At 40.2% G+C, this 136510-nt stretch overlaps 8 protein-coding genes, 1 long non-coding RNA gene, 1 other non-coding gene and 2 pseudogenes across 13 annotated transcripts in view; 4 read left to right on the top strand and 8 right to left on the bottom strand.

Annotated features, from left to right (window-relative positions):
- The window catches only part of LOC115751346, a 7175-nt gene extending 2467 nt beyond the window's left edge, over nt 1-4708 (top strand). Inside the window, exon 2 of the long non-coding RNA XR_004016610.1 lies at nt 4604-4708. This is a non-coding gene — a long non-coding RNA (uncharacterized LOC115751346). The remainder of the gene's footprint in view (nt 1-4603) is intronic.
- Nucleotides 1598-4657, bottom strand: LOC115728685 (BTB/POZ domain-containing protein At1g67900). The gene is made up of 4 exons (XM_030659043.2): nt 4400-4657; nt 4228-4297; nt 2861-4123; nt 1598-2368 (listed from the first exon to the last, which is right to left on the bottom strand). Exons 1-4 carry the CDS (start codon nt 4456-4458, stop codon nt 1862-1864), a joined length of 1899 nt encoding a protein of 632 aa, XP_030514903.1. The 5' UTR covers nt 4459-4657; the 3' UTR covers nt 1598-1861.
- Nucleotides 4709-38019: 33311 nt separating the features above from the next.
- On the top strand, nt 38020-40890 carry LOC115751340 (beta-1,4-mannosyl-glycoprotein 4-beta-N-acetylglucosaminyltransferase-like). The gene is made up of 2 exons (XM_030689225.2): nt 38020-38744; nt 39377-40890. The coding sequence occupies exons 1-2, from the start codon at nt 38664-38666 to the stop codon at nt 40472-40474; spliced, it is 1179 nt and encodes a 392-aa protein (XP_030545085.1). The 5' UTR covers nt 38020-38663; the 3' UTR covers nt 40475-40890.
- Nucleotides 40891-44908: 4018 nt separating this feature from the next.
- LOC115751347 lies at nt 44909-45843 on the top strand. The gene has a single exon (XM_030689231.2). It carries the CDS (start codon nt 45142-45144, stop codon nt 45568-45570), a length of 429 nt encoding a protein of 142 aa, XP_030545091.1. The 5' UTR covers nt 44909-45141; the 3' UTR covers nt 45571-45843.
- A 3441-nt stretch (nt 45844-49284) lies between these two features.
- LOC115751356 lies at nt 49285-49946 on the bottom strand (annotated as a pseudogene).
- Nucleotides 49947-54175: 4229 nt separating this feature from the next.
- LOC115751349 lies at nt 54176-59368 on the bottom strand. Its single transcript, XM_030689233.2, has 15 exons — nt 59006-59368; nt 57778-57932; nt 57548-57659; nt 57322-57465; nt 56484-56588; nt 56044-56127; nt 55840-55955; nt 55643-55744; nt 55443-55556; nt 55307-55363; nt 55123-55189; nt 54955-55008; nt 54793-54867; nt 54626-54661; nt 54176-54459 (listed from the first exon to the last, which is right to left on the bottom strand). Exons 2-15 carry the CDS (start codon nt 57822-57824, stop codon nt 54370-54372), a joined length of 1203 nt encoding a protein of 400 aa, XP_030545093.1. The 5' UTR covers nt 57825-57932; nt 59006-59368; the 3' UTR covers nt 54176-54369.
- Nucleotides 59369-64724: 5356 nt separating this feature from the next.
- On the bottom strand, nt 64725-70707 carry LOC115751355 (chloroplast sensor kinase, chloroplastic). Its single transcript, XM_030689247.2, has 9 exons — nt 70204-70707; nt 69923-70090; nt 69548-69835; nt 68662-68727; nt 68514-68582; nt 68345-68437; nt 67323-67531; nt 66230-66503; nt 64725-65483 (listed from the first exon to the last, which is right to left on the bottom strand). Exons 1-9 carry the CDS (start codon nt 70642-70644, stop codon nt 65229-65231), a joined length of 1863 nt encoding a protein of 620 aa, XP_030545107.1. The 5' UTR covers nt 70645-70707; the 3' UTR covers nt 64725-65228.
- Nucleotides 70708-72107: 1400 nt separating this feature from the next.
- Nucleotides 72108-72180, top strand: TRNAR-ACG. The gene has a single exon. It is a non-coding gene; the product is annotated as a tRNA-Arg (tRNA).
- A 35-nt stretch (nt 72181-72215) lies between these two features.
- On the bottom strand, nt 72216-75141 carry LOC115751292 (GDSL esterase/lipase At5g14450-like). Its single transcript, XM_030689124.1, has 5 exons — nt 74950-75141; nt 74464-74792; nt 73619-73989; nt 72722-72995; nt 72216-72598 (listed from the first exon to the last, which is right to left on the bottom strand). The coding sequence occupies exons 2-5, from the start codon at nt 74783-74785 to the stop codon at nt 72351-72353; spliced, it is 1215 nt and encodes a 404-aa protein (XP_030544984.1). The 5' UTR covers nt 74786-74792; nt 74950-75141; the 3' UTR covers nt 72216-72350.
- A 2811-nt stretch (nt 75142-77952) lies between these two features.
- LOC115751369 lies at nt 77953-80942 on the bottom strand (annotated as a pseudogene).
- A 2148-nt stretch (nt 80943-83090) lies between these two features.
- Nucleotides 83091-85968, bottom strand: LOC125315651 (protein FAR1-RELATED SEQUENCE 5-like). 4 transcript variants are annotated; one of them, XM_048281338.1, is made up of 5 exons: nt 85931-85968; nt 85710-85832; nt 85518-85567; nt 83327-85413; nt 83091-83183 (listed from the first exon to the last, which is right to left on the bottom strand). In XM_048281338.1, the coding sequence occupies exons 3-5, from the start codon at nt 85519-85521 to the stop codon at nt 83148-83150; spliced, it is 2127 nt and encodes a 708-aa protein (XP_048137295.1). In that variant the 5' UTR covers nt 85522-85567; nt 85710-85832; nt 85931-85968; the 3' UTR covers nt 83091-83147. The 4 variants fall into 4 exon arrangements, with proteins under 4 accessions (XP_048137295.1, XP_048137292.1, XP_048137291.1 ...); XM_048281335.1 differs by having other exon boundaries at nt 83097-85413; nt 85518-85570; XM_048281334.1 differs by having other exon boundaries at nt 83097-85413.
- A 46261-nt stretch (nt 85969-132229) lies between these two features.
- On the bottom strand, nt 132230-134182 carry LOC115751332 (increased DNA methylation 3-like). The gene is made up of 3 exons (XM_030689216.1): nt 134113-134182; nt 132902-133857; nt 132230-132763 (listed from the first exon to the last, which is right to left on the bottom strand). The coding sequence occupies exons 2-3, from the start codon at nt 133842-133844 to the stop codon at nt 132498-132500; spliced, it is 1209 nt and encodes a 402-aa protein (XP_030545076.1). The 5' UTR covers nt 133845-133857; nt 134113-134182; the 3' UTR covers nt 132230-132497.
- Nucleotides 134183-136510: the final 2328 nt, after the last annotated feature.

Below are 136510 nucleotides of genomic sequence, written 5' to 3'. Positions count from 1 at the left end.
ATTGAATCTACCACCGATTTCTGTTGTCTACTCATTTTCTGATTCGATATTTTCTTTCCAGAACTACCCTTTCCAATCTGTTCACAGTGTCTGACCCAAGGAGAAAATAAAATAAAAATAAATTCTGTTCACTGTTGGATGTATCAACCAAAAGGGACCCTAAAATCTTGTACATCCCTCTCTGCGCGCGAGCTTAGCACGTCGTGGCCCGCCCTTGCCAATATTAGGGTTGGTGAGTACTATAAGCTTAGGGTTTTCTGGTCTTTTTTGTCTGGAGATGTAGAATGAAGGTTGGTGGATGTGAAAATGAGAGATGGGTTTTGAGAGAGTAACTACAGCAAGAGGTTGCAGGTTGTATATTTGTTAGGGCTAAAGCATACTACAAGTGTCCAAACTTATGTACAATGCTCATTATAGTGCCAAAAACTTTCAAAACGATAACTTAAGTGTCAATTTTTTTGAAAAACGCTCACTTGAATGCCAATTCCGATTTGAATTGACGTGGCTCGCCGGAAATCCGACGTGGCTTATTTTTTTTATTAATATTTGAGTTGATGTGACTAGTCAGAGTTGGTACTGAAGTAGACGTTTTTAAAAAAATTTGGCACTTACATGATCGTTTTTTAAAAAATTGGTACTTAAGTGACATTTCCGAAAGTTTTGGCAATAAAGTGAGCACCGTACAAAAATTTTGGCACTTATAGTGTATTTAAGCTTGTTTGTTAGTGGCGTGTTAGATATTTCATTTGGAAGAAATTGAAATTTTGGAGGAGTTTGTTTAAAGAATTATCCATAAATTAGCACGCTGGACTTTCACACATTTGATTACATCCAAATGAAGCATGCATACTTAAAATTAGGAAAACGGATTTCTTAACTATGAGAAGAGGAAAATATTTTCCAATAAAATTATTTTTGAAAAATTACTTTCCTATATCGTAACTTTTTTTTTTTCCGAAACAAACACGCCCTTAAACTCGCACTTTAGATTATAGATTCTCACAAAATTGGGGCATGCCTTGCTGGTTGCTCTCGACTATTCATAATTGGTGCACCTTTTAATTCAGGAGTTCAATTACGTGTCACCAATCTAACTTTGACAAAATGATTGGCGGCTTGGGACAAAATCTTTAGCCACATTAACCTCCTAAAAATTCAACCATTCTCATATCCGAGGTGACAAGACAAGGACAGCAACCGACTGCAATAAATCCGGAATTCCAAACAAAGAGAGTTTGTGTGTGTGTGAATAAAGGGCACAAGGGTCTGGAAAACAAACAGAGGAAAGAGCTCCATGATCTGCAATAATTCAGTCAGATGCAAGACAGCATCCTCAATAATGAAAAAAGTCTTTCCAGACACCAGAGCTGCTGATGATCCAACTGAGCTGCAAGAGAAAAGACAAGAGACAACAGGCATTTCAACAGCTATCTATGAACAAGCACGAATAATTTTGGTCCCCCCTTCCCCCCACCAAACTTTTTACTTCAATGTACAACTAGGAGTCCCCAGGAAATGGTCCTAACCAAGCTGTGTCTGAAAGAAGAGGATTTTCTTCAGGGGATTTCACTCTTCCCCCTCTCATGTCCTGGAAAAGTGAAGAAGTATCTCTCCCACCTTATTGAAATAATAGATTATGCTAATTGACAATGCACATTGAGATTCTCTCAAGAGTGTCTCTCCTCCTAAAGGTTACAAAGGCAAATTTCTTTTTTTTTTTTTGCTTGGTTTTGGGCAAAAGGGTGAAAAAAGAAGAAGAAGAAAGAACAGAGAAGAGAACAGGGCAGAGTATGAGTTATGCGTTTAACTTTACCATCCCCAAAATGGGGCAAGACCCCAAAAAAATTTCCATTCTTCATGTTCAGTTCTTATCATTGGCAGTAGTTCTACTGTTGGACCAAAACTTGCTGAACATCTTCTTGGGCCGCGCCGGGATCGCGCAGAAAGCCTTTACGATGGAACTCCTCGACATCCTGTCCTGCTGCGCGTCGTCGTTGTCGTCCAGGTCGTCGTCCTCAGCCAGTTTCATCTTCAATGTTGAGAGCTTCGATTTGCTGGGGGACTTCAGGCCCGACACGCTCCACTGGTCCTCTGGGGGGATGCTCGGCGTGGTGCTTAATGGTGCTGGAGTCCTGGAGGAGTCAAGGCCATGCGCTGCCAGGAGCGCCTTGATGTTGCCCGGGAGCTCGGTGACCTTGCCGCTCGCCTTCGTGGCTCGCGCCTGCTCGAAGAAGAGGACTTGGACCACCACCCTCAGGGGCAGGAGCTCGTTCTGCGCTGCGTGCATGCAGGCTTCCATGGATAGTTTCTTACAGTCCAGGATTCGGCACAGGCGCTTCCTTTCGCTCTTGTTCAGATTCGGGTGCGCCTGTGCAAAAAGATCAAACAAGAAATACATACATACGGTCAGATCATAATCAGAATTCAGCGCTAGCAATAAGGATTTCCCAAAGTCAGCGAGGCTAAAACAGAAATTTGTCCGAAGAACGAAATAAATTTTTACCAAGTTCGACCTTATCTTAGGAACAAATCTGGCTAAACTGTGAACTTAGTCTCATGACATACTCCAAGATTGTGCTGCAGAAGTAGTACTATGAATCCATGTAAGGTTATTTGACTCACCACACATGACCATGTGAAGTCAGATTTATTTTCCCCTTTTGCACAAAAATTTATCAGGGACATAAGTCCATTTTCACCAGAATCCTAACGGCCAATGAAAAGTTTGAAACAGGAGCAAGAGCCCCAAGGTCAAGAGAGTTGGTCATCTACTGCTGATAATGACTTATAACCTTTGTTGACTATGATTGTTAGACCTTAAAGCATGTTGATGCCATTTACCTATTTTGATGTCATTTACCTTGAGATAGATGTCGATGGCTCGGTAAAGGTCGTCGTGATCTACCCTTGCGAATTCCGGAACCGCTTCGGCGAGAGCTACAAACTTTGCCAGCGGCAAATTAACATCGTGGCTGATCTCTTGCAAGTAATTGTCAATAATCTTTGCTACCTTCAGCTTTGAGCTGTGTGATGCCGAAGACGACCTCCTGCTTTCCTGAAACATATCGATGTTTTCGGCCGACCGAGACCTCCTCCTCTCGCACGCGAGCTTCGATCTCGGAGGGCTAGTTGGGGGACTCTGACCTTGTAACTTAAACTGCTCCAAAATTGTCATCACTATGTCCACATCGTACAATGTCTCGTTCTCCAGCGCCAGATGAGGAATTAAAAGATCGTTCGGCGACGCTTCCTCCAGTTGAATCCCCACTCTCTTGGCCAGTTCCATTCTCGAAGAAGAAGCCGCGTTTAGGATGTTCGCCGCCTTCAAGAGCTTCAGCAGGAAACTGGATGAAACTGCGCCTTTCACTGCGGGAAGCAAGCTGATTATCGACTCCAGAAGAAGCCGGTCCTTCGAAGCGAGCTCTTCATTGTTAGAGTCCGAATCCGAATCGGACATGGCTTGCTTCCTTGCATTCCCAGCTCTCGATACATTCGGAAGCCACCGAGATGCGTAAATCTTCAGGGCATCGCCAACCAAATTGGAGGGTATTCTTCCTCCGGATTTTATGGCTATCATAGTTCTCCAATAAAGGTCGATCCCCAAGTCGGCTAGATCTTCAGCCCACCAACCCTTGACTGTCAATCTATGCCTCTGGCTCTCAGCTCCATTGCACGACATATCGTCCCGGCCTCGACGGGAGTGGCTATGAGATAGACTAACCTTCGACGGGTTCGTCAGGACTTTGGTCGCGATTGCCTCGATGCATCTGCTGGTGATTCCGAGCTCTTCAGACCACAGAGGGAAGGCCTTGGTGGTCTGCAGAGTCACAATTGAATCCCTCCAACCATGAAGAATGCATGAATTGAAGAAGACCTCAATCTTGTACATCAGATTGCCCTTCTCGACATCCTCGGACATCTGGAGGTACTCGGCGGCGCATCGAGCAGCGACGATGTTGTAGGCACTTAGAGTGATAGTGATCCCGTAGCAGAACTTGGCGCACAGCTCGAATGCCTCGACGCCGCCCGGGAAATCCGGAAGTTGGACAATATGGTGCTGCGACGACTCAGGCGACTCCGAGCAGAGTCTCTGCAATCGCAAGCACTTCGAGAGCAGGGGAAACTGCGTGCAACGTGAAGCTAATCAGAACAACTGACATTCCGGAATCACCTTTAGAACAAGAGGCTCGAATTCATTCAAGGATGTTCAATCCGAAAAATATTTACCTTGTGGAGCATATATCTAGTTCCTTTCACTTGTACTATGAGGTCACTGGACACTTCAGAAGACACTGACCTGCAACCAGAAAAATTTAATTCATGAGCTCAACCTCCAATTCCACATAACTTGAAGAAGGACAACAAGAGAGAATTCACTCTTAGTCTAGTCCACTGGTACCTCACTGCTTCAGTAGTATAAAAAGTGTCCGGCCGAGATCCGAGCTTCATAAACTTCATGATTTCACTTGTTACTCGAAATCCTCCCTCTAGCTTTCACTTGATCATCCGATCAAGTACGCAACAAGATGTGAAGAGTTGGAGACTTTGCTACTCCTGATAGTGCACAAGACTCTAAATCTGATGCTCCCTCCAGCCAAAGGAGAGAGAGAGAGAGAGCTTGTGGAGACCAAACCAGAGTCAAGCCCGCTCGTTCATATTGCTTGGATTCAATGAGTTCCCAACTCAGCAAGCCAAACTTGAAGTCAAATGGCCAAAACAGAGAACCTGAAATTCAAGAACTGTGAATTGTCTGTTTTACTTTTTTCCCCAAAGCAAAGAGAAAAGAAGAGGACGTAAATGTCCCGAGAGGGAAGAGAATTCTCCAAGAAGAACTGAGCACCAAGAGCTAACCATTTGGTTTGTGGGGGGGGGGTGTGGTGAAGTGTTGCTGCTTATGAATTAAATAAAAGGAATTGGAGTTATGGTGAATGAATAGGTGAGGGTAAGGTGACAGAAACCTATGAAGAAATCAAACACAGCCCCAAGGCCCATGTCCTTTCAGTCAAATTCCATTGCCCCATTTTTTTTTTGTGTGTGTGTGATTTGGACATGCAAAAACACGGAATCAACCCCCCCATCAAGATCAAACATATACCCAACCCAACACCCACCTTCCCATTTCCCCACCAAGTCAATCATTCTCCACAGCTGAGTTAAACCCAAAAAGTAGAAGAAAAAATAGATTCATAAATAAACCCAAGAATCCAGAATTGCCCAGAAATGGATAAAGACTGGATTTTTATGAAGAAAGACAGGAGATTTACCCACCCGAAATGCTGGATTCGTGGCACTCCGAAGAAGCGGAAACTGACGACAATCATTCACTGCAAATATTCTACCTGGAACAGGGGAAAAATATATATCTTATGCCACCTGAAAATTCTTCCTTTTTCCTTTTTGCCTCTTATTTTGTTTATAAGAATAAGAATAGGAATGGTTTTCAAGCCAAGCTCTAACCTTTGTCCCCGAGAGGGAGAAGGAAAACGCCAGCGTGCTAATGGAAAGGCGAAGCCCACGTGCTTATCCTGCGCCCACCTGTGTCCCTCCCTCTCATCATTGCCACACCATTATTTTTTCCTTTTGTTACTGTGTGTGACCCCTAAGATTTCGTTATTTTATTAGTCAAACACTATTTTATACGCAACGTCGTACGACTCCTCAATCCCATTGGTATCAAAAGCGGCCGAATTTACAGATTATGATAAAGTGAAACAAAGGAAAAAAGGGGGAATATTTTGCCCAGAAAAGTAAAGTGACTGCACAAAAGCAAGTAGAACAGAGGAGGACGAAGAGGATGAGGATTGAGAAGCAGCAGCAGCAGAAGAAGAAGATGATGATAAGAGTATCGTTTTCAAGAGATGGGCATCTCCATCCTTAGCTCATCCTCAGCCTGCACAGTATGCATATTTATACACGCACATTAATGCTATGGAAAAACAGGGGAAAAAGGATTGAACAACTGCCCTTGGTTTTCACCAGAATAACGGAGGTGGCTCTACATGCATTGATGGCAAACGGTCCTACCCATGGCCATGCATGAAACCCTTGTTGGTCCCTGTGAAATGAAAGTCAATGGTTCTCACATGCAGAAATTGGTTCAATTCTTGGGCAGTCGAGGGTCATCGTCAGCATTGGATTCTCCTAAAATTATGATCTTTTTTTCCTTCTATTCTTTCTTTCTTGGTGGGGAGTTTTGATTAATGGGAATCGATGAGTGGTGACATTGACAATCTTGGTGGGTCCTGGTTGAAAGAAAGACCAAAGGTGAAAATCACAACAACATGAAAAATAAAAAGAGAGAAAAAGAAACCTAGGAGTTGATGAGCATATGATGTTAATAGCAGCATTTTTGAGCCTACAACATTAATAACGTTTGTGTTTGATAAGGTAAAGTTTTGATGTTTTCTATGTACACTTTGCTTTCACATTAATTTTTGCTTTGAATTTTTGTTCTGTGGGGGGGAGAAAGATAATGGGTCCAAATGATAATTGAGCTAAGGGCAACCCCACCTCAATTAATAGATGCCAACTTTGGACTCCTCTAAATGTCAAAAAAGTTTTCAAATTTGGGTTTGTTTACATCACCAAACGATCATAAATATGAAAAGCTATTTCATCCACATAAAGACTCTTGTTCATCAGTTATTGCTTTGCCATGCAGATGATTTTTGACCCCCTTTTTGTTGATTGGTTCAAATGGATTGATCTGTGTGGGGAGTGACAATCAGCCAGACATTGAGAGAGAGAGAGAGAGAGAGAGAGAGAGAGAGAAGAGAAAACTAAACTACTCTTCCAACTATAGAGATGAACTTGGAAAATTTCAAGGTTGATTCATAGAAATCCCAAAAGAGCTTCTGTCATTTTCCCTCTCAGTCTTCTTTTTTCCCCTACCCTTTTGGCCAGAGTTTCTTTTCTCTTTGATTTGTGTCCCCCAACTGAAAAAATCTGCTTCAAGTTCATTTTTTGACTTGTTTGCTTGTTAGGTCCCATTAAACCAAGGTTTTGCCAAATATTAATCTCGTGAATACATGGAATAAAGCTTGTTACACTTTGAAAGCAAAAAACTCAATGAGTTTTTGAAGAAAATCTAAATAAGCGATTGCACATAGTTTGTCCACCTTGGGATCGACCCAATGGTAAGGGTACTCTCATTCTGTCTTGCCTTGGAGAATTTAGAATGAAGTGGAAGTCATGGTAATGGATTATTGTGCTAGTTTTTCTCGCAGTAGCCGCTAACTATAGTCGAGCTTCCGAGTTATAAAAAGAAAATTTGTAAGATTTTTGAATAGATATGCTTGACAATTTTCCATTCTTAATAGATGAATCTAAACACACAATCTCTTACTCTCAGCTGCCAATTTTTTTAGCAGATAGATTGACAATAGGGGCTGCTAGGTCAAGTCCCGAATTTCCCTTTTCTTCTTGGCTGGTGGCTCTTTCCAGCTCCCATTTGTACATGTATTGCTCATACTAGTTATACTAGTTGGTATGGCTTCCTAGGAGGAACTAAAACCGAAAAATTCAGAATGGACATTAATTCTGGAATCACAGTATGATTGAAAATGCATATCAACCCCTTTCTCTAGCCTCTTGACACAGTGGCATACAAAATCAATTGGTTCGTTACTCAATCTCTCGCGTCGATATTCTTCGTACCTAACACGATTTCAACTGTTTCTTTTCTCTTTCACGTGCATAGTACGAAAGAATTGAGCTTTCGTTGTCCTACTGGACCTAATGTGAGGGTGTATCTGTCTACTATACCAAACATGTGATAGTTAACCATGTTATAGATGTCAAGGCCACAGTTTTATCAAATGAGAAGAAAAGGGTGTGTCGCGACAACCGGCAGGAAGGAACCTTAGAAATTGGAAAACTAAAAGGTGTTGATATATCTCTTTACCCTTCCAACTTAAAACATAACAAAAGCCATAGCGACTATAATAAAATGCTGTCGATTAATGTTTACCCCATTTATGGCATGCTTAAGAAGGATCGATATCTCCCTTTTAGAGCGTTTTCGGCCCCCTGAAATCTAGGCCACCCGAACGATTCCCAAACTCTGGACCGGTGGACCTGAAGTGTCGACACACAGTTCACGTGTTGGCTCGATCGGTGTCTTCCTCGGATTGCGACCCGAGCAGGTCTTGGCTCGATCGGCTGGTCCGCCCGCCCCGTGGCAATGCTGGTAATTAGGTGGGGGTATTCAGGGTCAATTGTCGAGAAAATCGGTGGTCCGAATTCGCCCTTTCTTAATCTTTAATGTTTTTCAATGGGTTCCTTGGAGGGTATAAGAAAATAGAGGTAAAGCGTGGTGGGCATAGGCATCGATGTCCACCATACGAAGGAGGGAGAGGTGGATGGAAAGATGGGATCATCGGTCCATCTCCGTGCAGCCCAACGGGGCGACCAACCGACAGCCGCGGGGCCACCCCCCATTCCCAACCGCTGTGTAATTTCCCTCTTAGGAACATCTAGTGGAGATGCCCACTTTGACAAAAAAAAAAAAGGAAGAGAGATTGAAAAAAAAGGAAGACAAAACCCCACGGAGGTTTGGTTTCTTCTGCAAAAGCAAGATCTTCCTCACCCCCTCCCCCATCTCCCTTTCGTTAAGAGCATCAGCTTTGGCCATCCATCCAATCGAGGATGGCCCGCTTTTTCCTCCTCCGTCCCTGATTGGAGAATCTTCGACGAGAGATGGAAGAAAATACGATCCTTGTTTACGCTAAAGAAAAACACGATCGTCTTTCTCCGTGGACGGATGATGGGATTCGATCCATTGCGGTGAGGACCATTCGAGGGGAGTCGGCGATGGTCGAGGAGATCGACTCGAAGATTGTCTTGCAGAGATCGATGACCAACGCGTAGAAAATTGTCTATGAGGATCGTTTGTAATCCACCACAGTCGCCAGCAATCTACCTACGAAAAATTTGATTAGTGAGGGGATTAAGAAACGAAAGAATGCATTGAAGCATAAATATTGATTCTAATGTCCAGCGACGGTTGGTTAGTCCAATAACCTTGAAAAGAGAGCACAACTACAATGTATTAAAAACCTTTTTTTTCAAAAGGAGACAAGAAAATAATTTTTAATTAAGTACGCATGACGCATGGAGCAACAACGTCAAATTTGATCCACCTTTACTTTACAGATTTGGATCAATGGAAATCAACGCTAGGAAAAATACTTAATATCATTCACATGGCTAATACAATAATCATGACACTGTAGGGTCTATTTATCTAGTGATAAATAAGTGATTCGAAAAATATTTTCCTAAAAATGATCGCTTGTATCGCTTACAAAATGAATGTATGAAAAAGTATTTTTAATACTGATGAAAAAATTTAGACATCAATTGTTGTCAATAATAAAAGTATTTTTCATTAGCTAATTATTTCAAGCGATAGTTGTTGGGTACAAACTCTAAACCCTAATGGGAGAATTACCAAAAAAGATATAAACATATTACAATTGTGCCAAGTTGGTCCATTTAGCTAGCCGGTGCCGACATGAAATTTTTTTTATATTTTTTCAATTTTTAGTTATTTTTAATAACTTTTTCTATCTTTTTTTTTTCATTTTTTTCCTTTTGGATTTGGGCAGGCAGCCTCCTTCCTAGGGGCTAGTAAGATGGATCTACCATACCGAACCGATGGGTTTGTTCCTCAAGGTGGAACCGGTGTTTGGCCGATCCGGTTCTCTATTCTAGAGGGAATCGGACCGATGAACTGCCTACTCAAGACCGACAAATTTTTTAAGAAATAAAATAATGAACATTTTTTTTTCTTTCTTTGACAGGTAGATTTGATTGAACTGGAAAAGGAAAAAAGAAAAGGGGTTCGAAAATGAGAAACCGTATTTGGTTGTTATGCAAGGGGGTTAGCAATTTAATTTGGGAACATCTATGGTGTTTGGAAATCTGTCTTTTGGGAGGGGAGAATCTGTCTTTGTCTCTTTCTGAATTCTGATTGTTCTGCTATGGTGGTGGGATGACAGGTTGCCGTGGGACACTGACAGTAACACCTCTATAGCTAATAGCTAATGTTTTTTGTGGGGGACCTTCTCTATTAGATCTTAGGCAAGAGCTAACGAGGGGGCAAGATGAGAAGAGTGCGTGATTTGGTATATACTGCTGGAGCTTGCTATGTGATTGTGAATGATTGTTTACATGCACTAGTGAAACCAGTTTCACTGTACAGCTTTGCCTTCCCAACAATTGGTATGCTTTGTTTTTTTATTTCATTTTATCGATTTCACTGGACCGCCTAGGAACTCGACCAACCCAGACCATATTCACCCCTACTTCTGCCGGTGAAGGTCGTTGGCCCGGAGTGAGGGCCTGCGAGCCCTCACCGGCCGCTGGACAAGGACCATGACCCTCATCGAGGCCCCCTCGCTCGCGGCACTTGTTCAGCGGTTGGTGGGCCAAGTCGCGGCCCTCGCCAACCGCAAACAAGGGTTCCCAACCCCTCGCCGAGGGCCCGCGGAAGTTGCAAACCCAACCAAAAGAAAAAGAAAAAAGGAAAACAAGACAGAAAAAATAATTAAAACATTCAATTATCAACTTGTCACGTCGGTGCTTGACAGGCTAAATGGACCGGATTGGTATAATTACAAAAGGTTTGTAATTGAATTGGCAAAGAAAAAAAGTTCAGGATTGAATTAGCATTGAATCAATTGCAATACATTTAGGACTTTTTTGATAATTTTCCCGAACCCTAATTCCAACAAACCCTATTTGTTAGCACAAAGAAAGCAATGTTTGTCGAGGGTGCATTTAGGGAATACAAGGCCTAGTCATGAGCAATTTTACCAAATCATGAGCAAGGTGTGTCATTTGGATGATAGATTAGCCGGCGGAGATACAGTAGAGCTAATGGTGTTTTTTTTTTTTTTTTTGTGAGAAGTAGAGGTAATAGTTCGTATCAGCATAAAATGCTCGATTCCGTCGAAGGACCACGTTGGATTTTTAAAACAATTCAAGGATCCAATAAAGTTATTAAGCAAGCGATAGCTCTGCGTCGCAATACCGAAATTTGCGCACCGTTACATGTGGTGAAGTGCTAGCTCCACTCTATTCAAGTCAGGTTGATGCAACTTACTATTACAACACACTTGCTAAATTCTTTCGTTCGCACGTGCCCGATTCGAGATGAATTTGGTTGATACGGGCTTTGTAATTCTGAATTTGGATCACCATTCCATTAACTTGGTGGATGTGTTTGGGTCAACATTGTGAACCAGAGTCATACGAAAATAACACATAAACATGATACAAAACTCTGGCGAAATTAATAATTTTTTTCATACAAAACTCTTTCGGAACACACCGCTATGTTGGCGATTTCAGGCGAAATATGATTAGAATGACTACATTGAAATTTCACACAATATATGTAAGACTAAATTGACAAAATCGAAAAGTTTAGCACGGAATTGGCACCCATGCTATTGATTTAGAATTGATTGGATAATTTTTTATTTTATTTTTACCCAAAAATCCTATCTTTAGACCTGTAAAGGTATTATCCTCCAACATGTAAGTGCCTATAGTTTGAAATAGACAAAAGGTTCAATTAGTGTAAAGCCATGTCTGAACCCTAATCTACCACGTAATTAGTCATGACCGCCCCACCAAATGCTTCTTGTTCATATCAATCTCACTCCTTTTCTTATCAGTATCGTGGAAAATATCGCAAAAGGTCCTTTTCCATTCGAGACCAAAAGATCAGCTGTCTTACGTTGATGCGGCGCCTGATTTGTCCCTCTTTCTTCCAGATAAGACACAAAACAAGATGGCGAGTCACTTAAGAATTTAGGTATTCACAGGTTGCCAGATAGAATGAAGGACGATTTTTGCATAATTGATGAGGGAAAATCACTCCCAAGTCATCAGCACGGATTACACTTTGAGAAATCCTTTCGATGATTTAGCGCCCGCGAAACGGAGCGATTCGTTACAAATAGTATCAAAGTAAGACCCCCACTGATGAATATGCAGTGCAAGAATGGATTGGACCTCAAGCCGATCCAACGATGACAAGGAGCGATCATCGGGACATGAGGATTTGGACAAAGTGTAGCTCCTGACAGGCTTTTAAGACGGCGAACATAGTAGAAATAGGTTGAATTGCATATTGAAAAGAGAGAGCATCGCCGGGGATATGATCCAGTAATGACGAGATCGGTGGTGCTTTATGTGGACGAGTTCATGATGCTCCAAGTCCCACATCGAGTGGGAGATGACCTCCGCCTCATCAATGATTGCTAGCTTAACTCCAATAGCTGCGACATTGAATTGTCACTCTCGAGTCTCCGGAAACCTTTCGGGAGTCTCGGCTCACGTGAAGCGGGCATAGCATACCGTTTTATCTCGTGCGAGCTAACCGACGAACTCGCTTCCGCCACATGTCGGGCGGCGGGTCCGGAGTTGCAATCTCGCGGTCAGGAGGATGAGGAACAGGGAGACCCCGCAAGATGTGTGCGTGCGACGGTGTCAACCTTGCATGTCATGGAGAAGAATAAATGTCGAGAGTGAGTCGAAGATGATAAAGCTGAAAGGGACCGGAGCCTCGCCCCTTGACCACACATGCCCAGTGCATTGGGAAAGATCTGGTGCGGGGGTGAAGGCTACAACTCGAATCGCCTTGCCTCGAACGCAAAACCACACAGTAACCCCACAGCTCGTTTAGTGCAGTCGAAACTATACCGGTCTCCCTGCTCTAATACATACAAAATCTCGAAATCCTCGGGCCTAATATCCTAAAAAATCTCAAACTTTAGCAATTGTTCTAACTTTACCTTCCTTCTAAAAAAAAAAAAAAACTTCAATTTTAGATGTGATCCCAATTCTACCCTATATATATATATATTTTTGGTCTCATAAAAAATACTCAACTTTTCATCTAGTCACAATTCTGCTCTATACATTTTTATTGTCTCATAAAAATTAAAAAAAAATCTTAAATTTTAAGTCCAATACCAATTCTACCATAATTTTTTTTGCCTAAAAAAAAAGTCACAACTTTAGATCTAGTTTCAATTTTGCTCTAATTTTTTTTCTATCTCGGAAAAGATCACCAACTCTTACTTGAGTCTTTAACCTTCCATCAAAATTGCCCTTAACGATTTTGCGCTCAGTCTTTAATCTATTGCTTGGGCATGTTCCATCTCTCGCAGTTAGAGAGCTCACGCTCGAATAGCTCGTGCTTGGGAGTTTTTTTATTTCTCGGTTGTCAACGAGAAATTTTGGACGGAGGTTTAATGGGGGCAGATTTGTGATTCAAGTGAAGTTAAGGATTTTTTTTATGAGATTGCAAAAATTTCAAGGTAAATTAGGATTGGATGGCAAAATTGGGACAAGACTTAAAGTTTGGGATTTTTCATAGGATAAAAAAAAATGTTTTTAGAGTAGAATCGAAACACGATATAAAGTTAAGGGTTTTTTATGAGATAAAAATAAAGTTCAGGATGGAATTGGAATTAGACCTAAAATTTGAGGTTTTTTATGAGATAAAAGGTAGAATTAGTACAAAAGCTAAAATTTGAGGTTTTTTAAGGTATTAGGCCAAACTCTCGAGTGAAAGAGGGATTATCATCTGAAAAGGAAAGCAAGTGAGCCTCATTGGACTCTTTTTTACATTGCTTTTTCACTGTAGAAAACCGACAGGATCGATCGAGAGATGATTAGGTGTTACTAAGCAAGGGGTTGAACGAAAAGCAACAACCACGACGACCACGACGACCATGACACCAACAGCAATTCATGGTGATTTCATTTAGACCATTGTGGATGCAACTATACAAAGCTATACCAGAATTTATGCATATTCGTACTTATGTTCTTGCTCATTAACTTGTGACTGTGAAAACCAAATAGCGACCAATTAGAGGTCACCCGGCACTTTTGAATTAAACCGGAGTAAGAACAAGAGAGGGAATATCAAAGACTTGCATTATGAACATTTTTTTTCATAAAATTATGATAATATTATCACCGACAATCGTTTAGCGTAGGAATTTAAGTTAGTAGAAAATAGATCCATGCAATAATAATGCAATGGCTGCTATAACATTTATAAATTAGCAATTGTGTTAATTCAATCATAGAGTTTTTTTTTTTTTTTTTGCCAATTCAATTTTAAACCTTTTCATTTTTGTAAATTGAGTCCATTTGGATATTTTTGGCCAAAAAAAGCTGATGTGGATGCCGACGTCCTACGTGGCACGGCCAGCACTGACGGAGATAAATTTTTATTATATTTTAATAATATTTATTATAATTTTTTTTTTTTTTTTTACTTTTTCTTTTTTTCCCTATACTTAGGTTAAGCCAGGGAAATAAATAAAAAATAAAAAATAATAAGAACATTCACAATATTTTTAAAAAATATTATTAAAAATTATCCATGTTAGTGCGAATCATGTCACGTGAAATGGCTGGCATTTACGTCAATGTTTTTTGGCCAAAAATGTCTAGACGGACTCAATTGACGAAACCTACAATGGTTTATGACTTAATTAGTAAAAAAAAAAAGTTTAAAATTAAATTCATACAACTGTAATATATTTAAGATTTTTATTTTTTGAAAGTTTTCCTATTATTCCTATGAACAGTGTCATCATATGATCATCTTTCTCTGTCGACTTATAATTAGGTGGATAAGCAGACAAATGATGGTGGAGATTCCAAAGGATATATGGTCAAAAATCAAGTGCCGAGAGGCATGGAAAATTACAGTCGGTTTGGGGTGCTTTTTCTTCTCCTTGGGTAATTAATCATGTAACTCTGGTTCCCCAAGTTCGATACATACCTCTCCATTTGTCAAAGATTCGCGTGCAAAGCATGGAGAGAGCAAGATGAGTGTGACACGACAGATTGGTTTTTTCTTGCCCCTCTCTTTTTTTTTTACTCAATTATTTTGACTGTGGACAAAGAAATTAAAAGAAAAAGGGAAAAGAAAAAGAGGTCGAAAATAAGATGCTTTATACCATGATTAATAATTGACCCAATCATCATCACTAGGCTCTTTTTTGAGGTTTTAGGTATGATTCCCAAGATATCCTCTCCTTCTTTATCTTTCTTTTGCCCTGTTTGGTGAGCAAGAAAGCTATATGTGGCCTGCTTGGCTGGGTGTGAAAAGGTGGATTGACAGGCTAGTAGAAGAAGCAACAATAATTAAACCAACAATAATGTGAAAACTAGTGCATGTGGACTATGTACTATGTTACCACAAAAGCTTAAAGCAGCTGCAAATTGAAATGTATGTTTCTAGGGTTTACGACTCAAAAATGGGACCAATAAAAGCTTAGAGCAACTGGACTACTAGAGAATTGGGCCAAGAGTTAAAGAGTTTGATCTAGATAAGACAAATGTCATGCTTAACCTACAGTGTCTCCAGCCTTATCTGATACACATGAATGAGACAATTTGCATGCATCAATAGGGATTGATCGAGTCGAATGGTTTGCATAATCATGCTACTCCAGAAAAGAAAAGCTCAGAGGGCTTGCTTTTAATTTTTGGATTGTATTGAAAAGAAGTTCGTGCAAAAGTAGAAAGATTTCCTCAAGATTTATCTTGATATGAGATCTTTTCATCCATTTTTCAACAAATTATCATTTGATCAAAGAAAAACAGCTTACAAGAGTAAAGTACGCACTACACAATTAGACAAGACAATTTCTTCACTTATATCACTAGGTGGTTAAATTAAAAAGGTCGATAAAACGAAATTTTTCATGGTTAACCCATCCTCATATCACCACAAAACATTTCACTAATTCGTTATTTAGTCCAACTAGATTAATCAATTGCAATATATTAACCCCAAACAAATTAATGGATTTTAGTTAAACCTGTATAAGATAATCGAAAGACATACATTCCTCTAAAATACATGTCATTCAATGTCAATATTTTCAATTTGTTTGCAAGTGATCTTACGAGATAGATATATGACATTGCAGAAAAGCATATAAATCAAACTATCTATGAAGCCGCTATAAACATTCAAGGGCTTTTAATTTAGCAAATGTTCTGTCTCCTTCATTAACCAGAATTGGTATACTAAGATGATTTTATATCTCATAAAAAAAGAGACAAAAATAGAACCATAATACACGTGGAAGCTAAGATGTTGGCTGTGAAAATCAACGGGGTTATATCTTTGACTTCACTTTTTTATAGTGGGTGTGGTTGGTTGGTTCTAATCAACTTTAATAAAGTAGGAAAAGGGGTCGTGGTAGCTATTAGCTAAACATGCACAAAAGCAATGGCCTTCCGATGCCTTTGGTCGGTTCAAGATAAAACTGGATGATATCAAGCATACGACCTCCTTCTATCTTGTCCTTCATTTAGACCAAAAAAATAAAAAATTCTTGTCCTTCATATTCTTTTTCCTTTTTCTTTGGAGAAATACCACTTAGCAACTCACATCGGTTAACCAATTAGGAAATCGCCATTTTTCCCCTAATTTATCCCTGTCACAATTCTAAGTTTCACAACCGTATAAGTAAACCCAGTTACAATGCCTAGCTACACTTAACTAGATGTTATATGTTGAGATACACATGTGAGTCACGTTAGAAAAGTTTCACATCTTAATTGGTTCATAACTCGTTAACCAGAAGTATTTGAGTGAAGGTGAGTTTAACTAGATATGTTGACGGGCTCGGATTTGACTTCCCTCTTGGCGATCTTATTTAGTAAAAGTATCGGGTTTCTATTGCATGTTTACAACAAATTGTGTATGAGTTTATGGTTCTTGGTGGCTCACTCTTAATGCATATTGGTGTTTGGTAAATATCTCAAGTAAGGAATCTTGTGACAACCTGATTTTTGGTTAGCTTTCATGTTTCAGTTTGACGAAAATGGGCGAAGTGATGCATGCTTCCAACATATGGTTTATAGGTTGATGGTTTATTGTGGCCCACTCATAATGCGTATTGGCATTTGGTGAATATCTCAAGGAATGAATCTCTTGACCAACCTGATTTTCGGGTAGCTTTCATGGTTCGGTCTAACGAAAATCGGTGAAGTGGGTGTTGTGGTGTGGCGATGCGATCCTGATGGCAACCTTTATGGTTTGGTTTAGAATAAGAGACTAGGGATAAAGATGAGCATTGGAGATTGAAGTTGAGACATGTTTTGCATAAATAAATACCTATATTAAGAAGAAGCATAGTATTTCCAAACCATCACATATGATAGGGTGATTGTTGAGACGCATGTGTGAGTTGTGTTAGGAAAGTTCCACATTAAAGAAGTGTCATAGTGTGGAGCAGTTAATATGTCTCAGTTAACTCATAACTCAATAGTTTAAACTTTTAAGTGTCTGTGAGTTTAACCAAATGTGTTGTCGGGCTCGGACTTAACTCTCTTTTGGCGATCTCTCCAGGTAAATGTATCGAATTTCTGCTACCAGTGTTGACCCATATTTCGTTCCAGCCTCCATGCCATTCGCTGCCCTTCAACCACAGCATCGGCACAACCTAACTCACGACTTATCTGTGGCGATCCAACCTCGCTGTAGAGCTTTGACGCCTCCGTCGGTAGAGGCTGAGCTCAATGCTAACGTTGGGCTTCGTCATAGTGGTGGCAGAGAGGAAAAAGCACGAACAGAAAAAGGAAAAAAGTGAAAGAAGATAAACGATAGATTTGAAGGGGTTGCAATGTGGAGGGACGGTGGGAGGAGTGACGCCAGTGGAGCCCGACGGCCGAAGACTACTACAAGAAAATCAACTAATGTGACAAAGATGTTGAATAAAAAAAAGTAATCACAGTTTTGTGACCTTTGGTGACCCAAAGGAGACAAATTTTTTGCCTTTGATCATACCTACGCCGACAGCATGGAACTTTGGTTGCCTTAGGTAAAAGAATTAAGAGACAAAATTCGGACTATGTTGATGTTGATTCAATGGAAGAAGGACCTTTTTTAACCTACTGCAACAAACATGAAAAGATACTGTCACCTGTGGTCATTAATAATGACCTAAGGCAAAATTAATGTTTTTTTTTTGAAAGGTTACCCCCGCACTATACCTGAGGAAGACACCCGCCCCGCTGCCCCCACTTAAATCACGAACGCGGTCGGAGTTTCAACTCGACGTGGACGAAGAAGGACACGCTCTCAACCAACCACGCCATGCGTGGGTGGGTCGGCAAAATTAATGTTCATTGCCATTGAATGCAAACTACTGGACAAACTATTATTTTCGATTCTTTGGTATATTTTTAAGGCTTAGGAATACTCTAAGGTAACCAACATGAATGGTTTTGTTGTCTTTGGTTGAATTAGTGATAAAATTATCTTTGAACATGAGAGAATGCCTTTGGTCATTTATAATGTAGTCGATATGTTAAAAAAAAGGTAAGTTATACATGTGTTTAAACAAAAAAAAAAATTGATTCATTGTGGTCAACATACGATGGAGTTTAAACGATTAGAGGGAATTCGTTGATGAAAGTTTTAAGCCATTGTACAATCAACCACTATATGACATGGATATGACATCTATGAGGTAGAGTCATCGACAGCTGTGCAAAAATTGATATCCTTTTGTTCTTCCATTTCTTTGTTCCGAACCATTAATTGAATGTTGAGCTACCAAGGAAGTAATAACACCAAAAGAGGCTAGAGCCAGGCAAAGAAAAGATAGATGGATCAAATGTCGAATGCAGTCATAGGTATCAAATAACAGTTGAGCATCCTAATGACTTTGGAAGTAGCAATTGCTTGTGGATAGGGCCGATGAGAGAATATGAGGCTTGGCATATCGGGAGTGCAATCTGCCCTGAACTAAAAAAACCTCTAACATTAGGTTTAGTCTCAATTTTGCTTCGATTTTTTTTTTTTCTCTAAAAGAACCCCAAATTTTAGATTCAGTCTCAATTTGCCCCGAAAGTTTTTGTTTCTCAGAAAAAAAAAACCCCCCAAAATGTTGGCTCAATCTTAAATCAACCCTGAACTATTTTATGTCTCGGAAAAAACCTAAACTTAAGATTCAACCCAAATCTGTCCCGAATTTTATTTTGTCTAAAAAAAAATCACTAGCTTTCAATTTATTCTCAAATATACCTCTATAGTCCAATCCCAACTTGACATGGTATTCCACGTTGATAACAAATCCACATCAGCAAAGTGACATGAAAAATTATCTCCAAAATGAAATCTTTCTAGGATATTAAATTAAGCGCAATTAAGAGCGATTTTTGGACGGAATGGGACAGATTTAGGACTAGACTAAAAGTTGGTGATTTTACTCTTTGAGAGAAAAAAAGTTGGAGGTAGATTTGGACTGAATGGAAAAATTATCAAAAAATTTCTAAACATATTACAGTTATGTCAATTTAATCCTAAACCTTTTTTTTTATGCCAATTCAATCTTAAATATTTTATAATTGTATCAATTTAGTCCATCCGACCAACTTTGGCCAACCTACGCTAACATGGACGCTTGGTAGCGCCGACATGGCAAATTTTTCATAATATTTAAATATATTTTTATTTTTTCTTTTTCTTATAATTTTTTTACCTTTTTTTATTTTCTATTTTCTCCTTCTCCCTCTTCCTCTCGCCGGTTGCTAGATCGGTGACCATCTAGAGGTGATGGCCGGCTCGGCTCGGCTCACCCAGCCATGGCAAGGTCAAGCCTCACTGCCGGGATTGATGATTGGCCAAAGGAAGAAGGATAAGAAAAAGTAAAAAAAAATTATAAAGAATTACCACATCAATGATGACCGGCGCCCATTTTAACGCCGGTATCCACGTCACGACCAATCAATCAAAGTTGGTCAGATATATTGAATTGACACAATTACAAAAGATTTAAGAATGAATTGGCCAAAAAAGGATTTAGGATTAAATTGGTACAATTGTAATAGGTTTAGGACTTTTTTGGCAATTTTCCCCGGACTTGACCTAAAATTTGGATTTTTTTTAAACAAAAAAAAATGTTTGAGACAAGAATTGGGACTAGACCTAAAGTTGGAGATTTTTTAGGAAATTAGGCCGATGGATAGTATTCAGCATTTTTTTCCTTTTTAAAAAAGATGATAAGCCCTCGATCTTTATAATAGGATGCAAATTTTGTACCATATTTTCTACGTAGTCACATATTGTAGGATTTGTGCTACATTAATATGTATGCCAATTTTTTACAAAGAGATACGTCAACCCTCATGCCACCCTTCTCTCTCATCTCTACTACAAATGTAGTCGTCATCGTTGTCCGAGTCTGCAATCACCACAGCCGGCACTGGGCTGCATCCCTATCTTCGCGGTTGGGAACATGCAACGGAATTTCGGTAACTTCATCTCAGGACGATGTCCAAGAAGGGGAGTCTAGTTAAAGTTCATCAACAAATTTAATTAAGCTGGACTTACCTTTATTCAAAAGTTCAAATCCATGTGTTATGAGCTAACTAAATTTATACACAGTTTAATCCCCCGTCACCGCTCACCAGTGGGAGATTTCTCGTTCCAGCATGCTTTAACAAATCTTCTGTGTTAGCCTTTATGTTAGCAATAACTCAGCAAAAAAAAAAAAAAAATTCTGCATAACAAAAGGTACTTTTATTCTTGACTATGATAGATAGATGAAATGGTATATGATTGAAAACTAAAATATAGTTTTCTTTACCATCTATTGAAATATTTAGTGAAAGTTATTCTTTATATGATGTCATTTTCAAAGGCACCATCTATTGAAATAATGTGATCGATTATTAAGTTAGTATAAAAAACTTGATTTCAAGAAAACTTTAAAGGTCTTGATAAATGTTTCCTATCTAATCATCAATCACAAGGAAGCAATCGAAAATATTTTACGTAAAGTTGTGTATGGAAAGGAAAGAAACGTATAAATAACAATTTATAAATGAATATGCTTGTGTGATAGTTTTTTATCTACTGTTAGAATGACAGCATATTGTGAGCCACAAAAAAAAATTATTATGGGGTCCACCCCTTCAAGAATTTGTGACCCTTTTCACAATCATCAAAAAATTATTGGGCCATGCTATGCTGACCGTGACAGTGGACAATCAAATACCAGCCACAAATTCTATTGTGGCTGGCTCATAACACTAAAAAAAAATGTTGACATTTTTTGTGGATTGTATAATAGGGTCACACTATCATGCATAGTGTGACCGTCATGCAATCCTTTTTCAAAATTATTATTGTAACAAAGTCCGTCTGTAAAAGCTAAAGAAAAGGTGGTGGCCTTCATTGTCGTGGCAATTGGAACTGAGATTTAAGAGGGTTGAGTAAGAGCATCTCCATCCATTGCATTGGACTTGCAACTCACCTCACTCATCGTACAAAAAGAAAGTCGCGAGTCACCTTGTTGCCGATGTTGTTGTCGTTGTTGTCTTCTTTTTCTTGTGATTGGCTGCCGATGGCTAGTTGATTTCTAAGAGTTGGTGGAACTTCCTACACCTAAAAGGGAGTTGGCAGAAGACTGAGACATTGCATCGTGTATGGATTGGTTGCGTAATTCTATTTTTGTCTCTCGAAGACCAATACTAGACTAGTATTAGGAGTAATATTTTATGCCCATCACTCGCCCTCATAGTTAGTCCGATCTTCTAGCCTAGTACTAGGCGTGGAAATATTTCATTTGGATAATATTTTATGCCTATCACTCTCCCTCTTTTTTGCCTAGAACTAGGACCTCCTGTTACGATATCATATGAAATTTTGTAGAACCACTATCAACTGTTTTAAAAGTTTAAGCTATTAGATGAATGTGTGATTTTATATTTTAATTATTCTATCACTAAGTTCTTTTCCTCTTTATTTGTCTCATCAAATATATGAAGCCATACTCTTGGCCTTAATAATAAGAACAACAATAATATTGTTAACAACTGCTTACGGGAGATGCCAAAAGGGCTGAAGAAAGATAATTAAGCAATGTGTAGCTAGCTGAGATAGTAAGGCAACTTCATGTTAGTGCCATGACCTTTTCTCGAGTTGCCGTGAAGAAGTTGTAATATCTAGCACACTCTAGGTTACAAAGTACTAAGGTTGTTAGGGTTCAAAGATTCATTTGTTTGGTAATCCCTATGTACTTCAAGGATTAAGAGGGGGGTCTCTAAACATCTTCTTCTCTCTAGGCTTTTATTCATGGCCAAAATGTGCCTCTTCTTTTGTCTTTCAATATTTCTATTCATATCCATATATAGCCTTGACAATTCACGAGAATGTCGTACATTAATCTCCCAAGTCGAGCAAAATGAACTCGTGGGGCGGTCCAAATATAAAATCAACTTAGTATTACCAATCCAAACCACTAGTCAAGCAATATGTGAGAGAGAAAGCACAACCAGGTTTGAACTCGAGATCTCCAAGTTCACCACACACCTAAAGAAAGTTTGAAAAACTACTTTGTGCAAGCAAACAATATGAAACTAATCATAACCGCATACTAGAAAGCCAAAAGCAGCTAAAGGAGATGTGTTGAGTTGTGGCTTTTTCAAATAGGATTTGGTAGACGAACTCATTATTATTTGATAATTCTCAAATGCCCGTAAATTATAGACGTGGGGGGAAAAAGGGAGGATGGTAATCATACATGTCCTATCTGTCTAGCGATCATCAGCACCAAGTTGCTGGTCAAATTTCATATCGTGATGTACCAAAAGCATGAAAAAAGCAAGTCTTGATAGGATGGGGTATGGGGATGTTCAATCCAAAGATAAGCTCATGGAGTCTGCTGAGAAGAAAATTTGACCAAACCCCATTTGATTAAAGTTGTATAGCCTTTTCGTGAGGGGGAGTTATCTGATCTTTATCATCAAGATCAGTAATCTTTGTGACTTGAGAAGTCAACAAAAGGGGTAGGTCATCGGGATGGGCAACTTCATGATCCCTTATACACATCAACATCTAGTTCCTGATGAGGAGTTGCTGCTTTTGATCTTCTCCATTTCTAGAATTCTACCATTTCTATCAGACTAAAAGAGCCTTTATACGTGTAATTCGCGACAAGATTTTGTCCCTGATCCCATGTCGAAGAGGATGCGCGCATGTCGATTTGGAAAGATGTAGGATCCTCCTAAAATTTTCCGTCTACTAGAATCGTCAGATACCAGCCCAAACCGGTGAATTTAGTATGAAAACGCTGGAAATATCGATCCGGTATGTCGCGAGATCTCGCTAGGGCAAGCGAGTGAAATTGAAGTAGGCTCCATTTGCCGGAGAAAGGCGGGCGAAGGGGGCAGCCCCAGCCTCATCAGCCTTCGTTTCATGTCTGGAAAGATGTAAGTTTTGCATGCGGACAAAGTCTCATATCAAAACCCACGAGAGGACGAAAAAGAACACGAAACCAAGTGCCAGTTAACGAATCCAAATCGAAAAAGGAAGGACAGGCGATCCTGTGAATCAGACCAGAGCAGACCAGACGATCCCCCAGACCTGTGAAACAAGAGAGACTGTTCGCTTCACTAGAGGCCACACGGCCGGTTGGTAAGGGAACACCGGAAAGAGCCAGCCCACCTCCACCCCCACAGCTCGGCTTCCACACGAGCATCAAACTCTGCCCCCTTGCTGTGCCCTCCCCCGCACGTGCGTCACGGACAGTGCTTGTCTGCGCACGTGGGCCGGGTTGCTGCTGAGTTCGGAGCATAGTTACCCGATTGTCGCACGTCGCGTTGAAGCTGGCCGGCTGGACAAGATAATGAAAGGCCCAATGAATGGAACTTTGCTAGCATAATAATAATAATTTTTTTTTTTTTTGTGATTATAAGAATAACAGCATGTTATGAATCACATTTTGAAAGAGTGGACTCTACAATAATTTTTAATTATTTTTTATTCATTTTTTTGGCTTACAATATACTGTTAATTTCACAATATATAAAAAAAAAAAAATGACGGATAAACGGATTTCCAGTGAAAACGGGAAAAGAAGAGGTAAGGAAATTCAGATCGAGCTAATTAAACCATTGGGATGAGTTTGGTTCCACACCTCAAATTTTTATAAGGAAACCTGCTCCCTATTTAATCAATTTCCTTGGAGAAAATTTAAATTGGGAAAATATGAAGAAAGGAAAAACAACACAAGGAAACATATAATTTTAAAGTAAAAAAATATAGATAATCGCACGTAAAAGAATTTAATCACTTGCAGAACAAAAGAATTGTTAATGCCGTTAGAGAGACCAATTAAATTTGAAAGATGAAAATCACTCAAAATGTTGTGCGTGACTCTTTCATCACTAGCATTCTCAATTAATTGAAGTGTTCATCTGGTCTTCATCACTAATATTATTTTTAGTACTCGAGTCGGATTCAATACAAACTCCGTCCATCTATATGAGAATGAAAAAAATTAAGCTTATATATTGGCATATTCCAACTGAAATTCGATATTAACATATATGTCTCATTTTTTTGCAATCAAAAGAAGAAGAGATTAGTAAACCTTTTCTTGCAATTATATGTGTTAACTGATTACAAAATCCTGAAATAATCAAAAGTCTATAATAGATCTTTCTTTTTCTTTTTTTCCCTTTTTTGTGAGTTCTCAATCTTCTCTATTTTTGTTTTGGAGCAACATCCACCAATTTTCTTTTTGATCGGAGAACAGTATCCACTTATCGATTGAATATAAGTCACTTACATTTGGTTCTTATGAAAATCTCACTGATTTTCCAACAATCGATTCGTTCTTTAAGGGTGCACATGACAACACTTATGTAGTAAAATTTTTGCTCCGGAAGCGAAAATCTATTTGGTAACGTAACTTTTGAAGCAGAAGTCCGCTTGGTTATGCATCTTCATTTTTCTACTTCGGAGCATTTTTTTGCTCTAGAAGTAGTTTTGGAATCATTTGAAAAAGTAAAAAATAAATATTTCTTTCCAAAAGTAAAAAAAAAAAAATCAACTTCTAGCTAGAAGTTAATTTCTAAAACAGAAGTGTTGCAATATGCGCCTTAAACCATAAACCCATTGTTTCCCTTTTATAATCCGATTGCACATCTATTCTTATATAAGGCTTCACGTGTTTTGTAGAAAATAACTTTTAGGAAAATGTTTTTCCGATTTTTCGGCTTTTGTTTCATGAAAAATAGATTAAGTAAAGGAAAACATTTTCCACCCATGAAAAAAACACATTCAAAAGTGAGGAAAATGGCTTCCTCTTTTTAAAAAGAGGAAAACATTTTCCCTCATCTTTCCTCCTCCCACTCCTTCACATTAATTTTCTTTTTTAATTAAAAAGTACAAAGTAAAAAATAAAAATTCCAAAATTTTTAAGAAATATAATAGCAATTATTAAAAGGATTGCACGGAGAATAATTAAATCCGATTTTCTATAACGAACGATGATTAATATTTTTTAGTTCATTTTTATTAACATTAGTCACATCACATTTTATTAGAGAGTTAGGAAAGAAAGAATGAAGGCCTAATTCTTTTATGGCTGCCGCTTTTAGTGCGATAACTAAGAGGGCACTTCCTATTAGGATCTTGATCCCGCTCTTGTCAATTCCCACCCTTTCTATTTCCCTCTTCTATTATCGGTGCTATGGCATCCTCTGAAAATAACTCATTTTTCGCAAAACGAATAGAGCCTAAATGCTGTAGTCAGTTATTCACCGTTATAAAGTGAGCATAATGGTGCCGCTACTCCCTAAGAAAATCGTTGAGGAGAAAAGCGATGGGAAGACGCAGTGGAATTGTTCGCCATATAATTAGGCTCGTCAGGACTTGACATGTGATGAACACTCAATATTTTCTAGTAAACTAACTAGATGCGTGCAAGCTAATAGAAGAAACGCACTTGATAGTCGCTCCATGCATGTCGTAGCTGCGATAGCACTAGAAAGCCGTGAGAAAATTATCAAAAAAGTCATAAACTTATTGTACGAATAACTTTTTAATTTAATCAATTTAGTCCTTGACGAGTTGCTAATATAGTCTTTTTGGCTAATTTCGGCCGGCAATAGCTAACATGGATGCTAACCGTCATACGTAGCATGACTAATAATGACATAGATAATTTTCTCAAGATTTTTTCTAAGTTTTTATTTTTTTAAAATTTTTTTGTTTTCTTTATTTTCTTCTCTTTTTTTTTCTTCATTACGCCAAACGAGGCCGTGAAGGCCTTGGACAAGGCCATTGTGGCCTCATTGGCCACAATGAAAATAAATAAATAAATAAATAGATGTTTTTTTTTTAAATTGCAAAAATTATCAACTTCGGCTCTGACCGTATCACGTAAGACGGCTTATTTCCACCTCAGTCATTCCCGACTAAAATTGCCCGGAAGGACTACATTGGCAATTTCTGAAAAGGCTAAGAACCAAATTGGCCAAATTAAAAGGTTTATGATTGAATTAACATCCATAAAATAAGTTTACTAATTTTTTTATAGTTATCCATGTGATGATACCCCGCAAGATCAATAGTGAACACGTTGGAAGAGCCCTATCAAGGAAAATCACAAGGAAAATAGTGGAGGGAACCGAAGAAGGTGGTTCAAAAGCATGAGATTGATCGCCGGAGCTTCATGCTGAAAACACGTTGATCCGGCAATCTTCGTCAGCAACTTCCAATTCCATTCCGCCTCATTCCAATTTGTCAAACGATATCAAGGAAGGCAATGAGGCTTCCATTCCCAATCCAGTGATTTCATTCTCGATAACTAAACATGCCCTCGCAAAACTCGCCACCGATGCTATCATCCTCGCTACGTCCCATCCTATGTCACCTCGAACTCAGGTTCGATTGTCGAGAACTCGGGCGCGGATCCAAGCGCCTGACTTGCCCGAATTATTCTGAGGAAACGAGGGCATGACTGAAAAGATTCCAAGTCGGGGACATGCCTAATGTTAGAGAAAGAACGATAATCACCATGCCTATAGTTATTGCTGTGATTGAAAGGTTGAGTCTTATGTCAATCCGGGCCTCTCTTTTGAGAACTTAGTCGGCTTTAAAACCTCAATTGGGCCTCCCTTCCCTGATTTCGACTCCACCAGCCCATTCAATTCATGGGAGCTTAACAATAGTAACTCTTGTATCGATCTAAGGCACGCATACGCACCAGAAGCGCAGTTGCCCTGGTTGCATAGTTGGTGAGCAGCAATAGAAATTCTTTACAACGAGGGTAGGTCAGGCAGAGATGACAATTCTGGCAGGGTGTGTGTGCTACATTCTCTTCTTCTTCTTGTTCTTCTTTTCTCAACTACCTGTATTTAGGGCTCCATTTACCTACTTGAAAGGGGTTTTCTCGTCATGAAAAAGAATTCTATATATTGAGCAATGTCACGAGAATCAAGTGTTTTTACTCAGAATTGACGTACCAATTGCCTTACGATACAAAATGCAATTATTGGTCTACTAGTTTCGAACTTGCAGCACATGGAACCCATAATATTTGCACCACACTTGCATATGTTCTTGGGACATATGTAAAAGCGTTGATTTATGTGTTTTTCATCGGTGCTCGGTGAGTAGTATACTAGAGGTGTCAAAATGGGTTGAAAAAGGGCAAATAAAAAGGATTAAAAAAAAAAAAGGGACAAGATGGACCTTCTCCTCGTGCTCGGTTTCATGAACCTCGCGCCGCGGTCGATGTAGACGAGTAGCTCCCACGTCCGCCGGAGGACTCTCTGTCCCTTGGGGCTTTTGAGGAAGGAGATCAAAGCTAGGAGGATTAGAAATCTCGCCTTTGTCGGTCGAAGAATTAGGGTTTAGGCCATGACTGGGAGTCGGATTGGAGTTGGAGTTGGACGAGACGCTAGAGGCAAAGAGGATGTGAGGGAGCTTGGATCTGGCGATGGTTGGGGATAGCGGTGGAGGAGGTGGTGGGGCTGCTGCTCGGGCACGTAGGCGGCGGCAAACTAGGAGGATGAGGAGCCGGAGACGTTTAGTTTTTTCTAATATATATATATATATATATATATATTTTTGCAAGTTAGTTTAAAGGATAAGAAAGGAAATCCATATATATTGAGCCTTTTTCTCTGCTTTTTCAATGGATTTTGGGTTGGATGTGGGTTAGGTTTGGTATGATCATCTAAATTGTTTAGAAAACAAATGAGTCGATGTGAGTTATATGGATGGATTTAGGTCGAAACCATTTATGATCCACTCAATTAAACCCAACCCACCCATTTGCCGCCCCCAAAATACGCGATGGAGGAACTACCACGTCCGCCGTACTAATTAGATGCTCAAAGAGTTGCGGGCACCTATTGATGCACCCAAAAAAAAAAAAAAAATCATTAACAAGACAGGTCAATTTTCCATCTTCGTGTTCTTGACAGGTATTGCGTACGCTAATTCTACGTCTTACCAAGCCCAACGGGGGTACTAGTCATCCTAGGGACATATCGTGCAAGGCAAGCCTAAAAAACAAAATGATGTTATTTTATTTGCAACTCGAAACCGACTCGATCTTCTTATCGGGCTAACTCTCCATCAGAGCGTTCAACTCGAGTCTTGCTGGATGACAGCGGACTACGTTAAATAACATATGTATATGCCGATATCGATGCCTCATAGAGTTCTGACCATGTTTATGCCGCGAGACAGAATTTGGGATCACAATTAGAAAAACATTAGACCATTTGAGCTATTTTTTAGACCTCAAACTCGGGCAACTCATATTATAACTAATTGTTTTTCTATAAATTACATGTTATAATAGGTAGACGGATAATACATTCTTGTTCTAGTTTAAAATATTCAAAAGAATATTATTTGGGGTTCAGATAGATTCGGGACATTGCCATCTTGGAGTGTCGGACCACTCTTTGCAACATCTTGCTTGCTTGGTCACGGAACAGGACAGACGATAATACAAATATATTCAATTGACTAGTTATTTCAAACAATACGAGTAATATTTTTTAGAAAAAAAATATTTTTCAAATCATTCATCTTTCGCGAAAGAAATGGTAATTTGTAATTATTATGGTTCATGATAGCTGGGAAAACTTGAAGATACTCTTGTGGTTTTTTAAGTCGTGACACGTGGTAGTTTCAATCATTTTGTTCTAAGTTCATGAAAATTTTCATAGTGGCTTTTCAATGAACTAGTCGTAACACATCAAATTTGGCCTCCAAGATCGATCAGCCGACATCCAAGCATCGTCGATTCCTATTTTGGTGACCAACTTGCTTTGAAATTATCCCTCTTTTCTGACGATCGGAGAAATTTTGAAATGTCGTCATGGTATATGTCCTATGTTATAACTCGTGGTAATTGCGTTTAATTGGACATAAGTCAATTAAAGTTTTCTGAATAACTACTTAATGAACAAGTCTAACAGACGGCAACACAACTAATTTTGTGCGTACCATAGTTTATTTTAGCTGCAAAACAGTGGAGTGGTACGATAGATCGATATGTTGTATGGTGTCTTACGAGTTGCGACGCAATAAAGTAATTTAACAAAGATGACGATCATAAATAACAAAGTCTAAATAGGTTACATGGAAAAACTTTTCAAATGTTTAGAACTACAGTAGCCAAAGTGAAAAGTACCGGACTGACATATAATAGATTTAAAATTTTTTGAAATTTTTTTCTCTAAGTGCATTAATATTCTTTTATCTTTGAGTTAATATCACCAATAATCCCAAACTGATACATCCCTTTCACATTTATTCAAAACTAATTTTTGTGTTACAAAAACTCCATAAGCAATACACCACTACACCCATACCATATTTAACCCCAAGTAATTTTCATGTCATAAAAAATCTCGAAATGCGTACATCTGCGCCATATTTACCCAAAACTAGTGCATCCATGCCGCTTTCACCCCAAAAAAATCACAGACTTATACTAGTTTAGGGTAAATGAGGCAAGAGTAACCCGGTTCGGGGATTTTTTTATGACATATAAATTAGTTTTGGGTAACTCTGGCATGGTGTGCCGGTTTGAGAGTTTACGTGATGCGAAAATTAGTTTAGGGTAAAATATGACATGAGTGTACCAATTGTGGTTTTGTTGATATTAGCCCTTTATATTTTCCAGGTTTCGGGCACAATATTTTCGCATGCCACGTAGGAGGGCTGGCGTTGACCGGGCTCTGCATTAGCGATTTTCAATTGAAATTGGTTGGATGAATTAGATTAAAAAATTGCCAAAAATTTAGGACTACATTGATAAAACTGAAAAGATTGGGACTGAATTGACATCCGTCAATTATGTTTAGGATTTTTCGTATAATTTTCTATATTAATGCATTATTGTTCGTTTATATTTTCCAGGTTTCAAGCACAATATTTTGCATTCATATGAAAAATTATATGCATAAATCATGTAAATGCACCTAGCGTTGTTGGCCCCTACCATAAAGGTAGGGGTGACATTGATGGATCTGGGCCGTCTATTTCAAAATGGACGGCCCAGATTCATCAACATCATCTTTTAAAAGGGGGGGAATTTTTTGGCGGGAAATTTTAAAATTTTAAAAAAAGTGATGTGGATCAATCCGGACCATCCATTTTTTATTTGGACGGCCCGGATAGATCATGTCACCCATAACATTGCCAAACAATGTTAGGGAATCCGGTTCCAGCGTTGTTTGTGTGCGCGATTAGGAGTAGGATTATTTGTTAGTTCACTCACAACGCATTTAAAAATGTATGTTGCCGAGACGGCTCGAGTAGATTCTTTTTACAATAATTTTCACTTAGAGGCTTATATTCATCTATATTTTTTTTTAAGTTCTTGATTATTTCTCTCTTTTCTAATACTTTATATTTCTCAACCATTTTTTGGAAACTCTATCCTCTCGAGTTACTACTTTTGTTTTGACAATTTCCATATAAGCAAAAAACACCAAAAGGCTTCGAACTGTGCCCGCTTTGATACATTTATCTCAATTTTTTTTTCTACAAAACTACAAATCTCAAACCGTGCCTATTGTGACACATTTACCCTCCGTTACAATTCCGTCCAAAATCACTGTTTAAAAGATGGCGTGGATCCGACGTGTAGCGCCGCAACGGAAAAGAAAAAAAAAAAAAAAAAAAAAAAAAAACTAAAGAAAGTAAAAATTGCATTGTTCATCATCTTCTCCTATACTTCGTGAAATATTGTTTATGGTGAAGCACCGTTCATCATCTTCAATTGCATGGCCAAACTCCTCCAGTGCCCTTGCTTCGCTGCCCACCGCTACTTGGACGTCCAGTGGTGCACGTCGCCGCTTGTCCGACCACCTGCGAGCTCTGAAAATCGAGGTCGCTTCGACCTTGAGCTATCATGGGGGCTGCGAACTTCGAAGCTCAACCTTCAAGATGCTTCGAAGCCTGGCCTGGACGACTCTCGACCACCGGCGAGCTTGGAAAGGGCAAGGTCAAACAAGTTGAGATCTAAGCTGAAGCGTCCATGGCAGCCGCTCCAGCTTGAATTTTGGCCAAGGCGGCTTGCCACTAATCTAGTGTTCTTTAACCTCCCACTAATCAATACACCCAACTTGGCCCCGGGTTTATCCTTATCCAAAATATTATTATTTGAAGGGAACGTATCTCGATTACATACACAGCGGAATTACTTTGAATCAATAAGTCCTAAAATCATTTTGAATCAACGATCGGAGAAATATATCACAAAACAAACATACATCGAGTTTTCACAGATGAAATGTCTACAATGCAGTTCCACGAGAGATTGTCCGTCCATTTGGCGATCGGGAGTTTGCGTCGTTCTGTCACTTTTCCACATTTTCTGTCCTTCGTTGGAAGAACGTCTAAACAACGTCCAACGTTCAAAATGAGATAACTGCCTTTTTGGCGCTTTATCTATAATAGGTCAAGGACTGTAAAAGCATACATGGGAGGACCACGGTCCTTCCCATGCACCCTCATTTTCTAACATTATTGTATTCCCAAATGTGAATCCAAATTCATCGACGTGCCTAAGTAACGAGATTTTAAAGCATTGCCAAAGAGTGTCAATAGGTTTACGGCCCTGCTGATAAAGGGATTGAGGATGGGGAGGCTAATATTATAGGTGCAAGGTTCGATTCCCGCACTCTTCAGTGAGGCGGAGACTAAAAATTGCCAAAGAGTTAGCTATTTCAATTCTTGAAGCTTCATTTTCTGGACAAGAAAGTACAGTTCTTCCTCTTCAGAGAAGACAACGAGCTGTGCAGTATTTTCTTCTTTAGTTTTTATCTTGCCATGTCATATTCACGTCAACTTTTTAACGGTGACTTCAGACTGAATTGTAACATAGAGTAAATGTGTTACGATGATAACAATTTGGAGTTTTTTGGTATCACCCAAAAAAAAAATTGAAATAAATATATAATATGGTTTGAGGTTTTTTTGTTCGTAAGGTTTTGGTATTTGTTTGTGTGGAAAACTAAAATCTCCGGAAACAATGGGAAAGCAAAAGGAAGTCGTGCGCCCGACTTTTAAATGCACGTTGACGGCGACTCCTTGCCGTCTAAAACCGGCGACGCTGAAGCTACCGTGCACGTAACGCCGCCTCCGGGCCTCTCCCTCAAAAGTCGTGAGTGGGGAGAGGAGAGCAGACAAGTTCATTTAACGAGGACCGCCCCGACGCTGTAGCTTAAGAGGGTACACGACTATGCGTCGTGAAAGGCTCCAGGATAGTGTAAAGCACATTTGGCCCCATTAAGTTTTTGCTGCATGTGCTATTGACCATTGTGTACAAAACACTATTAATAATTGATATTGGGTTCATGAGGTTTTCTTTTTCTCTTTGTATTTTTTAAGATCATTCGTTCAATACATGTAAACCGTTGAGATGCACGAATGCATCGTGTCGAGAAAAATCTCACATCAAAAAATTGATGTGGTAAAGAAAAAAGCATATTCAGTTGGAATCATCTTAGCTCAAAAGAGAAGCCCCTAAAATTATTAACTACTTCGCATCACACCAATTGAATGTGTTTTTTTTTTTATTTTGGGGGGGGTCGGAAGGAAAAATCTTCGTTTCATAACAAAGAGACATACATCACTTCAAAATAAAAATGAAACACCCACAAAGCAAGTAAATCTGAAAAGTAAATCAACTCGATCTAGCTTGTAGAAACTCGCTCATTCTTCAAAGACGGATATGACATTGCATCCCAGCACAACCGACGGCCGATCATCGAATCTCGCTTGCATCATCATCAATGATGAGCGCACACAACAAAAAGTCCCTCTCTAGTAGCAACGGCTTTACCAAAAGGCGGTGCACAACCGACGGCCGATCATCGAATCTCGCTTGCATCATCATCAATGATGAGCGCACACAACGAAAAGTCCCTCTCTAGTAGCAACGGCTTTACCAAAAGGCGGTACATACCTAGGATCGACATCCCCAGCACCATTATCACAGCAGAGATAACAACAACCTCAACATGTTGAAATAGCATAAAAAAAGCCTTGTAAATCCCAAATCAATTTCTAGATCGGAATAGAATAATACCCAAATCTAAACCTAACTTTAGATCGGGAGAGAGTAACTATAAAAGAATACATGTTGATCACAAAAACACTTTTAGATAAGCCGATTAATAGAGAAAAGTTTCGACAATTTACGGAGCGCTTGACAATCTGGAGCAAACATCTAGAGTTGGAGCAAGCAGATTCTTTCGATGCACTCGCATTTCGATCTTCGGAGAGCTTAGATGTCAATCGCAGCTCCACAAAATTAATGAAGAAATTTATTGAAAAGAATAAATAGGGGGAAAACAAAAGCAATATAGAGAAAAGGGAGATGGGGAGGGAGGAGAGAGGGTGAAAGGACCCTCTCTCTCTCTCTCTCTCCTCCCTCGGGAAGAGGCTTTTGCAGAAAAGAGAGAGAGGCGGTGGCAGGAGGGAGAGAAACCCTCAGGGAGAAAAAGAAGTCTTACCAACTGAATATGTTTTTTTTTTTTTTTTGGTCATATCCAACTGAATATGTTCACTCACTCAGTTTTGGGCTATCTTTTGGCTATCTCCCCGCACGATGGCATCCATGCCCGGAATTAATTAAAAATATCTTGGTTAAACTTCGATAAACTCAACATCATACTTCAAAAATCATTGAAATTCATTCACTCCCAAGGATATTGGGAGTCACATTCAAATAAAATAATTAAATAAACCAATTATAATAAATAAGGAATTAAGTTTGCGATTGTTTCGCAAAAAATGAATTATTTGAAAAATATTTTTCTAAAAATGATCGCTTATATCGATTACAAAAATGGATGAACAAATATTATCTCTGAAAATATTTAAACACGATTGTTGTTGATGCACAAAATATTTTTAATGATTAGTTATATTAAGCGATACAAGTGATTATTTTCAAAAAAATATTTTTGTAAATCATTAATTTTTAGCGAAACAAACAGAACCTAAAACAACTATCCTAGGACAACCCGATTCCATTAATCGTCAAGGTGAAAGCTATCCTCGAGTTAAAATTCCAAGGAAAAGCTAATTAAAAATTGAATCCTTAGGGCGCGCATGATAGTACTTTTGGAGTAGAATTTCTGCTTTAGAAGTGTTTTTGGAGCGTAAGTCCGTTTAGTAACGTAACTTCTGGAGTATAAATCCGTTTGATTATGCAACTTTATTTTTCTACTTCTGAAGCATTTTTTTGCACCGGAAATAATTTTGAAGCTACTTGAAGAAGTAAAACAATTTTACTTCTCTCCAAAAGTGGAAAAATCAACTTCCGCTCAGAAGCATAAGTAAAAAATTAACTTTTGGTTAGAAGTGAATTTTCTAGAACAGAAGTATTGCCATGCGCGCCTTAAGTGGTTTTAATTTTGAAGTGGTCGGCATTTGGAAGAGATTGAAATTGCCATGGCAACCCAATAGGTATAGTTCCAATTCAGAATTTATTTCCGTTCTGGAAATTTAGAAACAGAGACGACCCATTATGTTGCACATATAGTTCATGCATAAAATAGCTTAATTTAATTTTGAAAGATTATGAGCTGCAAAAAATCTCAAAAAATATTTAAAAGATTTAAGATGCTTATAACTCGAATAAATTTCACATTTAGATTTTATCTTTGATACGTCACAGTTACAAAAGAAATTGGCTCAATTTGTTCTTGCAGAAGGCTAAAAGTAAGTTCCGATTTTTCTTTCTAAGGAATTTAAAAGCAAACCCACTTAAGCGCCATACTTTGTAATCACTTTCATTTAAACTTATTCGATCCCAATCCAAATAGTTTCCCTTCCTACAAGGTCACGGATACTTTCAATATTAGGATTTCGGTATTGACACATCAATTGCGATTTATTGAGATTGGTGACCGATGAATGTGATCAGGCAAAAGCGTCAAAAGTACGGGAACTCGGCCACATAAACTCCAAGCGCGATAACCTCATCGATTTTTCGAATTCCACCGAGATTGACTAGTAAAGACGAATCCGGGGATCGAATGTCCGCTTTTTTTTTCTCGTCTCCAAAAAATGAACTCCCATTAAAACTACCCATCTACTTCAACGACTTCCAAACAATTTAAGTCTCATCTACTTAATGCAATTGACTATTGAGAGCACTAAAGGGTAGAAAAGAAAATTAGCAATTAAAACTAGGATCAAACTCGTTCTTGAAAGCACCACGACCGTTTCTCGCTCGGACAATTCCAGGTCTCGAGTCAACGATTGGGATCCCTAACCTCTTCCGATAATTCAGCACTCAGACCGATTCGCCTCCCTTGTCACGGCAATCCCAATCGCAAGTTACTCGGAATCTCGGATACGTATAAAAACATGGTCAAACAGATCTCCGGTTAATTCTTCTTCTTTTTTCCAACTCGACATTTCAAATTTCCCAAGAAATTACCCGACCATTTTCGATGCATGTTGATGTCGAGAAAAGCCGGAGTTATCCTACGGCACGTTATCGAAAAATCCCCCTTTTTTTTGTTGCCTAATCTCCTAAAAAATATCAAACTTTATGTTTTGTCCCAATTCACCCCGAACTCGAAAATTGATTCGGTAATCCTTTTTTTTTTTTGTGCCTAACCTCCTAAAAAGATCTCAAACTTTAGGTCCTCTCCCAATCCGCCCCGAACTCTTTTTTGTTAAAAAAAGGAATGACAAGCTTTCAATTTAGCCCTCAATTTGCCCTGTGTCCGACAATCGGCATTGGGTTTTATCTCTATAATCAAAATCGGGGCCGGTCAAAGATCCATTATCAAGACCCGTGTCTTCACCGATGACTTCACTTTCGTAATGTTGATAATTTTGAAGAAATCGATAGCGATATTTGGACGCGGGGCGTATTCGAGTTGAGAGTGAAAGTTTGTGAATTTTCTTTTTAAAAAAGCATGGTTCAGGGAAAGATTGGAATTAGATGTAAGGTTGGTGTGTTTTTTTTTTTTTTTTTTAAATCGAATAGGCGAATAACATTTCCACTTTGGGAATTAGGCGTGATATTTTTTATAAGACCACCGAATTGTTTTCCCCTCACGGCACAACGCCATTTTGATTTCATCAGTTTAACGACGTGGTCGTGGAATTTTGTTTCGTCGACAGGTGGATGATCGCTGGCCTCTTCCCGGCATAATCCCGTGGGTGGGTCCCACCACCACCACCACCAGCCAGAAAAAGTCGGCCTCCGCCAATCATCCCCGCCAACATCAGCCACGTGTCCTCCGGACAACCACACGTGTCGCCGTGGAACCGCGCTTGGCTTGTCGAAAATCACACATCGACGTCGCCACTGAGAAATTCGTCCCCCTTCAATTTTGGGACTAATGTCAAATCGAAGCTTTTTTGTATTTTTTTTTAATCGGCAAAGACTAAATTCATTTCATTAAAAATAAACTAGAAATAGTGTGCCGAGCTTCGTAACATAATAAATCCATAAGAGATAGAGGAGGGCGGAAATCCAACTCAAAGGGAGAGTTTCATTGAATTAGGCTTGACGATCCAATACGCTACTTCATTTCGATCTCCAAATCAATGAAGTAAGCGAAAATTTGGTATTTTGATAAGCAAATTCAACCATTCATTGATAAGCACATGCTCATCCCTCGTTCTACACCAAGTAATTTCCGAACTAAGGACAAATTATCCTATTCAAAACTCCATTTTAATTTAAAAACGCGAAGAAGCAAAACGAAGTAGGCCTTCAAAGACTCCTAGGGTTTTTGCTTAAAACGCCGATAGGACATGCATCATTCGAGCAAACCTTTTGATCATCTTCCCGATCGAGTTGTGGCGCATTCTAGAAATAATAACCGACATACGATCCATTCCATATTTAAGAAAATATCCTAAGTATCTTCCAAACATAAAAAGATATCTAAAATATCTCTAACAAAATATCTCGAACGTCAAAAAGGAGCCATCGGCCTTTAACTTTCAGCATCTCTCTCCAACAAGGACCAATTCGAAGGTGAGCTTTTTTGTTTTGTTTTTTTTTTTTGGGGTTGAAAATTCAAAGGCGAGTTGAACCAAACGAAATTCGTGCGACCTCTCCACATCCTAGCTACTAAATACTAAATCGGCTCGCACGTAAGAGAAGTACAAGAATTCCGCACTAGGAATCGAGTAATTTTCAAGTGATCCGATTAAAATTCGTAAGCGTCGCTTGATTTCCCGTTTTACATTAAAAAAAATAAAATTTAATCCTTTTCTTTTGCCCTTTCGTTACGAACTAGTCGTTTGAAAACAATTCATGATTTTGGTTACCACGCGATTGATTTAAGTGATCGCGATGACGTGGCTTTCCGAAAGCACGTGTAGCCCTCTCGCTCGCTGCCCAACAACGCATCAAAGAGGAAACGCGACACAGTCTGTCTTGAGCCCAGTCAAGAGGCGCGTTGGGACCCACCCCCCAGCCCAGCCCCCAACCCACAGAGAATATTAAAAGAAGTAATAAAATCAGCGCTTTCCCGAAATGACCAAACTACCCTAAACCCCTGCCTCCTTGACAGCGACCCGGACACGCGGTTTCGTAGTAACTCACACGGCCTTCATCGTAATTTCGTCGTCTGCGCACTGGTCGGGGGATATCTCGGGGGTTTTCCCCGGTTGGTGATATAAAGAAAAGCCGTGGGGGGTACAGGACAAGGGAAACGGCTAACTCTTCTCCTTCTTCTGCTTTGGTGGGGGTGTGTTTGCGAAGCTTTTTAGAGAGAGAAAGAAGAGAGAGAGAGAGGGGCACATCGAGGAGTGATCTTTCCAACTGCCACCCAATCAACAGAGAGGCCACAGCTTTTTCGTCCCATCAGATTCTTCTTCATCTTCTCTCTCTCCCTCCCTCCCACTTTCCTTCTTGTTGTTCATCGTATTCTTTTATTCTTTTATTGTTTGATTCGTGCCTGTGAGTTTTACCCCTCCTCGTTCTCTCGGGAAATCCTCCTCCTGTATCTCCCCTGCACCGGCTGAGGAAGACGAAGGAGAGGAGCCCGTGCTCTTCTTCTCGCCGCGGTCGTCGAAGAAGCGATTGGACTTTGGAGTTCGAGCCTTAAAGTTGGGAACTTTGGGGGAGTGTTTTGTTCAGAGAGGAGCCGAGATCCGGAGAGCCGAGTAGGGTCTGATTCTAGTCCTGCCCCTCGGTTCTGCGGGCCGATCGCGAAGTGGGTGCGAGGGCATTTGGGTAAATTCGGGAGCCGATCTGTCGATAAGCTAAAGGCGCCCTAAATTTTGCGAGATCGAGGCGCTCGTCCCTTGTTTTTCGTGTGGGAAGAAGGAGAAATCTGACGGCGGAGAAAAAATGTGGTGGATGATGAGTGAGACTGGTGGGCATTACTGCTCCAAGAAGACTGATGATATTTGCGGCGACCTCTGTGGCCAGGTAACTTCGCGAGTTTCGACCCTTGTCGACGTCGATCTGTTTTCGTGCAGGCTTCGTTTCAGATCTCGTTTGGTGTTCTTCGATTCGTCGTCGTGTGATTGTGTCCGTTTGTTCCTCGCCGGCGGCGAAAATGTGGGATGGTTTCGTGCGCTTTCCCTGATACTTCCTATGGGGCAAAGAACAGAGACCTTGTAGTTTCAGCCGTGTGATTTGGGTTCTCATTGTCGTTTTTTTTGTTTGAATTGTGGGCCCTAAAAAAGATAGGTAAGGCGATGCTGATTTGTGAAGCATCAGCGGATCGGGGAATAGACATGATCTTTGAAAAAGCGTGCGGTTTTTTTTTTTTATTTTTAATCTTTAGCATCCATAGAAGTTGGTAAAGTACATGCTAGGTTTTTTGACTGGGAAGAAAGGAAAGCCCGGAGCTTTTTGTTAAAAGTAATTGACTGACATTTGAAAGCCCAATCTATGTTTTTCTGCATCTTGTGGATTTTGGTTGCTTGTTGATGGTGGGCATTAGCTAAGCTTTTTGTTGTATACCTGGGTTCTTGATTTACCTTAACCTTTTCTGGTCTCTTTTAGTTGGCATTGAATTGTGTTCTAAAAGTGGATGTGTGAATTCGAATTTGCAGGACTCAGATCGAGCCTTGAGCTTGTCGAGACTGCGTTGCATGCTGCGCGGCTTGGACTTGAAGACGCTCTTGCTGCTGTTCATCCTTATTCCGACGTGTATTCTCGGCATCTACATACACGGGCAGAAGATTTCATACTTCCTGCGGCCGTTATGGGAGTCGCCACCCAAACCGTTCCATGACATACCACATTACTACCACGAGAACGTGTCCATGGAGAACCTCTGCAAGCTCCACGGTTGGGGGATCCGGGAGTTCCCGAGACGGGTGTATGATGCTGTGTTGTTCAGCAATGAGCTGGACCTCCTCACTATTAGGTGGAAAGAGCTGTACCCTTATATAACACAGTTTGTTCTCCTCGAATCGAATTCGACCTTCACTGGATTTGCAAAACCTCTGGTTTTTGCCGCCAACAAAGATCGGTTCAAATTTGTTGAGCCTCGATTGACTTACGGTAATATCCCAGGGAGATTTAAGAAGGGGGAGAACCCGTTTGTCGAGGAAGCTTATCAAAGAGTCATGTTGGATCGGCTCATTAAGCTTGCTGGCATAACTGATGATGATTTGTTGATTATGTCGGATGTGGATGAGATTCCGAGCAGACACACTATCAATCTCTTGCGGTGGTGTGACGAGATCCCGCCTATTTTGCATCTTCAGCTTAAGAATTATCTTTATTCGTTTGAATTCCTAGTTGATAATAATAGCTGGAGAGCGTCGGTGCATAGGTATCAATCCGGCGTGACGAAATATGCGCACTACCGTCAGACGGATGACATCTTGGCAGATGCTGGTTGGCATTGCAGCTTTTGCTTCCGCCGCATCAGTGAGTTCATATTCAAGATGAAGGCCTACAGCCACTTCGATAGAGTGAGGTTCCCCCACTTTTTGAACCCAAAGAGAGTTCAGAGAGTGATATGCAAGGGAGCTGATCTTTTCGATATGCTTCCAGAGGAGCACACGTTCAAGGAGATCATTGGGAAGATGGGACCTGTTCCGCATTCCTTCTCGGCCGTTCACCTTCCTTCATATCTCCTGGAAAATGCCGACAAGTACAAATTTCTTTTGCCGGGAAATTGCCTGAGAGAAAGTGGCTGACATTTTCATACTGCGAGAGCTCTATGAAGGCTTAAGGCACAGCTTTGTTGACTCCTCATCTGGGGTTCACTGGACGAGGCATGTCGCCGATGTAGCTGCTCTGGATGTCCTGCTGAGATATCATCCTTCCAGGTTTTTGGGACCATCTTGGACATTTAGGTGAGGCTTTGTACATAATCTTTTTCCAGAGTTGGAGAAATTATGGTTGCTGGGAGGAGGGCTTGTTAGCCATGGTGGGAATTGATGGAACTTGTTGCCGAGTGTAGTTTTACTTGGGCGTTGGTATCACATGTTTTGCCTTGTATACCAACTGATATGGCTTCTGTTTTGAGACAAATTTATGCTAAATGTCCATCTTGACGAGTTTCATTTGTATAATCTGATTGCCATTATTTATCTATTGATCATAGGGCTGACGCCATGGCTTCGCTTTCTGAATGTCGCTCTATCTCATAATTTCCTGCAGAAGTTTTTTACCAGTTATTGTCGAGCACACTCGTGTTCTATGAGTGTTAATTTAGACTTTCCCTTCGATCATACGGAAAAGGATTTGCCAGTACATTTCTCCATTATAATTGGTATAAAAACTGGCTTTGGAATGATTTGGTCTTTTGGTCGCTACGCCTTTCATAGAAGGCAACTAATGAGTTCAGCCAAATGTGATATCTACAAGGCATCTTTTCCAAGGTTGGATATTGATTGTGACTGTGAGTTCAGCAATTCGCCATCAGTTGCACATTCATGTATAAGTCCTCGTTCTCGGGGTATTCCTTCCTTTATCCAGGGTTGCATAATTCAGGCTGGACATGGCAAAAATCATAGCAAACAGCCTTGCCTTGCCTCTGAAATATCAGCTGGTAATGTTTTGTGCAATGCTGGCCCTCTTGACTTTGGCCTGAGGATCTTTAGGGTTAGGTGACCGGGTATCAGTGTTACCCAATGTGAGATGATGCCCTTGACTTGGTCTTTGGTTCTGAGTTTGGTTGTCAACTGTGACCAAGACATGAGGATTTGCTGGTCTAACACAAGCTTATGAAGGGTTTGCGGAAAATCTAAACATTACCAATGGGTTCTCCTGACGTACCTTTTTATCTGCTGATAATGACATGGTTATATAGGTCTTCATTATCGGATTATCCGACGCGAAGGCCTGCTTAGTCTCGAGTTTATGTGACAGGACATGTTCTCCAATTGATGAATGTGATTAGATGTTTTGGCTTTGCCTATCATGACAACTGAACATACTAATAATATCTCTAACGTGGGCCAACTTTTATTATCCATGAGGGAGGTTATCATGTTCTGTCTAAACTGGAGAAGAGGAAAGGGCCAGGCTTGCCTCTCTGGCAGGAGAAGCTGGCATATGGGGAAGGCATAGTTATTCGCTCCTTGCTTGTCTCTTTGACCTTGGCCTACTTCTAATTATTAAAATTAAGGTCACTTGGTCCTGCTCCTAACCCCAAGTTTTCCACGAAGCATTTGGGGAAGGCATAGTTATTCACTCCCTTTCTTGTCTCTTTGACCTCGGCCTACTTCTATTTTAATAGTCAGGTTCACTTTGTCCTGCTCCTACCCCAACTCCCATGGCTTCAAGCCCAAAACAACCAATAACTTCCAACTGGCCTCCTAGCGAACCGCTTCGGATTAGGCGCACCTGCATAGGTCAAATGCATGGACTTAACTGGTTTCCAGGAGCTTGTTGGGTTGTTTCGGGGACCTTCAGATAGCCGGGTCTCTATCCTTGTGCCACTTGATTATAAAAAAAAAAAAAGAAAGAAAAAGAAACTATTTATCGTATGCTTAGCTTCTTAAGAGGGTAAATTGAAAATATGAACTTAATTAAAAGGCTCACCCGTGTCAGTTGGAAATCCATGATTGGCTCAATGATCGGAACAAATCCAAATAATGTGAACTTATTTTAAATCGGTATAGACGCGACCCTACAACGAAAAATAATGGGCTTGCTAGTTGACTTCTGATTGGTTGAATCTCTCTTGATTTATTACTTACCAATTGTTTTCTCATACAATATGCTGAGCTCACATGGTAACAAGTGAAGGAGCATCTTCTCTCCTCTCCTCTCTTCATTTTTCATTTCCATTTGCTTCTGTCCATCTTTCTAGGGTTTCCCTTTCCTTTCAACGGAAGAGGGTCGACTACCCTAACTTTTTCGGCGATGACGAACGAAGCTTGGCCAGACAAATGGCGCCGATGATTTCGAAACGAGACGCGAAGGAAATCTATCTTTTTTCTCCTCCATTTCTTTTTTTCCCCTTTGGAACGCGATGTCATAAAGGGACACTGATGTTGGACAACATCATTTTTAGGTTTCGTCGTTGCTCTTAACGAGTGATTCTTGATTTGAGGGATGTTTCGTCATGGATGAGACAAACCACGTTGCGAAACTCCGAAGGGATGTGGAGATAAGTATGGTCTTCCTCATCCGAAACATGAATTGGGATCAATCACAAGTTCATGGACTCATATCATCCGGTTAGCAAGGTAAAAGCAATCTCCCGCGCTTTACCCGGCTCCTAATTGAGATTATATATAAGCCGGTGGCGGCTCTACGGCAATAACGAATTGACGAGAGAAAGCCTGTCGCGACTGATGGGGTTTGGGAGAGCCGTTGGGAAACGTAAGTGCCATATTGTGAGAAGATGATTTGCACTCCATCTTGCAATTGGCGAATTTCTCCCGAGAGGGTCGAAACTATCAAAGGAAATGCAATTGCAGAAACATGTGTACATGTTCACGATTTGGAGAATGTAAAAGTGCAATCAAATCCCCGTTCGCCCCTTATGCGAAATTTGATCGGACTTGTCCCCGAATCCGAAGTCGATAAGGCTTGAAAATCACGTGTGGAGGGGAGATGCGCCAATTCCGCTCTTTTCTCTTAATAACGTCGCTTGCATTTTCCCGTGTTCTTCGATCGTGGAAATGCGCGTAACATGCAGCCGCAAGGCCCGTTACTTGCACGGCGCAAACCGAGGGGTTGCCCGACGGCGAGTGTATAACGTGCAAATTGTAGCGGGATCCTCGCCTGGTCGTACTCGAGAGTGCTGCCTGTATAGCCCATGACTTCGTACCATCAGGGAAGACCTCGGTTTTCAATGTCTTCGGAACAGCGGACGTCCACCGCTGCGAACCCTGCGCGGCATTGTTTGGAATTCTTTTTAACGTGCTGCCATCCGATGGGCCTCGGCCCAGGTACACATGGGCCCAAGTAGTGGGCTCAGCCGTTAATAGGGATTCGGGCTTGGGTAGGAGCATTAGAGTCCACAAGCTTGGGTGGAGCATTTGCCCGGGATAAAACGGGCGTGTCCGAGCTAGCGTGGCCTAATGGCCATTTCTAGATGCTAGAAGTGTCAAATGAGTGGATCGAGTAGGGTTTAGGTCGGGTCGAATATGGTTCGATCCATATTGGCCTATTTTCATATTATACAAATCTAGTGACCTATACCCGATCCGACCCAACCTATATTGTTAAAACACTTCAATATTAAAGTCGAGTTTAGAGAATTATTTTTTTTACATTTTTTAAAATATATATTGCTAATTTTTTTTTATAATTTTTTTAGCTAATCAATTTATAATCTATTTAAACCCCATTAAGTTTCTAAGTAACTAATTTATGGTCCACTTTTAAAACTCAAGGAACCCATTTATGATCCCGTCACCACACAATATGGGTCAAATATGGATTCTAGATCCATTTTGCCACCTCTAAATATAACATGCAAAACTATTCTTTGGTGGCCCACTAATCATAGTTTCCAAACGAATCTTAATTTACGAAATATTAGAAACTCTAATGTGAAATTCATCGATCATAAAGTTATATTCTCTCAATAGGAAATGTTAGTGTGCCAATGAAAAAGAACCTTTAATGGGTAATGCTAGTTTATGATCGAAGCCCGGACGCAGATACGTTCAAGCTTCAGCTGTACTTTTACTTCCCACCTCCCTTTATAGTAATGAAATGGTATCAGAACACTCGTCATTTCAAATTTGGCATCTGTTCTCTTGCCATTCAAGCTTACGTACTGTTGTTGCAAGAGGAGGAGGAGGAGGAGTTTATTCCTTTTTGAATTTTAGCCAGAATAGGAGAAACTTTAGCCACCTATATGCCATTCGCATCCGGCGGCGCGGCGGTTCCGTCGCAGCTCAGACCTCCACCTTTCCGCACCCCGGGACTTTGCCGTGCACAAACTAGTCAAAAAACACGGGCCTGAAACCAAATATCTAACCTCACGTCGTAAAATTCGAAAAGCCTTTTTGACTCTGTTCGAGATTCGATTCCGGGGCGAAAGGACCGCGCAACGAGCGTCCACACGGAGCCCCAACCCTCTGATATGGTTATTCGTTTTGCAGCCTTTAACTAGAACATCTGAAGATTCCATCAGAAGAATAATGCTACCAAAGTGCTTTTCAAGAGATTCTTCTTTCTTTTTTACGCCAAGTTGAAAGAAACGTGGTCCTATTTAGCACCTCATCCGGGTCAATCCGCGGAATCGGATTCGGCGTAGTCCGTTCAATCGGAGCCTCATGATCTTCTGCTTCAATTTTGCCTATAAATGCTGCAGATGAAAACGAAGGTTTAGATACAGACACCTTAAGACTGTTTTTCCAGCTTCTGTTCCAAAGCCCCCACCCACGAAGCAACAATGTCATTTTCAAGCACCCCTAATCATGCCTGGCGCCAACACAACGAGGAGGAAGCACGTGGTTACCGAGTTGAGTACCCTCCTCATGCCGGGCACCACCACCACCACCACCACATCGACGAACCCCGTGATTACCTAGTCCGGCGCTCCGACACGGATGCGACCTTGTGCGACAGCTACCCTTACTACGCAAATCCTCCTCGTGCCTACGACGGTCGACATGGCAACGCTGATAGGACGGGGCCTCGTAGGGACCGAGTCGCGGAGTACGAAGAGGTGTACCAGTATGCCCCGGCGCGTGGCGTGAAGGGCGGCGTGCGCAGCGAGTTTGCGGACGAGGACGTCAACGGAGAAGCCGAGGAATTCATCCAGATGGAGCACAAGAAGTTCGAGTTGAGCAAGTGGATGTCCAGCAGGAAGAGTGGCTGAAACATGCCCTGATCGTCATTACGCTACGTAAATAACAGCCACGCATGTTATTATGTCGGGCTTGGTTCTGATTCAACCGACTCTGTCGTAGGCTTCATCGGATTGCTTTTGCTTTTCTTGGTTGTACACTGATGAGAACATCATTTGACTGTGTCATATGCTTCAGACTGGATTGTCTCAATATGTTTGTACCTGGATTAATCGACCCACCCTCACTTAATATAGGTGGATAAGGTTGTCGCCATATTGCTTAATGAACAGATTTCAGATTCATTCTGTTTTTGAAATGATCAACGGCGGGTCAAGAATTTTGTTTGGCCGCCATAGTTGTTTCGCCGCTATAGGTGTTCGATGGGAGGGATAATTCTTGCCTGTAGCTTGGCGGTAGAACTGTCAAACAGGTAAAAAATATCCGACCCAAATAGTCGAATTTATATGTAAATCTAGTAACCCATATCCAATTCATACTCGACCCGAACCATATGCCTAAAATACTTCCATATGTAACTTAACCTAGAAAAACTCGTATTTAAATTGAAGTGAGAATACGGATTAAGTGAGGGGGAGATAGAGTCATAAAGGTAGGCTAGGTCTAAATAAATTGTAAACCCATTTACGACCCATTTAACACCCATATTATGTTTAAATATATTTATTAAATATAACTAATCCATACAACAATTCAGCCCATCATATATAACTTAATAAATGAGTTTATTACTCATTTTGACAAGTTAACTTGGCGACGAAATTACCACAGTTCATTATCCAAGGCCGTTTCTTGAGAAAACCTGAATTATTTTGATAAAAATAACAGTGTATTTGTTCAAATGGTGAAGGTGGCGGCGACCTTGCTGTGTTCACTTAAGCCCGACGAGGGGCCGAAACCCCCTTGCCGGTGCTTGTTGCCGTGATGGTACCATCATGGAGCGATGCTCCGAGCTTCACTCATCTCTCTTTTCACTTGATAGGATTTCCTTTTTTTGTCGGATGTTTTTTTTTCGGTCGATTTTTTTTTTAGATGTTGAAAAATATATTTAGCATTCTATAGTTTCTTAGGGTCATTTTTATTGCCATATGGGATGCCACGTGGATGCCAGCGCGGCACTAAATGGCAAATAAATAGGCACGTCAGCATTTTTGTTCACTTTTCTAACAGAAGGACCGTTTAGAACAAGAGAAATTGGGTAGTTTATGGATATAATTGCACAAAAAGAAAAGTTCACGGACCTGATTGAACATATAGGAAAAGTTGAGAGACTTATGCTGCCTCCATCCTTATAAAAGCAATATATGTATGAAACATCTTAATAAAGTCTTAAATAACTTGAATTACATAATTACAATAATCAAATATGCTGAAAATAATTAGGCCTAAAAATTTGGCTTCCGACGTCCTTTTCTTGACAAAAAACATCGTAAAACAATATCGTAGCACAATCAAATCTCAAGTCCTAAACAGACAAGAACAATGATGTCGAATTATATTAAAATAGATTTAAATGGGTATAGTCTCTAACTCGACCTTTTTACGGATAAAGGCACAACTCCCTTGGTTCTTTCTACACAAATGAGACAACAACGAGTCCGAACGTCTAAAAAATATGAGTTGGGAATTCTTCCGGGCTATGAAGCTTAACTGAATTGAATTTAATGAGATTTAATGAAGTCCGACGGCACTTTTGAGCTCGATCCAAGGGAACTTCCTCGTTGGTCATTGACCCCGACCGAATTTGATAAGATTTGATGGAGGCCGACGGTGATTTTGAGCTCGGTCCAATCGAACTTTCTTGTATGTTGTTGAGGATTTGTCGAAAATGAACCGTCATGGAAAAAGGGGCCGAGCCGAGCACAATATATAGGTTGATATGGGACTATAAAGCTTTTTAGGAAAGAGAGAAGAAAGACCGTGACAACCAAAAAACTAATCTGAGGTCGAAATCGTGGCTCATTATTGAATAAGGCTCCCTCCCAAAGCAAGCGGGAAATGGTCTTGACCTTGGAGGACTCGACCAAGCAAAGATCCTCGACAACCGCTAATGTTCTTTTTGGTTTTGAGGTCAACTTTGATCGTCCGGCTATGGATTGGACAGCCCGATAGCATTTTTGACAAACGCTAGATTAAACATAGGTTTGGGCATAGCCAATAAGGCGTTGGTTGAGTTGATGAGATCCTTGAGCCTTAGATAGTTAAACCGATGAGGTCCCAGGTTTGAATCTAGAAGTGCCATAACTTTTGTACGGCGTTCACTTGAGTGCCATAACTTTCAAAAATCGTTTACTTGAGTGTCATATTGACGTGGACGCCGGAAAATCTGGAAAAGTTACTGTATCACTCACGTGAACGATTTTGCTCCGACTTGGCACTCAAGTAAATGATTTTTTAAAATTATGGCACTTAAGTGAACGTTTTAAAAGTTATAGCACTCAAGTGAACGCCGTACATAAGTTATGACACTTCTAGTATATTTTTCTCGCATTTTTGACAAACGCTAGATTAAACATAGGTTTGGGCATAGGTTTTGGTTTATGGACAATTATAACTCTGTGATTCTCCGATTATTGATGGATCGCTATGGGTATCGACACCCAAATCGAATCATGTTAATCTATGGTGTTCTTTATTAGGCATTATTTATTTCTATGGTTATTCGCATTGATTTAATCGTAATATCTAGTTAGCTTCCGGATTTTATTACAATAATTGATATTAGAAGTGTATATATGATTAATTTAGGTACACATTGTGATGTTGCGAAGTGAATTCTGCTGATTTTTTTGGGGACGACAAATATTGGGATATGTTTGGAGAATATAGGTGGCAGTAACTAGGGTGTGTGAATCCTGGTTGCGCAGGACATGCAAAAGATAGTCGATTACTGAGTAGTTATGCCTTTGCTTCCGTTAGTTGTATTTTATTTTGGTTGATGCCGTTCCGAGGCATGGTGGCTACTAAAGGAGCTGAAGAGGTGGTGTCGTCTAATAACCAGGGTAGTAATGCTGATGCCGTACATGGGGCTAATGCGGTGTTCAATGAAAGTTAGAGATACCGGGAGAATCGGGTTCATTTGTGATCAAAATTAGTGCGTCGGATTTAACATATCAAGAGATGATGTGACCTTGAAGAAGCTTCTTGCGATGGAATGGACATGTGGACCAAGTTCATTCCTCTAGACAAGCCTAAGCTTACCTTGGGCATGATGAACGTCTATCAAGGTTGGGCATCTATGGAGGCGTTTGGAGAGTTCATATGGATAGCGAGTATTATAATTTGGCTCAAACTTTGGGACTATGCGGAGATTGTTGATAATATGTCCCCCCAGTTTAAGGATGTTTCCTAGAAAAAAAGGTTTTCTATATTGGTTAGGAATAATATATACACAGTCACTATGATTATGGAAATAACAGAGAACACAAAAGGAGTATTAGATTTTTTTCTCCGAGTTTTTCGAGTGAGTTTTCTATGCGTAATTGCGAAATAATACTTGTGTGTTTATTTTGCGCTTAATTAACGTGTGGGAGACACTTGACCACGTGAATGATGGCTCTCCTATCATTAGTAATAGATTATTTGCCGCTAACTCTTATGGATAGTACAGACATTCGAATCCGCGACCTTTCATTTTGGGAAATTTACATACACTGACTTAACAGAAGGAAGGGAGAAAAAAAAAAATACATGTGCACAAAGAGCAATCACCTTCAAAAACGAAGAAGAAGAAGGAAGAAGAAGAAGAAGAAGTGCATCCCCTGCTCTGCTCTGCTGTGCTCTGCTCTTACGCGGGGGAAAAAGACGAAAAGTACCAATGTCGCTCCGCCTGTCTGTGTCTACCTCGCAAGGATCCCTCCATCTTCGTTTCTCAGAGAAGGGAACGGCAGAGAGGGCAAGTCCTGTGGTCGTTCTCGAACCACCTCTCCAGACACTCTCTGTGGAAGAAATGCTTGCAGCTGAGCTCGCTCACCTCTTCTTCCGCCTCGAACCGGCACAGGCACACGCAACAACAGTAACCACACTCGTTCGCCGACGCCGACACCGACATTTCCGGGCACACCGCCTCGAATCGCTACACACGGACCCTCCTCGTCGCTGCTCCTTCGTCGCGAGGCGCGGGATCGCGGGCTTCCGCTTCAGCCTCAGCCGGGACGCCGCCGGCGATGGATTGCACGACGGATCTCCAGGTGCTCTTCACGTGCGACACCGAGAGGGCCGTGTTCACAGCGAGAAACGGCAAGAGCCCCTCTGCTGCTATCGGGAAGCTCGACAGCCCCATCGTTTTAGTATTTGCTTCCTTCTTCTCGACTTCAAAGCTGGGAAGAAGGCTCGCCACGACGACAAGGATCGGGGCTCTCACGTCGGGCATAAATGCTTTCGGTTCACGACGGCGACGGATTGCTCGACCCCGGACACGTGGCGACACGTGTAAGGCCAGGGAACGATAGTGGGGGTGCTCTGTTGCTGTATGTACAAGCGCGAGAAAATATTGGGCGTCCACGGGGTGCCAGCACATTTTTACACAAATCCATTCACTGAACCACACGTGTTTAATGGGACCCACATTTAAGATTTTTTAAGTAAACTCTCCCTCACTCACTTTCCCTCCACCTTCTCTCTCTTCTGCATCTGTCTTCTCCGATGCTCTCTCTCTTTCCTTCAGAAACACAAGCCGAGATCTTCGTCTATACAACTCGATCTTTCCTTCTCATTCACGCCTGCGGCGACGCCCCGCTCTCTCGTGGAGGAACCACGCCGCCGCTCCCGCCCCGCCTCGTACATCGCCTCCGCCGCCGTCGCCTCCGACGAATCACCAAGCGAAGGCGAAGAAGGAGCCCTAAAAAAAAAAAAAAAAACACTGGGAGCAGCGAAGTCCTCCATCGACAAGGTCCAGGAACTCGTAGGACCTTGGGTTTGGATAGGAGAGCGAAGAAGTCGAAATTGAAGGGAGGCTCTTGCTCGGGCTCGCCGTCGTACTGCGGAAAATTGTCTTCCCACATTGTCCTTGCCAATACGCCTTAGAGATAGGGAGAGAGAGGGGGGCCGGGTGCGATTTTTTTTTCTTTTCTAAATCGTTCGCGAAAGTAATGTAATAATATAGAGATCTTTTCTTTCATTTTTGTTGCCATGCATGAATGTGTTCATATTTTCTTTGCGATTCGATTCTGAGTTTATACGGATTATGGAAGTCGGTCTTTTCTTTACCAAGATCTCGACCTCCGGCGACCGCCCGGCGATGGAGCAATCGACGGAGGCCGAGATCTTGGTGCGGAGGAAGAAGGCGGCGGCGTGCTGGAGATCGAGCATCTCGTCGCGGAGCTTGTCTGGCTTGGCATCCATGGGGGCCACCTCGTGGTGGGGGGACCCTTCGTGGGTGAGCAAGACACGGGAAGAAGAAAGAGGAGAGGGGCTGTTTACGGAAGAGAGAGACGGCAAGCGATTTCTTAAAAATCTGAAATGTGGGGGCCCATTAGACACATGTCGTCTAATGAATGGAGTTGGGTAAAAATGTGCTGGCACTCTGTGGGCACCCAACATTTTCTCGACAGTAACGGCGCACGACACGTGGCCTTTTTGGCAGCCCATGAAATAGTGCCATTTGGCACTTCGGATGTATTAGAGAAAAGACGCACGCTGAAATTTAATCAACGGCGCCGAATTGAAAACTAATGATAGGAAGCACGCCGTCATTTAACCGACAACACGATTCTGGAAACTATAACCACAATATAGAAATTGAGAAGATAACGTACTTGTTTGTTTGTGTGCTGAGTGGCCTCCGATGAGTATGATGTGACTATTTAAACTCTATAATCGATGATTACTAACGAAGGTTACAAGTGAAAGTTACAAACAAATATTACAAACGGTCACTGAAAAAGGGATAACTTCCTAACGGTTACGGGAAGTTACAACGATTCTTAAATAGTGGCAAAACAATCAATTAGTAATTGTTGTCTTGTGATTGCTTGCTATCGATATCGATGACTTTGTTGATCAATTTCAAGGTTCTCATCGATAACTTCACATTGTGTATTGTAGATGTCATCAATGATGAGTTGTTGATTCTCTTCAAGTTACCAACAATTCTATTCATAAATGATCCGACTTTGCCCTCATCTTTTTACTCAACAATTGCCTCCTTTAAATTTCTTGAATATGATTCATCAATCATTCTATTCGTTCGAATTAGATATTTGAGAGTCATCATGTACCCCATCGTTGTAAGCATATTTGATTTTTCTATTGCCGAATTTTATCTCGGTCTAATTAATTATATAGCTCACATTTTTCCACGAATGGTGCATTTTGTGTAAAGTCTTCACTCTTCACGAGGTTCTCTATATTTGCCCTTACATAGTTGCTCATACTTAGACACTCTCGTTGCTAATTGGAATAAATTGACAAAATTTTGGCTTTTGAATTTTTCTTTAAGATAGAATTTCAATCCACTAAAAGCCAAATTTATGGATTTTTCCTCCGAGAGTGAAGGCATTTATTCCTAGCGCTCTTAAAATCAAGCAACAAACTAATCGATTTGATTTGTTATCGTAAAGATAAGTTATAGCCAAATCAACAATCGATACTTCAAGTATTGTCTATAAAATAGAAAATGATTTTTTTTTCCATCTCAGCCCAAGTATGGATTTAATTAGGAGATAAAGTCGTATGCCAAGTAAATGCAATTTTTAGAAAGACAAAGGGAACAACCTAAGTCTCAGGAATTCATTTGTTCCCGCCTCTTCACATAGGGCAGTAAATCAACCTATTCATTCAATGGTTGATTGGTCATCTTCGCCAGTGAAAACAATGAAGTCGGGACTTTTGAATTTTCATGGGTAAGGTATTGCGTCAACCCAACGAGGATGTGGTTTCCTATCTACTAGCCTGACCATTCCTTTGTCGGCACCTAATTGTTATAACGAGTTCAGCCACTTCAACATGATTCGCAAGTTTGCATCCTTCATGCCCCCTAGGTTCAGGGTAGATACGTTGATAGACTTGACCATCCTATCCCCTAGGTTTAAGTAGATAGGATTGTCAAGCCTTTGTAAAATTTTCATGGTGGTGGGATCACTTGGCCTAAATGATTTTTGCCGTTCAATTGATGAAGAGATGAGGGGACATACCTGGAAGCCGCCATGTTCGGTTGGATCGGTATGGACTGATCGAATGTCTTGGGCCTAGAGATGACATTGTTGATCGAATTGAGGACCATCGACTTGATCACATCAAAGATGTGTCTCACTATGTGATTTGTCATCTTATACAGCTATTTCTCGAACAGCATCTTCATGGTAGCCACCAAAATAAGGTTTAGTGCTAACTCTCTCGCATGCTCTCCTCCTTAAAGTGCGCCAGATTTCGAAGTTGCCCCTTGGCCTGGTTTTGTTGCTGAGCAGTTAAGGTCTCAGATTGGTTAACCATATCCGGGATTGTTGCTCGCAGCATGATTAAGCTGTGGATGATTCTTTGTTCTCGGCATTGTTCTTCCTCAAATCAAATACATTGGTCCAATCGAGCATGCCAAAATGATATTTCGCCGGAATTCGACTTCACAATGAAATATCTTTCATCCAAAGTCGTTTTTCAGTTTTTATTAGAAGAGACAAGTCATGTGGCGACCCCAGACGGGGACTATCACAAGTAGACAAGATAATAAATAACTTCACTTCAAACAGAAGTGAACATACACAAATTATACCAAAATTTTATTGCCAATAAAGCTTGACAACGCAAGTTGCAACACCGAAATATAATATTTGACAAAGCACCTAGGATATACAACAAAGATACACGCTAGAGTTTAATCGATGATGCAGATCTAGAAATTACAGTTAAGAAACACGTGGAAATTTAATCAATGACGCGAGATTGGAAACCAGAATTACATGGCAAGATTAGAAAGATAATTACCAACGGAGGTTCCAAACACGAGTTACAAACGATTACAAAAAAGAATTAACTTTCTAGTGATTACAAAAAATCACAACAATCGAAAAATATTAGCAAAATAACCAACCATTGGTTGTCCTCTAATCTATTTCTCATTGTCGATATTGATGACTTCGTTGATCAACTTCAAGGATGATGTCGATAACTTCACATTGTGTGATTTTGATGATTTCATTAGTGAGCTGACGATCCTATTCAAATTACTGATAATTTTATTCATAAATGAGCAAACTCTGCTCTTGTCGATTAAATTTATCATATGCTAATCAAAGTACGAAATAAAAAAAGCAACCTCATTATCCAAAATTGGCCATTTTTTTTTTTGTGCAAATAGACTTAAAGTATTATCGACAATGAAATAAATTTCCTTAACTAATTATTTCAAATGGTACGAGCAATCAGAAAAATAATTTTCCAAATGATTTTTTCGAGAAACAAAAGGGGCCAAAATGTGATTTATCTCTCCTTGTTATGTATCTTTTCGTCCGCGCAATCCGACTCCCGGGTTAAGGAGGGCTTCTTAGGAGCCTGTCAACTGATCTTTCTTTGCAGTGGACCAGTCGATTAGTGTATCTTTGAAACTTTTGATTTCAACATTTTTATTACAGCTCCAAAGAAAATTACCAGACTGAATAGCCTTGCTTTAAGAGCTCTCCATAAGATGGGAAGATAATTTTTTTTAAATTTAACAATGTGAGACTGTGTATGCTCGTAACACTATGGTACAGGCGCAATTACAATTTACCAAGTCTCCTAAGAAAAATTTGAGCCTCTGGGGTGAGGGTGACTTTGATATCTGCAGAACAATCTGTTGCTGCATGTGTGCTGCTGTGGCTTTTAATTTGGAAGGATCAACCCCCGTTCGCCCGCTGTTGAGCGACTTCGGCATTTGTCAATCGGCTGTTGAACATCGCCCATTCTTTCCCGCATCTGTCCCTCACCTGCAATGCAAGCCATTGAAGCATAAGGAAGGTGAATTTGAATGGTCTGAATCACTGTTGCCGTGTAACAAAAGCATCGATCCGCGACATCAGACGGCACATCTTAACAGCTTAAAATATGACTAGTTTCGAACTGTAAGTTCAGGAGGATTTAGAACTGAATTACCCCTTGCCATGGAGCCACTCCGTTCTGTGATTCACCCTGAGAAACAATCCCCACATAGCAAATGGTATCAGCTCAACAAGAACAAAGCATATGGAAACCTGGGCATTCTTAAAAAGATGGCTAGTGAAGTGGGCAATGCATCAACTGCCTGTCTTGTTTTCAGTTACCTGGTTGCCCAATGAAGGAAACGACTGATGCACGACCCACTGAGCATCGACTACACCGATTTTTTCATGTGCAGGCTGTTCAAAATAGAGATTGTTGTGTATGTGTTATGTATGTATAACAGGTGATGTCCAAATTTGCAAATAGTATAACCACAGCCTTACCTCTACACATTTCCTCAGGGCAAGGTCAAAACCCCATCCATGGACCAAGTCATTCTGTAGATTCCCAGATGAAGAAAATACACATTTCAGTAAAGAAGGTGCTTCTAAGTTCTCTTGCTGCTCTTTTCTTTGTTTTTTTTTTGGTGCAGTGTGGGTCATGTGTTGTACCTGAAGCAAATGCCATACGCAGCGCCATGCCTCTCTTGAAAAAACTGGAGCCATGATCTCAACAAACCTAAGCAAGCAAAACACGAAAGTTCGAAATTTTCATCAGGGCGCAAGACCGATGTGGAACAGATGTAAACTGAAGCAAGCACAAAAATGAAGTTGATGATCTATTAGTCATACATACGCTGCACATGGGGGTAGATGCGGGTCGCGGCACCTGCCTGGTGGTTCTTCTACTTCCCTGATTGTTATGCAACATTAGTCAACTGAGCTGCCTTGGAATTATAGATGACTAGTTCTGGAGGCCTCATCAGACTTACTTGTGAACTTCACTGCCGTTTATTCTTTTAGTCATCAACCAGTTCAACTTCCTGTCAGGTTCCAGACCAGGCTGTGATATCTCCAAGCCATACTTCCTCACCAATTTTAAATACCTGGAATTTTTACCATGCTTAGCACACGGTGAGACCAATTGATTCAGCATTGTCATATTCAAAGAAGTTATAATTCCTGTACTCACTCCTCTGCATCAAAATGCTCGACTCCTAGGTCTTCGTCCCATATGAATATGTACTCATAAGGAGCCACGATGTCGGGATGTAGAAACCTCTTGGCATACCACCTAGACCAAAATATTCAGGCAGTTTCAAGATATAGGAGGATCTGCAGAAGATCATCGAATTCAACCTCGACAACAAAGTGGACAGCCCTTCCTACCATTTCGTCTGCTTTGGAACGCTCACATGTATGGCTTGCTTGGACCACTCGTACTCATCCCATTCTGTTGTTCGCCCATCGTAGTGGAACAGAAGAATGGTGAAGTTCTCTGAAAACTGATGGGAGTGGAAAAGATATCAAGCTTATGAACCCACAAGTATATGCATTGGGAAAATGCAGATGCACATAGACGAGAGTTTTCACCTTTTTGACTACTGTGTCTATGTTCTTTCTCTGGTTATAACCAACAGTGAAGGTTACCAGATACCTCTGTCTGAAAGTCAAGTCCTGCACACAGCAATTTCACCAAAAGACCAAATTTAACATAGTGTTGGTCATCTTTGACACAGCAGCCAGACATATCTCGGATGCTTGGAAGTACTATGGAAAATGTTGCGAAGTTCTAATAAGTAACTTCGCAAGAGGTTCCCACCATCGTAACATCCGCACTGTTCAATCGATGAAATGTAAAAGCAAATCGTCTGTACCTTCTCCAGCTGCATATTCTACTTAAGCACTACAAGAATTTTTATCTCTCCGCTAAAGAAACGATTTTTCTATACAAAAAACAACACAAAGTATATGCAGTTGCTTATTCTGCAAAATTTTTGGGGGCTAGCTACCTTGCATGATAGAATCCATACCTCATTGGGGTCTCCCCACAATCTACGCAAATAAAAATCGGATTCAGCAGCTATTATTCCTGGTGGCAATCTTTCTGCACCTCTTGGATTCGATCGGACCAAAGTCTGCAATAGATCAGGAGCAAAACTCAAATTTAACCAAGACAAGTTTAAACCAGGCTATAACACTAGGATGACAAGTACTGGATCTACGGTGAAAGATCCCTCAAGCTCATAATATATGCATTGTGCAGGTGGATATGCTCCCACAAAGAGTAAGCAGCATTTGCAATCAGCCAAATAGCCGCACATGCATTAGGAAGTTAGGAACAAGTCCACCTTTAAATGCCAAAACACACTTACGCGGAGCGATTACACACCTAAACAGATAGATAAATCAAATGATCCTCTACTCTGTCTTATCGATTCGTGGGAACTACAAAGATCTACTGCTTGAAGAAGGAAATGGACAAATCAATACCACTACCGCTAGCATAATGCCCATAAAAATAGGACAGATTCACGTTAGCCGTCGGCACTATGTAAATAATGGCAAGGAAATCAAAACAAGGATAAGTTACACTAGCCGATTTGGTAATTGGCAATGGCATGGCATGAGCTTAGACTCTGTAGAATCCATCTAAGAGAACAATCATAAGATGAAGTGTTCAACCTCTTCCTACAAAGAATAAAACTGCTCTTAAGATTGAATTAGAAGTTGCTTGAAATGGCCTTTTTCCCTCCTAAGCATTCTATTAATCTACCTTACTAGAGCTTGATAAATCAGATATAAAATTCCATGATCTAAACTTAACGAGGACAGAGCAGTGATCACTGAAGTTAGAGATGGGAAATTCACCTTAGACGCGTCGTTCACTTTTGGAGCTTCAGTTGAGCTGCTGTTGCAGCCACTCACAGGAGCAATTTGAGTTAGGGGCCTCGTTTGTTGGTTATCATATTTGGAGAGATCAGGGATGGGAAGAAGGCTGGATGAAAGGTTAAACTGCCAATTTGGACATGGAATTTTTTTTTTTTTAAAAGCCATGGTTAATCGAAACTACTAAAAGCGGTGATCAATCACATACCTTAGTTGATGACAACATTGGAAATGATAGTCCTAAGAAGAAACCGAAAAAGATTCCGACCAAAGTTGTTATTAAGCCCCTCATCGTTCCGCCATGTTTTGTACCTCCTGCACTGCAGCCAAAGGAGGCAAAGGCAAAACCTTTGACTTAAGCCACTCTTACAACTACAAAAGTAAGAACAGAGAGCATCAAAAAGTTTGAAAAACAGAGAGCATCAAAAAGTTTGAAACCTGTGCGAAAAGTTTCCCATTCTATATGGAGTCTTCCCAGAAAGCATTCAAGAAAGTTTGGAAGAACTCTTCTGCTCTTGTTAGCAGATTTGGAGTACCCCAGTTCCAAATCTCCAACAGAACATATAGTTGCTTGTAAAATGTGTACGAAGGATCTGATATGACAGAACAATTACAACAAGCCAGTTAGATTGAAGAGTTCATATACTTCAACAAAGTGCAGAAGAACACAATTTCAGCAGAACTTATGATTTGAAACATGAAAAAGCACACGCATTCATGCAGCACGTCACCAGAAAAACTGCAGAGTGACAACGATTTTTGTAGCAGTGACATCATATGATCAAAATATTAAGAACATGCACAAAAAGGGAAGCAAAGGAAGATTCATACAAGCCGATGAATGGTCGCCTAAACATCCCTCGACCAATTCACACCAATGTCAATTCTCCGATGTGATTTAAGGCAGTCCCGCTTTGTTCGAAAGAAATCGTCTCCCTCTCCCTCTTACCCTTCATTCCCACCTCATGCCAAAGATTTATGCCACATTGCAAAAGGGAAAATGTAAAGCTCAAGATTTCATATTTCACATTAACACTCATCACTCACGACCGGAAGTGAAGAAAAAACTGTTTTTGAGATCTGCACGAGTGATTGAAGGAGCAAGCAATCATGTGCTCCTTCCTCACAATCTGCTAAAAAAGTTTGCTTTTTTATGAACAAGCAACATGTGCTTGTGATCCTTTTTTTTGACCTTTCACAAAGAGCCCCCTCTCAAGCCCCTTCCAGGTTCCGATCCAGTATTCAAATAACTCCAACTGAAAGCAACCGTGTGCCACTTTATGACAAAATTTCTGCGGCCAATATTATAATCGCCATAGCCCCTAAGTTTGAATCCTGATTGTTCCCCGCTTATGCAAGCAAGTTAACCTTGCGTCCAACTGAAGATAATGAACTCAAAACGCCCACTCGCATCAAACCTAAGCACGAAGTTAGCTCTAAGCAGCAAAACCCACCAATCTCAAAGCATTAACCAAGCGATTCTCACGACGACAATGACTAAGCAAGCACTAGAATCGACCCGCACGCCTCGAGCAGACGAACTTCAAACCCACAAAACATAAGAGCTCAACCGACAGCATCGGAGCCAGTTTTTAGCTCCGACGTTCAACTTCAACAGTTCATACAACAGAACATATCGTACGGAAAAGAAAAATAAAAAATTCGCCAGGGCTCGTCGTTTTCCGTGTTGTCAAGATGGAAAAACCTCCGGCTCAGGGATCGCGATCCCGACCTCCTCTCGTCGACGTTTCGTGGGAACACAACCGGACAGCGGCCGCATCGAGGAACCCAAAGGGGGCCTTCGCAGGCGATATTGCAGCCCTCAGCTTTCGAGAAGCTGGACGACAAGAACGTCTTCGAGAGGAGGAAGAAGGTTCCACTTCGACCGGTGGAATGCGAGGGAAGAATCTCTGATTCGTGCTTCGTTTCTCTTACGAGCTTTGAGATGGGGAAACGAAATTTAACGAAATGGGCGACTCATGGCATTGAATGGCCATGCATGCGTTGAAAAGGTTAGGCATCATTGAACGGCGATGCATGGCGTTTAATCAAGAAACTTAATTAATTAATCACCTAATGGTACATGGTTTTAATTTCCGTTTTCTTTCCTTCTCGCTTCGCCGGAATCAAAGGTGCTCACTATCCAGAACGCCGTAAATCTATTGTACGACCTCCAATTCAATACTTTTTTATATTTTTGTTCCTATTCTACCATGCATCTTTTTCCTACGCCGGTTGCCGGGACCTCGACGACAGCAGCGGTCGACTAGATTTGGTGAGGGCAGCCCTCACCTGTGGTTGGCAACCTACATCTAACATCGCCAAGGCTCGAAAATCGGCAAAGGAAGAAGATGAATAGTAGTATAGAAAAATAACAAAAGGAATATAAAAAAAAAACCTCAGAAAACTCAAAAATAAATTTCATAAAATCATCCATGTCGGTGCCGATTGTGCCATAGACCGCTACGTCTGCAATTTTTTGTCCTAAATTGGCCAGATGGATTACAATGGGAAATCGTGAGGTTTAGGATTATATTGATAAAATTGAAAAGTTAAAGAGTAAATTGGTGGACATACAATAGGTTTAGAAATTTTTGGGCAAATTGCCACTCTAAAAATAAATTACATTCCAGTAAAATTAAAAGTATTGTCCAAATTGAAAATATTATAAAAAAATTATTACACGTGAATCTACATGTCAATACGTGTATATTATTAAAGTTTCGGACATTTCCGGGTAAAAAAAAAATCAAAGTAAATCCACTACAAATTTAAATTAGCAAAAAAAAAAAAAAAATCTGTCCAAATATATTAGTGGCATATATACGCCTAAAAAATAATTCCATTCATGAAGAATTTGAGTTAGGACGAACTAGATCTCGCACCTATATTTCATATCTCTTAATTTATTAGTATAGTATAGATGACGGAAAAAAATGGATGTGCAAAATGAAAACTCATTAAGGCTCCGTTTATTTTGCGAAAAATAAATGATTTGGGATATACTTTCCCAAAATCAATGACTCGTATTATTTGAAATAATCAATCAATGAAAAATGCTTTAATAATCGATAACAATTTATGTTTGGCCTTTTTGGTTGGTGAAGAATATATTTATATATATCTATTTTTTTTTATTTTTATAAGAGATATAATCGATCGTTTTTTTAAAAAAATTTCAAATGATTCAATTTTCGACTAAAACGAATCACGTAACAAAATCCAACGGGATTCACGAAAACACACATAATTCTTGTGCTCAGCTACCAAACTTTGACCGTCGTTATTTAGTCTCGGTCTTTGTCTACATTGGGTTGGCACCAAACTTTGCTCCTCCCACGGAAATTGCCCATCAGTAAGGTTTGTGTGCTTCGACGTCACGAGGCTAGAGGCCCGTCTGACCGTGAAATTAAGACTCAGCTTACGAAATTAGTTTGCTCGGCGACGTGGTGAATACTTGTTGAATGCCTGGATGGGCCGGTGACCGATTGAGATAACCGTTCGAAGAGTGTCCCAGTCGATTTGGTAAATGAGTTTTAGTATGTTTAATTTCATTGTGCCACGTCATTCAGTAAATCGATTTAGTAAATGAGTTTCAATGTGTCTAATATTGTTCTTTCTTTCTAGGTTAAGGCAAGACTATCAACCAAGTAGGAAAAACGGAAGTGGCTTGCCCCGTAAAGCAACGGTACCTGCCGAGGCAGTCAAGAAAACCGTGGATTTATGAGATCGCATTTAGCTGATATTGTCCTGGATTCATTGGTATTTTTTGTATGGAATTCACTATTTTTTTTTTTTTATTTGGCAGAAGCTCGTTTTTCTCTTAATGCATAAACCGAAGGTAAATAATTTCACATTGGTAAAAATACGAGACGTTGGAATCAAGTGGCCGCTATACTTAAGTGTATCGCACATCATCTGTTTTTTTATCATAAACATTACCAAATGAACCGCTCATAATGCTGGTTAGCGCCCAATTAGGGTATCAACTCGATTCCCGACTTGCGTCTGGCCTAATCCACGAGATTACTTGTGGGTCTTACTTAATATGGAACTTCCTCGCAACACGGAGAGAAAAGAAAAATTGATCGTTAGGTTCTGTGGACATGGTATGAGAAAGTCGTGCCGTGTTCATTGTCCTAAACCCTACCGGCACGGCATCTTCCCGAGCGGCGAAATCAAGGCTAATCTGGTCTCTTAACTCATCATGGGCTGTACCAGAATGTAAGAGCAAAAGCTTTGTGTCCTTCTAATCTTTGACTTATTCATAGGAACTTAGGAGGAAAAGTGCCAAACTCAGAAGATGCTGAGCGTAGAGCCGAAACAAAGACGGAAGCCAAAGCGTTGACTTTTGCGTTAGCAAAAAGCAAATTTGTACGTCGGGGAATGCTGGCTCCACTGGCCTCTTGAGCACTCCCTAATTGACCCTCTCGATTCCATTTTGAGTTTGGCAAGTTTTGCATGGACTTTGACCGAGGATAGACATTGGGCTAAAATTCCATTTTGCACCCCTTAGCTTTGGAGATGTCTCGCTTTGATCCCCGTAAGATTTGATCTATCTCGAATCGATCCCGCTTAGAATCCTGGTTCGGACTTCTAAACCGAGAGATGTTTTAGAGCACGACATCTCGTGCGCGAAACTTCGAGACCTTCGGTAATGGTAAAACAATCGATGCCGGCCTTTTCCATCCAATAAAGGTTTTCGAGATGGATTATGTTTCTATTGTCTTCGCCTAATTTGGATTGAGCCAAAAAAATTGGTATGCAGGTATGACATTAGTGAGGGAAAAACAAATGCTAGCCATTTTAGCTAGGCGAAAGGACAATTCAAGTGTCAATATTTGTGTACGGTGCTTTTTTTTATGCCAATATTTTTTTTTAATCATTAAAGTGTCAATTTTTTTAAAAATAATTATTTGAATGCCAACTCCGGTGAGCATCGCCGGAAATCTTACGTGGCATCTACATGGCTCGTCGGAGAATCCTAGTCTGCAATAAAATGAGCCAAAAACCAATAATAAAAAATTTCACTTAAAATTAAAATTAAAAATAAGCTAAAAACTAAGACACAAGTTAAGAAAATAAAAACAGTTAAAAAAATAGCTAAAAAAGCATCAAGACTTCAGCATTTGTATCTGCAAATGATAATGCAATTTCCATCAATTTTATCTGCAAAAGATCAAAATTTACTCAATTATTTGTACCGTAAAAACAACTAAAAAAAGTAGATAAAAAATTTAAAAAAACTTGGCAGCGGAAAGGACTGTGTAGGCCCTTGTCGCTGCCATTTTTTAAAAATTTTCTTTAATTTTTCTTTAATTTTTTTAAATTTTAAGATTGTAATTTTTAATAAAAATTGCCGCATGGACTTTTTTTTAGAAAATTGGCACGTGGACTTATAAATGACATGGCAGTAAAACATTTAAAATAAAAAATGACACGTATATATTTTGGTTGGAATTTCTCTTCACTACCCGCCAGCTCGAGGAGTCAACGAATATCTAGGAAGTTATCATCCAAAGGGGAAAGAGAATTTGAAGATCTAAATGGAGCCATATCTAGTACTGTTAGCGTCACACTTACTGTACAATTTGTCGCAAATTATACCACTTTTAAAGATCAATCCGAGCATAAATAGTACTATTTAAGAAGGGGAAAAGGGATTCAGGACAAGAAAGAGTGTCAATTGTGCATAATGGAGGCCAGGCAGACCACCGTGCATAAACTCGGCCATCCGAAAACTCATTTATGGAACGTTCCTCAATTGCTCAAATCCCATGAAGGGGTTAGGTTTAGACCTTTGAACTAGAAAGGCAACCTTAATTCAAAGTAATTTGTATGCGATTGATGAGATCCGAACGAATATCATTCGGAGATGTCCTTTTGCCATTTTAGCTATGTTGATTGCTTGAATGTACTCATGTGAGAAGTGCTTTAGATTTTGTTGGTGGCTTGATATTCAAATTGAGTTTCGTTACGAATTAATACAAAAAAAGGAGAAAATTGTCAAAAAAGTCTTAAACCTATTGCATTTTTTACCAATTCAATCCTAAACCTTTTGTATTTGTGTCAATTCAGTGATAAATTTTCTTTTTTGGGCTAATTCAGCCATAAACCTTTTACATCTATGTTAATTCAGTTCATTCGACTAACGTTGGCCCATGAGCATTGACGTGGATGTCGACCCGCGTTGACATGGATGCCAGGCCAATTGTTATTAATATTTTAATGTTTTTTCAATTTATTTTTTTATTTTTTCTTTTTTTTCCTCCTTTCTTCTTCCTCCAACAGCAATGGCCGGATGCTAGGCCCCGCCAACGGCGGGCGAGGCCGGCCATGGACGGCCAGGCGCGACCTCGCCCGCATTTCGCCCGGCAAGGTCGCCTAGACATAGACAAGCGAAGAGCTTCTGCAAGTAACTCGAAATCGATTTCATGGCTTCGTCCTTCTAGGCTCGTTTGCGAGTGAGCTCGCCACGATTTTTGCATGTTTTCGACTTCCGCTATTGCTCCCTTCATCGTTTGCAAGTGAGTTGGGTGAGGTGGTGCCTCGCAGGTCACGGTGAGGCCCCCATGGCTGGTTGACCTCGCCCAAGCTAGATATGGGCAAGGTTGCGCCTCGTCGACCATGGCCGGCCATGCCTGACACCGGCGAGGGTCAACCTTGCCGGTGGCCGGCAAGGTCAACCTCGCTAGCGGTTTGAGAAAGGAGAAAGGAAGGGAAAAAAGAAGAAGGAAAAATACAAAAATAAATTAAAAAATGTTAAAATATTAATAAAAATTGCCCGACATCCACTTTAGCGTCGGCCGGCTAAAGTTGATCGGATGGACTAAATTAGCATAAATGTAAAAAATTTAGAACTGAATTGACATAAAAAAGATTTAGAACTGAATTTGTATAAATGCAAAAAATTTAGGATTGAATTGACACAAATACAAAAGATTTAGGACTAAATTAACAAAATTAAAAGATTTAGAACTGAAATGGTAAAAGTACAATAAGTTTAAGATTTTTTTGATAATTTTTCAAAAAAAAAAAAAAAGGAGATGAACCTTTTTACATGGCCGATTGAGACAAGTTATAGAAAATTAATCGAGACTAGGCTTGATTATTGCCCCGCCCAAGCTCAGCCTGACCACAAGGGCTCACAAAGACACAAACATATTCGAGATAAGTCACAGAAAAGTTACTTGTTGAATTGTTGGTCCCAAACACCATTCAAAAGAAAGTGAAACCCCTTTACCCTAAAGTCATTGGCATAATCCCAAAGGCTTTCCGCAAAAACCCAACCAAACGTAGCCTGAATTCCATGCAAAAAGTCCGTAAATTTTCAACATTTTTGCCGAAAATAACACTGCAGGTTTCTCACTGTCGACATCCACCCAGACATTAGAGGCATGAATGCTAACATTTCATTATTGTGTCACTATGTCACAAAAAGGTGGCGAGATGGAGAATCAATTTAGAAGCCAATACCACAGCCTGCCCTCCTTTAACCTAGTAGATCTCACAGGATGACAACCAACAACCAAGCTGGACCACCTCACTAGTTAACAATGGGGGCAGAGCAATTTCGATGATCTAGTCTCGCAGAACTGGTACAGACATAAACTTGTATAATATATTACCTTCTTTGATTTTCATGTTGCTATCTACCATATGTGCTCTACAATTGCCAGTTTCCGATCAACAGGTAAGCTGCGAATCTCCTACATAGCACGTTTATTTTGCAAGTTCGCCAATGCCTATATCAGAACAAGACTAAACCCTCTGTACAGGACCTCCGGCATATTTCAGAAGCGGGAAGTGGTTGAAAGGCAAAACCCACCATATCAGTTCCTAATATTGAGGGGGAAGGAGATTTCCACCATGGAGACCATTCATTCTTGCTAAACTTCCCCTCCAGGGGTATCTGGATGGGATACAGAGGCAAAAGATGGAAGCCATAGCTCGATGCGAGTTCCACCAGCAGCAAAGGCAGTATTGGGGGTCCGTGGTGATATCACACGGACCACACAACCGTAGCTCTCAAGTATCTCACGAGCAACTGTGAGCCCTGCTACAAAGTTCCATGTCATGTTATCTTCAACCATATCTTTGGAGAGAAGATCTGGTCCAAATGGTGTCAGTGAGTGCATCTGTGTCTGTAGGCAAAAACAAAAAGGAAAAAAAAAAAAAATACATTAGAGGGCCGAAATTTTGTGGTACAAACCCAGGGAAAAAAAATTGAGTAAGCAACGACAATTCATTCATCATTAATGGCCTGAATTTTATGGTATAAACCCAGGAAAAGAGATTGAGCAAGCCCTTGATTTCACTTGAGTAGTCATTAGATGTCATTACTGTGCAAAATTGTCCAGACTCCCTAAATCCATGCTTAACTAAGGCTTTCCATGATTCACTAATATACGGCCACTTTGCCTATCTCTGCAGCCATCTTTGTCTTATTAGCAATACAAATCACTTTGTCGTTCTTCAATTTCAGATACTCCAAATGAAAACTAATTAATATCCAATCCAAGAACTTAAGCCAAGAGATAAAAGACACTACCAATATTAAGGTCTAGACAAACCGTGTAGACAAATAAATAAAATACTTTGCTATTTCCTCTCGCATGCAAATTGAATGGAGAGAGAGAAAAGAACCACAATTCAAGTGACAAGGGAATAAATGTAAAGGAGAAAGGTAGGGCTACAACACCGCAATTTTGTGGAGGGAAGAGTTTTATAAGACCTTAATTAAGAAGATTGAATTATCATCAACAAAGAAAGGATGGAAGCTAGGAAAGTAATCACACTCCAACCATATCACATAACTCCATGCAAATTAAAATCAAAACTCGATTAGCTAGATGAATTGAGATAAATGGTGAAAACTTTTGATACATACCATGTAATGCATATCAGGCCCGTCATCATCAATTACCAGGAGAGCACCACCTGCCGGTGCTCCTGTTAACACTATTTCAACTTTTCCCCCAACATGCGTACGCAACAATGCACCCTCAATCAAGTTGCTCAGAGCCTGGCGGAAAGCAGGTTCTTCTATGGCAACTTGCAAGGATTGTGAAAGTTCAGTTAGTTCTACCGCTCGCTGCTGCTCACGAGCAAGAGGTATTATGGCACCAACAAGGTCCGAGAGCACATCAGAAACATTGCACGGTCTTCCTGACGAGAAGAAAGGGCATTAGGGGATAACCAGGTGGATTAATGTAAAATGAGAAAATCAAGATAGTTCCATGAAAAAGCATCACTGAAACATCTATCCATTTTGATTATCTCCATTGAAACTCAAATTTCTACAGAAGTAAGGAAATTATGAGCTCTCTTCCTAGAACAACTCAACATTTAATGAAGAACTTTAAGACATCACGATGGCGATGGTCTAGTTTCCTCTACATGCTAAAAAGCAACAAGAACTTTTTCCATCTTGCGCACAAGTCCAATTTCAGTTCTGTATGTCGTACTCTTAGGAGAATCAGTAACCAGACTTGCAACTTGTAGGGCCTGGTGGTATACAGTTAACAGGTTGACATACTATTTATGCTCTCTTGATTGTTCGCTCTAAAATAGAGTGCGCGCTTAACGGCGCAAGATATGTAGAAGTATCAATGCACATAAATCGAATTATGGAAAGCACAAGCTAATATAAGAAATCATTGCTGTAACTAGCGTTGCTTAAAAAAAAAAAAGACTTTGCATATTGGTACACATATAGAGATTGATACTCTAAAAATAGTAAAATCTTCATCCAAGAATGTGTTTGCCAATTAAAGTCATTGCCTATGAAGGTAAGAGCTGTAAATGAAGCTACTTCCTGATAGCCAGAGGTCAAATGTAGGTCTAAAGCTAGCTCGCTATGGCATTCCTAGCAGAAGTAATTCAAGTGAAGATCAAAACTACAGTATTCACAAATAAAAAGTGAGAAAAGAGTGCTCTCATAATAACGAAAGCATCTCATTGAACTTGAGGAATATAACTACCTGATTCCATGTTGTCCAAGAGGTGCAAGAGCCAGAGGTGGCATAGGCAACTCTAGATCTTTCAGAGCAGAATTCTGAGAAAAACGATCTGCTTTTGAGAATTCGCATTGAATATTATCTGTCAATTGAGACCTTCCAGAATCCGGACGGGCATAGGTTGAATTATGCATTTTCTTTAACGTTTCTTCATTATACCGCAATATATTAGCCTGCAATATATCAAACGATCAAGAGTCAGATCTATTGCCAGCTACATGGATTCCTTAGGATGACTCTCTCTTCACACTAAGAACAGACACTCAATCTTGTCTATTCTTAAAACTGTATCTACAACTCAGCTACTTTAACAGTAAGGTCACATCTGTTACTGTGTACAAAGTAGATTGACAAAGAGTTAAATGACTTGGATCTGGCAAAAGGGAAAGCACTGATGACTGAGGGTTGCTGAAGGTTGACAAACTATGAAATATACTGCGAATCGGGATTCTAATGCATATAGATACAAATGGAACAGGCATATATGTAGACGTTGATAAGTTTATAAGTAGAAGAAGCATATAAACCTAGGTATCATTCCAGATCAGGATCATATACAGGCAGAAATGAAAAAAAAGAGAGGGAATAACTACGATGTCGATGCTATAAGGTCTACTCCACTATAGTTGCTTTATGAATCAAATGCCCGAAAGATGTTTGTTGCCTGAATTTGGGGCATATCATGCTTCACCAAGAAGTGTCTACACACGGTCAGAGAACAACAGAAAAATCCTTAAACTTAGACAAAGGTTTTCAAATGCCAAATTAATCAACTGCATCCACCTTTACAACATGTTGCTCTCCAATAGAAACTTACATGCATTACAAAAACATCCATGAGCAAGCATGTGTGAGCAATTCTACGTGATTAATGAGACCAATTACTAAACAGCATTGGTCTGTGGCCTATATAGAAAGATGAAAAACCCAAATGACAACTCTATCTCCAGAAAAGGACAGCTGTGAAAAGAAATGACGGCATGCACCTTTGTAAGGTATACTGCATCCTGAAGTTGTTGAAGAGTATCTCGCATTCGATCACCTTGCACCAAGATGTCCTCAACAATGTCATAGGCAATCTGCAACCATATGTCTTTCAGATGTGGAATCTCAGGCTAGAAAGAGGGGGGAAAGAAAGCAGTGAAATTCACAAACCTCACTTCGTTTCATGTGCAGAGACAACATTTTAGTCAAAGTTCGAAGGCTCGATAGAGGACCGCGAATCTGCCAACAAATTACATGGATTAGACTTCGCAACAATCACTTCAAGGAACACATGCTGATGGCAAAGGATGCATCTTACCTGCTCCACTAGGTTGCTCATCCGAACATTATTTTGCCAGGAAGATTGCTGGAGCAACATTGCTTTCTGTTGGGGAAAAAACAAGCAGGAGCAATCTCAGACCAACATTACACACCAAAGAGACCTCAAACACAAATATGCAATAAGTAAAGTGAAAGTCCTATGATGAGGCAAGCCAATCACATGTTTTGTGTACAGGAAAACCAATAAGCTGTTCAGGTGTATGGAGTGCTAACAGCAGGTGATAATAACTAAATCTACAAAAGTAAGAGGGCCTGAATAGTGAATCACACAATAAATACCAGATTACTGACGGGTTGAGCTTTTAGCATACTTGGGGTAGATATATCTCATCTGAAACCCTAATTAGGTGTGCAATATAGCCTGACTAATATGCTGATTAAAAGATTCCACCAGAAAATCAAGCAGCTTGCGGGGGAAAGTGCAATCATTTAATTGAGGTAGCAGAAAATGCTGTAAATCCCCTCTCGAGACTCATGGAGGAAATCGAAGATCAAATTGGCTCCAGTCACAGACCACACATGCATATGTAGCAATGACAGATTATGCCATACAGAAGTAGAAACTGTTCTACCAAATAAGTGACCGAATCATATCATCCAACAATGCTTACAAAATAAAAACAGCATATCATCAAATTTGCCAAAAAGATTGGTGTCGCTGATGATCAAAATCGTTGACCAACAGACTAGACAAGTAATCCACGGCCCTGGAGTCCAGATTTGGCATGCACTTTCCTTATGCAGTATACATGCAAATGAGACACGCATAATCCAATATGTATGCAGTTAACAACGACGAATTAAAGCAGCATCTCAGAAGCAACGAATTAAAGCAGCATCTCAGATTAGTAGAACACTTGTACCTGATCCATGACGTAGGCCATTGCAATAGAACGGGAGATGTTGGCTGCGATTGATCTCTGCTCAGGACTCAACTGGCACATTCCAAGTTTTATATCCTTTACACTTGGAATATCCCTCATTTTTAAGTCAAGTCCCGAAGGCGGCAATTCATACACTTCCTCTGGAGATGGCGAATACAATGTGCTGTGCTCTTCCGCCATAGGAAACTCAGCAACCAAGAACCCAACCACAAAAGGGTGCTTCACCATCGGAAATACCACGGCCCTACACTCCGGTATATCTTCAACCTACAACGTATTCCACTAACTAACTTCCATCTTCCAAAGACAGTCAAGCTAATGGCAATGAAAAACTAAGGAAAAGTGATCCTTTACTTGTTGGTTAGAAAGTGCAGCTTCCGCGGCACGCAATCCAGTCGGAACGTTGAAATTGCCAACCAAAATAACAATGTCAGACGCATTCACCTCGGATACCGGATAAGAAGTGACACGGCGCAGCTCTAGACGGTCCATCACATAACTACCAGCCGGCCTCACATAAACCTGTTCCAATTCGAATTGAACACTTCTCATGAACATGAAAAAAAATCATCGTTTCAACGATCTCGATAAGCGAAACGAAAGCGCAAAAGAGGGTAAAGCTCCGAGGAACTGACCGAGAGAAGAGCATCGGAATGGACGATTCGGCGGAAGAGGTCGAGCTGCTCGAGGCAGAGTCGCTGGAAATCAGGGCTGGGGAGCACCAGGCCGCCTCTCTGGTCCCGCTCGACCCTCTGCGCGAACTCCACGGGCGAGTTCGAGGCCCTGCGGATGGCGGACGCGACGGCGGAGGCGGAAGGCAAGAGCGGCCGATCCGCGTCGCCGGGAGGAGGGGCGCCGTGGGCCACGTGGCGGAGGGAGTCGGAGGCGGAGCGGGCGAGGGAGAGGGGCTTGGGGGAGGGAGAGCCCGGGGAGAGAGAGTTGCATTTGCAGGTGGTGTGGGGTTTGTGAGCCGAGGAGGTGAGGAAGCAGAAGAGGAGGAGGTTGCCGGTGGAGGTGGAGGCGGCGGCGGTGTTGAAGAGGAGGTTTTGCGGAGAGAGTGAGGAGGAGATGAGCATTGTAGTGGCGGTTCTGCGTAGAGAAAGAGAGAGAGAGAGAGAGAGTGATGAAGGAAGAGGACGATGAGTACGGTTTTTCAGGTGCAATCTGAGCCACAATAAGTAAGACTCGAGACAAAAGCACGGCCACGTCGCCTTTTTTCTGTATCCTCATAAAGTTCGGATCCACTAAAAAAAAATATTTCCGTAGTGTCTCCGCTAAAAAAAATTAAATCAAGTAAAACGTAAAAATAAAAAAAAATAAATCTATTCGACACAATCCAAATTTTTTTGGCTAAATACACCTTTTATCTTCAATGAGCCCACGAGTTCGAATAGTGTGGTGAACGAAGCTCTATAAACAATCTTATGTGACTTTTCTTTCTAGTTACGCTCGTTTGATCGAAAGAACGATGGACTCGCAATGACTAATGGAAACCATCGAGAACGGAGGTCACTCGGACCCCGACAAGGCAAAACGAAGTCCCTAGGGCAGGTTTGCAATTCCATATTTTTTTTTATTTTCCATTTTCCCCTCATTTTTGAAAGTTGCTTTTTAGTGATTTTTTTTTATATATAGACAAATATTGTCTGCTCAAATTTCCTTGATTTAGGTTCCTTGTCTCAATGCAAAAATTTTAAGGCAAAGCATTCCCAAGCTACTCCCTTAGCATCTCTATCGCCCTTGAGTAATTTTCTACACGAGAGTATTTATTTTTTAAAAGCCACGTCGCCTACGGTGATTACACTTTCCAATTTTCCATACAACTAAACTTTGGCAAGTTACAACTCGAGCTCACTTAGTACAGAGCATTAGACAGAAAGTACAGGATCAGATCGACAAGTAATTGCCATATGAACAACACAACCGATACAAATCGATGCGGACTCGACATCAGCAAGATATTTCTATTAAAGTTTGTCATATTCAAAGAGACGATCGATTGATTCACGAACTATCAAGATAATAATTCAGACATGACTCTCTAGTATTGGAGTATAGATCTCACTGAAATTTTATTTTTTGGTCAGTGCTTTGAGAAAACTGAAATATCATGTTACACAAAGATTGTAAGTATCAAAATCTGCTTGAATATACTTAAATTTGACATGGGTCAAAACTGACCGGGCTCATGCTCTACTTGGGCCGGATTTCCCTAAGTGAGCCCAATTTGCCGATCACTATATTTGTCGAAAATTATTGGATTATGCGAGGCATGTGCTTACGAGGCCCCACAAAGTCCAAGGCCTGAAGCAAGGTGGCCCACAAATGGAGAGTCAGCCCATCCAGTCACTCTCTAAAATATCAGATAACAACTGGAGGTGATCTTTGGGCTGGCTCGGCCTGGGCCCGGGTCAGCAAGTCGGTCCTAATGTGCTCCCCAACCCTTCCACTTAATTCTCGGGTCGGGCGTGGCCGGGTTTTTTCCATCTTCATAAATTAAAATGATTATATAGTTCCGATTCCACTCTGGTCAGAAAATGACTCCATGGCCCAATGGATAAGGCGCTGGTCTACGGAACCAGAGATTCTGGGTTCGATCCCCAGTGGAGTCGCTGCTTCTTTCTTTTTAAAAGAGGCAAGGGACTATTTCGGCCAAAGACCATGTACATCGATGACATCGAGAGAGCTTGGAATTCAGCCTCTTCCTAGACAAAAATGGAGTTCACATTCGCTCTTTGAAGCATGTGAATGAACCACTTGTTGTAACTGTACATGCACATTGCTAGAGGGCCTTGTGACATGATTCTGTTATGGCCACGGGGGGATCGGAGAAGGAGCCGTCCAGGATTTTGTTCGCAATCCAAAGGTTCGCGGCGTGAGAGTAGTGAATACCGTCCCAGCTCACGTGTCTGGAAGGATCGCTGCAAGAATCCCCAGAAACTTCAACTCCATCCACTGCTATTTTCATCCCGCATGGTAAGAAGTAATCTCCGTCGCGGCCGCAACAATAGCTGAGGGGATCGGTGAAACCTGTGCACCAAAATCGAGCCATGTTAGACAAGGAATCCAGACATGTCCGAGACTGTAAGAAAGCACTTGTTGCAACCTAATATTACTTGTGATCGAAGAAATCAGACGACGATATGGACTCACCATGCTGCTTTGCTTCACTTATCAGCATGAACTTCGCAGAATACATGTCGACATAAGTGAGAACAGCATTGGTGAGTTTCGCCCTCAGATCAGAGACTCTCTCCTTGAGCTGCCTGTTAAATTCTTGAGCTATTTCATTGTGCGACTTCACGCAGCCGGTTCCGTCCACCTTATCGGGCTGCATGGCGGAAATGTGCCTGGCGGTCATGGGTATGCAGCCGAGGGGACCAGTGTTGTGTATCCAGAAAGCTCTTGCCCCTTCTTGGTATAGCTTCTACAGCAACAAAGAAGCACAGTGAGATCTAGATAAAACACGCATGCTTCCTGATCACAAGACAGTACAAGAGTCTAACAGCTCCTAATTTGAAGTAAGAGGTTAGGGTCTTATGATCACAACAGAACATTTTAGTTCAGCAACAGATGATGCAAAAGGACTAAACCAGACTGGAGGCATGGCCAACTACATTAGCTACTAGCCCTACCATAAAAAACTAGCAGATGCATATTAGAGCACACAAGAAATTGCTAGGTAAACCGAGTGAGTGACACTAGAGGTGATCGATTCCACGGGTCGATATCATTATTTCGGATTCATGTCTGATAGACATAAGGACTTGAAGCTGCCTCCGCAGGACCCTCCATGTGTTAACAGCAATAGGATGAAGAAGCTTTTTAGACCACAGAAAAAGTAACTAGATGAAGAAAAAGAATCTCAATCCATGACATTGAATCCAACCCAGAAGTTTGTGGGGTCAACGACACCAATCTCGACATGGTTGAGTTAAATTCTTACGTAGTTAGTGGTGGAACTTGTGATCCAAGTATGAAAACAACACCTTTTGTTTTCTAGGCTAAATAACAGAACAGTTTAGAAAGACGATATATAGAGCTACAAACCTCGACCACTGAAGCAAACTGATGTGTGATGTTGGGAATAGAGGCTTGCACTTGTTCTTCTGTCGTAAATTTAAAGCCAGCGTGGAGATCGTTTTGACCGATGTCGAGAGTGTATAGAGCCTTGGAGAAGTCAGCCGGTAGTGGAAGAGGGCTTTTGACACCGTTACTGAATAGCTCGTTGGTCCGCGCCTTGAACTGTTGGAACTGCAGAAGCTGCACATCGAGAGAGATAGGGCTGAATCTCGCATCAAATGCTCTGCCGTCGATTGGCTGGATGGTAGAGCCTCCAGTGGCAAAATTCACTCCGTGGCGATAATCAGAACCTACAGAGTCCAAATACGCAGATACAAATGGCAAACCAAGTTTCTCGGCTGCACAAAAGATGAGACCAAAGTTAGCATCACGCTTAAGGAGAATCCCATCTAAGGCCATCTAAGCGAGAGAACAATGGATCGGCATATAACACGTCGAACTGTTTAAATTACATCTAACAGAAGGCACACTTATAACAACGATCTTAAGTGACAACTCACAAACAAACTGAAAGAATGACCTGCTCAACAAAAGTCCCTCACATACAGTACAGGAAACTCGGTCGTAATATGTCCATAACCATGAGCATTTTAATTAAGAGATTGGAAGTCAAGAACATCGCAAGCACTTAATATGTGAATTTAATCTGAAGTTTTTTTGCAATACTAACTAAAATGGGCTCTCGCTAGAAACTAGATCGTTGAGCAGCATATCAAAGCGCAGAAGAGAAAGCCAATCCTCAGAGAATCAGGAAAAATCATCAGATATTCCTACATTTCGGAGTCATTGTACACACTCGAGTAAACACACACCTATGACATCAATAACGACTTGGCCATCCGAGAACCGGCCCGCTGGTTTCCCGAAGAAGCTGCTCCCGTAAGGTGAAGGGAGCCGGTAAAACACGGCCGACCGACCGCCGGTGTCGGAATTCGAATCGCCAAAGTTGTAAATCGCCGGGAAGCGGCAAACCCCCGAATCCCCCAATGTCCAGCTACTACTCTCTGTTTTCCTAGGCATCAAGACTGAAAACGCAATAGCCACAAGGACTCCAATCACCACTGTCGCAATGCCCCTTGCGAGACCGAAGTTTTGCTTCCCAATACTCAATCGGGCTTCTCTTGTACCAACCATTCTAAACCTAAACAGTGAAAATATCAGACAATTACTTCAAAGCTAGACACAACTGGCTAGAGTGATGATTCTATGGGCGGTCTAGCACAAAAGAACAAGAGCCGAAGATGCTAAAACAAGAATTTCGAACAGTAAAGCAAAAAGGGTAGGACATTAGACGTCACTGCGAACACCTGAGAAGGAAGAACTGTCAAACCCAATTCTTGTTGCAGCTCTTGCGTTCGGCGGAAGACCCCAAAAAAAGCACCTTCCCAGTTTGAGGATGAGCGAAGGATTTTGTAGTTTCCGAGACAGTAGCAGAAATGGTCGGCAAAGCTTCAAGCTTTACGTCAATGGTCAGCTACGCTTCGCGGCTGTAAATCGCCGAAACAAGAATCAAGTGATGCAAGTATTCAGCTGCCACGCACCATCATCAGCTTAGTCTCACCCGTCTTTCACAAGTGCACACGAACTTGACCCTCTTATGGTGACCCATTTCGTCAATCTGAAAAATTTAGGATGCGCATGAAATCACTTCTATTTCTGGATTTCTTTGCCAGAAATCAATCTAACAGGAAAATTCGTTTGGTAAAAACCTTGCCAAAGTAAAAATCCGTTTGGTAAAAAAATTGACTTCCGGTATGATTTTCAACTTCTGGTAGAATTTTTAACTTCCGGCAAGATTTTTTGCCAACTTTGAGAAGTAATTTTTTTTTACTTCTCCACCTTAGAATCACTTCTTCGATCACATTGACCTCCATTGACTGCCCATCGCTGCCCGCCCGCCCGACCGCCCGCCGCCGGTCGCCGGACGCCGGTCGCCGGACGCCGGACATTCTTAATTACTCCAAAAGAGAGACCATCATCTGGCTAGGACATTCTTGTAGCTTTGGACAATCCTACGTTTCACGAAAAAGTAACGAAACATATTCTCTTATCCGAACTCCAGACGATGCAATGGTTGCAAATCATGGAAGAAATAGTGGATGCTTGAAGAATCAGGGCATAAGCAAAACGAAGGAGTGGGCATTTTCTTGCGATGGGTGAAGAATTTAAGGTAGTATTATTGGTTGGGGTCAAGTCGCTGTCTTTGCCACTTCAGCCCCGTCTTTTGCCCTCGTTTCTCTGCCTCGACACGAGGATGTTGTTGTCTTCTTGATTGATCATTGAAGCCTACACAAAGCTAAAATGTTGTAATTGAAAATTAGACTTCTCGATATTGTAGCTCTTATCTTTTGGTGGGGAAAGGAGAAAGATTATTGTTATTTTTCTCATTGATGAGTAACTACTTAACGGGTTGCTTATTTTAATTGGGCATTTTGAATCTAATGATTGATACTCTTCAAGACCCACTTTATTATTATTATTATTATTATTTTTGGCTCCATTTCTCATAAATATAAAAAGGAAGAAGGAACAAAAGAAAACAAGACCAAACAAAGGAAAAAAAATAAATTTAACTAGAGGTCCTTGAACTTTTCCAAATTGCTCCATAGTGCTCTTGAACTCTTTGTGTGTGGAATTGGGTCCCTAGACTATATACTTCTTTGTTTGAGTCGTTCCTGCCGTCAAATTTATGAAGGGAATTGCTCACGTGGCATCATTCATGACTTTTTAAGAAAACTTGTAACGAAATCAAGAACACAAAATTAAAAAAAAAAATTGAAATGAAGCTAGATAGTTAATAGGAAATTAAAAAATAAGCAAATTTTAAAAATGAAAATAGGTGTGTTCATCCGCGATGTAGACTAATTCCCGTTGTCAAAGCATCGGTGGAGTCGCGTGACCCTAGTGAGACAATTGCTCGGGGCCGCATGAGTCCCGACGACAAGACGTTGGGGATTGCTGAACCCTGGTGAGCAACAACTGGGTTGTGTGACTCGGCAAGGGATCAGACGTTGCATTTTTGTTTCATTTTAATAGAAAAACTAAGTTGAGCAAATATATATAATTAACGAACCTAATTGCACAAAAAAAAAATCCCGAGACCTGAATTGAACAATTTAAGATTATTTCGGAATCTCTGATATCTTTCTTCCCCCCAAAAAAACAAAAGCGGACAAAACTGGCTCTTTACGGTACGAGCAGTCACAAAAGCAATCCAGGCAAAGCCCCTTGGCTTTGAGAGTTTCTGTTTCTGTCAAAACCCACGATTAGGGTCGTTCGAAAGTCACTTGAGATGGTGAAGATAGAGAGTGTCTTCAACAAATTCATTCTCCGTTTAAGGCACCATTTATTTATTTAGCGACAAATAGATAATTTAGAAAAATATTATATTACAAATAATCACTTGAAATAATTAGTTGATGATTTGTTTCTATTACCAACTACAAATTATGTCTAATCATTTTCACGGAGATAAAAATAATTCTCAAAAGTTCATTCATTTTTGTAAGCGATACACACGAACATTTTTAGAAAAAACGTTGTAAAATCATTCATTTTTCGAGAAATAAATAAAGTCCATGTTCACGCTCCCATTTGGCATCGCCCGCCATTGACGAGAATCCCCGGCCCTCGGTTTTGTCCCTCGAAAGGATGTCGTCGTCCCTAAATATACTCCTTTTAGCATGCTCGAATCAGTAGCTTGTCTTCATCGCGCATCATCATCATCCAGGATATCTCGGTATGTAGCGCGGCGTTAAACCCGGCCGTACAGCGAAACCCCAATCCTCCAAACATGTTGGAGACATCAGCCGGTTCCCTCGCACCGTCCTTTCGGTAGTTTCTGATCCGACATGAAATATATCGGGATGGAATGGCCAACCCGACAAATAAAAGTTTGTCGCTCCCGCCTGTGACAATGACTTTGGCTTCCACAGCATCGTTCGAGACCGAACCCGTTCACGAATAAAGTCAAATGTCGCATGGGCTTTGTAAGAATAGAATCTGATCGAGATACTCAGAAGAGTCCCGGATCTCAGTGAGTCAATACCGGCAATGACTGCAAGGTTCAGGTTATAACGCACCTCGATGGGATTCGGGTAGCACGGACGGAGGCGACGGGTGGAGCAGTTTTTCCGGGTTGATTGATGGCTGCCTTTTCTGTGCCTCGATATGGTAATGTAGATTTGTTTGGTTTCCGAATTGACATGGCCATGAGAAAGCATTAAAGAAGACGAATCATGGAGTGCAGAAGGAAAAAGAACCAAATGCAATTGGAACAACAAATGTTGTTGACCTACGTGTGAGAAGGTGTTTTTGAAATTAAGAAATTGATCATTTACATGCTTGCTGAGCGGTGTGCCGACTAATGTCCACCGTGGTAGAATCTACCACAGCTTTTGAAACTGCAGAAGAGAACTAAGCATGGCAACATCAGGTGGCTCGTCGTGGCTTCCCCACCAAGACTCAAGGAATGTTCTGATCCGCTTCGATTTAGCTGGACTTTGGGATGTAAAAACTGGCACATTACTGAGCCGAATCACAACTTCAGGACTGTTCTCTGTTGGGACACAATGATCACGAGCCAACAGACTTGCGACATGATTCCGGGAGAGGGACCCGAACATCTGAGAGGGAGCCGTCGACAACTCTTTTTGCTACCCACTGATTTGCAGCATGAGAATAGTGCCCTCCATCCCAGCTTATCACCTTCAAAGGGTCGCCGCAAGAAGCCCCGACTACTTCAGTTCCATTCATAATCACCTTCTCTCCGCATTCCACAGTGTAATCCCTGTGGTGCCCGCAACAATATTCCAGTGGACCACCAAAACCTAGAAGAATCCAATTGTAACTCAAATTGATGTCAAATTCCGCACTCTTTCCATATCTTACACGTCATGTCTAATCTGCAATTTAGATAGTTGCAGGATGCTTACCGTGTTTCTGAGCTTCAGAGATCAATGTGTATTTAGCCGAATAAATGTCAATGTAGTTTAGCACTGCACCCATGAGATGAAGTCTTAGCTTGGACACGAGTGCTTTGAGCTGCATATTAAATTCTTGCGCAATTCTGTTGTGAGATGCCACACATCCATTTTCGTCCGCGTTGTTCGATTCTGGAGGATAAGTGATGACGTCATAGGGCAAACATCCAATAGGTCCGGTATTATGTATCCAAAATGCCCTTGCTCCTTGCTGATATAATCTCTGAAATCATGTAATCAGCGTTAGGATCCTAAAGTGACCTAATTTTTTTGTGGGGGCGAAAAAGTGACCTAATTAGGCATTTAAATTAAGCTCTTGCTCTACCAACAAAAAATTATCCAAAGGGAATATGTCAAAATTTTCCGTTAAGAGCATGGGACTTGTTAATGACACATTTAAGTTACATATTCCAAAAGTTCATTGTGAAAGTCTCACAAGCATTAACAACATATACAAAGGCTTTACAAGCATTGACAACATATACAAAGGCCAGAAAGTCATAGTTTAATCTCTACTTCATTGAGCATTCCATGACATGGAAAATTTTAAGAGTGTAGCAGCATTACATAAAGCTAGCCAATCAGGCCAAAAACAACCAAGCGAGTGTCCAAAGTAAAGGCAATGTCTCTCTCATGTAAGATGCATCGAGCAACTAATAAAAGAAGCCCATTGTGATCAGGAACATTCCTCCAATTTCAAACGTCTTATACCCACATCAGCTTCTTCCACCCATCCTTTTTGTACATAATACTGATTAAAAGCCTCTCCGATAAGTCCTTGTAAACATTGACGAATGTTGAGTAAAACACGCGAGTCTATTCTCCTACAGGGCAGCTCTGAACCTACATACTTCTTTTTCTTTCATGCAAGAGACAACATTAGGATACAAGAAAGATGAGAAGCTCAGATAATGCCCAGCGAAGCCGCAACTTTCTTGGTAAAGGGTATACAATGACACGCTCCTCACAAACTAGAGAGTTGATAAGCAGTTAATCAAATAAGCTTTTACTTACCTCTAGTGCTACAGCAATCTTATTCATCATGCTGGGAATGGACGCCAATGCCTGTTTCTCAGTCATGGAACTCAATGCGGCATGAAGATCATTCTGACCAATATCCATTGTGTATAATGCCTTGGAGAAGTCCTCAGGTCTCGGCAGACTGCTCTTTGCGTAATAACTCTTACCTGAGAAACATAACGTACAAATTTTCACACCTCCATACTTGTGAGTGGAAACAGATTCTGAAAATGCAAAGACCTAAACTTGTCCAAAGTTGGAGAATCAAATGAATAGTCAAGTACCGGCATGAAGCTCGAGAGTGCGTGCCTTGAATTGCTCGAATTGCGAAAGCTGTATGTCGAGCGAGATGGGGCTGAAGCCTGCCTCAAAGCTTCGGGTATCCAGCGGTTGAATCATGGACCCTCCTGTGGCAAAATTCGCCCCGTAGCAGAAGTTTGTCCCCATGGAATCCAAGTAAGGACTCAAATATGGCAATCCCAACTTCTCGGCTGCCAGATTCGCACACACACTACACAATGAGAGGCTAAGAGAGAAACTAACTTATCAAGGAGATCAAGTTGAACCTCATAAACTCTGTGCATAAAATTTTACATTACACCTTTATACATCAGGTCTTCAAAATGGCATCGCAAATCATAACGATCCGGCGTTATTCATATCGATCAAACCCCAAAATGAGTATCACTCAACAATCCCTCAACCTCTCCACGTGAGAGATGGAGTGCTGTTACAAATACCTAGTGGAGACTGCAGAGAAATGCAGCAGGGCAGTCTAAAACCTCTTTCCTTGTTTTTCTTGAACAACTTTTTTTGTAATCAAAACTCTAGCAATCACGATCAGCAGGAAGAACGAGCGAGGCGAGCTAGCAAATTATCACGCAATAGGCAGGCAAGATCCAATCATTCACCTACAAAATCAAGAATCACTTTGCCGTCGCAGTATCGCCCCGAAGTTTTGCCGAAGAACGTGTCGCCGTTCGGGGGCCGGAGACGGTGGAAGGCGGCCGATTTGCCGCCGGTGTCGGAGTTGGAGTCGCCGAAGTTGAAGATCGCCGGGAAGTCGCAGGCCTTGGATCGGAGGGAGTCCGTCGAGCGTTTCGTCGAAGAGAGAGTCGAGAAGGCGACCGTCGAGAAGACCAGGACGGCGACGACTCCGGCGGCGTTTCTCGGCGAGAAGCGCTGCTTCAAGTTCCCGATGACGCCGCTGGGTCGCGACCAGTCCATGGCGATTCTCGATCCGTGGTTCTTGCATAGGCCCGGGTCGATGCACCCAGCAGCGAGCGAATCAGTCGTGCGGGTTGACCCAAAAAAAAAAGCAGTCACGTGGGACCCTCGAAGGAGACCACGCAACGGAATCAACCGCTGCAGTAAATATTTCGCGAGGATAAATAACACAAATAATTTTTAAACTTTCGCCAAACATACGAAGTGATCTTTAAAGTTAAATTTGTTCAGCATGGCTTTCTGAATATTAGTTGTCATTCTTGACTTTTTAATTTATTTAATGCCTTAATCTACCAGCTTCGAGGAGTAATTCAGGATTCATAACTTCTATTCAAGCAATTTATGTAATCTGGGACGAATTTAACCGACCTTACTCTTGTCACGTGGTCTTTTGTTTTAAATGAATTTTCTAGGTATGATCAAAGTAGAGAAAGGAAGGACGAGGGCGAACAAGTCAGGCAAGAATTACAATATTATTGAGAGTGTCATTGTCCACGTTGGCCTTTATTTATTTATTTATTTATTAAGAGAAGTCGGGTAAGTTCATCGACCGCTGACCCTAACTATTTGGGATAAATGTGATGTTGATGTTGAAAAGAAGTCGGGTAAGAATTAAAGTATTATTAAATATGCCCCGTAAGATGAATCGTTAGATTTTTTTTGCCGAAGGCTCTTAAGTGGCATTCAAGTGATTTCTCGAAATATTTTGAAATTCAAGTGAACGCCATTAAAGAAATTATGACGCTTTTATTGTCCTTTTTTTCTCTTGAAATATTAGAGCTTGCGAGGGAAAGACTTGGGAGTGGCCAGAGTACTGGCAGAACTCATGCTTATATAGAACTGGCTGGGCTCCATTAGAGGTAGTTTTGTAAGTCAGCTGCTTTCACAATTCACTGATTTTTTTGTTTCACTTTTATTTCCTTCTTCGATCGGAAAAATTTCTATTAATTCGAGAACAAAAAAAATTTGGGAACCAATGCTAATGAGAAGGCGATTCAATTTAACATATCTAACACTACGGGAAAAAGTACAAAAAAAAAAAGTCATATACCTATTGCATTAGTATCAATTCGGTCATCTTATTGTTCTTCATGTTGAGCTCCATTAACACGAAAGCTCAAGCTGTATCTGATGATTAGTTGCCTATCGATGTATGGCGAGACAGACCGAGGAAGGTTCCAATGTAAAGTGCTAATGGGAGAATCAGTCCAGCGATTGAGTCGATGAGGCGTATTGTGTATCGTCTCTCTTTTTTTTTTTTTTTGGCATAGAGGACTATTGTGGTTTGTCTGTAAGGGTGGAGGATCATTAGGTGGGTGTAGTTGAGTGAAAGATGAATTCTTTGGCAAGAGTTTGTAGATGTGTACGAGTAGTGATCTTGTCATGGTTATGGTTATATGGGAAGTTGATTCTGTTGATATCAAACATCAATGTTCGTGTACCGAAAAGAATAAAAATATCAGTGCTCAAGAATAGAAGAAGTACGAAATTTTCAAATGAAAGAGAGATCGTGCTCTAAACATGGCCCTTTACAACCCGAGGAGGAGGAGGTTGTCGTTCAGCTACAGGGAATAGATCATCTGAAGCATTTATGGGATTGCCCTAATAGGCTTGAGCAACTCGCTTCAATCAAGAGAGACTAAAGATGTAACCGTGGACAAGCAGGCAACGCAAGAGCATCAATGGCCGACTACCACATCGCTAGACATTTTCAGTGCATGAAGCAATGGTAATTTAACAGCTGAAACAAATCCCCAATCTGCCAGGATTCATCAGTACTAACTACATCTTCAATGTGTGGCGATCGGCATCATTCAAACTGGATGGAACTAGTTTTCAACCCAAGATAAAACACAATGGAAATACTTGTACTGTTGTGAGGATGAATCCAGTTTTTGGACATTCATCCTCCAGAAGCTTCACCTGCGATGGCCAGTCAGGGCAGAAAGCAACCATAGCTAATTGAAGGATAGTGAAATGTAGAGCACTCAAAAGGGAGTGGAAACAGCATACTCTTCCAAAAAAGGCAATATGTAACAAAACACAGCTCAGTATCCACAAAAATTGACATTCTCAAGTTGCTGGCAATTAGCAGGCTAGGCTACAGGAGTAAGGCAAGCACATTGCCAATGAGAGAATTGTGCTTCCAGTTTTCTGAAGCATACAAGATAAGTAGTTGATGCAAATCTGCTCTCTAGTGGCCAAAATTGAGGAAGTTACTCCCATCATGCAAAGAGAAGAAATAAGAATCCTGCTTTTTGTTTATGTCATAAAACACCATTAACACCTGCTGTTGTCTTCATCTGCAAACACAAAAGGACAAGCATTAGTCAAAACTACAAGATGAAACAAATGGTGTAATTTTTCATGTCATGCCTTGTACGCTTAAATACAACCAGATTAGAGCCTCAAAAAGGAAAGAAAATGCTTTTCTCATATCATGCACCTGGTGTGAGGTGCCTCCTGTGCACGAAGATTCCTTTCTCTTTCGCTTCTCACCAGCGCCCTTCAACCGAGTAGTTGGTGCACCTTTTGGTATTTGAATTCCACAATTTTCTGCACATTCAGATTCATCATTTTCCATCATGAAATTAACATCATCTTTACCTATGAGAGATTGCATTTGATTCGTGATACGAGAGTGAAGATGCAGCAAGGTTGTAGTTGCCAGCTTCTCCGTAGCATCATGATTCGCACCGATGTTCATAACACTAAAAGCCAATTGCATCAGCCTCTTCAAGCGCAATGTCTTCGAATTTATCGCATCGTGAGAGCTTTCTCCAACATCATCATAATGACTACTTTGCTTTGTAGCTTTAGTCCACCTCTTCAAAATGTATTGTGATGGAATACTTGTAACATTTACAACATGTGTCAAGATGCATAAAGTATGCCTACACAACCATCCTTGCATTTCAAATAACTTGCAGCTACATGTAATGGTAGAATCGCTTGGACGAAAATGGACAGTATGCTTTCTATCACTACTTTCAGTTCCCAGCATATAAGCATGCAACGGCCCATCGGTTTCTGATCGAAGAACATGTTCAGACAAAGCATGCAAGAACTCGGTCTGGAAATTTCTATAAATGGCATGAGTGTAGACATGTGCGGCATGTTTCAAGATTCCACTATTTTCAACCACAATCTGCGGCTTTTCTCGAGCGCACTCAAAATCATCAACAACTTCGTAGTCGCGCAATTTTTCTGCTTGCTTCTCATAATGACTAACAAGTTCGGACAAAGTCATGGTCTTGCATGCCATATCTTGAAAGACATTATTAGTGCTCTCGCTTTCTTGTGTGGATCCGATTCCTGCAGAAAAAGTATCCCGACCAAATGCGGGACACCATTTATGACGCAGGCGATACATATCGGCCAACCACTTGTTGTCCTCCAAGTTCCACTCATGACACATAGCTTTCCAATTGTTTTCCATTTCAAATTCAGATTCGCATTGATATAAAAGCCTATGCCAATATTTATCGTGAAAGCTCGGCTTTCCAAGAAGATGCGCAATATGATGTGCAGCATTTTTCCCAATATGCCATACACATAAACGATGATCGGTGTTCGGAAGAACAGTTTTAACGGCATTAGCCATTGCATGATCTTGATCAGTAAAAATAGTCTTAGGTGCTTTATTACCCATTGCCTTCACAAAAGATTGAAATGCCCACTCAAAAGAAGAAATAGTTTCATCCAATAGAAATGCACAACCAAACAGAACGGTTTTCAAATGATGATTCAATCCAACAAAAGGTGCACATATCATATTGTATTTACTTGTACGGTAAGTAGTATCAAACACCACAACGTCTCCAAAAGTTTCATAATCTAGCTTGGACACACCATCAGACCAAAAAAAATTGGTCAATCTTTGCTCCTTGTCCAATTGAAATGTATAAGAAAAATTGCTTCCATTTGATTGTAAGCAATTAAAATGATCAATGAGACTTTGACAATCACCCGCACTAATAAGGTCCCTTCTTTTTGATCGTATACAATTTTGACAATCACGATGCATTAAGGCAACATTCTCATGTCCCCCCACTTCACCACTAAGGTACGAATACGCTTTCGTAGCCCTTGTACCGGCCCCAGTCAAAGAAGTCAAAATACTGCCATTAGTATTTGTAATATGCCGATATGACCGTAGGAGATGTTTTTGTTCATCACCAATGAAAGGATGATTATGAACCTCCTCAAACTTGGTAACTGTCCAAACTCCATCTTTGATTTTGAATTTAATGCAAGCTTTACAACCGGTTCTCTTCACAGTCCTATAAACATCTCTACGTTCATGAGGTAGGATTGGTGGAGAATATCCCTCACAATTACACAGAAATGTGCATGTTCGCAATATTCCTTTACTATTGTTTGCCTTCTGTCCTCTCCGCACTCCAAATCCCTTACCAATTGCATATGCATTGTATGTATTATAAGCTTCCTCCTCGTTAGCAAATGTCATGCCGATTCTAAATTCAAATTCTTTATCAGCATCACGCACCAGGACATTATCCTTTGCAGCCTCTACAAGTTAAAAAAAAAAAAAAAGTGAGAAAAATTTCCAATCATTTAAAGAAGAAAGATCAATTCAAATCAAACTTAAATTCTAAAGAGATAAAAGATCATACCCATTTGTCCCGAGAACAAGTCCAATTAGCTACTGAGGACTAGGAATTATCTGCTGAATAGTAGTGAAAATGGACGTTAGTGCGAAAGTTTCTGTGTGTGCATACTTTATTTCAGTTATTTTAGATCGAAAGCGGGTCTCATTCATGAGAACGATATACATAAAAAAGGAAAAAAAAAAAAGTATTTCGAACCTTGTGAACACCCATTTCGAAGAACAGAGGAGTTCAAGCATGTAGTAATAGGAGCCAATGTCGCGCCTTGTGAATGCCAGACCCACCTCAGACTCGCGGACAGCCCTCTGCGATGTCGGAAACCTAACAAATTCGCCTGGAAGAGTTCGCCAAACCAAAATCAAACCCAGATTTTGAAAAGAAAGAAGAGGAAAGCAGCACCACCACAGAAACACAAATACCTTGGAAAGCACGAGCTGTCTTCACTCCATAGTCGCTCTCTCCGTCGGAAAAGCTTCTCCTTCTCTGTGATTTGTGAGAGCCGACGGAGAAGAACGAGGGCATTGAGACTCTGGTCTGAAACAAAACAAACCCCAGAAAACGTAGAGATGAAAAGGAAGAAGAGTTTGATTTTGAAGGGTTAAATGAAAAGGAAGAGTTTTATCTGACAAAAAAAAACAAGAAACAAGAAAAGGACGAGTTTGATTTGAAGGTGGCGTGAGACAGAAGGGATGCATTAACTGAAGCTGACAGACCGGAAAAGTTTTGCAATTTTTCTCGATTTTTAATTTTTTAGTGTTCACGTCAGCCAACACGTGTCGTATTTTCATTGGATCTGAGTAGAATTTTGCACCCTAAGATAAATATATGTTGCTGACGTGATAATTTTAAATCACCGGATATTTTCTCAAAATCGAGAATGTCCCTAATTTTATAGCAAGCCACGTGAACCATACTAGATAATGGCCAACATGTATAAATATTCATGAAAGGTATATCAAAAAAAAAAAAAAATTTAAACATAAAAGGTGTATTCATGAATAATATGAACCTGACAAAAATTGGAAAATGCGACACTCAAGTTCAATAACACGCTTTTCCTGGATAAAATTTCGATAGTCGTGTTGCCCATCAACAGAATAGAAGTTATGTAACAATGCAACAATTTATGCCTTGCAATATCATGATTCAAGAATTTCATTGTTTGAGACTAGATCCATAAGGATGTTTCTGGCATTTCATGGGGGTTAAAAAACGGAACGGGCGGGTAAATTGGTGGTATGATTGGTAAATGTTAAATGTCACCGGTGATAAAAAGGGTGATCCGTAACTTGCTTGATCAACCTTGCATTAGTAATATACCAACAGGTTTTTGTCAGGTACTACTGTTTATTCTTACATGTTACTATCTATTTTGATAATCTGCCCACGCTTATTTTAATGACTTACCAATGTTTTGGATGTTAGCAGCTTTCATTTGAAATTACCAAACTTATTTGCCTAGCATGCCAATATCTGTTATGCTAAGACACGAATTAGTCAAAATTATCTTGAGGTTCAAGCAGCGATAAGTTTTATAGTCACTTGTCAACTTTTTATTTGCTTAGTTTTGAAAAGTAACTACACTTCTTTGTACTTCAAGAATTACCTACTATATTGATAATTCAACCACTAACATTTTTTAAGTTACTAACTTCTATTTGAAATAACCAATCTTAATTTGATGGAGGCACCAACATTAGTCTCATCAACTAATTTTAGTCACTTGCAACATTTTATCATACTTTATTTTGAGAATTACCGAAATTTTTTTTATAACTAAGGGACACAATTGTAATTAGTTGGTTACATGAAGGGGAACTAATACAACAACCCACCATCATTGCCCTCATTTAAATTATGGGTGAGTATGGTTTTAGGATTGAATCCGATATCGGACTAGCGGGGAACCTATTCGGTTTTAGGTTTTAGAGTTTACAAGGTAGATTTCGGGTTTCAAAATTGAGCAACATGTTTTGATGAGTAGATTCTAGGTTCCAAGTATAATAAGTTTTTGTATTTTTCTTAGTATATATTTTAGTGTGATCCTTCGATTTTCCATGACGTCCAATGATGAATGTGTAATTTGAAACTATTAGTCCGAATTTTCATTTTCGGCGAAATTTATGATTGAGATTTTTATTTTGTTAATGTTTCATCTTTATTTGTGTGTTTAAATATGAGTTATGATTAGTAGATTGTAGTGATAAGTGGTAATCATTAAAAGTGATGATTCGGATGATTCAATTAAAAATACAGGTGAAACCTATGTATACCCTGGAATCGTCTTTGAAACATGCGACTAGGTAAGTTTCAGTATCTAGGTATGCATGGTAGGTTTCACGTTTTAAAAATGAGGAATCCGATTAGACGGATAGGTTTTAGGCTCTAGGTGGAACCACGAAACTTGAAACCGTTCACCCTTAAGTTTAATTTGAAAACCAAGAGTAGGAAACAAATCCACAACCATTGTTCCTAAGCCTAAAGTATGAGAATGCCTTGCTAGGAGGGTCAATCCCGGGGATAAAAAAAAAAAGTACAATTTTTCTCTATACTTTCAAGATTGCCAATCACTTTAATAACCTACCAAAATTTACTTTTGTGACTTACCAACACCTTAAAGTACTAATTTTTATTCGAAATTACCAACCTTATATGTTATTTTTTTTCCCCAGCCTTATATTGTAGGGTTAATTCCTATTATAAGGTTTGCGCATTTGGTTTTATTTTTCCTCGGAGCAAGGTATTAAGACAACCAGTTAAGGTGAAAAAAAAACATTGTAAAGTATCCCTATTTTGAACTTTCTATGTACACACTCATCTGTTATGCTGATTCTAATCGACACGAAAGAAAGAAATTATCTGATTTTACTCGATAAACTTTGCATACATGACCCGATACGATAATGCGAGTGTGACCTTTACTAATTTGTTATGAATTTCGACCTCGTTCTGGATTTGTTCATCCTGCTTTCTGATAAATCCGAAGGAAACCATAATTTTGATTGCCCGAAAACGGTTCTTTCAATGTCAAGAGTGCCTTCAGCGCATTTGTTGCGGTCCTCTCGTATAATTAACTCTGTTACTGGTGTTTTTATCTGTCTCGTGTAACCATATATTTGTCGCTTTTTCCAGGAAAAAAAATCCAGATTGTGCAGAAATCAGCAAATCAAACGAGTTAACTTCGATGGAAATAGACGTCACCCATTAAGCTGCTATAAAATGGAAGTTCTGCACAATATGCTTTCGTTGAATTGTAGAGCTCAGAGGAAACTTAACAATTTGCTTCTTAACTTGTGGAGTCCGAGCAAAATCTGGCAAAGTACGCCTCTACTACTTAGGGAAAAATATAAACTGTGGTCATCAGGAACTCCTCGGAACCGTTGATAGGCCCCGACTTCGGGAGCCACGTGAAATTCGCATTTTCAAATTTCACAAGAAGCTCGATCAGGCATCGGAGGACTAAAAGCGTCCCTCGCAGCGTGATTCTCATGCTACCACTGCAAGCCACGCTATTCTATTTCTCGCGTTCTCCTTCACGAGAACAGTGAGGAGGGCATGAAAGGACTTAAACTGACCTTGGGAATGCACTTCTTATGCTACTGCTTCACCCGATGGCTCATCAATGATATAAATGAAAATCGTCCAACCTTGGCAAAGACAGAGCCATCTGACCAAAGTATATAGTAGTTGTTATCTCTGCTTTATATGCTTTATGATGCTCTATGTCGCAACTTCAGCATATCGGCATGGTAAAATTGAGATAGAATTTTGCAATATTTCATACCTAGCTAAAATGGTCATCTGGGAACACTTACTTTCGCAAGTTTCTTTTCTGTCATTCATCAAAATAAATGGTAGCTGAGTATCTTGTCTCTATATTTTTTTCAGCGTCATGAATTTCAGGATGCTCTTGCAATTCATCTTTCTGTATAAGTTACGTTTTGATTGCTATGACCTGTTCCTCACCTGCTGTGTTACTTGCTGATTGCGAAAATGGTTGAACCAGTGAATGCTGCTGACCCACCAAGACTGATTCTTCGCCTTGACTTGCGAAACAGTGGTTGAGCTTGGATGCTGGAAGGCCGATCTCCGAGGGCTTGAGTGAAGCTTCAACGGCTGGAACTCCTTTTTGTTGTCGTCTTATTGATATTCTCAATGAGTTTGATCTCGGCGAGAGTATGGGATGCCGGGATCGAACTTGATGGAAGATGAATTGCCCCAGTAATTACCATAGCCGAGGCAAGGTTCCTTCTCTAATTCAAATGCTTTTTTCCTATCGTTTACTCACCCTGTTGTCTAGTAATAGATCTTCGAGAGAATGATGTCTGAGTGATTTGTGCATCTGATCCCTTGACCTCATCTTATTACAGAGATCAATCCGGACAATAAGCTCAATTTCTAATAGAGAAGCTCCAGGCTCCGGCGCAACAAGTTAGGAAGCTGAGTCGAGTTTGTCGTAACCTGGATGATGACGGAGCCAAACGGATTAACATAATAAAGAAATTGCATGTCTGACAAAATCAAATTAAGCAATTCATTAACATAACTAGCCAAAAACGGAAAGAAACATCTTATTCTCACCAGATTATCCTTATCATTAAAGCATTATTGTAGTGTTAAAACTAATTAATTTCGATGTAAATAGGGATGTTTTTCATTTTGTAGATTCTGTTGATATGAACAACCGAATCTAACCTCATTTGGATCTAATATTTGACACTAATAACAAACAGGTGCTTTCCATACTTTGGTCGGCGATTGGAATCCTCAAAATATCATAGAGACCCACAACCATGGTTCATCAACCGAAAGCATGAGAATGCCCTTGCCATAAGGTCAATCCTTAGTGGTAAAAAACTATCAACATTTTTTTATGGGTTAATACTATGAAAAATCCCAAACTGGTATACATGTGACAGATTTATTCCAAATTATCCCAAATTGGTATAGCTGTGACAAATTTACCTCAAATTATTTTTTAACTACCAAAAACCCCAAATTGATACACATATATATGACAAATTTACCCCAAACTATTTTTTTTACCACAAAAAACCTCACACCGATACATATGTGATAAATTTACCCTTCGTTAGTTTTTGTTAAATCGGATTAATACCACAAAAAATGTCAAACTGATACATCTCTAACAAATAGAGGGTAAAAATCCCAAACTAGTACATCCTCAACTGCCACATGTCTTCCATCATTACCAACTACTTTAGTAACATACGAATACTTATTTTTGTATTCCGACCAAAAAAAAATATTTATTTTTGTAGCTTATCAATGTCTTTGAATTTACTCATTTTATTCGAAATTACCAACCATAATCTGACTGAAGTACCAACATTCGTCCTGTCAAGATGACATTTAATCACTTACCGACTTCTTATCTTGAGTGGTTTAATACCGTACCAACATTTGTTCATACTAAGAAGAATACTAACTACTTGACTACACCGCTTCAGCCTAAAAAAAAAAAAAAAACTATACCACAAATTGTTATTCTTTCTTGAGGCCACGACGTTGGCGGCCATGGCGGAGGAATAGCCAAGCCTACCAATATATGGATGTCCGAAGGCCGTCGAACTTGTTGAGACCTCGATGATTTTGTCATAACCTTATGGTTACTAGTCGTCTTCAACTTTTTATTATTTTCTTTGCTTCTTGTTACTGTTCATCTTCTTCACCACCACCGGTCTCTCTTTGTTTCCTTTTTTTTTTTTTTTTCCGATCGAATCTCTTTGTTTCTCCCATTCATAACTTTTTGGAAAAATTTCAAATAAGAGTGTGAAATGATTTCATTTTCTCAAATAAAGGCTTGAAATGAACCTTGTTTCAATAAGGGCCTGAAGTGCTCTCTTTGTTTCAAAGGATGTAGACCAAGGGTATTTTCGTCATTACATATTTTGAATATATTTTCTTTTCTTTTCTTCATTTTTTTTGTTGTTGTTGAAGGGAACGGCCACTAGAGGTGTCGCGACCTAAAAATAAATTTTTAGGTTAATGGATTAATAGGTTAATTAGATGAATTAACTAACCTAATACGAACTCTCTCAAGCCCTACCAATTCGCAACTTAGGTTTGATTTTTAATTTAGGAGCCGCCACTAATCTTTTTTGGTAGGTAAATTAGATACCTAAATAAAGTACGGAAGAATACTTTATTTTCTGCTAACTAGAGGTTTAGGGTTCGGGGACTTGATTATGTTAATTTTTAATTAACATCCTTTCGGTACCAAATTTCATAAAGATGTCTTTTCCCGATTGATGATTTGTGATTTTGATTTCCCTTTTTTTTTTTTTTGAATTTTTGAATTGAAATGATTTAATTTGAACAAAATTAAACAAAAATGCCCATAATATACCTTTAAATCCGATTTTCCGATAAATCTTCTCATTCCCGAAGATCCGGGCCGGAGCGAGATTTTATCCGCTACATCCTCATAGATTCATAGATTCAAGCCGGTATGCGGATAAATATATAGAAACACGACGTCCCTTCTCGCCAAAGGGCGTAATACGAATTTCTATATTTAAATCACCATCCCATCCCATAAGATCATGGGCGTGGCGTGTGATTTAATTTTCCGACGGGACTAGGCACCGGGGAGCATACATTATAGGCGGTTTTGTTTAAAGATGTGCAAATATTTATTGAATTTTCGAAAATCCTTAGGAGATTCCGGAATTTTCAAGGAGATAGGCTCCTATCCACAAAGGATTGATATCTTTTAAAAAATGGAAAGATTATCTTCTGAAATTTTTCAAAGTATACTAGATAACTTCCCGAATTTTAAAGATGCATTCAATATTCCTAAAAAGAAAATCTGATTGAATCTTGAGTTATTTGAATATTCCGAAAATATATGATATTCTACAAGATATGATTATATAAGAATAATTCGAAATAGGCAACAATATATCTAAAATATACTCATATTACGATTGTTACCTACTTCGCGGATAACTTTCCGAATTCGAATTCCAAACCAATCTCGTGATTCAAGCTTGAAAACTGAACCGATTGGCTAAGGGGATTTGCGCACGAATCAAAGGTTTCGGTGAAGGCGCATCTCGACTTGCAGCAGTAATTTTGACCACGAATCCACCTAAAAATCTGCAGAAATTTGTGAATAAACGTCTCTCACACGTTGTGTCCTTTTGTGAAGATGAAGTCTCCTTTAGGCGCTTGAGGTTGCTGTGGGGGCACGACTGAGAGGGTTGGACTTACAGATAATTTCTCCAACCTTAACCTGTAATAATAAAACAAGATGGAGAATAATAGAGGGCTCAGTCCCGGATTAGCAAAAGGTAGACCATTGGGAACATCATGGGTTGTCGATGTGTGCTTTGGTCGTTGGCTGCTCCACCCTTTTGTTTTTTCCTTTATCTGCAAGTCGAGTCCACGAATGGGAAAAAAAATAAAAATAAATAAAAATAAAATAGAGAGGTTGCAGAATAAGATAAAGATGAAGGATAAACACTCCTTTTTTCGTCCCTTTCTTCTCTTGTCTTTTTGTGGCTATTCTTTGGCGTGTGTTCTGATGAATTCCTCCTTTGACTTCCCAGTAAATGGATCCTCTTTTGCACTTACCAGAAACACCATGAACACCATCGCTTGAACCATCTTCATCCTTCTCGAGGGCTGCGATCTTTCCTCTCTTGTTCAAAGTATTACGCCTTAGACTTTCTTTCGCTTTCCGTTGTGGGCGTCCGATCCTGCACAAAACAAAGAAGACAATATCTCCACTATTTTTTTGCGGACGGCTTCCTTTCCCTCTTCCTTTGACTTTTCTCCGTCCTTTTCATATGAAAAGTCCTCTTTTCTCCATAGACTCAGACCCTCCCTCACGATGATTTGTGGCCATATATGACGAATTGTGTGGCCTCCTCGATCCGCAGGGAGAAAGAAGAAGAAAACTCTCCCCTCTCTCACGTGAATTGCTCTCCACAATAGGGCCGTGTATTCAATAAAGTGGCCTCCCGAATAATGCCGTGCGTGAATATTGAATTGGCCTTCCCCCAATGCAAACCCTACGTGTGTATTTATAATGCCCTTTTTTTTTTTTCGATTAATGGATAGTTTTAATTAAAAGGATTTTCCCAAATTAAACAATAAATGGGCTGATTTAAGCTCAAAATTATTCCAATAGCCTTGTTAATTTTCGGCACACACTCCTTCTTGACTGCCGAAAAATCCAAACTAAGCCTAGTCCAGTCCTCTGTCAAATTGAGCTCAATTGTTTTGCCTCTAGCTTGAATGTAGTGACATGCATGACTGACAAAAAGTAAATATGTAGTGCATGAGAAATTAATTTTTGTGAGAACTATGATAATTCTCATTTTATACTTAAATGAATGATTTTCTAAAAATCAAAATTTAGGTGTCAACAAGAGGGTTTCCTTGCTAGTGGTCGGCCTCACCCGAGCGGTCGTCGGCCGGTGTAGGCTCGCCTTGGCTAGGCCGATAGCCGCTTGGGCGAGGTCGACGGTTGTCGAGGGTGACCTCCTCGATGGTTGCTTGGGCGAAGGGTGAGGCTTGCCCTTGCTGGTGGTCGGCCAAGGGCAAAAAAAAAAAAAAAAAAAGAAAGAAAGAAAAAGGGAAAAAAAAAAAAAAAAATATTCAAATATATAATAACGAAAATACCTTTAATCTAGGCTCTTTTCAAGGGGAGCCCTCACCAGTGACCCTCCAAGGCAAAAAAAAAAAAAAAAGGAAAAAAAGAAAAAAGAAAAAAATATTCAACATGTGTAATGACGAAAATACCTTTGATCTAGGCTCTTCTTTGAAATAAGGACAAGATTTTATGCTTTTATTTGAAATAAGGTCCACGCCCTTCATTTGAGAAAATGAAGGCACGTGAGGTCCTCATTTGAAATTTTCTCTAACTTTTTGGATCAATATATTTCCCTCTTCTGCATTGGAAAAGAGCTTGATAATTTCCAGAAAAAAAAAGAAAAAGAAAATTGGCCAGGTGGACTAGAGCTATGAGAAAATTGGAAGGTTCCAATTTGTCGCTATTAGTAGTTATTACTGCCAAACAAGGTTAAAATCGGTCAATTACACCAGCAAATTTACAAAATGCAGAAGGGCCTTAATTTTATAGCGGCTAATTCCTTTTCCTTTTTCCCCCCCGGAATAAGGGATGAAGGCAATCCAGTTAAGGTAATACAACATTGTAAAAGTATTCCCATTTTGAATTTCTCAATTTATATTATTCACATAATCTGCCGATTTTGATCGACAATGAAAAGAAGGAAATATCCAATTTTACTCACTGAACCAACTCTAACCTCACTTGACCCTAATAATCAAAACCAGTATCAAATAAATACTTTCCACATTTCTAAATATATGAAGATAAGAAAATAACAAAGAAAATAAACGTTTGTGTCCGAGTGCATACCAAGAAAAATAAAAGTTGGCCGAATAGTTACGAAATATTATTAACGGTCGAAGAACAAAAAGCACCAGCATAGTAGAAGCATGAGAGTTCTGTCAGCGCTTAAGCCACTCCAGTAATCCCTTACTAAGCTAGAAAACGAGTTGATCCGGCATTTGTCGAGGCTCTTTCAATAATTAACTTTGTTAATGGTGTTTCTATCTTTTTCTTATTTTCGTATCCATCGCATGAATGAGCTACAGTTTGCTCTTTAAAAACCGGATACTTGTTGCCTTTCCCGGGGAAACAGATTGCGCAAGAAGAAATTTTAACCCGGTTATGGTATGTGCCAGGTCTTTCTGTCACCACTTCCCGACTCTTGCCCTCTAATGACCATTCAAAGCAGATATCAGCAAATCAACGAGTTAACTTCGATGATAACAGACACTTATGGCCATATCAAAGCTGATATCAGCGAATCATCCGTGTTAACTTCGATGATTACAGACGTCTCCCATAAGCTGCTATAAAAATGGATGTTCTGCACTATGAATTCATTGAATCATAGAGCTCAGACGAAACTTGACAATTAGGTTCTTAACCTCTGGAGACTGAGCTAAATCTGGCAAAGTACGCCAATACTACATACAGCAAAATACTGAAAGTGTCCCTCGCAGCCTCGCAGCGTGATTCTCGTGATACCACTGCAAGCCCCGCTATTCTCATGTTCTCCTACAGGAGAACTGCGAGGAGGGCCTGAAAGGACAGAAACTGACCTCAAGAATGCACTTCCAGTGCTACTGCTTCATGGAATTTATCATCGATGATATATATTAGTTGCATGGAAGCATCTTTGTCCAAAGGAAAATCCTCTAACACTGTCAAGGACCAGGCTATATGACTTGAAGTATATATATATAGCTTGCTTTAACTTTTGTTTTGTCACTTTGATGAATTTCAGGAAGTTCTTGCAATTCATGTTTCTTCATAACTTACATTTTTATTGCTATGACCTATTCCTCACCCGATGCGGCCTTCTGTGCAGATTGCAAAATGGTTGAAGCAGTGAATGGTCTGAACCCCAAACTCGATTCTTTGCCTTGACCTGCAAAATAGCAGTTGAGCTCTGAAGCCGGGAGGCCGATCTCTGAGGGCCTGAGTGAAGTTTCAACGTGGAACTCTGGATGGTTTTCTTCTTGTCGAGATATGACTGGTTTGATCTCGACTGAGAGCATCAAATGTCAGGTTTTGAACTCGATAGAAGATAGAGAATCTCCAATAATTACTTGAGTGCAGGCAAGGTTCCTGCTCTAACTGAAATGCTTATTTCCTGTGTTTAGTGACTCTGTTATCTAGTAATAAATCGTTGAGAGAAAGGATGTTTGAGTGATTCGCGCTTCTGAGTCAAGGACCTCTTCTTATTACTGAGATCAATCCAGACAATACGCTGTGGTTCATATGGAGAAGGTTCAGGCTTCGGTGCGTCAAGTCAGGAAGGTGAGTCGTTGCTGTAGCCTGGCTCTGTTGCAGCCAGGGATGTAAATGCCTCTTTTGACTATCATTCTTGGAACATACTTCTGGCCACATCTCAAAGGGGAGGGGCCACCCCACGAGTTGGCAATGCAGAGACTATTCGAGAGATTGCTGCAATACACTCTCAATCAGCAGGTTGGGTTCCAGATGATGGTGGTGCAAGTGATGCATGTGTACTCTCACATAGTCGGTAAGGCCGGTTAATCTGTTGCAGTCACCCCATCTTTGTTGTTCAAGTTCTTCTGTGGCGCCTCGTCCAGTCAAACTGCTCGATCCTGGTAGCAACTCCCTGCGCTTCATCGACCTCTTTCCTGCTGACCTGCACCCTGGTTCATTTGTCAGAGAGAGACTTAAGAATATTGACGGCATTGCGTTCAGCGGTAACCGAGTATCTCTTGCCTCAGGAAAGAGGTAATTGCGAGGTTGAAGAGTTCGATGGGGCTGTGGGATTCATTCAGGAGAAGGATGCAGCCAGGTTACCCGTTTAAATCACTGAATGGCATTATGATATTTTCCCCCTAATGGCAACATGTTCTGTTCAGGAAACAACTAAAGGAGCTTCTAGTAATTGCGTATTTTGAATTTCATGATGGCTCCATAATCTCGTCATATTAACATTGGTAAATTCCATAGCTTGACAATTGAGATATACCCATCAATGATGAGCAATCATTCTTCAGTCTTCACCGATAGCATTGGATTGTTTCATTGGCCCTGAGCATTTACTAGATAAAATATGAATCAGCCCCTTCTATACTATCATTCATAGCGAAATTTAGACTCAAATGGAGTTCATGTGGAAATTCAGAACGGATCAAGTTGGAGCAATTTTGTCTGCATTGCATCTGCATATGAAAAAAGTACAAGAGGAGCAAACATAGGACACTATTTATCTCTAAACAGGTTTTGGTAAATTCCAACATGTTTTTACAATGTCTGAGCAGAGAATCATCGGTTGTTGATCAGCTTCTTCACAACTCCTTCGAAGATCCCATCTGAGCTGAAGTAGCAGTTGGACCATCTGGGATCGACACGACCGGGCAGCTGAAAACAGAGAGAGAAGTGTCCGGATGGACAAAGTTTGCCTGTTCTGCTCTCAACCACCTCCCCACCCGTGGCAGTCTTTCCTTCGATTAGGACCTCACCACTCATGTCGAGTTCACAACTAAATGCTGCAGCATCCGTTAGAGAAATTCGTTACTACCTTAACCTCACCAAATGAATCAAAATCCGCAAACCGAGAACACTCAGTATTAGCTTCTTGAACGAGAAATATTGAGGTTTTTTAAGGCCATTAGGAACTTACATTGATCTCTTCTGACCCCTGCAAGTGACACTTGGAACAGGTAACATTCTTCAGACTCTGCAAGGCTCACACGCCTTGTGGTGGATCCTGTAAGCCCCACGTCTGCATTCGCAACCACTCTGACTCCAGCAATGCAGGCAGCGGTGGCACCACCACAACGCATCCCCGTCGTACTGAGTGGAGAAAACACCACCTTAGGATAAAGTTGAGCCTTGAAGTAGGTGTCACATTCTCCGGAGGAAAATGACGACGTTGAGGTGGGTGAGCCTTCATATGGAACCGTTCGAAGAGGCGTTACATGCAGAGCCTCGTTACTATTGTGCTCGTCTCCATGAGAACCCCGAGGAGGAACAACAAAACGAGATTGTCCACCTGACCGCACCTCTGGTGCTACCACTTGATAGAAAACCTCATCGGTGACATAAATGGGTAGCTTGGCTGCATCCTCTTCCAGAACGAACTCATGAAGCCCAGTCAAACTCTTAAACCTCGCAACTACCTCGTCCCTGAGGTAAGAGGTGCTTGGGTTATTGATGAAGAGGATGTTGTCTATTGCCGTGAACCGCTCCTCGACAAAAGACCAAGGGTGAAGGTCAATTGGAAAAAGGTTGACGAATCGAGCGTGGTTGCTAGCACGACCAAACACTTTGGCCAGAAGCTTGTCACAGAAGAACTTGAGCAATAAAGATGGGGCCAGCACAACAGATTTACTGGCCTTCCTGAGTATGTAATAATATACATGCATCATCTGGACTACCAGCATCTTGGACCCGGCTAGCTGATTGGGAGTGTACTGTGGCAATCTCTCATGTACTCTCTGCATTGCCGACTTGTGGGGCGGCTTTTCCCCTTTGAGATGAGGCCCAAAGTATGTTCCAAAAATGATGGTCAGGAGGAAGCGCTGGTTATTAGTCATCATGTCTTCGCCTCCAGGAGCAGCGGTGGATTGCGCAGCAGCATTCACCGGTTGAGCCATTTTCAATCAGAATCTGCAGGAGAACACAGCATCAGTTGAGGAACAGGACATCAGCAAGAATACCTATAATCTTCCTTGGGCTCAATCACAGTAAAAATTGCTTGACAAATGAAAGAAGTGAAATTGTTGAGGACTAATCTGTATGATGTTCACAATACTTTCAGTGTGAATACTTGTTTGTTTATTTCATCATTCTTCCCACACAACTTCATGAACACATCGAAATCAACAGTAAGAACAAGAGGGCAAAGTGGCAAACCAGTAAGAAGTCTGAAGAACTTGGTTTGATGCTTCGGACCAGATTAATCTTAGAGCATAGACACTAGATTTCAAGTGAAAGAGTTGGGTGGGTCCAAAGTACTGGCAGAAGTCGAGCTTATATAGTGCTGGCTTGCCTCTATTAGGGGCAGTCTTGCTATTCAACAACTTTCTAGATTCACACATTTTTGGTTTAGATTTTATTTACCTTCTTCGTTCGGACAAAATTTCTATTAATCCAAAAAAAGAAATCAATCCATACGGACACAGTGATAATGAGTAGGCAATTTAATTTGACTTACCTATTAATCCAATGGTTCTTATCTCCATTTGTGACTAAAATATGGAAGCTACCCGATTGTCATTAGTATTACATATTAGGTCCAAATGAGTTTAGATTCGGTCAATCGTATCAACATAATCTGCAAAATCCAGAAGGTCCTTAATTTCGGAGAAGATAATTAGGTTTCATATTTAGTGATGAGGCCAATCTAGCAAGCAGAATCAGATATTTTTTTGTATTTTGGGCAAATCAATTTAAATGAGTTGCTTAAATTCAATTTCTCCAAACATGATATGTTTTACTAGGATAACCAGGTTGACTCAATCATTGTCCAGGGAATATAAAAAGGAACATGCAACCGTTTAAGGTAAGGTCAGGGTGCAAATTTCCTGTGCCAATCAACCACACCAGGTAATGGCCGAAATAGATAAATAACTATAGAAGGTATAGCAATAATTAAATTATGCATAAAGCCAAAATTTTTTTTAAAAAATCATGAAACATATGATTCTGACAAAAAATAAAGGCTAACCCTTGGATGGAGATGAGAATACAAAGACTCCGATGTCAATTGAATACAAAGCTATCGCTGGACGGTTGAGTGACAGTGGCCTGAGGAGTTAAAGCCGGTTGTGGATGATTATGGTGTGCAAATAGGAGGCTTAGTATCTCGGAAATATAGTTACACATGTACTTAGCATAATAACTGCTATTGGGTGGTTATAATTAGGGATTATATTTACGGCGATATGTAATTATTTTAGCATCTACGATCAACAAGAACAAATTTCCAATTTACTTTTTCAATTCATTGTTAACAATGTCTTTTAAATTATTGTCATTTACAGTCCTTTACGTTTTTATTTATTGTTCATTTTCTTTGTCACGCCAATTCAATTCCTGTCCGAAAGAGTCACTGCACCCATCTAACAAAAAAACTGGATATTAGCATTTAGCGAAAGGTTTTTCACAATTTGGGTCATCTATCAATCTACGGAAAGAGGCTTTTATTCCCAAACTTTAGTCAATTATGCAATTGGGTTCTTGAATTTCTATGCGCAATTAAATTCTTTAACTCGCTTGTTGTAGTTGAATCTTTCTATTATTTGCACATTCCATTTTTGCCAATCGATGATATAACATACTTCTTACGGTGAAAATTGTCACTCATTTCAGAGCCCAAATAGAATAAAATAAAATAGAGTGGGGACGTGCTGGGGGGCGCACCCCTTGCCTCTTCACTATTGTCAATGGTCGACGGTCCTGTTCATGCCCAAATCTATGTGAGGGTAATCTTTGGGAGTGGTCACCCTTGCATGGCCGGTGGCCACCCCTCACAGGGGAAAGAGTACTAAAACGAACATGCAAACTGTATAGGGTAAGGTCAGGGTGTAAATTTGTTCTGCCAATTAACCGTACAAGGTAATGGCCAAAATAAGTAAATATCTATACAAGGTATTGCAAAAATAATAATAATAATAATTGATCCACTCCGAGTGGATGGTTCCCCTCTAGAATCGGAAACCGGACTGAATTCACTAGTTCTAGTTTTATGGAATCGGAAACCGGGCTGGTGATTTTGAGAATTGACCAAAATTTGTCGGTTTGGTTCGGTTCGGTTTGGACGGTTCTCTTTAATGACCCCTACAACCCAAGGAAACGCGAGAAGGGAGCTCGCGAGCAAGAAGGGAAAGGCGAAAAGGAGAGAGACGCGGTTTTCGGCCCGGGTGGGTTGCGGTGGAGAGAGACAGAGAGAGAGAGAAGAAAGTCTTCACGCGCTCACAATCGGAAATCGATGGAACTCTGAATATCAATGTGGGGTAAATATTCAAGCCTATTGTATGTGTTATCGGTGTAATTTGAATTTAGGTTAGAAATTCTAGGTTATGTCGATTTTGAGCCATGAGGTTTGATTGAGTTGTCGTGTTGCATACATATACAGAAATGATAGTTGTGGTATTCTGAAGCATTTTATGGGACTCAATTTAGACTTACGATTTGTCCAAAAAGAATTTTTGAAGTTAATCTTACATTCTGAATAATAGCGAACAGTAACTTTTAGGAATTGAATTTCGTCGGTTTTCAGCTAGTTTTTAGGTCAGCCAAGTTGGGTTCTTGTAGTACTTCAAAAGGCTTTTATATTGACTGTAAGTTCGTTTGAAACGAAGTTCGGTGAAGGAAGTTATGATTCGAACAAATTCAGCGTGCTAGCTGTGCATAGAGAACAACAACATGTGTCTGCTATGGGCGAGCTTTTTGTAAGCGCGTATGTGTCGCTTTATCAACGAATAAGCGTAGTTCGGTCAAGGTGTTTGTTAGAATAATGTTTACTTAGTTTTAGATATCGTTTTTCAACTAACTGTTAGGAATTCGAGTGCGTTGACTCGACTAATCATCCTAGGTTGATTTTCTACTTTCTCAGGTGAGTGGTACTTACCTCTTCATTGGTTTTATAAAATTCATATCTTGAAGTGATAAAAACCTATATTATGAGTTAAAGATGCATTTCATGTTCGATACTTCTTTGAAGAAGGAAAAATGATGCTCATAACATGTTTGATGCATAAATTCGGATCAACATTTACTACCCTATTATTATTTAAAATGGTTTAGGAGGCGTTAATGACTGTATTGCGATGAGTTGAGCTGCGAAAGGTTGTATGCTTTGCGTCGTAAATTGACTTGTGATATCGAATTATGATTTTGGTTTGTGGATTTTGAAGGATGGCGGTTGGGTGCTAAATATTGCTGTGGACCCAGTTGAGGGTTTTGTGGGTATGCGCATACTAGTTTAGGATTTTCTTGTGGCCGTCCATCGGCAATATAAGTGGAGATCTAGCCAATAGGGAAATCTTGGTTGCCTTGTCAAGGGGCGTTATGCGTGATCATGATTAGATAATTGAGCATGAGATTGGTCAATAAAATGGACCATTGATGTGTTTTTGTTGAGATTGATCAATGGATTGGACCATTGATATTTCTTTCGGTACAAATACAAAGGTCTAGGATTGAATTGACAAAAAAAAAAAGGTTTAGGACTGAATTGACACAATTGCAATATGTTTAAGAATTTTTTTGATAATTTTCCCCTTACCAACAGGTTTTTGTCAAGTACTAATGTTTATTCTCACAAAAAGACTTACTAACAATTTTGATATTATGCCAACATTTATTTATTTATTTATTTGGTCTGAAACATTTATTTCAATTACTTACCAATGCCGTGGAAGTTAATAACTTTCACTTGGAATTACCAAACAAAATTTGCCTGGTATACCAATATTCATCTTGTTAAGACACTAATAATTTGAAATTATCCAGAAGGTCGAGCAGCGTTATGTTTACTCACTTATCCACGTTAGCGTCGCCTGTGTCATGTAAGATGGCCACATCTTTCGTCAGCAATTTTCGACCAAACGACTGAAAATATTTTCCAGATTATTTTCAAGTCTAATTCAAAAATCGAAAAATATTGTCAATTTCCTAAAAAAATGATTTTCCAAAAAGTTTTTTTTCTAAAAAAGCCACATTTTCCATAAATCCGAAGGAAACCGTAATTTTGATGGCTCGAAAACGCTTCTTACAATATCAAGAGTGCCTTAAGGGCACTTGTTGCGGCTCCTTGGATAATTAACTTTGTGTTAATAGTGTTTTTTTTATCTTTCTCGTATCTTCACGTATGAATGAGCTACAGTTGAATCTTTACCGGATATTTGTTGCCGTTTCCAGCAAATCAAACGAGCTAACTTCGATGAAAATAGATGTCGACCATTAAGCTGCTATAAAATGGAAGTTCTGCACTATGTTTTCATTGAATGGAAGAGCTCCGAGGAACTTAGCATAACTAGCTTCTTAACCTGTGGAGTCCGAGCTAAATCTGGCGAAGCACGCCACTACTGCATAGGGAAAGATATAAACTGTGGTCATCAGGAACTTACTGAAACCGTTGATAGGCGCGACGTCGGGAGCAACGTGATATTCGCGTTTTGTTTGAAATTTCACGAGAAGCTTGAGGAGGCATCGGAGGACTAACAGTGTCCCTCGCATCATGATTCTTGTGATACCACTGCAAGCCACGCTATTCTCGCATTCTCCTTCACGAGAACTGCGAGGATGGCACGACAAAAACTGAACTAGGGAATGCACTTCTGATGCCACTGCTTCATTCGATGCCTCATCAATGATATAAATTGGTAGCATAGAAGCATCTTTGTCCAAAGGAAAATTATCCAACCCTGTCGAAGACAGGGCTGTCTGACCAAAGTATATAGGAGCGATTTCTCACCTACTCTCTGCATTGCTAACATCTGAGGCTTCTCTTCTCATAGATCCAGTCTGAAGTTTGTCTTATCTGTGGTTTATATCCTCTATGTTGTAATTTTAGCATATGGACATCATTGATCAAAATAAATGGTACCTGCATATCGCTTGTTTTTAAATTTTTTCAGCTTCATGAATTTCGGGATGCCCTTGCAATTCAAGTTTCTGCTTTAAGTTACGTTTTGATTGCTATGGCCTGTTCCTCACCTGCCGTGTTATTTACTGATTGCGAAAATGGTTGAACCAGTGAACGCTGCTGGGCCCCCAAGATTGATTCTTTGCCTTGACTTGCGAAACAGCGGTTGAGCTCGAATGCTGGAAGGCCGATCTCTGAGGGCCTGAGGGAAGTTTTTACGACTGGAACTCCTGTTTGTTGTCATCTTATTGCTGTTCAATGGGTTTGATCTCGGCCGAGAGGCGGAGATGCAGTGTTTTGAACCTGCTGGGAGATACATTGCTCCAATAATGACCAGAGTCTAGGCAAGGTTCCTTCTCTAATTCAGATGCTTATTTCCTATTTAGTAACTATTGTCTAGTAATAGATCTTTGAGAGAAGGACGTCTGAGTGATTTGTGCTTCTGATCCCTTGACCTCATCTTGTTACATAGATCAATCAGAACAGTAAGCTCCGCTTCTAACCTAGAAGTTTCAGGCTATGGTGCACAATGTCAGGAAGCTGAGTCAAGTCTGCTGTGACCCGGTGCTGCTGCGGCCATGGACTTAAATGCTTCCGCTTGGTTAACATTCTGAGCGCATACTTTGGACCACATCTCAAAGGGGAGAGGCTGCCCACAAGTCGGCAATGCAGAGACTCGTTGAGAGATTACTGCAATACACTCTCAATCAGCTGGCTGGGTCCCAGATGATGGTTGCGCAATGATGCAGGTGTACTTTTGCATATTTTGGAAGGCTGAGTCAATTTGTTGCAGTGACCCCCATAGTTATCGGCCAAGTTCTTCCACAATGCCTCGTCCTGCCACAGTGCTTGATCCAGGTAGCAGCTACCCTTGCTCCATTGACGTCCCTTTGTTCATTTGTCAAAGAGAGATTCGTGGATGTCGATGACATTGCATCCAGAGCTCTTCCGAGTATCTCTTGCCTCAGTCCAGAAGTACTTGCGAGGTTTAACAGTTGGACTGGGCTGCAGGATTTGTTCTGGAGAAGGATGCAGCCAGGCCACCCATTTACGTCACTGATGACTAGTCGGAGCATTCTAAATGCCGGAAGCAGATGCGCGGTTAACTCATGAGGCAAGATACTCGGTTAGCACTGGATGCAATGGCATCACTACTGTACCTGGCTTTCCGACAACCGAACAAATGTGCAGGTCAGTCGGAAAGAGGTCAATGAACCGAGGGTAGTTGCAGCTAGGACAGAGCAGTCTGGCTTGAAGCATGTCGTGAACTATGACAGATTGACCGGCCTTCCCACTAATATGCGGGCATGATCCGGACCACAATTATCATGACCCAGCCAGCTGATTGGGAGTGTACTGTGGCTATCTCTCGACCATTCTGCGCATTGCCGACTTGAGGAGCAGCTGTTTCCCCCTTGAGATGAGGCCTGAATGATATTCTGAGAATCATATCTAGGCGAACCGCTGGTCGTTAGTCATTATGCCTTCGCCCGCAGGAACGGCGGTGAATGGCGCAGCATTCACCGGTTGAGCTATTTAAATCAGCAGGAGAACGCGGGCTCAGTCTAGGAAAAGGATATCGGCAAGAACACCTATATTATTTCTTTGGCTCAATCACAGTAAAAGTTTGATTGACAAATGAAAGAAATGAAACGTTTTTAGCACTACTCTGTATGATGTTCACATAAACTTTCAGTGTCTGAGTATATTATGAAAAGTTAACTAATTTGATTTCACAAAAGGTTGACTACACTCTTTATGCAACGTAATTATTAGAATGTTTTGATTGTACATTATTAATTTTCATTTCACATTATCGAAACTAACGATACGTTTGATTTCTAGCGTTTGAAAAGCAACAAAAATGAACTTTTGGGCTCTCTAAGTTAAGTCTTTTTAGAGTTTATTGAAAGTCTTAAAACTTGTTACGAACGTGCAATTGAGTCTTAAAACTTGCAAAAAATGTAATTTAGTCTTTAAACTTGTCAAATTAACGCAATCGAGTTCTTCTCTTATCTCCGTCCAACTTGGCAAGCTAAAAAGGCTGATGTGGCTTTTTAAAGAAAAATATTTTGTCTCCTACGTGCTATGATATGGCTAAAATATGCAATTTAAGGCTAAAATGACGTCGTTTGGTCCAAGTATGATTTATGATACAATTTCTACCTAAATTAAATTAAAAGACCTGCTAAAACTGAAAAAAAAAAAAACATACAACTAGAACCAGGCGGCATCCCCGCCGATCATAGCTCGCCTGCTGGTCCTCGCCCCGGATCCGGACGAGGGTGGCAGCCCTACCCAAATGAGGCGAGGCACTGGCCAAGGGCCGCTAGTATTGGGCAACAACCGGCAACCTCTGCCGACCATTTCTCCACAATTGTCGGCCCTTCCCGAGAGGATGGTGAGGCAGTGGCGGCGAGGGTGGTGGCACGATAGTTTAAGTCTAGTTCTTTTTATGTTTTAGATTTCAGCATATTTTTTATTTGACTTGAGTAAAAAATTGTATTATAAATCATATTTGGACCAAATTGACATCCTTTTTATAGCCATAAAATTTCCAATTACTGTCCGTTTCGAGAATGACGCACTGCCAATCGGACGACGTGGTCTGTGACGAGACCAATCGAGTCATCTCGCTCTCCCCCTTGGCTCAAACGGGCCAGATCTGGGCTGAATGAGTTGTCTCGCTACCGCTCTTGATGGTCACGAGCTTGACGGGCATGGAGGAGGAGTGGCCGAATCGGCAGAGTTGAGGACGACCCACGCCGTCAAGATCACTGAGATCTCGATGAGCTCGTCTTCGGCAGGTTAGATTTGGTCAATCACACAAGCAAATCGACAAAATCCAGGAGGGCCTTAACTTCATAGCAAGTAATTAAGGCCACGTTCACAACATTAGATCAGCCTATAAGACAGAGCAAAAGTGGACATTCTTTCTTTTTTCAGTCGAAGAGATTAAATGAATCACACAACTCGAGGTTTGGCGAATTGGGAAACATTTTAATCTGCTGATTTCGATCAACATGGGAAAAAAAGAAGAAGAAATTTCTCGGTTTTTTACGAGGCAAAACTCGGCATATATAACCTGATATAGTCAATTGAGTGTGACTTTCGGTAAGCATATTAGTAAGCTGCTACCCTAGTTGATTTTCTTGTTTCTTTTTCTGGGAATTATTTAACTTGTCTCCGAATGCATAGAGAAAGAAATTAAAAGTTGGCCAAAGAGACATGAAATTTGAAAATTGTTCGATTGCAGAACTACAACCCGGTCGGTGAAGATTGCGGCGACGGAGGAGAAGGAGAAGCCTAATTCTTTTCATTTTCTTTTTAGTTTTCGAGTTTTCATTTTTTTCATTTTATCACTTTGTTAATACTTTTTGTTTTTCCAAATAAATGTGTTTTGTGTGTATTAATCAAATCAAATCAATGGGAGGCATGCGTCATGCTATTAACTGGTGATGTCATTTTCTTTTCATCTTCTTTGAGAGTTACATTGCTTAGGAAAAATAACACAAATGGTCATTAAATTTTAGCCAAATGTACAATGTGGTCAGTCCTTAAACTGTTAATTTGTTAGATGTGGTCCCCGAACTTTAGGCTCAAATCCACACTAGCACTTCTGCGTAATAACTCTACTAAAGGAGATCCTATTACAAGAATAGCTTCCGGTACACCTGTTACAATTTTAACTACTCAATAACCAATTTGGTCCTACGGTAACGAATAACCACTTACACCAAAGGATGCGGTTAATGCAGTCAGAACCACAGCTGTAACCCAAGTCAATTCGTGAGGTTTTTTAAAACCACAAGTGAGATACACATGAAATACGTACAGGATCATCATTAGGACCATCATACTTGCCAACCATCGATGAGCTAATCGAATTAACCAACCAAAGTTTGACATAAGAATGCACTACACAACAATTCACAGTTCCATATATATATATATATATATATGCTTTTGGTACATGTTTAATTTTGTCCCTAAACTATAAAAAATTGTTCAATATTATCATTCCATTAATTGAAGTTCGGGGACAACATTAAACATTTTCATATAAGTAGGGAACTAGATTAAACACAAATGAAAAGTTTATGGACTACATTAAACAAATTAAAAATTCAGGGACTTCATTGCACATTAAAATAAAATTCAAGGACCATAAATAAATTAAAAGTTCGTAGTCGACATTACACATTGCGCCAAAGTTCATGGACTAATTATCCCTATTGCTTATTCGAAAATGCTAACTAATTTTTGCGCACAAGAAATAAAGCACTTATAAAAAGGATAAGTAAAAAGAAATATAGTAATATAGTAATTTTCTTGACTACTTATGGAGAACGTTTGCAAAGTTAGAAAAGGAAAAAGGCCAAGGCTGCTCTAATTCTATTTAACTTAGCGCTTCTAATGTTTAAAGTTCGTTATTCATACACAACGTCAAATTATGATGCAAATCGTCTGTCCTACATCATTTTGATTAACGGGATATGATTCGAATTGTTGATAATTCCCTGTTATGGTTTTATTAAACCTTTTCGACTAGCTTTGTGAAATTAAGCATCCGACCGATAATCACGTCAAACCTATTATGATATCCAAAATCGAGCCTTTCATGCTGCCCAAAATATAAAGAGAAAAGGGAAAAAAACCTCGATGAAAACATTTGTCTTTGATTGTGGAGGAACTTTATGTATTGTTTTGCATGTGTTAGCGGCCATATTAGGATATTTATTTGATTTTGTATATCTATCAAGATTATGCTTTTGTGTCGTCTGATAGAGCATATCATTGATTACTTATAATATCATAAACAACAAAAATAGACAAATAGGTAGTATAGCAAGTAATAAAAATTATTAGGACATAAATAATAAAAATAATAACAGTATTCAAATTTAAAAAAAAAAAAAGAAAAGGGCTTTTGGGACGTTCCCGCATTTCCCTCGTTCAACGAAGGGCGAAGAGCCCTAAGAGGAAGGCAGAGACGAGCAAAGGAGGAGGAGGCGCGAGAATCTGCTGAGCTGCAGTGGAGCGATTCTCTCTCCGACCGATTCTCCGTTTGACAATTTCTGCAAAGAGCGAGCAAGGAGGGGGGGCGTAACAGACTTCATCTCCACTCCATCAGCACAAATTATATCTTTCTTCACGGACTTCAGTCTCTAGGGAGCTGGAGTTATAGTCGCCGTTGCCTATTCCACCGGTTGTCATTACTTCACTTGAGAGGGCTTCTCCATCACCGCCGCTGCCACCGGTCCACGCCATGCTGGAGCCGCGCCTTCCCCTGTTTTGTTCTTACTTTGTTTCACAGCCGAGAAGTTGGCAGATAGTTATCTCATATTCGATCCTTCATTAGCGCCTTTGGCTCCCTTTTGGTGACGTCTCCAGAATACCCACGCTTCGATTTCTTCGCTGACTGGCATTACAAACTGAGCTTTGCAAAGGTAAGAATCCCCTGCCCGACTCTTGGTCACTTTTAGAAGAAAAGCCAAACCTGTGCTCTCCCAAAATCTGCTATGTCTGTGTTGATTTGTGGAGGGTTTCATGATTCAAGTTCCCAGTAATGTCATTCATAGTTTTTAGCACGAGTCGTTGCCTGAATTTCGTGCATAAATAATCCAACCGATTGCCCACCACCTATTCGATGAAAAAGGGGATCCGTGGCAGTTGACCTCCAGTTGTGGATTACTTTGAGTGCGTACCAATAAGTTCTTGAGCCTGATGATTCCTGCCAAATGTCATTGTCACCAAGAGTATCGCTGACTCCATGTTTTTGTTCTATTTCCAGATCTATTTGTGCCGATGAATGATGGTCATCGATGAGGAATGACATGGGGATGGATGTTGCGCTTGATAATTCCCCAAAAATGCAGGTTTGTAAGTGAGTTCCTCTCACCATCGCGAAGTTTTCTTGTTCATTTGCTGGCCGTCCTCGTGATACCGCGGTCATAAATCTTGAATGATTGGAGTTTGATGGGGGGTGGCGCCGGATGGCGTTGGTTAGCAATGAAGTTGGTTGGTGATTTTGGCTGTTGGCAGCAACAGTACTCGGCTTGGCGATGATCTAGATCTATAAAAATCGTTAAAAGTTTTACTAATCTGTTTATTAAGCTTTTAGCAGTAAAACCGCTGCCTCCAAGGGGAGCGATGAATAGAAACAGGGCATATGGATCTTGAGATGGGTATTGGTAGACTTGGACTTGATTTGGTTTTTTAAGTTAAAAACAGGGCTTATGGATCTTGTTGTGGGCTTAGTTGGGCCGGGGATAGGATCTGGGCTCAGAGCCTTGAGTTGGGCTGGACGAATTCAGCGAATAGGAGAAAGCCTAGGTTGAGTTTGGGCTCAGTGTGGGAGCTCACTCGCGGGCCGGTTCGGCTCGGCGGGACCAGGTTCGGTGCTTATTCGGACCGGGTCTCGGGAGCCCAGCCCGAGTCCCTATGTCCTCGTATGGATAGTTAACTTTCTCTGCAAATTCCCTTGACATAGTCTAATATTTTGGGAAGCCAATCTTTTAGGCAAGGAGATAGAACTTAGATTTGATTTTAGCTCATGGCGATCATGTCCTCGGGCTTATAACATGGCCATGTATATTCTTTGCTCGACTTGTATTGGTTTTCATTTCTTGCACATTTACACGTATGCTTTTAATTACTTGGTTGTTCATTTCGGCACCACACTTCAATACATTGCTTGTTAATTTCTTTTCTAGATTAGGCTAGCACTAGTACCTTAATCATTTGCCTGTCAATTTAGAATTGGTAATGCCTTCGTTATTGATAAAAAAGAACGAATGATCACATAGATAAACAACCTTCCAAATTAGTTGGTGCTGAAAGGGCGTAAATAGGCATTAATGTAATCAAGTTTCTGAGTCTAGAGTCTCTAGTTGTGGAGGAAACGAGACGAACCTCCTGCATCTTGTTTGGGTTCTAGCCGATCCGCAAAAATTGCTAGTGGTGACTCCTAGAAATCTATAGGTTTAAAAGAACTTCAAATGAAAATCCAACATAAAGCGACATATGAGCTTGGAGGAGCCCGCGCCTGATCAATGGGTCGTTGGCCTCCCTTATTCAATATCCCCGAACTCTTTCTCTTATTGTTTCCACAAGAGGAAACCCGAAAGGAGGGTCGGGATAGCAGCTTAGTGTTAAGATATATAGGGCACCTATGGAAATAATGAAAAACACTAGTTGTGGAAGTGGTGTCCATTACGTAAGAATAGCTTTAAGTTATGTTTGTAATCACGAATGCTGTGGAAGAAGTCCTTTCTTGAGGAAGTGTCAAGGTCTAGTTCCAGTTCTCATTCTCCACGTACCACTTACTGTTCGAAGACCCATAAATATAGTTAGATCAACCCATATTCCAACGAAACCATGACTCCTAGAGAGAAGGAATAATGAAGCAATGCTAATAATGGATGCCAAAACCATGATATATGCAAAATCTGATGCTCCAAAAGTGACGCCATCAAAGACAAAGCTAAGGAATTTTGCCTATACTGCAAATATCACGGGTTGGCCTCGCTTATTAATATTATTTTATTATTCCTTCTCTCTAAGAGTGATGGTTTTGTTGGAATACTGGTCACTAACTATATTTATAGGTGTTCGGGCTGCAATTGGTATCATAGAATGGAAATTGGAACTGGACATTGGCGCTTTGTCTGGAAAGGAATTCTTCCATAGCATTTATGATCACAGACGTACCTTAAAACTATTCTTAGATAGTGGACAGCACTTCCACAACTAGTGTTTTTCATTATTTCCTAGATGCCATATAGCTCTTTTATTAGACTGCTTCCTTCCTATTTGGTTGGTTTTATTATATATATAATACATCTTTGGAAATGAAAAGCTTGACAAGATGACACGTCGCAAACGTCATAACACGACTACCGTGGCGGTTGGTCAAACATGATTGAGGCCTTGGGTGACAGTGTGGAGCAGCAAGATGAATTTTTTTTGCTATGGGATGCAAGCGAGTGTGCTCGGGTGCACCAGATCAAGTTGGGAGGCAATCAATCAATTAGTGAGCCATATGGATTACTTGTTAATTATGGACATATTCCATTCATCAAGTAATTCACCACTCAAACGAAATCCAAATGAAATGATTCAGGTGTCTTTATAAGGATTAGGGAGTACACTTAACCCAATTCAAACTCAATTAACCCTAGACTTCTTGGTCGCACGAAGAGGACAAAAAATCTACTTGGAGTCAGATAATCTAAGCTTGGTTCAGACTATGAAGAGAGTAGATCACTTCACATGGGAAGCGCACCAACTTATCACTGAGACCAAGTCAAAGTTGCTGGGCTTTGTTGATCTTTCTCTAGAGTACTGTAGCCGAGAAGCGAATAAAGCCGCATCCTGGTTGGTGAAGGCCCAACGTAACAGGTGCTTAGTCCTAGATTGGCTTACCTCTCCTCCTGAACCACTTTGGAATATAATTTGTGCTGAGACTTATGTTTATGTATTACAAACTCTTAATTAGCAAATGAAATATCCTTATTCAACCAAAAAAAAAAAAAATCCGAATTTGACCAGATTGACACACTGCACAAAATTTGACCCGGTTCGCACCCTACTTTTGAAAACTGCAGAAAAATATGAAAAAATTCCTAACTATCCTCTTCGACTTTCATTCTTTGGATTTTTGCAAATAAGCCCTTGAACTGTACCAAATTTACAGATTTCTCCAAGGGACGTAACTACAAAACTGTTTTGTAGGCCAAATTGACTTTATCCAATATTTTGCACAGAAGGACCTCTAAATCAAGCTGAAATGACCTCAAACTTTCCAGATTGGCAATTGAAACCATTCTGAACAACTTTATTCTTTGAGTTTATAACCAACCAAAAAAAGAAAAAACTGACTGGAACTATCTTATTTTTGCAAAACAAAATCGGCATGCGAATATGCACAATTTTGGATCAAAACTGGAAAGTTTTTTTCTAATTTGGGCTTGAGACTACTTCGATGAAACGAGCTCGGATTTTTACAAAAAAACGAAATTATTGGAAATTTCTCAATCTCATCCAGAAGTAATACTTTAACAACTTTTTCAAAACTCAAATCACAGAAAACCATAAAATTTAAAGAACCAACAAAGTTCATCCTCATCAAAAGCCGGCAAAATCAACATCACTTCTAATCATAGCCATTACCATAGGCAAATGCGTACAGGAAGAGTAGACATGTAGAAGCGCAGACCATGAACATCACCACGGGTGAGGACTCGAATGAATGACTCCACATCAACTTCTCATCAACCACTGTCGTAGACCATCGTAGGAACAAGCAACAAAGAACAATGAAGTGAAATCAAGATCATCAATGCTTGTACAGGAACGGGCAGTCTTTTAATTTCAGCAAATTCAAGCATGACAACATGATTTTCTCCCTCGAAATTAACATGGATTCCTCATCTCAACTCATATGACCGAGATAACACATAGACAAGTCATGAAGATTGTTGGTTGAACAATAAATGAATATGGACGTCAGGCATGGACATGAATCCAGCAAATCTAAGTCTCAGACAACACTTATGACCATGACTAAATCATATTATGATTGTGCACATCATTCGTAGCCAAGAATCCGGTATGTTTTGAACTTGTACGACACTCGTAGCCAAGAAATCAACATACTTCTGAGCATGTACAATAAGAACAACAAGAACATCAGTGAATCCAATAAATTTGAAATCAAAATTAGAGAAATGGAGACCACTTAACTTTTACAGCAATCGAATGATTGACATTGAAACGAAGAATTTGACTTCGATCAAGCATCATTCATGGATGCTCTCCTCTGATCATGACGCATTGCTTCAAATGCAATGCGAGATCAACGAGCATATCCATGGCTCGATTCAGGCTATCCTTGAAAATGAAGCTCAAGAATTAGCATGGAAACATCTACATATGTATGCAATTCAAAATCTCAATCGAAAATGAAACAATATGATCATGATCACACCGGAGCTACAATAACAGTAGCCAGACAACATGGAATCCAGCAACCCAATCACGATGGAGGTGCTCAGCCACTATTGTTTCCACCTCGAGTAAGATGGAGAAGCTTTAACTAAGTAATGCCAAATCGAGACTAATCGAAGTTGGAATTGCGATGCTCAAGAGATGAGCAGAAGAAGAACAACGGAGGGAGATTCGGCTCCACTTCATTTTCTTTGGATATCTGGACCAGTAGCGGTGAAAAATTCCAGTGATGAATTGAGCCGATCTTGAAGTGGCCATCGATATTGCCGTATGAGAAACGAGAGAGAATGGTTGTGGTGACGAGGAATCGCCGGCGGTTACCCATCGATGAAAACGACGACCAGGATTGTGAGCTCTTTGTATGGGAATCAGGAGTCGATAATAGGAGTTGAAACGAGTTGGTCCTGCTTCTGGTAACTCCATAATGAAACCATAAATTTAATGGCTCAAAAACAGTTCTTCCCATGTCAAGACTGCCTTAAGGGCATTCGTCTGAATAGTTAACTTCGTTAAATGGTGTTTTTATCTTTGTGGTACCTTCCTATCCATCACATGAATGAGCCACAATTTGCTCTTTAAAAACCGGATCTCTGTTACCTTTCCAGGGAAACAGATTGTGTGCGAAATTTTTTTCCGGTTGTGATTTGTGGCTGGTCTTTCTGCTACCAAATCCTGACTCTTGCACACTAATGTCCACATCAAAGCAGAAACCAGCGAAGCAAATGCGTTAAAGTTCGGTGAAAACAGATGATTCCCACTAGGCTACTATAAAATTGAAGTTCCACACTATATTTACATTAAGCTTTAATCTGTGGAGATTGAGCTAAATGTGGCAAAGTAGGCGACTACTACATTGAGCAGGATATTAATTTTCGTCATCAGGAAATTAATGGAAACACTTGGGACAAAACACCAAATGACTACCTTACATTATCCATCTTCACCACCATGACCCTTGTCCACGTCTTTACTATTTTGTGGCCAAGTCGAAAAGTATAAGCCTGCCTATGCAGCCAACTGTTCCATAACTCCAAACACTTCTACTATGCCACTCCATGGTCGTCTTTGCTATCGTTATCCAAGGGCATGAATAGCATAGGACCAGATAGATGACCAGACGAATCCAACATAAACAAAGATACGAAATGAAGTGGAATTAACACTTCAGATAAGCCCACATCTATCCAAATCACTGAGATCAAAACACAAAATTGTTCAGCAGGAAACTCGGGTTGTAGTACTCTTTCCAAGTATGTACAAATTTCACAAGAGCACCATAACGAAGGATAGAGATGGCGGGAGGAATCGTTATACTTACTTATCTAAAAAGTGGTTAACCATAAAGAGTGAGCCCAACACTCAATAGTGAAACAAATAACTCATCAACTTACATGCGATTCAATCATTTATTCAAGCGGGACTAGATACCCAGAACATGCGGGCATGAAACGCAAGATAACACCACACATTCCATGCAACCAGATTTCGTACGCTTGAATCAAGAAGTAAGTATGCTAATCCCATATGGTCCTCTGCGGGCGATTCCGAAGGATCTGCCTGTTAGCTTCTAAATTCATTCTTGAAGCTCAACCCTTGAGATATCAGATATTTCTGATCCACGGGTTCTACGAAGAAGTGGCAAGTGGAGAGCATACTGAACCAAATCGTCTTGTTAAATTAACAAATGGATTCTAACTCTTGAAATACTGCTGGAAGAGAAGAGAAGAGAATTTAGTGGATCATGGTTTTGGAAATCACACTAATATTTCCGAAGGCGAGCATTGAGTTTAGCAGCTCTGCCGAACACATTACATGAGGGGGCCTTTTATAGGCAACGACACTCTTTTACATTGGATGCTCAATAATTGAGATTCATCCTAGTGGGTACAACATAATTAACACGATTGACTGATTGACAACCATTACAACCACTCTTTTAACCACAAGCAGTCAATTATTGTAGCACACATTACATACATACTTATCACGATAGACAAGCTGAGTCGGATGAAATTGATATCCGATCATGAAGGGTAATAATTTGCATCGTCACTGTTTGAGCTGTCCGGGCCATCTTTCTGCCTCTAGTTTGTCGGCTTCTGGGTCATCAAGGATCCCACTTAAGCTAGACGGAACATCTCTTGAACTGGATAGGATATTTTGATTGAGCACTGGTTGAGGAAGTTCGTAGGGCTCTCGAGACAATGGACCACCTCACGGGTCTTGAGAGCTTTGAGAATCCTCATTCATGGAGGAGTCTAGTTGATTCCTTTGAAATTTTTCAAGGGCTTGAAATGTGCTTGGATGTGTATTTGGTTTGTCCCATGAACAATTTGCTAAGTATGGCCAAACTTCGGGAGGGATAACTTTGTTTTCTTGATACAAAATCCTCTGAAGTTCTTTATATTCATAAGAAATTTCTGCAATTGATTTTGAGAAAGTCTGATGAATTCGGGCACTTTGCTTAGAGAGTTCTGGCTTGAAAGTTGTAGTGCCAACTTAAGCAACGTTTGATCTTCCGTCTCCTGTAGGTCCGGTAAAGAACCACGGGTTGTGGAAAATGACCACTGTGTGTCTCTTTGGCTCTGGTCTTCCAACTCGTTTATGCATTTTGAATAAATTGTTCCATGCTTGAAAGGGTTGAAACCATGTGAGCATATCCATTAGGTATCTCTAGTCATGAGTTTTATAATCTCCAAAAAGAGCTTGAGATAAAACTCTGATGATTTTATCTGTAGAAAACTCTATGGCAATATGATACAGATTAAACATGTATCAAAACATCCATTTAAGTTCTTTTGGGAATTCTTCTTCTAGAGATCAATGAAGGGATCGAATAAAAGGGTAATCATAGTTGAGACCATGTTTTAACATTAAACCATCATAATCTTTAAAGATATGGTAATGATAATGCCAAAACTGGAGATGGAGGTTGTTTGTAGAGAACTGATTGTGCTTAATCGGATCGGGGACATTAGGAGGATATTGATACGAAGGACACCGATGTTCTCTCATATTAACATTACGAAAAGTGCTATTCGAGACTTGCTTTCGTACATACATGTTAGTAGAGGAAGTGGGTTCTTTGGGCTTGGAGAAAAAATCTACAATGACCATTTTCTTTTCTGAAATGTGTTTTAGAATCAAAAGAGTATTTTGAAAACCATTTGACCCACCTTAAAAGCTGTGGGTGAGAAATTTGTTTTTGTTTGAATTTCAGCATTTGGGGAAATGAAGACATGTCCATTTCCAAAAGAAAATGGTGACCAATGAGATAAAATTCGAATTTTTTGATGCCATATTTTACTGCGAAAATTTCCTTGAAAGTGGAATAGTAATGCATTTCTACATTGGAGAACAGACCATTTTTGTAAGCACAAATTTTTTGCTTACCATTAAGTTCTTCGAGGAGGATAGCTGCCCAATATTTATCACTGGCATCAATCTGCAGAATTCCTTTTCTTGTGGAAGGTATCCGTAGAGGAGGAAGATGCTGGAGAATCTCCTTGAGATATTTAACTGTCTTGGTTTGCTTTGGTCCCCAAGGTGGTGTATTTTTTTTCAACATTTTTTGGAAAGGATGTAATACCTTTGAAACTTTAGGTGCAAAGTCTCTAAAGTAATTGACAATACCAAGAAAGGCTTGTACCTGGTTGATTGTGAAATCACCGTCTGGAAACTTTTACAAGTCTTCTGCAATATGGAGTCCCGAGCAGTAAATTCCTTCTCCGAGATGCATTCCGAGAAATTCTATCTCTTTCCGAGCAATTATAATCTTCTTCCGAGAAAGCATGATACCATATGCTTTGACAATGTCAGCAAACTAGGTGAGAAGTTTACAATGGGATTCTTCATCAACCGAATAAAGGAAGATGTCATCAATGTAAATCCGGGTATTTGACAGTATGGGCTGAAAGATTTTGTACATGGCCTTTTGAAACAACGAGGGGGCGGTTTTAAGTAAAAAAGGAAGGACTTTCTACTCGTAATGCTGGTTCGGGATATAGAACCCGGTTTTGGGTTTATCTTCCGGATCGATATCCAATTGCCAAAATCCTGTTTTAAGGTCAAATTTGGAGTAAATTTTGGCTTGAGCAAGGCTATAAAACTAGGAATTTTTGTGTGGCAGGGGAAATTTATCATCTTGAATAAACTGATTTAGGGGATGATAATTTATGACTAATTTGAGTTTGCCACAATTTTGCTCAGCTCTCTTGTTAACATAAAAAGCTTCACATGCCCACCGTAAGTCCGATGGCTCAATGAGTCCTTGAGAGAGTAACTCAAAGCAATCCTTTTGAGCTTGAGCAAGATGATCATGATTCATTCTAGAATGACTGGCCTTTGTGGGATTGACATTTTCATTTTTCTTGAATAGAAGGCAAACAAAGAATTCTGGATTTGTCCAAAGAGGATGAGAATAATTCTGGAAAAATTGGGAATGTGAATATGCACAACAAGATAAAAGGGATTGGGTGATTGGGTCAAGGATTTCAGGCTGAATGATAAAGAGTCACCGAATGTCCACAAACTCTTTAAAATGATCTTGAATTGAATTCCATCAGAAACAATCTTGAGCTATGGAAGTTGGGCCAAAATGTCCCAACCTATAATGAGATCTTTATTATGAGAAGGGCAATCAAGAATTTTTTTGGTGATTGAACACTAAAGGAAAATTTGAAGAGTAATCGGTTTGCCGCGAACTTTTATCGTAAAAGTATCACCAGAAGTAGAACCGCAATACCTGGTGTAGGGTATCCAAAATTCTTTTGGGAGGACCTTAATGTCCATAAGAGATGTAGCAGCTCCAGTGTTTATGAGAGCAATCACTTGAATGGGGCTTTCTTGGTCGGGAAGAAAGATTTGAACTGGGATATAAGGTGAGTGAAAAATAGAGGGCTTGATATAGAAAGAGTCAAAATTGGGGAAAATAGCAAAAATATCTCCTGGGGCATCAACAGAATCGGAGGAATAGACTTTTATGGCACAAAGGGTTTTGGATGAGGGTTCATCTTCAACCGAGAAGATGGATTCAATGTCTTCATCACTAAGAGAGATCCAAATAGTTGTGGAAATCTTTTGAATCTTGTAACTTCCCCGGTGCTTTGCCTGTGGACATTTTTATGCGAAGTGTCCTTTTTTGTTGCAAATGTAACACCTGTTTGATTTTTACTTTCCTCTTGTTTTGGAGGAACGAAACTTTCTGCGTAGAAATTACTGGAAGAGTTTTTTCCCGTGACACGCTTCTTCAATGGCCAAATGGGCTGCCCGCTGAATTTCTCCCATAGTAGCTTCTGCAAGAGGCTTTTGTCGAGCTTGCAGTATCTTATTTGCTTCATCTACAATTTCTTTGGGGATGGAGGCCTTGAATACAAGTTTAAGGTTTACGTATGCACCAATGTGATAAAAGAGTTTGATCATCTCACGAAAGTGATGATCAAGGTCTTTTTTAAAAGCGGAGCAACATTTACGCTCAAAGAACTTTTTCTTCTTGAGCTCCTTGGTGTTTCCTAGCTGGCCAATGAAATATGTATGGATAACATGAATGGCTTGGTTAAAATTCATCGTTAATAGAATGATTTGATCTTGTTCGGATGTTGAATTCCACCAGTATCTTAATGAACCCGTAAGCCTGCTAGTGAGCTCAAGGAGCACTTCATAGATGTTGTGCTCCTTTAAATTTCTAGCTGTCATCCATGTATGAAATTCTTGGAGTCTATGGGGCCATTTGTAGAACGGAAGGTCATCAAAGGTGAAGAAGGCATTAGAGGAGGATGATGATGGTACACGGGTATGTGTATGTCCCGGTTCTTGAGGCATGGTTACCCCAGGTTCCATCTGCTCTTCTTTTGGTTATGTGGGATCGACCATCATAATATCAGCAATCGACTGAATTTTGTCGGGAGAAGTATCAGAAGAGGCAGAGGAAAGAATATCGGTATTTAAGGTTTTTGAAACGTAATCAGAGTCAGATGCCTCTTGGGGATTAGTCAAATTAATAGCAAAAATGGAAGGGATCCGGTGCCTCAAAAAACTTTCCAGGGGATTTGATAACATGTAGGAGTAGGTTTGTGGCTTAGGAGAATCGGGATGTGATTCTTCAAGTTTTGGAGGAGCTGAAGGAGTTGGAGGATGGGATTTTCTCTTTTGTTTTTCTTTCTCCATCTCTTGCAATTTTGCTCTTAGGGCCAAAACATTGGACTTAGGAGAAGGTGGTGCAATTGCAAGAGCAACTGCAAAAGAGGAAGATGATCCAGAGAATGGTGGTGATTCCGGGACAATTCGAGATGGGAAGAATTCTGGAAAAAGTGGACTTTGTTGGAAAAAATCAAGCTGATACGGATGTTTTTCAAGATGTGCCTTCTGGTCTTCAAGAAGCTTAATCTTTCTTCTTAGCTTCTCAATTTCCGGAGTCCGATCCTCTAAATAATGGTGAGGAATCTGCTGAGTTTCAAGCAGATAAAGCCTTTTTTGAAAATCTTCAAGCATCTTCTTTATCATCGTAGTGCATTGGTCGACTCGATCAACTCGAGTGGAAACTTTGTCAAATGCAACATTTTGAGCCAAGGCATTTCCAGTTTGCCGGTTTAAAATAGTCTCTGCTGGAGTTGGGCCTCTTCTTCTACCATGTGCGTCAACATCATGAGGAGCTGGTATTTTGAGTGCATGGTAATATTTTTGTTGAGGATTTGAGAATTTTTCCAACGGAGGGAACTAAAGGTTTGAAGAGCTAGATTCAGCTCTCACTGGCTGAAGTGGAGGGAATTCTTCAGGCTGAAACATATAGATGCTTGGCAAAACAGGAGGCGGATATGTTTTAGGGGCACATGTGTATGGCTTTGGAAGATCAATTGGGCGGGAGGGGTTTTTCTTGACCCATTATGAATTGGTTTGTAAAAAAGAAAGGTGATTGGTTTTTTTGGTGACGGAGGTGGAGGAACTTGTTCATTTGGTACACAAGGTGATGGTGCAGAAAACCGAAGAGGTTCGAGTGTACCATATTGAACCATATACCGCCATCTACTGCCATCTTCACCAAGAGGTCCGACAATAGGATTGCCGTTGAGATACCTCCGGTATACAGATTTCCTCTTCTTGTTCTTTTTGGAAGAAGGCCTGTCTTCTTCATTTTCACAAATAGTCAAGAGAGACATACACAATCAATATCGTAAAAGCAATGTCCGGAAGGGTCCTTATAATAATGGATGGGTTGACCGTTAGAATCAAAGGACTGGGTGAATTCTTTAGCATCTGGACATTTCATGCTAACCGTTTCAGTGGGACACGGAGTAAAGCATAGAATAGTCATAAAAGAAGGAAATGAAGAAGTGAAATCTTCTTTTTCTTTGGCGAACTTAATGGTAACAGTACCATCCTTCTTTTTTGTGATCTAAGGTTCGGAAGACCGAACAGGTCGAGAATTGTGATGGAGCTTTTCATAGTTGGTTATCCAACTATCCGGGAGAAGTTTAACAAGCTGATCTCCATGGATTTGTTTGGGAACATGAACACAAGAGGTTTGGTCATGATCTATAGAGATGATCAATGCTTCATCTGAAGTGGGAAGATTCGGATCAATAGCATGATTCTGAACCCTATAGACCATATGGTAATGAAGGATAGCAACTAGGGAATTAGGAGTATGAGGTGCTCCTGTCATCCGCAACTGGACTTTAAGGGCTGAAAGTAGGCTCGGGTCAGCAAGAGCCATGTTGAAGTTTGGAAACAGAGTGATAAATATTGTACTAGCATTCAAAGTAGTCTGGACTGTACCAATACAAGCGTGTTGGTAGTCCAAGAAACGAGTATCCAAAAGAGCAATTCTTGCTACCATAGGTAAGCTTTTTCGACCATGGAAGTATAGGACAAGACGAACAACTCCAAAGTGAAGGTGAGTAAACTCTTGTTGGATCCATTGGAGTGGAAACTCCCGAGGAATCTGCAGCGTCACGAACTGTTCTTGCTTGGTTGCCAAAATATGATGCTGGTCAAACTTTGAGAACTGAATATATTTCTTCACAGCACGAGAAGTATGTCCGATGAGATGTTTTATGGATCCGATGGGTGAGAAGGATGATGGTTTCGAGAAAGCAGAGTAAGGATTTATGAGAGGGAGTTGGGTCTCTAAGATCTTACTATCTTTAGAATACGTTACTTCATAAAGATAGTCAATTTTGGAAACAGTGGCTTTACGAAGTTCCGGAGGAGGAGCTAAAGAAATGGAAGAAGTGAGTTGAATAGGAGCAGAAATATCAGAGGAAGTATCCATGGTTTGAAAGTTCTTCTCTTCTTACATATTCGCAAGTTAGAATCATAATCTTAACTTAGACTGATGATATTGGCTCTAATTCCATTAAACGACTCCAGATTCATTCTTTAGTTATCACTTCAAATCCGAGTTTATGAGGGACACAAGCCTCGATTCCGGGTTTTAGTCCAGCTTTTCATCTATTGGACTCTGGCCATGGGAATCATGAGGGACACATGCCTCATTTTCTCACGAGGGACATAGGCTTCGATTTTTCCCTACTCCAGGGCCACGTTTTAACGAGACACAAGCTGCGGACTTCCCGATTTCCATCAGGCCTCCACGAGGTAATTGTCCGAACACAAGTGGACATATAACATCCTCGTTGAGACACAAGCTAATATGATCCTGGATTACCAATTCAATGCAATTCCACCACACAAAACGCATCCCACAACTTCACTCCACACAAACTCAATTCCATTGTCTCTCACATTAGAACACAACTCATGCCCCAATTCTTTAGATGCAATGCAACACGACACCGCACAAGTTAATTTGTCAACAACATGACATCATACTTCATGCGAACGACCAAAATCAAGGGTCATAACTCAAACCCATGCACTGCATGCCCATTTCACATTCATGGCCGAGCCCTTCTTGGGCTAGGCGACTCAAATTCAAGCTCAATCAGCAGAAATTCACACAATCGGACTACGCAATCATCATACCCATGACCCACTGTCAATAATAAAAGTAACAGATCGTTTGGTCCACCTTGTTTCCGAGCTCATGCAAGATGAACATCATTTTCATAAAACCATTTCTAAAATATCGTATCACGGCCAATCGAACGATTATTCGGTAAGTAAGTAAAAGAGTTAGAAGCTTCACTTGCCTCAGGATCATGACCCGACAAAAATGAAGTCAAATCTTCGCAAACGATGCTTGGGTCCTCTAGGGGTTCATGCATGGCCGAGAGCTACAGGGAGAGGGAACGAAGGCATTGGGGCTCGTGGGGACTAGAGTTGAGCAGAGGGAGTGTTGTTAAGGTGAGGTGATTGTCGTCGCCGCCGTTGACGGCCTTGAACGAACAGCGAGGAAGAGCGGCATGGGCGTGGGTCTCTTGAGTCTCTCAGCGAAAATGACGAGGGAATGGGGCAGAGTGAGTGTCTCACGAGTGAGGGCAAAATAAGGTTGGAGAGAGAGAGAGAGAGAGAGAGAGAGTATTTATAGGTAAGAGTTTAAGTGGGTTTCAGTTTTAATTCAATCTGCATCTCAGTCTCGCTCAATTTTCAAAGCAAATTCTCATTTTATCATCCATAACTCGTAACATCTCATATATAACCTCAAGTTCCAAAACCACACTTCATTAACTTCAAATAGCTTCTTATTTATTACATAATTGTTATTGCATAACTTGATTTACTCACTAATTAATTAGACAAAAAATTTAGAGTATCATACAAAGTCTAGCAAGACCAGGCGAGGCTGGCCAACTCTCGCTGATGGCGGGCAAGTATCACAAAGCCCTCGCTAGATATGGCAGGAAAAAAAGAAAAAGAAAATAAATAATAAAAATATATAAAAATAAAATAAAATCATATGTATTTTTTCTAGAATTGTCCACTAAATTTCTATCGCATGAAAGTATTTTAGCAATATAAATATTTTTAAAAACTATAAGAAACAAGTTTTATAGATTTGGTCAAATTTGAGAGTGTTTATCTAATGTGGGTTGGGTGGCGTCGGGCATGGGTCGTTAGATTTCTATTGCATGGAAATTGATCAATTTAGGTCAGACTATTTTCGACTCAAGCCAAACCTAACCCAATTCACGATTTGACAGGTCTATTGGCAGCTAATTAGACACACAAGAACAACCCTTATATGCATTGTGATATGATGAGAAGAAAAAGTTTTGTGGGCTTTGCAAGGGTTAAGCATAAAAGTACTTTCTTTATTTCTTAAAATTAAACATGCTATTTAGATGTGAATCTATAAGTGAATATGTATGTGTTGTATCGAAAGTCTCAAATGTTTTGTATTACAAAAAAAGAAAAAACCCCTCAGATTTCATGTGCACAAGTTTTAAATTGCTTAAGAAAAATATAAAATGGAAAAAATAATCCAAATACGCTTTAGATTATCTTTTGTAACCTAAAGGAAGAAAATATCCGAAGTCAAATGAAGGAATTAGGTCAATTATGAGCTATGTAGCAGCAGCATTCTTTAGAAGGTTTCGTATTGCGAGTCGGACAACATGCATTTAATGTGCCAGACATGCCATCAACACATATGTTCGGCGGCTTAAGTACACCCCAAGTGCCATAAGTTGTGTGCGGCGCTCACTTTAGTGCCAAAACTTTCAAATCGATCACTTTAGTGCTAAGTTTTTGTAACTTCGATCACTTCGATGCCAAAACTTCCAAATCAATCACTTTAGTGCTAAGATTTTGTAACTTCGATCACTTAAGTGCCAACTTCTTTTAAAAAACGATCACTTTAGTGTCAAATTCACCGAGTCACGTCATCTCAAATATTAATAAAAAATAGTACGTGTCGAATTTTCGGCAAGCCACGTCAGCTCCGACACTAAAGTGATCGTTTTTAAAAGAAGTTGGCACTTAAGTGATCGAAGTTACAAAAACTTAGCACTAAAGTGATCGATTTGGAAGTTTTGATATTTAAGTACGCGCCGTACACAACTTATGGCACTTGGGATGTACTTAAGCCCATGTTCGGCTTCTGGCACACCATTTCTGACATGTAGGGTTAATTTGAAAATTTTCAATATTTAAGGGGTAAAACTTCAAATTTTGTCAAAACCCAATATTCTGAAAAAGCTCCACCTAATAGGCTCGGCCACTTTGCCCAAACCTTAATTGCGTCCTCTCTCTCTCTCTCTCTCTCTCTCTCTCTCTCTCTCTCTCACGCGCGCACACACACACACACGTATGTGTGTGCGCGCCACACACGTCATCGTTCTCGGGCTCTCGGCTGCTCGCTCTCGCCCTCTCTTTTTCCAAGTTTCATGGATTATTAGAATGGAATGTAGTTGAATTTGTCAATTCGAAATAACGAATGATATTAATGTTTTTAGTGTAAATTCATTCTAGACTCTTTTTTATTATTTATTTATTTTTGGATTTAAATCAAATTAATTGATTGAGATAATTGTAAAAATGATAATTTATCATGTATTTATAAAAATATACATTTCATATATAACGTGTTCTTTTTTGCTAGATAAATTCATTGCACGCCGGAAAGAATGCCTACTATGTTGGGAGAAAACGTACCCAAAAAAAAAAGATTTTGATTACGTGAGGGTCGGAGATAGATTGAGCATATCGTACGACCCATTCATCAAATGACCAGACCCGTTCCAACCCGCCCTATGAACAATTGTAAACGTGAAAAGTCTGTGACAATTTAAAAAGGGACTCTGATGAAAGTAGAAATTACTCGTGATTGTCAAGCAAAGACACCGTGTATTGGGAAAAGTACACTAGAAGTGCCATAACTTATGTACGACGTTCACTTGAGTGCCATAATTTTCAAAATATTTACTTAAGTATCATAATTTGAAAAATCGTTCACTTGAGTGCTACGTAAGAGCAAAATCGTTCACTTGAGTGCTACAGTAACTTTTCCGCGCGTGTCACATCAGCTTTCCGGCATGCTACAATAACTTTCTGGCGTGCCACATCAACTTTTCGACGTGCTACGGTAACTTTTCCGTCATGCCACGTCGGCTTTCGGCTGCCACGTCGGCTTTTCCGGTGTCTACGTTAACATGGCACTCAAGTGAACGATTTTTGAAAGTTATGGCACTTAAGCGAACATTTTGAAAGTTATGGCATTCAAGTGAACACCGTATAAAAGTTATGGCACTTCTAGTATACTTTTCCCCGTGTATTAGATCATTAGTAAGTGCTGGCAAAGTGCCTAATGTAAATCAATTACTCATAAAATGAATACGGAGATCAGACTACACACATATTTCAACATTGCTATTGCCGAGATGCATTGAAATTAGACATGTAATATATAAAATCAGGTTAACACCATGAAAAACTCCAAACCGGTACATCTATGAAAAATTTACCCAAAATTATTTTTGGACCACAATAATCCCCAAACAGATACACATGCGATAAATTTACCACAAACTATTTTTTCGATTACTAAAAATCTCAAACCGACACAGTATGACAAATTTACCCTCTGTTAATTTTCTATTAAATCAGATTAATATCACAAAAAATCACAAATCAATACATATATAACAAACAAAGGGAAAAAAAATCCCAAACGAGTATGCTCGTCAACCGCTACTTATTATCCAACTCAACAATTTTATGGTAAATTTAACAAAAAACTAACGGAGGATAAATTTTTCACAAGTGTACCAATTTATGGGTAAATTTTGTCATAAGTGTACCAGTTTAGAATTTTTTGTGGTAAAAAAATAGTTTGGAAGTAAATTTATCACATGTATACCAGTTTGAATTTTTTTTTATCAAAAAAATAGTTCGGGGTAAATTTGTCACATGTGCATCGGTTTAGCGTTTTTCGTGATATTAACATATTAAATAATGCTGATCCGATATACATAATCAAAAAGGAAAGAGAGCAAAGGATAGCAAGGTGATCAATTTAAAAATTTTGGCACTGAAGTGATCATTTTAAAGTTTTAGCACTAAAGTGAGCGTCGAACACAAGTTTTGATACTTGTAGTGTACTAAAGCCAGTTGAAAAGCGTATGCATTGCTTGATATGGGTGCAACCCAGTCGTTTGTGTCAGCTCGATTTGCATGTTCAGGTGGATCAAAATCTAAATTACTAGAAGTGTTGCTTAGTGTTTCAACTCTATTGAAGGATAAGTTTGTGTCCACTTTAATATGCATGAATTGTGAGATCATAATAAGAGGGCAGAGTCAAGTGATAGACTTGATAATAGTAGATTTCTATGACTTTGACGTCATATTGGAATGGATTGCCTTTGTAGGGCACGAGCCAAGTGGATTGCTATCAGAAAAGAATTCAGTTTCATTCATTAGATGGACCTAGTTTTGAGTTTGTGAGAAGTGGAATGGCATCGTCTTTGCTGTTGATTTTGGCATTGGAGGCCCGCTGATTCTTGGATAAAGGATGTCAAGGATATTTAGCGGCAATTCAAGATGTAAGTAAAGGGGGAAAGAAAGAACTCGAAGATGTTTTGGTGGCAAGAGAATTTTTGAACGTGTTTCCTAAGGAATTACTAGGATTACCGCTGGAAATAGTTTGTGATTGAAGCAGCTCCTGGCACTAACGAACTTGGTGTTCATATCGTACTTGGATCGGTTCGTAATAGTTTTTATTGATGATATCCAGGTTTACTCACAAGGACAAGAAGAACATGAACAACACTTGTGAATGGTGTTGCAGATATTGAGACAGCACGAGTTGTACACCAAGTTTAGTAAGTGTTAGTTTTGGCTAGAGCGAGTGGCATTTCTAGGTCATGTGGTAACAGGAGAAGGAATATCGGTGGGCCCAGATAAGAAAGAGATATTAGATTGGCCTCAACTGACGATGGCGACATAAATCCGAAGTTTCTTAGGACTTGTAGGGTATTATTGAAGGTTTGTGGAGGGATTTTCATGCCTAGCCATGCCACTAACACGGTTAACAAGAAAATGTGCGAAGTTTGAATGGACGGAAGAATGTGAAAAGAATTTTCAAGAACTTAAGAGGAAGTTGACTAGGACACCAGTATTGACAATACCATCAAGATCCGGAGGATTAATGGTCTTTGATGACTTTTCTCAAAAGGGACTAAAGTGCGTATTAATGCAACACGGGAAAGTTATTGCTTACTCCTCATGTAGTTGAAACCGTACGAAGAAAATTGCCCTGCACATGATTTGGAATTGGCGGCGATCATGTTTACATTGAAGATCTGGAGGCAATATCTTATGAGGAGAAGTTTGAGATATACACCCACAACTAGAGCTTGAAATATTTATTCTCACAAAGGAGTTGAATATGAGATAGAGACGGTGGATGGAGTTATTAAAAGATTATGATTGTGAAATTTTGTTTCATTTGGAAGAGTGAACAAAGTGGCCAATGCTCTTAGTCGAAAGTTCGCCATAGTGGCGAGTTTGATGATTCGGGAATGGAACTTATTGGAAGAAGTTTCTTGCTTGGAATTTAAGTTCGAGTTGGATAATGCTACGAGTATTCTAGCGTGCTTGACAATTGAACTTGAGATCGTCTGAAAGGTTAAGGAATTAGAGCAGTCGGACCCTGAGTTATTAGAAATTCGAAAAGGAATACTCGAGGGAAAGAAGTCGGACTTTTAGTTCCTTCCTTACCCTTCTCCCTGGGTTGAGATGACCGAATCTGCATGACTTTAGGATGTTGCCCAAAGCTTTCCTCAGTACCGATCGAAACAGGAGTCTCTTTCCTTTGTTCACTGCCATGTTTGATTTTAAAAGTGGCGGTCTTCAAAGTAGACTCATATGGACCTCAAGTGTAAAAGAAAGCAGTTATGACTAGACCTCCATGTCAGCGGTCTCCGGCAAAATTTGGCCAGAAGGACCACATTGAAATTTCACGCAAAGTTTTATGACTAAATTGGTAAAATTGAAACGTTTAGAATTGATTGTGTAATTTTTTTCTAATAGATTTATTGTCCCCTCAATTTGCATGACGTAAACTTTGACTTCATCTTTAATATATAAGATCTTAACTATCGAAAGTGATGTTTCATTGATCTAATGTATTAAATGTCGGATGATTGTGATTTTGTTATCTTTAATTGCTTAAGATAATAGACAGGATATGCTTAAATCTATCTTCTTTCTTTTGCAACCATGGATTTTCTTCTTTCACGAGGAAAGAAGCCTCAGCAGGCGAGATTCAAGTTACTAACTTTTCTTGGCCATATTCATTATTCAGCAAGGTACATGATTCAATTTACCAAATGAATATTGCCGAAAGAAGGAAACACTCGTGGACATAAGAAAGAACAATTACATAAGATGCTGTATCGGATCGAGAAGGAAATATATTATTAAGAAAACTTCAATATTGTAACCCAACAAGTTACTAATCTGATTAGCAAAATTACATAATGTGAATTTTGACTTCATCTTTAATTGATAAGTTTGTAACTATTTAAAGTGATATATATATATATATATATATATATATATATATATATAGATATAATATCTAATGAAAATGATACATCAAACGATTGTGAATGTGTTATCCTTAATTGCGGCTTAAGTACACTACAAGTGCCAAAACTTGTTTACTGCGCTCATTTTAGTGTTAAAACTTTCAAAACGATCATTTAAATGCCAAAATTTTTGAAAAATGATCACTTTAGTGCCAAAACTTTCAAAATGATCACTTAAGTGCTAATTTTTTTTAAAAACGATCATGTAAGTGCCAATTTTCTTAAAAAACGATCACTTTAGTGTCAACTCCACCGAGCCACGTCGGCTCAAATATTAATAAAAAAAAAAGCACGTGTCGAATTTCCGGTAAGCTACGTCAGCTGAAATTGAAGTTGGCACTGAAATAATCGTTTTTAAAAGAAGTTGGCACTTAAGTGATCGTTTTTTAAAAAAGTTGGCACTTAAATGATCGTTTTGAAAGTTTTGGCACTAAAGTGAGTGCCGTACACAAGTTTTGGCACATTCTAGTGTTCTTTAGCCAACTGCTAACTATAATATACATGCTACGCTTCTAAACAATGATGAAAGTCAAATGTGAGTTGATCCTGCACTTGTGAGGCTGTTTCAATAATTAACTTTGTTCATGGTGTTTCTATCCTTTTCTTACTTTCGTATCCATGACATGAATGAGCTACAATTTGCTCTTTAAAAACCGGGATACTTGTTGCCTTTGACGGGGAAACAGATTGCGCAAGAATTTTAACCCGGTTGTGATTTGCGCCTGGTCTTTCGGTTACCGCATCATGACTCCTGTACACGGATAACCATTCAAAGCGGATATCAGCAAATCAAACGAGTTAACTTCGACGATAACAGACACTTAATGACCATATCAAAGCAGATATCAGCGAATCAAATGCTTTAACTTCGATGATTACAGACGTCTCCCACAAGGTGCTATAAAAATGGATGTTCCGCACTATGTTTTCATTGAATCGCAGAGCTCAGAGGAAACTTATCAATTAGGTCCTTAACCTGTGGAGACTGAGCTAAATCTGGCAAAGTATGCCAATACTGCTCTCTGCATTGCCAACACTTGGGGCTTCTCTTCTGAGAGACCTGTTCTGAAGTACGTCTCAGCCTGCAAATAAGAGGAAAGAAAGCTGTTATCTCTGCTCTCATTCTGTATGTAGTAATTTTAGCATGTCACCATTATAGCATTGACATGTGCATCTCAGAACATGACAAATATTTCATAAACTGAATCAGAAAATCACGCAAACTACATTTCATAACTGGGTAAAATTGTTGTTAGAGAGCAATTGATTTCACGATTTCCTTTTCTTTCAGACACTAAGATAAATGGTATCCGAGGATTGCTTGCTTTTACTTTTGTTTTGACAATTTCATGAATTTCAGGAGGCTCTTGCAATCCATGTTTCTGCATAACTTACATTTTAATTGCTATGACCGGTTCCTCTCCTGATGCGGCCTTCTGCACAGATTGCAAAATGGTTGAAGCAGTGAATGCTGCTGAACACCAAACTCGATTTCTCTCTTTGACTTGCAAAAGCAGTTGAGCTCTGAAGGTGGAAGGCCGATCTCTGAGGGCCTGAGTGAAGTTTGAACGTGGAACTCTGGATGGTTGTTGTCTTGTCAATACGTGAATGTTTGATCTCGATTGAGAGCATGGAATGTCAGGTTTTGAACTTGACGGAAGATAGAGAATCTCCAATAATTACTTGAGTCCAGGCAAGGTTCCTGCTCTAACTCAAATGCTTATTTCCTATTGTTTAGTAACTCTGGGATCTAGTAATAACTCTTTGGGAGAAGACAATTTGAGTGATTGGCGCTTCTGAGTCAAAGACCTCTTCTTATTACAGAGATCTATCCAGACAATAAGCTCTGGTTCATATGGAGAAGGTTCAGGCTTTAGTGCGTCAAGTCAGGAAGGTGAGTCAAGTCTGCTGTAGCCAGGCTCTGTTGCGGCCAGGGACGTAAATGCTTCTCTTGACTATCATTCTTGGAACATACTTCTGGCCATATCTCAAAGGAGATGGGCTGCCCCATGAGTCAGCAATGCACAGACTAGTTGAGAGATTGCTGCAATACACTCTCAATCAGCTGGCCGGTTTCCAGATGGTGGTGGGGCAAATGATGCACGTGTACTATCACATACTCAGTAAGGCTGGTCAATCTGTCGCAGTGACCCCATCTTTGTTGTTCAAGTTCTTCCGTGGCGCCTCGTCCAGTCAATGTGCTCGACCCTGGTAGCAACTACCCTTGCGTCATTGACCTCTTTCTGGCTGACCTGCACCATGGTTCATTTGTCAAGGAGAGACTTCAAGAATATTGATGTCATTGCGTTCACCGGTAACCGAGTATCTCTTGCCTCAGGAAAAAGGTAATTGCAAGGTTAAAGAGTTGGACGGGGCTGCAGGACCATTCTGGAGAAGGATGCAGCCAGGTTACCCGTTTACATCACTGATGACACTCCATTGCCAGTGGTACACCGTGGGCATTTTCCAACTTGGGCTCTATACCCGGAGAACGGGATACCGTCTTGAAGGGTCAACACATCCTAAAATGGCACGATGCTGTCGCAGCTGCAAATGGTGGAGAATGATGTGGCCAAGGAGAGTGGCCACGGATGAGAGGGAACCAAAGTAATTTGATCGATAGGAGTCATATTCTTTCCATTGGAAGAAGCCAACTACAAAATTTCCTCTGCTTTTAGCGAAAAATCAGATTCCCAAATCTATGGATGAAAGGCATTCAAGAGGATTCCATAAAGAGTCCACACGAGGTATGTTCTTTACCTTGCTTATCCTGCTTAATGTTACAAGAAAGGATCTTCCATAAATCACAACCGGACAGAATTCCTTGGCCATTCTGATATTTTCCCCCTAAATGACAACTTTTTCTGTTCAGGAAACAACTAAAGGAGCTTCTAGTAATCGCTTATTCTGAATTCCTGATGGCTCCATTATTTTGTCATATCAACAGGGGTAAATTCCATAGCTTGACACTTGAGAGATACCCGTCAATAATGAACGGTGATTCTTCATCGGTAATATTGGGTTGTTATATAGGCCCTGAGCACTTACTAAATAAAATATGAATCAGCTCCTTCTATACTATCATTCATAGCGGAATTTAGAGTCAAATGTAGTTCAGGTTGAAATTCAGAATGAAGCAATTAGGAGCAATTATATTGCATTCTTTTTCTGCATTATATCCGCATCTGAAAAAAGTACAGGAGGAGCAAACATAGGACACGATTTGTGTCTTATAGAGTTTCGGTTAATTCCAACATATTTACAACTTCTGAGCTGTGAGATAGTCATCAGTAGTCGATCAGCTTCTTCACAACTCCTTCGAAGATCCCATCTGTGCCGAAGTTGCAGTTGGACTGTCTGGGATCGACACAACCGGGCAGCTGAAAACACAGAGAGAAGTGTCCGGACAGACAAAGGTTTCCTGCTTTGCCCTCAACCACCTTCCCATCCGTGGCAGTCTCTCCTTCTATTAAGACCTCACCACTCATGTCGAGTTCACAACTAAATGCTGCAGCATCTAAAAGGAAGTTTAAGAGAAATTCGTTATTACCTTAACATCACCCTATGAATGAATATGCGCAAAATGGAGAAATTTTTTTTTGGTCGAATCAAAGTGGAGAACATTCAAAACGTAATAATTAGCTTTTTGACTAATAATATTGAGGTTTTTTCAGGACCATCAGGAACTTACTTTGGTCTCTTCTGACCCCTGGAAGTGACACCTGGAACAGGTAACAGTCCTTGGACTCCGCAAGCCCGACGTCCACATTCCCAACCAGTCTGACTCCAGCACTGGAGGCAGCAACGGTACCTCGACATTGCATCTCCGCCGTACTGAGCGGAGAAAACACCACCTTAGCAGCAAGTTGAGCCTTGAAGTTAGTTTTGCATTCTCCAGAGAACCGTGATGACTTCGAGGAGGGTGAGCCTTCATATGGAACCCTTCGAAGAGGCATCACATCGAGAGCCACATTACTCATCCGTTTTCTACTGTGAGAACCAGGAGGCACGAAAAAATGAGATAGTCCCTCTGAATGTTCCTCTCGTGCTACCACTTCATAGAATGCCTCGTCCGTGACATAAATGGGTAGGTTGGCAGCATCCTTCTCCAGAATGAACTCCTGCAGCCCAGTCAAACTCTTAAACGACGTAACAACCTCTTCCCTGAGGTAAGATGTGCTCGGAGCATCACTGAACATGATGTTGTCTATTGCGATAAATCGCTCTTCGACATACGAGCAAGGGTGCAGGTCAGTCGGAAAGAGGTCATTGAACCGAGGGTAGTTGCTACCAGTACCAAGGACTTTGGTCGGAAGGGTGTTGCTGAAGAACTTGAGCAACAAAGGCGGGGCCACTACAACTGATTGACTGGCCTTTCTGAGGATGTAGTAGTACACGTGCATTATTTGGGCCACCATCATCTTGGACCCAGCCAGCTGATTGGAAGTGTAGTGTGGCAATCTCTCGTGCACTCTCTGCATCGCCGACTTGTAGGGTGGCCTTTCCCCTTTGAGATGAGGCCCAAAGTATATTCCCAGAATGATGGTCAGGAGGAAGTGCTGGTCATTAGTCATCATGTCTTCGCCTGCAGGAGCAGCTGTGGATGGCGCAGCAGCATTCACCGTTTGAGCCATTTTCAATCAGAATCTGCCTGAGAACACAGCGTCAGTCGAGGAACACTACATCAGCAAGAACACCTAATAATCTCTCTCGGGCTCAATCACAGTAAAAGTTTGCTTAACAAATGAAAGAAATGATATTGTTGAAAGCTAATCTGTTTGATGTTCAAAGTACTTTCAGACTACATTACGTGAATACATATTTGTTTCCTCATCATTCTTCACACCCAATTTCATGAACACATCAAAATCTACAAAAGAACGAGAGGGCAAAGAGGCAAACCGGTAAGTCTGAAGAACTTGGTCTGATGCTTCGGACCAGAGTAATCTTAGAGCATAGACGCCAGATTGTGAGTGAAAGAGTTTGGTTTGTCCAAAGTACTGGCAGAAGTCGTGATTATATAGTGCTGGCTTGCCTCCATTGGGGGCAGCCTTGCTATTCAACAACTTTCTAGATTCACATATTTTTGGTTTAGATTTTATTTACCTTCTTGGTTCGGACAAAATTTCTATTAATCCGAGAAAAGAAAGTAATCCACACGGATACAATGATAATGAGTAGGCAATTTAGTGGAACTTACCTATTAATCCAATGGTCACGGATACAATGATAATGAGTAGGCAATTTAGTGGAACTTACCTATCAATCCAATCGTTCTTGTCTCCACTTGCTGACTAAAATATGGAAGCTACCCGTTTGTCATTACTATTAAATGGCAGGTTCAAATTAGGTTAGGTTCGGTCAATCGTATCAACAAAATCCAGAAGGTACTTAATTTCATAGAAAATAAGCCCAATCCAGTAAGCAGAATCAGATATTTCTTTCTATTTTGCTCAAATCAATTTAAATGAATTGCTAAAATTCAATTTCTCCGAACATGCTGTGTTTTACTACGTTAACGGGGTTGACTCAATCAATTGTCCAGGGAAAGATAAAATGGAACATGCAAACCGATTAAGGTAAGGTCAGGGTGTAAATTTGTTGTGCGCATCAACCGTACCAGGCAATGACCAAAATAGATAAATAACTACAGAAGGTATAGCAAAAAATAAATTAAGCATAAAACCAAAAATTAAAAAAAAAACATGAAAAGTTTGATTCTCATAAAGAAAGCTAAGTGTTAGATAGAGCTATCGATGAGAACACAAAGACTACAATCTTAATTATTTATTTATTTGATCAAATACCATCTCGATTGAACACTAAGCTATCGATCGACGGTTGAGTGATAATGGCCTAGGGAGTTAAAACCAGTTGTCGATGAGGACGGTGTACAAATAGGAGGCTTAGAATCTCGGAAACGTAGTTACACATGTACTTAGCATAACAACTGCTATTAGGCGGTTATAATTAGAGACTATATATACGGCGGTATGTAACTCTTATAGTATTTATGATAATCGATAACACATTCTCATTGTACTTTTACAGTTTATCGTTATTATTGTCTTTTAAATTTACTGTCATTTACAATCCTTTACTTTTAAGTTTATTATTCGTCTTCTTTGTCGCGCCAATCCAATTCCTATCCGAAATCACCACTGAACCCGTTTAACAAGAAACTGGAGATCAACCTCTGGTGAAAGGCTTTTCAGTATTTGGGTCAACTATCAATCCACTGAAAGAGCTTTTATTCCCAAACTCACGTCTTATATGCAATTGGGTTCTTAAATGTTCATGTCGCTTGATTTCTAGTTGAATTTTTCTATTATTTGTGTGACATCCTGAAAATTTGACATTTGTTTAATAGTAGAATTCAGTTTATGGAATGACTGTGAGTCCCTTTTTAAATTGTCACATACTTTTTACATTTAGACGCGTTCATAGGGCGGGTTAGAAGGAGCCCGGTCATATAATTATGGGTCGTACGACTTGCTCAATCCATATTTGACCTGCACATACCAAAATCATTTTGGTACATTTTCCCCCAGTATAGTAGACCTTCTTTCCAGCATGGAAGGATTTTATCTAGTATATGCCAGGCTCCAACTCGATCATGTGGTAGATTTCCCTCCTAACAGTCACTTGTCAACTAACTCGTAGGATTTCCCAAGAATTTCTTCAATTTTTTTTCGGAGGCAAATGATCCTTCATCTCTTTCTCACGTTCCATGAATAGGAGGATGTATCCATATAAGATATTTAGAGAATCGGTCTGATTTTAGCTCTATTCGTTATGTTTAAAGAAAGGAGCGATCTCAAAGAATGGATCTTCTTTTTAGTTGTTGAATATCTTTGATTGATGAATGTGTGGTATTCCAAATCCTCCTTGCGGTATTCCAAATCCTCGTTATTAATGGAATCGGAATAATTTCTGGATTGATTAGAAGATTTTTTCAATTGACTAGAATCCGTTGGATCAAAAGGGTCCTTTTTATCTTAAAATTTCCCAAAATGGAGGAATTATGGCATCCAACCAAAGAAAAGACATTGTTGATTGGATGGGAATGAATGAACGAATACTAAGTCCCCCCATATCGAAAATTGGATACATTGGTTCTCTCTAGAATTTGTGTTGTTTTATAATACAAATGTTACGAAATCGTGGATCATATCCTCTCAAGTTAATTGAAGATGTAATGTAGATTCAATACAAAAAACTTTTTGGTTTCTAATATTTAGCAACCTAGTACACCCAAATTAATAATTAATAAATAACTGTCTCATCCCACCCCTCCTTT

Source organism: Rhodamnia argentea, chromosome 1 (assembly GCF_020921035.1).
Source record: "Rhodamnia argentea isolate NSW1041297 chromosome 1, ASM2092103v1, whole genome shotgun sequence".
Taxonomy (NCBI): domain Eukaryota; kingdom Viridiplantae; phylum Streptophyta; class Magnoliopsida; order Myrtales; family Myrtaceae; genus Rhodamnia; species Rhodamnia argentea.
Note: the sequence above shows the minus strand (reverse complement) of the source record. Positions and strands in the feature narration are given on the sequence as shown.

Excerpts from the sequence above, each read along its gene's own strand:
- LOC115728685 (XM_030659043.2), bottom strand. The coding sequence starts at position 4,458 with ATGAAGTTTATGAAGCTCGGATCTCGGCCGGACACTTTTTATACTACT. Across the intron at positions 4,124-4,227 it reads CTAGATATATGCTCCACAAG|TTTCCCCTGCTCTCGAAGTG; the intron begins GTAAATATTTTT and ends CGTTGCACGCAG. Across the intron at positions 2,369-2,860 it reads CCATCGACATCTATCTCAAG|GCGCACCCGAATCTGAACAA; the intron begins GTAAATGACATC and ends CTTTTTGCACAG.
- LOC115751340 (XM_030689225.2), top strand. The coding sequence starts at position 38,664 with ATGTGGTGGATGATGAGTGAGACTGGTGGGCATTACTGCTCCAAGAAG. Across the intron at positions 38,745-39,376 it reads GCGGCGACCTCTGTGGCCAG|GACTCAGATCGAGCCTTGAG; the intron begins GTAACTTCGCGA and ends TCGAATTTGCAG.
- LOC115751347 (XM_030689231.2), top strand. The coding sequence starts at position 45,142 with ATGTCATTTTCAAGCACCCCTAATCATGCCTGGCGCCAACACAACGAG.
- LOC115751349 (XM_030689233.2), bottom strand. The coding sequence starts at position 57,824 with ATGCTTTCTGGGAAGACTCCATATAGAATGGGAAACTTTTCGCACAG. Across the intron at positions 57,466-57,547 it reads CAATGTTGTCATCAACTAAG|TTTAACCTTTCATCCAGCCT; the intron begins GTATGTGATTGA and ends CCAAATTGGCAG. Across the intron at positions 54,868-54,954 it reads CCCTGAGGAAATGTGTAGAG|CCTGCACATGAAAAAATCGG; the intron begins GTAAGGCTGTGG and ends TATTTTGAACAG.
- LOC115751355 (XM_030689247.2), bottom strand. The coding sequence starts at position 70,644 with ATGCTCATCTCCTCCTCACTCTCTCCGCAAAACCTCCTCTTCAACACC. Across the intron at positions 68,583-68,661 it reads TGAGCAACCTAGTGGAGCAG|ATTCGCGGTCCTCTATCGAG; the intron begins GTAAGATGCATC and ends ATTTGTTGGCAG. Across the intron at positions 66,504-67,322 it reads CTTGGACAACATGGAATCAG|ACCGTGCAATGTTTCTGATG; the intron begins GTAGTTATATTC and ends CTCGTCAGGAAG.
- LOC115751292 (XM_030689124.1), bottom strand. The coding sequence starts at position 74,785 with ATGGTTGGTACAAGAGAAGCCCGATTGAGTATTGGGAAGCAAAACTTC. Across the intron at positions 73,990-74,463 it reads AGTCGTTATTGATGTCATAG|CCGAGAAACTTGGTTTGCCA; the intron begins GTGTGTGTTTAC and ends TCTTTTGTGCAG. Across the intron at positions 72,599-72,721 it reads AAGTGAAGCAAAGCAGCATG|GTTTCACCGATCCCCTCAGC; the intron begins GTGAGTCCATAT and ends TTTGGTGCACAG.
- LOC115751332 (XM_030689216.1), bottom strand. The coding sequence starts at position 133,844 with ATGGCTCAAACGGTGAATGCTGCTGCGCCATCCACAGCTGCTCCTGCA. Across the intron at positions 132,764-132,901 it reads AGGGGTCAGAAGAGACCAAA|AAGGTAATAACGAATTTCTC; the intron begins GTAAGTTCCTGA and ends TAGGGTGATGTT.